The sequence below is a fragment of the Melospiza georgiana genome, chromosome 7 (genome assembly GCF_028018845.1).
Source record: "Melospiza georgiana isolate bMelGeo1 chromosome 7, bMelGeo1.pri, whole genome shotgun sequence".
Classification (NCBI taxonomy): domain Eukaryota; kingdom Metazoa; phylum Chordata; class Aves; order Passeriformes; family Passerellidae; genus Melospiza; species Melospiza georgiana.
This window is the reverse complement of record NC_080436.1, coordinates 14,706,204-14,817,299: the sequence shown is the minus strand read 5'-3', so window position 1 is coordinate 14,817,299 and position 111,096 is coordinate 14,706,204. Positions and strand designations below refer to the sequence as shown.

The following is a 111,096-nucleotide window of genomic DNA, read 5'->3' as shown; positions in this document are numbered from 1 at the left end:
AATGTGGTTTGGGTCATGGCAGTGAGCAGATGTGTATAATCTCCTGCACGTGGAGAATTTCTATAACATCAGAATTAGCAAGAAGTAAATAGGGAAAAAAACCCTGAATGGAAACAAATGGAAGACTGACATGGCTGTGTTCCACAAAGTACGTTCTGCAGCTGCATCACTGCTCTGGAACAAAGGGGAATATAATTATTGTTGTTTTATTTTCAATTCCCATTAGCAAACCAAAAGCAAGTAAAAGTGGTTATTTCTGCAGGGGAGAGCTGGCAGAGGTGTGTATGAGGTCACACAGGGAAAGCATGAGGAGACTTTCTTAAGTCCAAGTAGCTCATGCACCCAAAGAAAAATCTATCAGTAAAATTCACCATTCACACTCTGTTCCTGCAGGGCTGAGTCAGGCTTCTCAGATGCCCTGAGGATAAGGCTCAGCCACACCTGCTGGGGTAGGGCAGGACTTGGCTGCTTTTACTGTCAGCCAAGCCAAAAGTGAGAATTGCTTTTGGGGACACAGCTACTTTTGTCACGCTGGCTTCCACTCCCAGTGTGCTTCCTGCTTCCAGGGAAAGCAAGGCCTGCCATGGTCCTTTCCTGTAGCCAAAGGTTTCTAGCTTCACTTGTGGGCTGAGATGATTTGCCATACAGGCAGATACTCAACCATACACTACTTGCCTCGGTTTGTTGTTTCCTCCTTATTTATGACAGCAAGAAATGAAGCTCCTCATTCTGTCTCCCTTCTTTCTTTGATTTTTTGAGTTAGTTCTTTGGCCAGAGATTTGCATCACATATTTGCTTGCAAAAAGAATCACTGTGGATAGAGAAAAATAAATTAACAGTAATTGAGGAGGAGAGATAAATCAACAACCAAGCTGGAGAATGGATGCCACCAATCTGTGTATAGAGGAAAAGGCGTCAGTCAGTGGAAATTTACAGCATTCTTCTACTATAACTCAATCCATCTTTTTCAGTTCAACCAACCCACACATATGCAAGGGGGGTTTCCTCTTCCTCTCACTTCTGGAGCATGTTAATACTCATGGCCAATAACCATATGAACCACCAACAAAAGACCATGCTTTTTGTCATTAATATGATCTTTAATAAATGGAATAATGCACCATTTTTACAGCAAGCCTTTTCTCTCAGGCCTAAAGAATAGCCTTTTAAATGTTCTTATCCAATGTCTCTGTATCAATACAATCTCTTTATTTAGGTTTATATATAACAAAGCAATTCTTACAAGTATTCATAGAAAACTCTGTAGTGGCTTTAACAATGTCAGCTTTCATAGTGGCATCCACAGATGATTAAAAACCAAAAATTAGCTTTTTATTTCATACTCACACTGTTCCATGAAACACAACTTATACAGCATAGCAAGGGTATTGCGCAGCTTATACAAAAGAAATAACTGAAAGCAATTATTTATAAATTCATACATGATATTTCCTCAGTCGTTTGAGAGGAAAACCAAAAATACCCGTTAACAAAAGGGTTCTGATGAGACTCCATATTCTAGGATTTCTCCCCCTCTTCCCCCAGAAAAGCTCGCTCAGAAAGTACAGCTCTCTTTACAGTCTTTCATAAGGAAAATGGCAGTTTCACATCTTCTTACTTCAGCCTTTACAGAAGACCAAACCCTAAAAATTCATTCTTGCCATGTTTATTTTCCTCTTATACTGCATTTGGGGGGAAAATAATCAACAGCGATTGTAAAACATTATTCCAGCTTATATAAATGTGAATAGAGCACGCTTTCCTCTAGAGACAAAAAGCAGACAAGAAACATATAAACACAAACCGTTTTAAATACGTTTCAACAGTGTGAAAGAAAGAGAAGAGTCACCAATCAGGAAATTCAAAAGTGACAAATGAGTCAGCTATAACTTGCCTGTTTGTTCTTGTGACTTCTTGCAAACTACAAAGACCAGAAACATTAACTATTTTCTGAATAAACAAGACTGAAGTGTGAAACTTCATGATACAGTTCTGAAGCACAAAAAAGAAAGTGAATCAAGTGCTCTAGAAATAAACCTCACACATGTTTTCTGTCTTAAAAACAAGTGAATGGGCTACAAAAGTGGAGGTTTGGGAGACCTTGGAACTAGAAAGTTATAAAGGCTAATTATTTCTGCTTTAAAATAGTTACCAGGTGAGACGCTGTGCCACGATGGACACACTCCAGTGATAGATCTGCAGAAGCCTGTAAGGACTGGGAAGAAATCCTTCCTTCCTGTGCTGTGGTGTATGCATTGAAGTTAACCAACTGAATGACTTGCAAATTCAAAGAATTGCTGATGAAATCAGCAATAGGCTTTGAAAAATGGCTGATGATTACACTAAGAATTAGCATAACTCCAACTAGTTCCTGCTTATTATGCACACGTGTATATTAAACCACAGTGAAATAAACAGAAATGGCTGTAAGAAGTAACTTGTATTAATAATGCACTGCTAACACAGACCTGCATGGAGCCCAGATCAACATTAAAGGGCCTTGGTGTAAATGAGGATTTATCTTGACTTGACTCTACCCTTCCACTCCCAGTCCCCCGGTGCAGTCCCACTTCCTGACAAAGCCACAGCTGCCCTGTGCTGACCCAGCTCCACAGCCTGAATCCCCAGCTGCAACACCCAGCAAGGCTCGGGAGCCAGGGCTGTCCTGCACTCCCACATTCCACATCAGCTTTCCCAGGGCTAATCCTCCCCAGAAACCTGTAACAGCACAGCCAGCAGAACCCACCCCTCCTCTGCCCCCTGCCAGAGGCAGACTCCTGCTGGATTCCAAGAGCACTGGGCTCAGCCAGGAGCCCTGGAGGTGCCCATTCCCTCAGGAACACAGGTGCTGAACATAACATCCATTTGCATTTGCAGGAGCACAAATCTGTTCTTGCAGAAATGGAAGTTCTGCCTCCAATTTTACTCGGTACAGAAGAATCCCCAAATGAGAAAACTGATTTGTTACTCTTTCATGTCAAAACTGAACCTACCTGGGGGATGGGTGAGATCAAAAAGGGATGTATTTCTATAGCTACAGTTTCATATGACAATCTAGAAGCCTAAAATGCAATTTGATTTAATGGACTAAAATACTATGTTTAAATGGCAACCACACATATAACTATAGCTACTACATAAAAAAGCCTTGTAAAAATTATCATGTTTTAAGTGTTTTGGGTTAGTTTTTGATCATTGAGAGAGGTATCTTAAATTACGCAGCTTCAGATAAAGCTTGTCATGTGCATTCCCAGGCTGCTCTCTCTCTCATATAAATCCATTCCACCCAAACAATCAGTGACAAGTCTGTCACAGGAGATCCTGAACTACTGGACTGTGTGCCACAGTCTGATCCCAGCTTTACTGTGATGCACTACAGACAATTTTAAAATGGCATATGAAAAATCCCCCCCACATTATACTTTCTACCAGTGCTACCATCTGATGCTGTAACTCACAGAATTTAATTCTGGAACTTACACACAACATACATATGCATCTAAATACACACAGAGTTTACATAAAAATATATATATCTGGCTGCACTGCAATATGTATAGTTTTTTCACTGAAGAAAGGCTTGAGGTTGAACAAAAATTAGTAAGCATGTTTTAAAAAGATGATTAATATAGTTACCAGTTAAAATGGGTACTGGGAGAGCAGACAGAAAAGTTCAAATAATCCCAATTTATGCACAATATTGTTGTCCAGTCTATTATCTTTCAAAGACTGATCAATCCAATTTCATTTTACTTTGATGAGCTGCTAAAAATCTTCCAATTAGATATCAGGTTATTTATATGTTACTGTGCTTGGCAATTATTATTTTTATGGCTTAAACCCAGCCTATTCCAGCAATGGGACCAGCCATCATTTTTATACAAGTAAAAACTACAGGATAATTCATTTCTAATGTACAGATTAAATATGTCAATTTTAAAATTCACCCTAATTAGGCAAGAAATGTCCACAGTAACATTTCAATGGAAGAATGGTTAGGAAGTTTTGTATTTTTCATGTAAAGAAAATAACGATCTGAACATCGACACAGTAATGTTGTATTAGTGGATATTTTTTAACATTTAAAAATGGAATATCATTAGAGCAAAATGCACTGAACACTGGAACTAGGGTATATACAATGTATATATATATCTTTTTAAGTAAGTATTCATTACTATTAAGTTTGGGGCCAATAATTTATTCCATATAATTAAAGAACTTCCTTATTCTCCTCTCTGAGGCAGGTAGGATGCCAGATTTCTTTTAGAGAAAGCTGACAGGTAGGAGGATGTGAACTTTCTGAACATATTTATGAGGTGGGAGGTTTTTGTTGCTTGTTTCCTGAAAATTGCCAGCATCTATCTTGCATTGTTTTGTGCCCAGTGCACTGAAAAAAAAAATCAAAATGTGTTGCCTCTGAAAATCAGGTAATTTTCTATATGAAAAACTAGAGACAAACGAGTGGCACCAAGAAAGCAAAACAAGAATGGAAATGTTGTTTCTGAAAACATTCTAATTTTGATACCATCAGATGGTTTTCTTTTAACTTGGGAATACCTTTACTTGAGCTGTGCAGTGTAAGTGCATCTTGGAGTTTCAAGAAAGGCCTTGGTAACACTAACTGGCTGGTATATCAAGCTGTAAAGCACTATAAGCAAATTCAGGGAAGTGTTGCAGATAATCTGACCTGTAAATATCAATTACAATCTGAGAAATACCAATACCAACAGGCATGTCTGTTCAAAGGGCTAGAATTCACAGTCTAAAAACCATGTTACGTTGGTATCTCTATTACAGGAAACAGAACAAGAAACAATGCATTAACCTAAACAACTCTCCTGCCTTCTGCTAGTAAACCATTTTCTATACCCAGCAAGATGTTGGATTTTGTCTTATACAGACAAACATCAAAACTGTTTGCTCTACCATTTTACTTGAATTCTCCATTATAAATTACATAACAAATATTCTACTATTGCCTATTTGACAGTGGCACAATTAATAGGTATTTACACTACCATTCTATTTTAATTTTGCTGTATTTATCTTGTCTGCAATATACATGAGAAATTGATGGAAAATTATCAACTTTCATAATTTTCCTTTTTTTTTTTTGAAAATCAAATAAGCAAAATCATAACTCACAAGGAAATGAATCACATTTGGTTTCCTTGTTTATTGTACAATAACAACCATCCCTGTGTTTGATTTGTAGAATTCTTTCTCTTACATGTATTTTGTTTGGTTAAGGACAATTCCCTGCAGCAGGAAAATTCAATTTCATTTAACTTACAGAGATAGTATTCTATGGACAATGGATTATGCGGTGTGAGGAAAAAAAATGGCACTACTAAATTAAACATTAAAACCAAACTTCTAACCTGATTTAATCTAGCTGTGCAGAATTACAGTATTTTGGGACCTACTTCAGAGTTTGCTTTGCCTGACCTTTAAAAAAGAAAAGATCTTATCTGTTTAATCTACATTTCCTGATAAATCTGTATTTCCTGATAAAGTACATTTTTCTATCATTTTACAAATTATATTTATCCACGGTAGATTGCACAGCCAATCTTGCTACTAATTATAATTTATTCCAAAGGCCCTCCAGCAAGTAACAGAAATAGACAAAGGAAAGAAAAAAAGTATTGTTTAAGAATGTTGAAGGAAATCTGCAGAACAACATCTTCATCTGGTATTAAAGTTATTTTGATTGCATTGATCACAAAAAAGTTGGATTTCTTACAAAGGCATGGCCTGCAAAGAAAGGCTAAAAGACTGGTGCAATTCTGTCTCAGCAGAAGGAAGCAGCAGTCAGAGAAGCAATTTTTCTCTCCCCAGAATAGTCTGATTTAGTAAGAGTCCTAAATATTGTTTTCAGCCCACATTGTGAAATGCTGATGGATGATACATGCAAGGCAAAGAAAAGTCATTGGGATAGGAGTGAAGAGTCCTCAAGACCACGATCAGTGCTTCCCAAAAAACACCACCAAGCACCCCAAATGGAGACTCACAGGAGGCCAGAGGAGAAGAGAGCCCAGTGAGCAATATGAATAGAATGCCAGAAATTCTGATTCAGGTCTTGAAACCCAGCTGGGCAACTGGCAGGTTTTCAACATCTGGGTCGTGAGACTGCAGCAGATGGGAAGCCAGAGAGTGAATTAAAAGTCAAACCAGAAGAAGGCTGTGTTTTTAAAAAGAGGTGATATAAGTGCATTATACAGGGGGAAAGCATAATTATGCCTCAGAGACGAGAGGTACTATTTGAACTGGTGCTTAAAGAACATAGGGAGCTCAAAATGTGCCTCGTGGCTTGTACTTCTGCAACTACACTTACTCAAAGTCTGCATTTATAGTGCTATCTCTTGGAGATATCTAGGAGAATCTAAGAAATGTTAAGAAGTGTTACAAGAGAAAATCATAGCAATCAAGAACAAGCAAGGAATTTTGGGCAACAGCAAGAATCAATCAGATGCAAGCAAGGCATGTATTAGATTAGCTGTATCAGCAGATAGAGAAGAACAGGGTTGGCAAAGTTTATCTCAGGGGGAAAAAATGGTAAAATGGCAAGGAAACAAATGAGCTTAAAAGCAGAGAGCATCTGCTTCAGTCAGCTGAAAGGACACAGGCTGGGGGAGGCAATTGTTTGCTGCCAGTATCCTGCCACAGGAGTCTGGCAGGCTGACTGAATTGATTTTCTTTCTTTGAACATCACCAGTTTTCAGATGAAGTGATAAATCTTTGCTTGTTACCAAAGACTGATGTGATACATCTTTTTATATCCAAATAGTTTTTACTGAAGGGTTTTCAATTGGAAAGAATTCTCAGGTGGAAGGCTGTTTCTTAGGTGGAAGGAGGTTCTAATTAATAAGAAAATTATTTTCTTTCAGTAGACAGTAAAACCAATCATTCCAAAAAAATGAAGGGTTTACTTGAGATAGTGAATAAACTATTTATCTCAATACATATTACATTCACATTCACTGACAGCTAAAATCAATGTGCATACCAACTGAAAGAAGGGACTAAGCAGAGGGGAAAAAAAACCCCAACCCTCCCCCACAAACACCCATGACTTTTAAAAGCATGCAATAAACCTTAACAAGATGAATGAGGGCCTCTAAGAACTCTGAAGGGAGGACGAGTTTCAACTCAACTTGGCAACAACAATCAATTAGGATGCACCTACCTGCATAAGGAATCAGGCTCATTTTTACCCCTTCCTGTCTGTAAGGAGGTAAATCAGGAAAGACTTGTGAGTCATCACCAAACTGCTTTGTGCCAAGTAAGTTCGATGGTTTTTTTCTCTGTGTAAACAAAATGCGTTCACAACCTATCTTCACTCAAGCTTTTAAAGTATGACAATTACTAATATTTCTGAATAAAATGTATTTTTCAATGTACATAATTAGTGATCTAAATAAGGTTTTACATAAATACAGGGGGTGAAACTGCACACAAAATAAAACGGAAAAATGGCTGACACTGTCTCCTTACATTTGTTCAACATTTTGTTACTTAGCTTCACAGGCTGGCATCTACTACTATAAAGGAAACACATTTTGATTAGGGAGGATCAAAAGAAAGGTACAGAGCTCAGATTGTTTTTTTTTTTTGTTCCTTTTTTAAAGCCCTTTCAAGTTGGGGAAAATTCATGCATTGTCACCTCTGAGCACAATGTGATAATGGCAGCTGCTTCAAGCTGGCTACAATGTGCAAAGTTCACTGTCATGACCGGCTGACTGCTCAACTGACAAGGAAAAATTAACAAATACAAAAATGGGAACATGTGGCAGTTTTAGAAACACACTTTTCAATAAAGCCTACTATGAACTATAGACTATTGCACATTTCAACATGACACAAGGAAAATAAGGGGTTCAAAAGAGAATACACTTTGTAACATAGAAATATACAGTCTAGCTTGTGCACAGAAATCAAAACATGGTTACAAGACACCACTGCAGTCAAACCTGTCTTATAGTCTGCTTATGTTCTTAGTGACCTTAAGAAACTGGTCCAAACTGATTATCAGCAATACTTTTTTTTTGTTACTTTTTTTTAAAAAAATATTTTGAGACCACATCTTTGATACACATATATATATTCCGTGGTCAAAACAGACAGACTTAACTTTAGCGATACTAAATAAAAGTGCAAAAACGTTCAAAAAATAAAACAAAATAAAAATATGGAAGCATAAGCTAAAAATTTTCTGCATAGCTGAAATCTATTTAAAGCGAGTCCTTGGTAGGGGTTGCTGACAGGAGGAGAAAGCAGTTTTTTAAAATGTCTTCTGCACGTTTGTTTCAAATAACGCAAAACAAAGGCGGGCTTTTGAAGCGCTTCACAGGCAGTTCACCCCCGCGTCCTTGGAGACCATGGTGGTGGCAGTGCCCCCCTCTGCAAGGTACACAGCAGTGCTGGACTTGGGGGGCACCGCCTGCTCGCCGCCGTTGTTGTTGACCTCGCAGTGCAGCGGCTCCGTGGAGATGACCCACGTGGACGGACGCCACCGCTTGAGCGAGTACGGGGTTTTCACACGTTTCTTGATCTTCTCTCCTGAGCCTGATTTGCCATCCTGTGAGGAGTCACCTACTGAAGGGAAAAAAAACAAAACAAAACAAGAAAACAGAACAGAAAATAGTATTATGAGGAAGGCGAGATTAGACTGGAGTCCAGAGTTGTTACTTATGTGAAACAGAAACAAAGAACAAAATCTACAAACACAGAAGCAACTGCGGGGCAGAGGCATGACAGGTATATCAACTACAACAGCTGCCACTAAAACAAGGGCTTAGATTCTGTTCTCTGTCAGAAATTACTTCACTGAAGTAATTTGTGTTACCTGGAGTGCACATCGGCATCAAACAGGAGAATCAGCATTTGACATTTGAGGGGCTTTTGCAATCATAGTATCTTATATCACCTGTAATGGGAGGTACAAAAGAACATTGCTACTACAAGACAGCAAAGGCTAACACTTAAATAGTGCAATGTTAGGTCCCCTAATCCTACTCCACCTGGCAAAGCATTTCACCTGAAAACAAAATAGTCCATTCTCTGTTAAGACATTAAGTCAGGATTTGGAATGCTGGGTTGTAAAACTGGCAGAACCAACTTTAACAGTGATAAAACTTCAGCAGTTGATATCTGATTGTTAAAAAAAACTTTATACAACCCCTTCTTGTAAGTTAAACTTCAATTAAAGAAAGTCACTGCAATAATATTTTTTCTTTATCTTGGTAAGATTTCAACTCACATCAACATGTTAAGACAAAAATGAAGGTCTCCTACTTAAAAGGAAGGCTTAAACATTCCATTGCTGAATATTCAATTACATCTCTTGAGATATGTTCTTGTTTGGTTTTAAACCTTTTACTTCCAAAGATGCCTGGCATCCAGTTTACTCCACTAGTATCACAGCATCTTCCTAAACACACTCATGAGATTTGCAAGCACCTTTCAAGACTACAGTGGCTTCTGGAAATATATTTTCTTCAAAATGCACACCAGGAGATCTTTCCAATAGCTCAAACAGGCTCAAATCCAGAGGATGTATCTAATTTAACTATAACTACATGATTACATTCTTACTGTAAAAAGGAGAACCCCATTGCAATCTCTTAGACCTCTGGCCATAAAACTCTCAAGGAAGTTTTTCTGAAATAAACTATTAAAATCAATTCCTTCTCTAATTACATGGATTAATATTTATGTACATGGCAAACTGATGAAGAATTGCTCTAATTGCTGGAGCTGGGACAGCAAAGTAGAAAATGCCTGACTGTCCATTTAGGCTGGGCTAATGCAGTAAAATCAGTTGCTTTAAAATCATGAAGCATATAAGTAGTTACTATAATAAATTATTTTAATCAATGCATCTTAGAGACAGCTACACTTGAAAGAATGAGGAAAAGTAAGGAAAAAAAGGTTTAAAGTGCCCCTGAAGAAAAAAAAGGACACTTTTCCAATATGCTTTGCAGCTACCAAAGGTAGAAGCCTTGTAAGGAATAATGAAAGTTAACCTAGAGACAGAGTGGATGGGTTAGAAAGAGACAGATTTATTCTGTGTATGTAGAAGGATGATAGTGATCTAATATACTGGAAATGATGGAGACAGGACTGTATCAAAAAGACAGAGGTTGTGCTGACGGAAATTACATTCATATGAGATTTAATGAGTATGCTTTGAGGAGAAACGGGAGACAGAAATAATTTCTGAGCAGATATATGCAGTTATTAGGTAGAGAGGTGTCAGGGAAACCGTTCAGCCCTGCAGGCACTTACACTGCATACTACTGCTATCCAAACTACTTGTGGCTGACAGATCCAGCGAATTAGGCCTCTGTGCTCGTCTGCTCTGGGTCTGCCCAGGATTTCTCACTACACTCTGGATGCTGGCTGCAGCAGTGTCTGGACAGGGGTTACTGTTGTTGTTGTTGGCGTTCGTCCGCCCGTTGTCCAGCGGCCGCTCCCTCCTGTCCACCAGGCGGTCCAGGACCCCTTCATCGTGGCCGACCTGCTGCTCCCGCCTCAGCAAGGGCTCGTGCTCGTCGGGACTGGAGTTGATATTCAGCCGACTGTCCTCGCCACTGAACTGGTTCTGAAGCATTTCCTGGGCCCTCTGCGCCACCGAGCTGCTGCTCTGGCCAGAGGGCACCGTGCCGTTGGCGTACTGGGCTGTGCCAGCGTGAGAGTTCATGCCGTGGCTCCTGCCGGCCACTCCGTTCATGGTCACCGTCACCACGTGAGGCTCTGCAGCATTGATAGTGTTCATCTTGGCTACGCCCGTTTCCACTTGCTTCAAGTTTGATTTGTGCTTGCCACCAAATTTTAACCGTGGCTCCTTGGTTGAATTTTTGGTGTTTAGAGGGAGGCTAGTGGGCCTCTTCGGTAGATTCTGCTGCTTGGGTAGAGGATAGACCTGAGCAGCTGGGACATCCGGGATCAAACACGCCTGACCGTTGGTAGCTTGTGTGAAGTCCTGCTGCCCCGTCACCTCTACTGCAAGTTTTATCAGTGGGTAAAGCAAGCTGGAACTAGTGCTGCTCAGTGGATCTGGCCCACTAAACTGCTTAAGTGAATGTTCCATCAGATTCTCATCAGAGCTTTCTTTCAGGTTCTTATCCACTTCTTTTGGATCCAATTTATTTGTCTCCAAGTCCTCCTCTGTTAGTTGCAGACAAACAGGGGTGGGCCCACCCGGCTGCATGACATTTGTAGTGTGTAAATTTGTTTCATCCGAGTAAGGCATTTCGGAGATGGTGGTCATGCCGGTGCTGGGAGTGAGGCCAGCTGTATTGGTGGTGGACAAAGTGGTGACACTTGTCTCGGGACTGGGGATGCGAGCTTGTGCTTGCTGCCGCTCGTAGTTAATGGAATTTCTATTCTTTTCCCCTGAAGTCAATGGTGTAGTGGACATTGAATGTTCAGAAGAAATGTTCTTTACTATGCTGTCAGTGTGGTGGATTGAATCTTCAATGTAGGAAGAGGAAGAATAATCTGGATATGGCCTTATCTTTGATACACGTCTGTGATGCGACAGATTCCTTTAAGAAAAAATAAGAGGTATTAAGACTATATATGTAAAAATCACCTCATACTATAATGTCTCTCATTTAACAGTCTTTCTGTTTATTTTAATGCATAAACTAAGCATAGACACTGTACAAACTGAGGTATTTCAGCAACTTCCTTGAAAAGAAAATTGGTTTTACTACGGCAAAATTTCATTATAGATGTTATCTCCTAGGAGAACAGTAATGTTCTATTTGTCCAATATGCTGTTTGTCCAGTTGGCAAACAACTGCTAAGGTTCTGCTCTAGATGCAGAGAAGTGATGGTGAAGAAGGTCAACAAAAACCCAACAGACTAAATCAAGGAAGTGATTCTGGGAAAATGTCACAAGGTCCTAACCCATGAAAATGCTACTATTTTGACAATTTAAGTATTTTATGATTTGAACATAGTATTTTTTTCATGACAATGAACAGTGTCATATACAACAACATTATTCTTCTCTCAAATCTGGATTTCTAGAGTATACTATTAAGCCCTGAAGTCAGCTCTGCAAATTGTCATTCCCTCCGGATCATACATAAGCAGAGAACATGCAGCACTTCTCTTGCTGAGGTCAGAAGAACAACTTAAACAATGGCCCTGCACTTTGTTAACTGGAAAACTATAGGTTTGAGACTTGGTAATTTCCTGAACTCACTGACTGCAAATTCACAGTTTTTAGCAGAACACTTTAAACAGAAGTTTGATGCATCATTTAGCACGTGTACTTAAAGACAATTCACTTTGTCACTTCCCATCATGGCAAGCCTGCTGGGACAGTTTGCCTAAGCTCAGTTTAAAAGGCCCCTCTGTGAGAAATAGTTGTATACATAAAAGGTGCCTGAATTCTGGGGACACACAGGAGATCTTAAGAACACAGGCAACTGGGATTATGCCATGCAATACCCATATGCAGACCAGGTCATGTAATACATCACTGAATGGGTGCAGTAAGCTGTAGCTTCTGCCCTGGAGTGAGCCAAGTGCTGCATTGGGCATTCCCTGCTGACTAAACCCAAATGTGCTCTCCTCTTACCTCTCATTTTGCATGGCAGTTGACATAGGATTGACTGTTGGACTAACTGATTTATTTCTCTCCCAAATCATCATGAGCTCTGCCATTCTCTCCTCAGCACACTGTGCTGTTAGTCGAGCTTCTGCATCTTGATCCCAACAGTCTTCAATAGTTTCTTTAAGTGACCTCACAGCCTGCCAGGAGACAAAACCCCTTTAAGTTATTTTACCTTTATACTGTGCTTCTATTTTACTGTTTTATGGCAGCATTCTGCATGCCTGAAAACAGTCACAAGCTGGTGAAAGAGAGAAACAGAAGATACACAATTTCATTCAAAGCTAATTTAACCTAATACTAGCAATGTGCAATTTAATATTAACACACGTCACATACACACATCAACTGGGAAGATACTTAGCAAAAGCTACATTCACCAATGTCCATACAGCCTTCAGCCAGCCTTCTGATGGATGCATGCTCTGCTAACTCTCATTGCCTTATGAGAGCTGTGTACTAAGGATTGCTGATATTCTGGAAATGATGCCATGGTTATTCTCACAGTTCTGCTAATGGTCACTGCTTTGCTCCCCTGCACTGTATGCAAATAACAGCTGTGCTCACTTCATCATCCTTGTCTTCCTGTTTACCACAGTGACATCCAAATGTCTCATAAGTATCAATGAATTTGTCTGCACTGTGGGAGGAGATTTTTGTTGCACTTGTTTTACAGGTGGAGAAACAGAAACATACACGTGTTCCTGGCATCACACTGTGGGATGAGCTGTACAGTCAGGATTAGAGCTCAAGACCTCCAAAACGTGCTGCCATATGCTCAGGGAACTGGAGAGGAAACAACTGAAATGATGAGCACTGAACACTCCTGTTTGCCCTCTATCTGGAGGACAAAAGCCAGGCAGACATTTCTGGGCCCCTGCTGCCAGCCCATGGCCATGGAGAGGATCTGGTCTGCCAGCACAGCTCCCATCTACAGCCCAGCTTTAACTTCCCCAGCACTGAGGACTGTGCAGAGTCCCAGCTGGGCACTAAGGCATTCAGTGAGTTCTGCTGGCAGTCTGTGTGCCAGAGCTGCCTTTTGCCCTGCTGGCAGTGGAAGCCAGGACCAGCTCTGAGCACGAGCCAAGAGCTCCTCGCCCACGGAGCGAGCTCCTGGCATGGCTTGCATCTGGCAAGCACTGCTGCTTGGTGATGCAGCTCTGGCTGCACAGGTGGGGACGAGCTCCCCCACAAGCAAACCTTTCATCTCCCTTCCCACAGCAGATCACACAGGGGATAAGCCAATACCCTCTTGGCTTATGTATTGACCATGTATTAGATATAGGAGGTTAGGATGCGGGTCCACAGTGAGGTTATCTGGAGCTTAATTTTCTACACTATCTGCCCTAGAGTGCTCATTCAGATATTATCCTAAACTGGCATAGGGTGGAGGAAGTTGTTTGACCCCTGTGATTATTATTCTTTTCTCTTAAAGAAATGATGTAGATCAATTCTTAGAGCTGGAGTTATCACCATTTTGATTATACAGAAAAAAAATTAGTAACACCACAAAGAATGTGCTAGGCATTTTAAATATGGGGATCATCTAATAATGCTGGAGCCTATCAGCTTGCTAGAACATAATTAACATTTAAAATGGCAGTCTGCAAAACAAAACAAACCTTGAACTGTTTCAGTATTAACTGTCTTCAGAAACAGCTGTCAAGCTTGGTTCTTCCAACGCCACATTTGCCAACATGGCTATAGTTAAAACAGCTGTTGTTTGATTTCCTATATAGTTTGGGCACTGATTTATCTTTTTCCCTCTTCCCCCTTTGCCCCTGAGACTGGGTGGCCAAAGTGTGCAATAAAAGCACCTCTCTTGGAAGCTCTCAGCTGGGTTACAACATGTTTTACTGCAGTGCACCACTGCAGGCTATGCTCCTCTGAAAGCAGGCTCCTACCGATTCACACCAGGTGAGGCCTTGGGCTCCTCCTGGTCTGCACAGCAGCTAAAACTTATCAACCACCAAAGCCTCTGAAGATTGATGGGCATCATTCAATATGGGAAAAACAAGAAGTATCTTTCTAAATAACAGCCAAACACGCCATTTTCACACTTGCAATTCAGCTGTGTTACCTTGTATCAGGTGGAATCCAGTCACTGTTGGCACTGCACTTTGCTTGTAATAAGAGACAAACAGCCCCCTCTAAGCCAAGGGGATTCACATTGCCTGAACTTTGCTGCACATGAAAGAAGCACAGACTCTCACCACAGTTCAGCTGACTTGCTCTAACTTGTTGGCCCACAGCAGCAAGGTTCTAAGCCATAGCTACACTCACTCAAAACAACAAGCAATATTATAATGTTTATAGTCTTGAGAAAAAAATTGCAGATCAAATGAAGCCATATAAAATCTTTTATGTAGTTAAAATGAAGTTATTTCTAAAAGCTTTAGTCTCTGCAAATCTTGGGGTCTATACAAGTTCAAAAAAGTTTATTACAATGTTTACCAATTTTAGTTTTGGAAGAGTATATTGATGTTTTTGCCAGCTATTTTAGTTGGTATCCTAGTTCAGTTTTATTAGTTTATAAGATATCCAAAGGCAAAAAATGGCTTTGTGTTTCTCATTCACAGAGAACACACGAGCACTTCATGCACAATACTACAGACAATATCTGAAATTAATGTAACAGGTTATCTTTGGTAATCACACTGCAGCACGCAACAACAATAACAGTATTTTTCCTTAAAAGAAATCTGTCTTTCATGTCAATAACTTTTAAAAACTGAATTCAGTATTTGAGAAGTCCATGCAGAAACAGCTCTCAATCCTTAAGTACTAATAAAGAGGAAAAAAACCCAAAACCTAAAGAACTGCTTTTAAGAAATGAGTACACCCTAAAGCTGGTTAAATCACTGTTTCTTTGAAAATATTCTCCCTCACCAGGCTGTTCTCCTTCCATGCTTCAGGGAATTTTGGTCTTTGCTTCTCTCTAGACACCAAGACTTGCATATCTTCAAAAGTGGGATGGTTTCCGACTTCAGTCTGGAAAGCCATCTGGTACTCTGGCACAGATTCCCCTGTTAGCAAAAGAAAGAAAGGAAAAAAAATCAATCACAGATTAAAAGGCAGAGCAAAGGCCTTCAGTTGATGAAAGGCATTATCAAAGTTGCTGTCTAACGAGATGTTCCCCACTTTCCCCAAAGTCTAACGTCCAAAAAAAGCTGAATTAACTGCAAATGAATTAAGTGCTGTTCAGCAACCTTTCAAAGGATAGTATCTTGAGACTGTGCTGGTTCAGTGGCACGTTTGGAATGTCTTTGGGGCCTGAAGATGACACCAACTTTCTGTGAAATGCCACTGACCGATGATGTTCATGTACTTCATTTGGGAGGAAGCCCAGCAGGATTACAAGCCTCTGCACACCAAGTACAGCTGTTTGACTGCAGAGAGTATGCTGCATTTCAGATCCCTTCTACATGCTGGAGCTTGGGCAGAAGATGGTGCATGTGGCACCAATCTCATGCGTAAATTTTAAGTCCACTTCCTTTTTGTTTATGTTACAGGTAGGCAGGATTTCCTTAAATTTTCAGTGTCCTATCATAAACAAAAGTACAACTGACTAAAGGCTCCATTAAGTCACAGCATGTTTTCATGATGAAAAGTCTGAAAGACACTTCAAGCACGTCTATCAGTACTCAGAACTGGAAACACTGCCTTTGCCATCAGCCTAACTCTCAGTGTTTTTAAACTCTGGACAGTCATTCTAACAACAATAATAATGCTCAAAAGGCACCTAGCATGAGGCCTGCGAACCGCCTGAACAGGTCCTACCGAGCCCTCGGGCAGGAGCCACACCTCGCCCCCAGATGTCCTGACAAGCACCACCTCGAACACTAGATGGCACCGACTCAATGGCAGAAGCAGCTGAGGGAATGGCTTCCCTTTGCACTTTCAAAAGCTCGGGCTCAGGAGCAGCTTTGGGTGCTGGTGCCACTTCCTACTGTTAGGGTTTTCTGCAGTTCTTTTCCTTACCTGGGAAGAGGTCTGTACATCTCATGAATATCTCCCAGTAGATCAGGCCCAGAGCATACATATCTACTTGTTTCAAGGCAGATTCACAGTCCCTCAAGTTCACTGCTCCTTCAAGCACTTCTGGGGCCATGTAGCGGATTGTACCAACCTGGGCAAACATCACATCAGAGCTTCACATCAGGAAGAAATTTCCAAATTTAATTAAGTTTTTTAGTGCCCTATTCTGCTTGGTATTCTCTACAGTTAAGGAAAACACAGCTAGTTCCCAATCAATGTCCCCAGTTTTTTAGATTCTTACCAGTCTAGTCATAACAAAACCTTTCCCCTACTCTGTCACTGTCTTGTATGTACCAAAACAAAATTATTTTGTCCCTTACTTAATGTTCTCAAATGAAATATGATATAGCTGAAGTGTTTCTTTTTCCAAGTTGCTTTGTTAAACACCAAGGTATGTATCATAAGGAAGAGGATCCTGCTGAATAAGAAACTTGTTCTCTATTCCTGGACTGTCAGGAAGGTTCCACCCTACAACTCCCACAGTCAAAGGTTATTAACAGTCTTGGAAGATACCTATTCATTTTCACTCGGATATGTGGTAGAGTAGAGCACTTACCCATCAGTACTTGTAGGACAGTATTTGTCAAAGGACTATTCTACAACCCTGAATTTTAACCAGCAGTTTCCCTGTTGCTTTTATCAGTATGGAAAGATCTAGATGGAGCTCTTCTGCACTAGGTATTATCAATTTAGCACTTGATTTCTAAGGGAGAGTGATTAGCACTGTGTAGCATGTTCTTTGAATGACATATTAAGTTTTTCTGTAAAAGCACAGATAACAACTACACTGAACTGTTAGGTACTTTATTTAAAACAGTCTCACTGTATTTCCGTAGCCTGTATCAGATGTCAAGCAGCAGATGCAGAATGTGGTATGTCACTATTTCAGAAAAATTAACACCAAAACCAAAAATTAAAAACAAAACCTAAGAATGTTTGGTCTTCAGTTAGCATTTGCAGTACAAAACCAAAGGGACCTGTACCACATAATCACAGAGAACATGGCAACCAAACTTACCTTGTGTCTTCTCGTACCTCACACAGAAACTTCAATCTGCCAATCTATCGCCTTTCAAAATGGCAGGTTTGTGATGAGTATTTTGAGAATAAAACCAGTTTCTTCCTGGGGAGGCTTCAGCCCCTTCTCACCCATCCTGCATTTCTCATTACAGAAATTGTACCAGCTGAAGCTTCATCCAACCATTGTACTCACCTCACTAATGGCTGCATTGTCTTCCTCACCAGGTCGTACCAGCCTGTTCCCAGTCAGCTTCATGGAGAGCCCAAAGTCACTGATGACACACGTGCCATCGTTCTTCACCAGCACATTGCGGCTGTTCAAGTCACGATGCGATATTGCAGGTTTGTAATGCTCTGTTGGGACACACACAAGTGCTTTTACCATTTCAGCAATTCCATTGCTTGGCAAAATGAGAGAACCTCGTTATGTCTGCTCAGCTATTATGAAAAAAGAATCACTTTATTTTTTAGAAGGCTAATGTTTTTGTTTCTTTATAATGAGCTCCAGAGGAAGCTTTCTAGAGAAAACTGACTGGCACCCAGAGTTTCACTGTATCTATACGATATATTAGGCTACTGCCATACACAGTTCTAATGTTCACCAACACTCTTCTTCCCAAGGGGTATTTCAGCATGACTTTGGCAGTGGAGACATTGTACACTTAAACACAGACCTGCTGCCACAGCCCCAACAGCCATTCCAAATACTCTCTGTCACTTCCACACTCCTGTGTCAAATGCAGTACCAACTATTTACATTACAATTGGAATTATCACTGGAACTTATTCAGAAGGTATGCAGACAATATTATTCCAGAGAGTCTGAACATGTTCATCTTGCAATGGATCTGACCTTTTCCAAAGAATAATCTCAGTTGTTCCTATTTTTAATTTATTTTGTTAGTAAAGCAGCCAGCAGTACAGAACTCATTTTAGTATGGAATTTATTCTACTCCATGTGTTCCCTCCTAGCATTCACAGACTGTGGCTGTCTCTCCTTTATGATGGAAAGCTTACACATTTTCTGGTTGCTGATGGACACACCTGTCTGCACATCTCAAAATGATGAAGTTAAGATGATAGCTGTAGCTTCAATGGCACATAGGAATACTGATTTGGGTATTTTCAGCACTTTTAATAGCATCTTTAGTTGTCATTCTTTGCTAGTGCTCATGCTTAAGATTTGCGATATATAGGTTGAAATTTCAATCCAAACATTAGCACCTCAATGGAGATATAGTGAAACCAGCCTTTTATTTACTGCCAAAACCCTAACATTTCCGTCCCAGGCCATATTCTGCAGCCTGATAGATCTCAGAATATCTACTTTATAATTATGATACTTCAGCTACTGAAACACTGGGTGAAGCATGCATGCAGACATAGATAGATCCCAATCAATACATTGTCACAGCTAGTACTCTAATAAAGTACCAGAAAATCCAGCAGTATTGTTTGTACACAGCAAAGATTAGGCTCAAATTCTCAAACAAAAATCCAGAGAAATGATAAATAAAACTACAGTGGGGTTAGAATATTTAATTTGATAGCATACGGTTCACACACAAACTAAAAATTGCTTTGGTGATTTCTGAACTGCAAAAACAGACAACACCTCATCTGTTTACCCTCTGCCAGAGAGGCAGGCAGTGCTTCAGCTCTTCAGTAATCTGTTGCCATGATACAGCAGCACTGCACAGCTCTGCCTCCTCCTGCCTCTCCCACCTCAGACCCAGGGCTGTCACACAAGGGCCACAGAGCCACAGCATGGTTCCCAAGGAGGGAACAGAGCAGAAGTTCTGAGCAATCTCTATCTGCATTCATCAATTCCTACTCACAGTAGGATAAAAGAAAAGCTGGAATCTATGACTTGACAGAAATAAGAATATACTGAGACCTTTGCATCCCTTCCTGGCCTTACCTCCTCGAGGCAGCTCCGTGTGCAGGTACGCCAAGCCTCGCGTTATTGAGTGAGCCAAACGACAGGAGCTCACCCAGTCACTTGTGTGGAGACTCAAATATTTGCACAAAGAACCCTGAAAAGAACCCCAGAAAAAGACAAAACAAAAAAACCCACAGATTAAAATCATTATCCAGTAGAATAACTCAAAATCTTTTGGAGACTCAATTTTATCCACTGCTTCTAAAAGGTATAAACCTGTAACTGCTTTTGAGTTTACCCACATGTTTTAAAACACAGTATTGGACCGAAGTTTCATTCCAGTGCTGCCATTTCATTTCTCTAAAGTGAAATATGAATTTTATCACAGAATAGCAGGGACTACCTCTAGAAAAAATGATATTAATTATAAAAGTCTTATTGCAGAACAGAATAAAGGTAATTGCTGACATAACAGCCTGGGTTTCTAAAATGTGGGCTTTAGACCACTATTACTTAAGCTTTGTTTTTTTTTCTTGGCTTAGTGGGTTGACATTTCAACCCATTCTAATGGAGGTCACAGGACTGTTGTCATAAGGTGACTGGCAAATATTCACTGTAACCAGCTTCAAGATGGTTTCTGCTGCAGAGCCTGCCCACCACTAGATGTTTTTTAAGCCAGCTGAAGTCTGTGATTTTATGCTTTTAGTGAAGTTAAAATGATAACCAGGAAGACTTTTAGTCAAGATTTAGAGGGAGATACATTTGTGTTTAAGACTATCTTGTCAGTCATGAGTTACACATTAAATTGGGGATATTCGTTCTGACTTTAACTTTTGATAAAAGTGGTATTTTTAACAACCAGAGATTCTATTTGTGTTTTAGAACACTTTTTCTGTTGTTCTGAAGAGACAAGAGTGTCTGACTACTGGGGTGATAATTCTGTGGCTATTACATATTTCCTACCACATCATGCTTTACAACTGACTCCCTTACTGACCTGCTACACCTCAGAGTCTCATCAGAACAGCATGCTGATTGATAAATGCACATAGCATTCCTTTTACTTCCCTATTTCCTTTGGTCTGAGGGCATGTTTGGATAAAAACACAACCTGGCTCAAACCTATCTGTCTTGCTTTCACCAAGGAAACACCAAGAACAATTTTCCGTGTAAAAATGCCCTGGCTTGTGTGTTCTTATTTTCAGGAAGGAAAGTATTATGATGGAGAATGATGTTTTGGATGGGGAATATTTTATCTGCACATCTTGTATTGGTTAGTCCTTATTGAAATCAGATTTATGGCTCCAGTTTGAACACTGGAATTCCCTTCTAGCAGGGCTGCCACAGCAGGCTTCCTTTTCTGCTGTTAACTCCACATACAACAGAACATCTGCTCACTAAAATACAGATCACACTGTGCATTAATTACACCTGCTGTGCACTTTTTCCAATGACTTCCAAACAACAGTGGATTGATTTTAGACTAATCTTGCTGTTCTTAATACCACATTGGGAAGGAATCTGATAATATGAAGTCATAAGCTTCATCTGTACATTTAATCAGGTCATTAACAGAGCCTATTTACATAAGCAACAAGACACAATTTTCAATCAAATTACATTTCAACTGAAAATCCTTTCATTCAAGAAAATAGCAAAACCAGATCACCTCTGAAGACAGTTATGCCATGCCTCCTAGGAGGAGAATACTCACTTGATTTTACTTAACTTTCATTTTATTACATGAAAACATGCCAGTTTTGTCAGAATCGCATGCTTTGCCACTGTCCATCTGCTATGGGCACAACTGACCTTTTTCATGGTCACTTCCAGTTTCTGCAACCTCTTCTTAGATGCCTGTCTTGCAAGCTGACCTGATATTCTCACTTAGAAGTTTCAGTTAAGTCACTTTTTGTATTTGTGCTTTGCTGTCTTAAGTTTGTATATAGTGCACAAGTGTGTAAATACACACCTATGTTTTTACATGAGTGCATTTAACTTGCAATACAAGCATATGCACAGAGCCTAAAAAACCCTAAGACAGGCCATCATTATTGCTATGTAGCACTGTCCTGCTCCTTTCTGCTATTCAAATAAGCAGCTGTTGTCCATAAAAGATACTGGCCTCCATAAAAGATTAGGCTTCAGCCATTCCCTTCACACTCTGCAGGAAATACAAGTTTGCTTACTTGAGACTAAAAAGCTTAAAGAAAATTATTTAATTGAATAACTAAGGTTCTTTCCCATATACAGGCAAAAAACTCCCCCAAGATAAATTGAGACACTATTTTTTGCATTTTCATACATATATCCCCCACATACATTTTATGATTTTTCAGGAAAGCTATTCACATTTATACTGTGTATTTTTTAAAGGTTTCTGTTTCTGTATATGTGTGTACACACACAGAGCATGAAGTTCCCTAATCCATGAATTTGAGAAATACAAGCCTTCAGTTAGCTGATGAGATTTGAAGGTTCTGGAAAGTAAGGCTGCCTTCTTAAGACATGTCCTACATCATCAGTAGGACATATGCTACAGAAAGCTTTAAAGAAGATAAAAAGTCACCATGATTTATAGTACCATAAACTCATTTGACAACGATCTTGTATCTATTACATTTCACTGTAAAAAACCCCATTATTTACAGCTATTGAACAATGCCATAAGACAGAGATAATGTCTTAATATTAAGAAGTTTTACATTTATTAGATTACTTTTAAGTAAAAACAACTCTTCAAAATTCTGTCATTGAATAAAGAAAAAATTGACTACAAAAACCTTGCACCAAAACCAAGACCAAGTACTCCAGAGCTAGGAATTTGTAAGACTACATTTGGTAGCACTAACCGGGAAGTCTAAAAAGGTATTACAGTAACCCACAATAAGATCCATTAAAACTGTCATTGATATGGATTATTTTTACATTACTGTGCAAGAGGCACCACCAAAACCTAAAGTACATCCTTTTCATGTGTCTATTCTTAGGATTCTTAACCAACCCTACTGATTTTCTTGAAGCACTTACATTGGGGTAATATTCCATCACCAATAAATATTCCATCCGGCCGTCTGTAGTGAACCTCTCATCCCCCACAATGAAGCGGGCGATGTTCTCGTGCTCCATCAGCGGAATCCTGTAAATGTTCCTCTCATTGACAAAGTTCTGACGATTGGCAAAAGAAAAGACTTTCACAGCAACTGGGCGTTCATCTAGGGAACCTTTATACACTGCTCCGTACCGCCCCCGGCCAATCAGCTGCAAAAAACAGAAACAATTTGTTCACAAAATAACAGGTGAAGACAAAACCCGAGTTTTCACTCTACAAGAATTGTATGCCAACTTTTATCCTGACTTACACTGTAAGAACAATGAAGATAGCGAGTATTTTGTAATGAAAAGCAGAATTAGAATAGAATGCTTTCATAGAGGCTATCTGAAGTTAGAAATCTCAGCACAAGCCAACATAGGCTTTACTAAATTGATTTATAATCTGAATATCCATACATATATAATAAATAATCTATTCAGTATTTTTATATACAGAATCAATAAAACACATCTGTTTAATGCTGCTAATTCTCTTACAACTTTTGCCTTCTAAAGATTTATAGCTTTTATGTGATCAATTTCATTTCACTCCAGAAATCACAGACTTTAAGGGAAATATTTTAGGTTTAGGACAGTTTATAAGCTGTAACTTTCAGGTTAGTAGTAACAAAATATGCATTTGTAGTGCAAAATAGATGCCAAAAGAGGTAAAAAGATTTTAACAGAAGGGAGTAATTAATTCCTGACTACCTGTGAATATTTATTCTAGCCCCCACTATATTAGACAGTCTTCAAGAATGGCCTTTCACATCTCCATAGTAACTGCAGAACAAAGAAGAGATCTCTACTCTAAGCCAAAATGCAGGGCCACTTTCAAGAAGAGCCCTCATTTCTAAAGCTCAAAAAAGTCCAACTACATAAGAATTTAAGCACCTATTTAAAATAATTTTCAGGAAGACCCATACATGAAACTGTAAGGATTTCATTAGCCATTTTTTAAACTTTTTAAATACTAACAAATAGAGGAGGAACAGAAAACAGAAGGGATAACAAAAGTAATGTTCCTAAAGATTATAAAATTGTCTTACAGGAAAGTTTTTATAAATAAAGTACCATTTAATTGAGAGACCTTCTGTTTCTCAGTCCTTTGATATCACTGGGTTACAAAGCAGCAGCAAATCAGTTCACGGTATGAATATGCAATGTAATCTACCCACGGAGATGTCCAAAGGCAAGCACAGGTTAAAACATTTGTCCTACAACACCCTGTGACTGGAGGCAAGGGGTCAGCTCCTTAGGATACAAGAAGCAGGACAGAAGACACCGTAGCATTTCTCTCTGCCAAGTTTCAGACTTGGAGAAAGTCACAGCTCTCTCCAAGACTGCATTATCAGTACAAGTGCTTTCATCTGGGGCTTTGCACACTTCTACAAAACCCACTGTTAGACTCTCCTAAGCTCTGCCTCAAGTCCTTTTTTGGTGTCAGAAGGCACCTAAGGTTCTTTGCTGATCAGTGCTGTCACCATTAGAGCAACTCACACTGCATGTCTGCAGTCTGCATCTCCAGGTGGGGTTTCCACTGGGAAAAAGAAGAAAAGCACCACTCTGCATCTCAGTTGTTCTACTCATTTTTTCCTGGCTAAAAGGTTTTAAAAATTCCATATGCTATATCAAGCATACCAACTGGAAGCATAACATTTTGCAGTTTTGTGATGATATATCTAACACCAAGCTGAGCAGAAAGTTCTGGTTGGCCTCTAGTTGCCATGGAGCTGGATAGCGCCCCACAGGGAAGAATGACTTCACAGAAATGCACCCTATACTAAAATATACCGCCCTATGTGCAGTAAATTCTATTTTCCAAGAGTGTTACTAAAGAATTTTAAATTCCTGCAGTAGGACACTATATTAAAAGCAAGCAATGTCAAGCAAAACAGATGGATCTTCTGATGCAATGCTGAAATATAGCACCTTCTAATTTTCCCCACTACCTGCCAGGGTTTCTTATTTTGTTCTCAAGGTAAAACATGTTGTAGCTAATGCCAACAACATTACTAAAAAAAATTAGACAAAATGTACCTACAATAACCCTTTTTTAATTTTAATTTCTTCTTGAAGCTGTGATTTAGAAGCAAACATTACAGGAGCACTGATACATTCATTTCTGTAACTATGCCTGGGATATGACCACAAGCATTATATTGAATAAAAATGAAGATTAATAACTGAGTTGAATATTTACCTCTAACAACTTTAGATTATCCAGATCCAATGAGGGCTCTGATGCTGCTGCCTCCATCATGTTCATACTGTGCAAACCTTGTTTACGGTCTCCTGGGGGAGAGGGTGAGGAGGAAATCAGCCAGTTTCCTTTCTGGACATGCTCCAAGTGAAAAAAATGCAACTTACCTGGGACCTGGCAGAATTACATATTGTAGGCAAGGATGAAATAAGTAAAAAGAAGTCCTGTAAAATCTTCTCAAAGTCAGCAAAATGAGCAGTGAAGGTGCTGATAAGCCACAAACTACAGATATCTGCTACACAACTATTTTGATAATTCAAAGTCACTGGCAATAACTATAAAGCATGTTCACCACCTCACTTAAGCTGTGCTGAGCAGAGGATTTGTAGAAGAAAAATGGGTCCCAAAATGCCAGCTTAGAGAAGTCATAACTCTCTCCAAACTGTTATAAAAGGAACATCACATAAAATGTCAGAGAGGAGAAAGGGGAGCAGCATTATGTACAAGCATATAACAGGACTGGGGAGAACAGAAGACCTAAGTTCAGCTCTGAGCAATAGCCAAACAAACAATGGAAAAAAACAAAGCCAAAAATATTGTCAAGCCCTACCTGCAAGCATCCTGTATCCAAAGAACAGAGCAGCTATGAGAACAGCCAGTACAGACACAGATGCCAGGGCAATAACGATGGTCTCATCTCGATGAAAAGAATGAGAGGAATCTGAAAGCAAACAAGATGAGGACTCTTTAATTGTAAATTTGAAAGAATCAACACTATAAAACATGTAATTGTTATTACAACAATGAGAAGAAAAATGTACTCTGGATTGTCTAACATCCCACATCCTTTTCCCCTCAACATCCAGGGATGGCAGAAGAGCTGATCAGCCCAAAACCAGCTGGGCACACATCCATCAGCAGCCTGGCCCAGGCTTCCCTTTGCCCTGCAGCGAGAGGCACTGACAGCAGAAATGATCCTTCTTTCTATCTGGCAAAGTTCAGCACAGCCATACAAGGCCAAGCTGATGCAGCTCTCATCTGTTATCTGTGCCTTAATCCACTTTCCTGGTATGAATCAGGTTTGTCACCTTTACAAGGTTTTTTTGTTGTTTTATCCAGGACAAAAATCTCAGTTTGCAAACTGGGCTGCAAATATGATGAAAATTGAATGTTTCACATTCACTCAAATACCTAAAACATACATAAGTCCACTTAAGCAAATATTTCAAAATACTTGGGGGTTTTGATTTGTGTAAGTGCTCAGATAATTTTTGGCATAATTCTTAATACACAAAAAGGCAGAAGTATCTCTACAGACTGAAGCAGGAAACCTGAAACAAAAATAAAACACTAAACAAAATTAAATGAAACTAGTTTTATTGAGTCTGTTGTAAAATATAATTTGACTTTTTGTCAAAATTAGTTTCTTGCTTTTTCAGGTTTTCTTGGTTGGGTTTTTTATTTTCCCAGAGAGGAAAAAAGATTCCCTGAAAACATTTGTTAGTGCCTTGAAATGTTCCTCCATGTCAGAGTCCAGTCTTGCTTCTTGCAGGCATATAAAAATCCAGCCACTTTAATACAAAAAATTATTAGTGCAGATACTCTTCTGGTGTCAGAATCACTGGAATGTGGCGCTACAAGACCTCATTTACTTTGGCTTCAAAACCAAGTTTGGGAACTATGTTTAAACATGTCTTACATACTGCAAAAAGTACTCCTTAAAAGACTGTAATGAGACCTAACTAGGCTAAAACCACAAAATATAAAATGCACACAAAACTTAAACATTGAATAAACTTTTAGGTGAGACTGAAATACAATTTATCCCAATCTATACTAGCTGCATAAACTGACAAATTTACTTTTCTTGGATTGCATTTAAAAGAAATTCAACATTATTCACTACTTCATATTCCCAGTATGGACATACACAAGAGAACCATGTAAGAAGGAAAAGCAAATTTAAATGACAACAACTGTCCTTTTTACATAACCACAACAGTAAGGGGAAATAATGAAAAGCTGGTAAAATAGAATGCCAGAGAGAATTTCAGCTGTGACAGAAGTATGTGAAAAATCACCTATCAAAACCAACACGCAGCTCATATCTGATACTCCCCTTAAATAAAAGAGAGCTTGTGATAAATCACAATACCATCAAATTTAAATTTGTTCTGTCAAAAGAAATACCATCACTACTGGTTTTGGTAAAATAACTTTCACCATGAAAATAAGATATTGGCATAGAACACTAATGTGTAATATGAGCTGTGACTTCTGTAGTGAGGAGATGAAAAGATACACATTACAATTGTCATCTAAATTTTGTATTCAAAGCATAGGCATGCATATATATTGAAAGCCACAACACCATAAAGGAAACTGTTACATTATACAAAGCTATATGAAACATGACACAAGTGCAAGCAGATGAGTAACTGCTGGCAGGGAAATGGTAGTTTTGACTTTCATATTTTTATGAATGAAATTTACATTTTATTGGGCTATCTTTTAAAACATATATTAAATGTGGAGGGTTTTGCATCAGTTCAAGACAGTGCCTAGCACGTACTAAGGAGTAGCAGGTTTGCAGAGACTGACCCTTGGGTTATAATCCCAGCTGTATTTTCCTTGCCTGCACAACTAGAGCACAGCCATTTGCTACCTTCCCACTGCCAAATAACCAGCAATCATTTCCCTCATGGTTTGCCAAATGATATCTGGTGCTCGAGTTTGATTGCTCTTCTTTAGTTTTCTGTATAATCAAAGGCTTAACAACATGCCTCCGTCAGGAGGGCCCTCCTCTACCCTAGAAAGGATTTTGCTGTTCAAGGGCATGCTGAGCAACACGTTCTTCCACAGCTCTGGCTGCCTTGGCACACTCCCCCTAGAAGCCTGTGAATGTTGACATTCTGCAGGCTGAAGAGATACCAGAAAAACTCAAGACAGCATTTTGCTCCCGTCAGCAGCTGAACAACACACAGAGAAAAAGGATAATTTCTCTCTCCTTCCTTGATGGACCATCCCTTCAGCAGCCTTTTTCTGTTTAGTGGGTAGCTGTGCAGCCACCAGGTAACCTCACAGACCTCCCTGGCCTTCCAGTAGAAAGAATGTTTTAATTTTTTTTTAAGCAGAGTTGGTTCATAAGAATTTTAGATTGAGATATCTTGAACTAATTTTCAATTCTTACAAATATTTAAAAATAAAACTGTCAACATTCCCACAGCCAAATCAGTCCGACGGTGCAAGCTACTACTGTCAGGATGATGAGCAATAATAATAAATTTAAGAATAAATGCAAATTTCTTAGTAAGGGTAAGTGAGCATCTCAATGGAGTGATAACATGCAGCTCAAAACAGCATGAGTGAGTAAAGTGCTGTGCGTGACAGCCAGTCCTTTCCCAGCAAGGACAACTTCACTATCTTTTGCTTGTAAATCTACACCAAAAGAAAAGCACAAAACCCCCACCATGACAAAAGGCCCAGACAGCTCCAATGCCTCCCTCACCCCCAAAAGTGCTATTTCTATCAACCCTCTACCTGCTTTGTAAAACAATTACTTTGGATGTTGTCAGATTATCAATCTTTCTTAAACAGAACAAAAAGGATATGTCACTTATCAACCCAGTTTCAAAACCTTCCAAAACTTAACAGAACTTTATTAACTCACTGTTTTTATTAATCCTTGTCTGGATATATTTAATCTTTAGTCTTTCACACCATACACACCTTTAAATGTCTAGCTAAGAACCATACAGGACCTCTCAAGGCACATGGAGAGGTTCACATCTGCTCTTTTATATACTTCTAAGTAATAATTCATACAAGTTTTTTATATGCATATGCACAAGAGTCATGTTTCTCTTGGTATTATTTGGAGATATGTTTTAACTAACTCACCAAAAGACACATCAGTGTAGGTCAATAAAAGTAATCACTAACCTTTAAGCAAGGCACTTTTAAAATAAGGATGTAAAATGCACAAGTACAGAAGTTTCTTTTCATGCTTTTGTCCATGAACTCATGGTCTGGGTGAAAACAACCGTGACTCATTGTGATTGGGACATTCATTATGAAAGGTATGATTTGATATTACATTTTTCTGAACTAACACTTGGTTGGTCTTCAACTGTTGACAAACCGTCCCTCAAATCAGCGGATTCTGCTTTCAAGTTTATTTACAGGACCAGACACGTGCCCTACAGCTTCAGTATTTCTTCATCATGTCATTGTACAAACTGACTTTAAACATGTCTAACAACCACTCAATAATCTCATTTGAGTTTTTTGAATCATTACTAATATTTGGGTACATAGTGACAAATACCAACTGATTCAAAAACACTGTTTTCAAATCTCAGACTGGGAGTGCTGGTATCTCAGTATTATTTCCAAAACAATGTACTGCATAAAAAAAGCAATGCCATAAAGGGCAGAATTAGCTGCAGACTCTAGGCAATCCAATAATTAAGGAGTTGGCTGCTGAACTAAATTCTACCGGCAGTTGTACACAGAAGATCTTGTCAGAGCTTTCTCCTATTTATGTTAGTGTAACTGAAAGGAAGGCTAATGAAGGTGCTTGTTATACTGCTACTTGTTACTGAGGCTTTTATTTCCAACTTCAGCTTAGGCTCCCTCATCTACACCAAACGTGCCACAACAAAAAATTGAAACCAACAGAAACTGCTGTAAGGCCCAAACAACCTTAAAAGCCAATTTCTTACCCCACTTGAACGGGAAGGGGAGCACTGCTCACAGATCTACTGACTCTACAAGCAGCAGTGCAGAGATTCCATGTGGAGGACACCCAGCATGTACACACTTCTGTCTTGGAACATTTTGCCAGTTATTCTTATAGTCTACCAATCCCATCACAAAGAAATATCACAGCAGACAGTGTAAATTTTTTTTTTTTTTTAGAGTAAGAAAAAGAAACAAAGCACAACCCATCAAAACAGAAGGACAACCTCCTTCTGGCTGGGGAGCAGCTGGTAGCCAACAAGCCACCATTCCCAGAAGTCAAAAGTGTCCTGACCTCATCATCAATAAAGGGCTTGTTTTCAGGTTCCAAAACCCGAGTACAACAGCTCCTGTGTATGGAGAAGGTACACACAAATAATTGGGAATGAATTTCAGAGCAAACCATGAAGAGGAATGCTTCCAGTATTCACTTAGAAGTGAGTCATCTGGCTGAACCCAGCCCTGCTCTTGGGACACTCCCTGCAGGCACTTCTACCACATGAAGCATTTCTCTCCCTTTTCTCAGACATGACTGCCATAACATTTTCCAAGCACTTATACAGTATCTTTGATGAATTGAGGTTTTTGGATTAAGCTTCCATACTACCACACATGGAAGCTGTCAAACTGCCTAACTTCCTAACCTTCCCCAGGAATGACATACAACGAAGAATAATATATGAAAAAGTGCTAATGGCATCAGGAAGAACAATATTTTTTACTCAAAGTAACTTTTCCATTACAAACGTAAGCTTGTAATATTAATTAATGCAAAAGTATTCCAACTGTGCCTGTGCTTGAAAAAACTTTTTTCTCTCTAATTTAACTTTCAAAAATTAAAGCCTCTTTTGCAGGCTTCCTGTTTCCATAATTTAAAATCAGCATTTATCCTATGACCAAAGAAAGTTGTGAGAAATGAGAAAAAAACTGAGACAGAGCCAAGTAACAAGAGCCAATGGCAAATGAGTCTGTAAACATACAGAACTCCTTCCTGGGAGCCAGAAAGGGGATGCACCATTCTTCTATCTTCCCTCCCCTTCAGCAAATACTGTGAGACCTGCAGACAGGAGGCTGCTCTGGAAAAAGCACCAACCAACCCACCACTGCCAACACCATAGCATCAGGTCAAGCACCCACATCTGTGCTCTTGGAGAAACATTCCAGCCTGGATGATGAACTGTGAGGAAGCCAGGCAAGTTCTCATATTTCCTATTTCACCATTCAACACATTGTTTCCCCAGTAGTATTACTGAAATGAGAGGGCATGAAGCAAATGGAATGGGAAATGAGGAGAAGGGAGGACAGTCTCTTCCCTATGGCAGCTGAAAGCTGTCCAGAAATCTTCTCTCTAACCCTACACCAAAAGTGCTACACTGCAATGGCCAGAGAGCTGCCTGGGACACCAGAGAGGTCACTGTTACAATGAGACATCTAAAGACAGCCATGGGAAGAGGCACTAAGTGTTAACCAAGTTGAAAAACTAGGAATCTCAAGGGAGAAATTCTGATTGTGTAATTAAAGGCTGTATCCCAACACAAACACACAAAAGGATATGGCCTTGAAGCTGTGCAAGCAATGACATTGTTTCCTTCTAATATCTGAATATGAAACCTTGGGCTTTGGAATGCTGTTTCAAAGCTACATATTTACATGGTGGTGATCATATAATAAAGGGCATTTGCACATAAATTTCCACCAGATCTCTATATTGCTATTAAAGCTCTTCATTCCATTTTCAGAAATTTGCCTGCTCTTCATGTAAATGACTCACAGCTGTGTATCTGCCACACACTAGTAAATAATTCTAGAAAATATATGTGTGTATTTAAGTTTAGAGAAGCATTGTATAAAACATTTTAGACAAACATACAATTATTCTATATAATCAAAACCAGTTTTAAAAGTAATTACCTATGTTCCCACAGGATTTCTGGTAGCTATGTATCAAAAGCAAAGTGATCTTAAAGCCGATCAGTACCAAAATATTAACATTTAATTAATATGCCATATCACACATAAGTAGCAACATTAGTCTTAACAAATAAGGAAAACACCATCCTTTAACCCTCACAGCACAACACTGACATCTGATTGTTCAAAACAACTACAGCTGTATGGACTCTGATCAAAGTCAGTAAAATTACACAGGGATTCAAAAGATCTGCCCATACAGATCACTTTAAAAAGAAGCAGAGTCTTCACGCCATCCTCCAACTATTTCTTTGATGTGATAGATTCAATATGTTCATAGCCAATCTGGTGCACAAGTTGCATGAAGGAATCTCAGTGATAGCAAGGATGAGATCAGAAGGAAGAGGGAAAGCTTTAGGTTCTGTCACCAGCACAGTGTGAGATGGAGGCTGCAGGGTGGGGGCAATGTGGTCCTCAGCTGCAGATAACTGCAAATATGCTCTGCACATCAGAAAGAGGCCTTTCAAGTATATTTAATTCAACTTGCTTCCAAAGTCACATTTCTTTTCACAGTAGTCCTGCACAATTTTCATGACATTGATAAGATCTTGATCCTTTGAAAAAACATACAATTAGCAATCTTTTCCAAGGGCTCACAGACCTCAATTACAATCGGTTTATCTGTTTTGTCTACGCAAAGCTTGGATCAAACGTGTCCTCAGAATTCTCCACAACTAGTAAAACATGCATCCCTTACTGCATTCTAGCAGCACATTCCAACGAAACAAAAACACATCACAAGGTCTTTTTTCCTCTCCTTTCTGCACAGTAATCAACATTTCTTTCTGACCAAGTGACCATTGCTTCATTCCTGATCCACTGTCCGGCAGCAAGAGAGTACAGTCTTCATCACATTAGAGCAAATGACAAGAAAGCCTCTGATATAAGCACTGTGCCAGAACAACCCAAATTGTTTTATGTAAATTCTAAGTTCATTTAATGCAGGGGACAAAACATGTAAGGGGAAAAAAAAGTACAAAATTTTAACAAAAAAATTTAGTAGCCTTTTAGATACCAGGGACACAGGTCAGATTATCATAAAACGAAAACAAGAGTCCTATCTACACATTTAAACATATTATTTTTTGTTCAGTTGGAGTTACAAGGTTGGAATACCTTTAAAATATGGTCTACAGACATTTACAATAAACTCCAGCAGGAGCTGTTCCAAATTTTCTATTAAATCTATGTATAGCTGAGAATGATGAAAGGAAAAAATAGCATTTCCTAACAACTTCTGCTATTGACCTAAGCTTTTACAGGTGCATGTTTTAAATCAACTATTACCCTAATTTTGTTTTATGAACCCATGTATAAGAGGTAAGGTTGCATCTTTCTGTAAGCATTTGACAAATTATTAATAAAATTAAGATCCATGTCAAAATTTTGTAGTAGGACTACAAAATGTTATCAACATGACCATCTCCAATACTTAAACCAAAGTTAAGGTTAGGAACTACTTTTCACATAAAATTTTGGAGGCACTTGAAGGCACAATGAAGTTAGCAAGATAACTTCTATGGAAGCACAGTGCACACACAGATGGAAAACACAATGGGAACTGTATTTTTTGTGGGAGATGGTGCAACATTCTTTAACAGAATAATCCTGCCAATCCATAACCCTAAGGCAGTTTTCTTTCATAACTGAAAATGGATGTTTTCCCTGGACTCAACAGCAAGTCTCTGGTTTCTAGTCTATTGGCTTAGATGAAACAGATAATTTGCACTTGCTTCCAATCATTACAGTGTTTGAAGAAAAGATTTAAACAGTCACAAATATGTTTCCACTTTGCACTCAGCATCATCATATTTGACTGACTTTAACTTTTTATATAAAGTTTTATAAACTCATTGTCATAAGGTGCCCTTTATGACAATCTTTTTATATTTTTCTCCACATCGGGAGAGCTAAAATTTTAATGCACTTTTCACATAATCACATCACTGTGTGGAACCTGGATGTCAGAAAGCACCAGTCTCTCATGAGACTTGCAGTAACATCAAAACCTGGCACTCATGCATCACAGATCCATCTGCCTCCTCAGTGAATGCCTCAAAACATCATACAGCTTGGGCTGTAAAATTTATTTCCCATAATGTGCTCCAGAGGAATCCTGCTATAGCTGGAAGTCAGTCATCCGTGGTGGCAGAGTTTCAGCAGGCAGATCTCTCTTCAAAAATCTGCTGCTGGAAAATGTAGTTTGAATGCAAGCTTTGTCTCTAAAAGTCCTCCTCTGTCCTTCTCTGGTGTACTGGCTGCCACCAAGCACCCAATCTGGAGGTTTTTTTGATGCTGAAGATTGCCATGATACATCAAAATCAAAAATGAAGCAAGAGTGGTAATGTCTTTGGCAGGAGAGTGGGTTATGAAATCCCTAAGTGCTCTTTCTTTGATGACTAGATACAGAGAGGTGAATTAGCAACTTGTCACATGTGTGCAGAAGAAATTAATGAGTTCATCAAAACCCAACAAAACTTCTCTTCCTGCCTTTTATTCTGGGAGTTCAGAGATCTTCAGTATAATTTCTAACACTACTGAATAGAACCTTATAATCATGATGTATGTAAAATAAATAGCAACCCTAACACAAAACTAAATCTAGGTTATACTTTCTGAAGTTCCCTATATACCAATAAATATTTGATTACTAGAGAGATAAAAGAAGTATCTTGCTTCCATAGTCAAACTGTTTTTGAGTACACCTCAACTTTACCTTCAAGCTAAATGGAAAGCTAATTTGAGCACTTAACAACATACTGGGGACATCTTCCATATTGAAACAAAAGTCAGAAAAATGTTTTTTAATAAAAAGGCTGAAAATAACATTTACATTATCCCCTTACATTCATCTTGGACCAACAGGACTTCCTGCTTATCAAACCAAATGGTAACACCAGCTTTAACATATGGCACACTTCCAGCCTCTGCAATGCACTGGATCAAAAACTACATGTGCTGCAATGGAAAAAAATGAGCGCTTTGGAAAGCCTCTTTAAAGATATTTGAAGTTATTTTAATTCCAACAGGCTGAATAGCCACATATTCCATGTCTGTAATGTTCCCAGGCACCAAAAATAGAGCCCAAAAAATTACATCAAAACACTGAAACGCCTGTTTTTATACGGATGAGCTAAGAGCCAACCCCTCAGATCCTTCAGGAACGGCAGCTCAGACCCCTGGTGCTGCATTTTTCATGTCTGCAGGAGCGATGAAGGCCAGGAACGCCGTCTGCCCGGCAGCCGGGCTGCCCCGCTCCCAGAGACACCCAGGCCCCGCTGGCACCCTCGGCGGTGGGAAGGGAGGCAGGGCCGGCAGGGCGGGACGCTGGGCCTGTCCCAGCAGGTTCCAGCCGGGCACGCCCGAGGGAGGGGCAGCGCCTCCGTTCCCCGGCACGGCCCGAGCTGTGCTGCTGCTCCGCGTGGGCACGGACACCGAGCCCTGCGGCCTGGCAGCACAGCTGCGCACCTCCCCTCACTGCCTGCCAGCAACAGCTCTTCTCCCTTGTCAACCTTAGCGACGGGCAATGAAGAATGAACTGATTTCATTAAAAGACATGATTATACAGGGTGTTTATTCCAAAACATTTCCCTAAGCATGCAATGAAATCTGAATTATAGCACAATTTTAGGCGGCCAACCTGTTTCTAGTAGAAGCCCAAGATCAATACAAACAGGGTAAGAACGAGTTCTGACAAAATCTTTCCTTATACGATTGGTTTATGTCCTGGTATTCCAGATGTAATACCCTAAATCAGCTTAATATTGTAATCCTCAAGTGTAATCCTCAAGTGTAGCAAGTATTATAGTACTAAAACTTAACTTCTCCTACTCTCTTTAATTCAGGAACATATTTCTGTACTTCTAGTACAACTCTGTAGAGCGTACATTCTAGTACATAACAGGTTTTGTAAATTTAAATTTGAAGGCCTACACTACAAAGTTGTGAGTTAAACCTGTCTGATATTTTAGAAACATTCACACTTAGTAAAAGATTGTTTTGTCTGGCTAATACAAATTCAGACAATGCCTGTATTTTGCCAAAAGGTACACATCTGCTCTAGCTCTTGCTATCATGGTTTAGAAGGAGAATGTAACGTGAATGTACACGTCCTGTTTTCCCATTAATCCTACCTACTTACTCTCTTATTTTCCCCAATCATCATCTCTCCCTGGCCATATTCTAACTTTAGCAAATGCTTTTTCTAGGACTGGAAAAAATTTTTGAAGTCTTCCATAATTTTAAGATGAAAATAACCATTACATTTCTCTATACTGGTATTACCAGGTATGTCCCAGATGAAATGGTTATTAGAAGGAATTGAGTGATGAAGCAGAAAGTTGGGATCTGACAGAATTCCCCCTCCTGCCTCACTCCAGGGCGCCTGCAGAACATGTGAACAGCATCTCCCCTTCTCTTCCCCAGGACCACTGGCAGTCTCACTCAGTCTGCATCGGTGCCTCAGAGTCTCAGTCCTGCTCCTCACTCCGTTCCACCCAGCACAGGCCATCCCTGAGGACACTGCTGGTGAGCAGAGAAGGGTGGCAGAGCAGCTGAACCTCTCCTGGTTCCTGCTGAAAGCCACCTCTCCTTCCCAGCTGAGAGGCCTTAGCAAGGGCTGTTTCCCTCTACTGTCCTTGCTTAAATGGAGATTCAGATGGTTTCCGGGCAGGAAGAGCCTCCCTCTCAAAGATACTGCACAGATAGGAGGTACAGCTATTTGGGGACATCCTCAAGCAGAAGGAAACAAAGAACAGAAAAGGCTGTGGGAACCTGACAATCCTGTGAGGAAGAGGCAGTGGCAGGGCCAGCACGTGGCAGGGCAGGAGCTGACACAGTGAGAGGCCCAGAGAGGAGAAAGGCTTTAACCTCCCGAGGACCCCAGCAAAATCAATAACCTCCTGTGCCACACAGCTTCTGCTTCCAAGGTACCAGCTGCAGTGACCTTCTTCAAACAGAAAACTGCATCTTGTATGAGGGCACACAAGTGCACCTTAGATATGTGTAAATGCATTTTCTTTTCCTAAAGGAAAGAAAAAATTTCCAGAACTTGAAATATAAAACAAAGAGAAACTTAGATTGTGTTTCTGGCTCTGACACAGAACAGCCTGATCTTAGGTAGGTTACTTTGCTTCTTAGTGCTTTATGTTAGCTAGTTATATAATGGGAAAAACAGTACCTCCCCTAACTTCAAAGGTTATTCTGATTACTTTAAAATAGCATGAAGATGAAAAAGGCAATAATGATAAATAGCAATCCTTAGTTTGCACTTATGCAAAATCCCTCTACAGATCTAAGTGCTTGATTTCAGATGAAATACAGACACCGTTTGATGTTCAGCTCTTGCAGCACAAGTGCCAGCTCAGGCATCCCTTGCCTCCTACTCCCAGGTGCTGTTCCAGCCCAGCAGTGCCCAACAGCTGTGCTGCACAGCCACGGCTCTGCTGAGCTCCAGCAGCCAGCAGGGAGGCCATGGGAGGGAGGAAGGACCATATCTGAGGCAACATCCCTGCCAAAATAAATATACATCCATCAAGTACAAAGGCTGGCATCAAAGCTATCAATTCGTGTTACAGCTGACTCCACTTGTATAACATGTTCTGTCTGCCCTACAGTAACAAACTTGTTTCAAACCAGGAATAAATATTTCAACACAAATCTGAATAGGTCATGAGGAGACATTTCATAATCCTATGGAAATGACTTGCAAACGATGTTGGAATCTGCATGATTGCTAGATGAACTTCACAGACTGAATAAAACATATTGAATGATATGGCTTCTGTAACTCTTCTACTTTAAACATATTTTCCATAATAAAAACTTCCTTAAATGAATCCCTGAACTGGTCACAGCATTGAGTATTGGTTTCAGCTGTTTCAATGATGCTGTACAATTAAACTGTAAGTCTAAAACCTTCACAAGACACTTATTTACACAGATGCTGTAGAAATTACAATGGAAAAAGGAGCCTTTTAAAAAATGAATATAAAGAAGTCTTCTGTCAATCTAATTTACTCAAATCCTGACCGTACCATGAAATCCTATTAAATGAAAGGCAAAAACCTCAAGTCCCATTAAGCAAGTAGAAATCTTTTTTTGCAAAACAAAAAAACCCAAAATTAAACTTGTGACAGACTCCTTTCTGACAGGTGCTCCTGCTTTAACACATCACAAAATATATGCAGTCATAGGCAAGGTTTTCAAATGGCTCTTCTGGTTCCCAACTGGTCACCATCAAAGCATTTCTACACTTCATTGAAGACACTTTTAACACATCCTAGTTTGGTCACTTGAAATTTAGGACACCCTCAATCACTAGTCTAGATTTAGGAATATGCAACTCTGTAAGCCTCCTCAAAGTGAATATACATAAGCAGGACAAAAATGAGGATTTATGATTGCAAATCAACTCCATGCTTTCAGCCTTAACTACAGTTTCATAGTTGGGTTTTTTTTCCCCCCCTTTTTTTCCTTGCATATTCCTTCTAACAACTCACAGGTAATCGCACCAGTTATGCCTCTCAGAGGATATTGTCTTATTATTGTTTTAGACAAGAGTTCTGGTTCCCAATCTATCCTTTAAAAAAGGAAATCCAAGTGTTCTGTGAGTTCCATGACACTTACACAACACACTTTCTACTTTTCTTTCTAAGCTGCCATTTCCTGAAAGGTTTCAACACCTGGGAAGGTCTGTCAGGAGCCCAGTCCACTGCAAAAATGTATGAAGTTGTCAAGTACTTGACCACATTTCCACCAAACAATCAAAAGAGAGCTCCATTAGAAGTGGAAGCTGATGGCATTTGCAAGAACATACCTGCACCTACCTGTAACTGTTTCATTCCATAAGCATCTAGAAAGAATGGAAAAGCCTGCCTTCCAATCTCATTTCAATTGCTCTATCATAACACAGGCTGGCATTATGCCAACAGCACTTTTGGGAATAAGACATAACCCATTACAGTGATTACAAAGGCAGGGCAAGGAATTCATGTCACGCTTCTGGCATCAGATGCGCTAGGCTACTCATCAGCTTTGGCCTAAGCACTATCAATGCCTAAAAAGTGGTAATTTCAATTCTTATACAGGTAGAAAAAACTAGAAAAAGCTCTAAATTTACCTGCTTATGTCCACCTACCAACTCATGTGTAAGTGTGCAGGCATAAAATGAACATGTGATGAACATTTAGGGGACACACGATCTCAGCTAATCAAATACTTAGTGCTGTGTCCCCTTATACAACAGGAAATTTCTGTTCCACAGCAATCATGGCACAGTGACAACACAGCCAGAGTCTTCTTAAATGTAGGACTGTGCTCAACTCCACTCCCTGCTCTGAGTAGTCTTCTACAGACTATAGTGTTACACACCAGCTCAGTGTAGGATCAAGCTCAACAGAGTTGGGAGAACCTGCTCAGACTGATATCTTTAATACTTTATTTCCCTTGGTCTATTCTGGAATATCTAGTGAAATCAATGATTCACAATTTATGAGTTTCCCCTCCCTTAGCAATATTTAATTATTATTGTCTTCATCACAGGTATCTAACATTTCAAGACTATTATGAAAATTTTCCCCTCCAAACACTGAAATCTCAAATTAATTTCAAACCTTTTCCTTGATGCACTCCCTCCCACTGCTCTTACTCACTATTCTCTTGGTGCCAGGCAGAAGTGTCCCATTTAACCCTCCAAAGCTGGCCAGGGACAGCCTGCACCTCCCTGGGCTCTGTGTGCCGGTGCCAGCCTGAGCAGGGCTGGCAGGGCCTGGGACAGCACTCGGAGATGTGTGTGTGATGCTCCTGCCTGCAGTCTCTACTTATTTCACCCCCACACAGCTCCAGCTTGCTCCAGAGATGCCATGAATGGCTCTGCAGCTGGGAGTGGCTCACCCAGGGTGAGCAGGGCTCCCCCAAACCCACAATGGGGGGCACAGCCCAGCCTCATCTGCAGGTAACCAGGGCAGGTTGGGGCTGCTGACCCTGCTGATACAGAGAAACTCCAGTAACTCTTCAGACTCACTGAAAAAACTTCTCAAAAAAACAGCTAAAATATTTTCTGAATGTTCATCTGTCACTGATTTCTCTGGCCTTCCATGCCTTAATTTGCAGTAAGTTTTCACCACGTTCTCTCTGCTTTCCCACAGCACTGTGAAACAGCAGAGTCTGGAATTGCATCCAAAGGAAGAACACTGCTCAGTGCAATACACTGAGGCTCAGTATCATCCATTTTGCCTTAGTCACTGCAATTATATCCTCAGAGAACAAAAATGGAGAAAAACAGAACCACAGTTTGAATACAACCAATTTGTATTTCCTGCAGTTTGAATGTCTACCCTGTCAGGAGTTCATGTTGGTGTGAATGTGGGTATTTTCTCCATGCTTGGGGGTTATTTTGTCTGGTTTTTCTATTGGAGAGCAGGGGGTGGATTTGGGTTTTGCTTCTTTTTGAAGTTTTTATGTGTGTATTATATCGGTTTTCATTTTTTTAAAGAGAAAAACCCCCCAGGTCAAAGGAATACATACATAAAAACTGTGCTTCTGTTTTATTACACTAGTACTAATTTATTGGGGTTTAAAGCTCTATTTCTACATGCACCACTACTTTTAGAGCAGGTTAATGCTTCAGTAGGAGAAACAGCTACAGCCAAGCAAAAATGATCACAGTGGCTCCATACAGTTGGTTCAGCTGTTTAGAGCACATATCAGCAGTGTATTCCTTCAGACAGACACATCAGCTTGTGAACACATAGACAGAAAGCGCACTGAACCACAACTCAAAGAGAAAAAGAAATAAGAGAAAAATAAATATTTTTATTTGGCATAGGGGGAAAGAACTACTTTCACTGCTACAGCTCCAACACTTGTATTTCCTGCATTACAAAAGTGAGAAGTGTTTTCACACAGGATGCGAGGATACCTTACACCCTTGCTCCAACTATATATACCTTTAAGTCAATACCAATGTCTGGAACAAGGAATTTTTTTGCTAGACTCAGAAAACACTTAGAGGCCTGCAAGCAGATCCTAAATGAGCCTCATGCCACCAGGCCGAGGGAAGGCAAAACTCCAGGCCAAAGTCAAAAGCTGTATAATATCATTCACTGGTACTCCAGAAGCTTTCAAGAAATAATAATGCCAAGAAACATATATGCAGTATTTTGAAAGGCTCAACCTTTCAAATAAATGCATTAAACTGTAGTGATTCAACATCTGAGTCCACCTCACTGGAATCTCAAAGGAGTTTAAAAGAACGGGATCATAAACTCCTATCTCACTGCAATTTGATATTAATGTCTTAGAAAAGGAAGTCTTTACTCACATCTCTAAGAAATTTACAACTCTTTCTACTTCAAAATAAGAGAAAAAAGCTAAAGCACAATTAAAAAAACAAAAACAAAAACAAAAGTAATAGAAAATCTTCACACTTCCCTCTTTCAGTACATTCCTTGCTCTTAAAGATTGAATTCCTAACTCTCTCTCTCACACATATCTATACAGCAAATGTTTTTCCATTAATTGATTCTGCATGGAAGTATAGAACACAAACTGAAACAGGGTGAAACTCAGTAAGTTATATTTTAAGGCTAATTAATATATTGATTTCTTTCAAATTAAGAAATGTGTTGCAGAAGAAAACATCTCATACCCAAAAATAAAACACTGATAAGCAAACCAGGTCTTCTGAGAAAGAAATGTATGGACTATCTAAATAAATCTGATGTTTGGCTTTTTGAAAGATCAATACCTATTCTGATATTGAAAACATGGAAGCTAAAGTACAAAAAAAAAAAAATCTGCAGACCTCAAACAGCTGACATGAAAAATGAGATCTCCTACCACAAAATGCAGTCCAAATGAGAATTACAACAAGGCAAAAAAGGTCTCTGTCGCACACAAAAATAGACACAACACTTGGTGTCCTAACTCTAATGCTTATGTATTAGTGTCCATAGCAACACCTCACCATTCATTTTATTTATTAAATACAAACCAGCAAAAATAATAATAGTGAATGGTATACATAACAACAGCTAATTCAATACATAAGAAAGAAAGGAACATTCCCAAACCTATCAGAGAAAGAAAACAAAACTGCAACATGACTAAGAAAAGTAACACCACAAAATACCAAGATAAAATAAAAAGACAAAGAAATACTCAGTATGGGTATACAAAAGTAGTAATGGATTGAGGAACTGTATTCTTTGTAACTTCATTCAGGTCTCTTTATAACTTTTTCAGGAACTCACCACACCCTAGTCTGACCTATTAGCCACAGAAAGCTTTCTTCATTATACAACCAACACAAATATAAACAGACTTTGGTATCAACTTGAATCCCTGTTTAAGTACAATTACATCCACAGGACTCTTCACCAAGATTTTAGTGAATACACTGCCATCATCTTCCATTTGGACAGCAACAACAGGAGTTATTCCATCTGAGAAATTGCAGCTTTGCAAAAGCCTGCAAGTGGTGTATAATCGGGGTAACACAACCATGATAGCACAATGATTGTTCTGGATGCTCTAGGAACTCTGTTAGCCAGAAAGCCAACAGATTACCTCAGGCAACTTCAAAACAACTCTGATATTTCAGTTCTTTAGAAATAATGGAGATATCTATAGCAAGGATGACATATGTCAGGACCTAGATGCCCAGTTATGAAACTTCACATTGAGAATTCCAGAGTTAGTCACATGTTCACAATCCAAACACTTGAGGCACTTAGCTGATTTGCCATTCACTCTTTTAATAAGGATGTGAGCCTTTCCTTGTAAGGAAAACTAATTTAAAACACTGATCCCCAATATGCATCCACATGCAAAGATTTTGTCTGATATGATGAAAGGATGAAGGGAAAGAGATGATCCATGGCTTCCATCAAGTATAGCTCCTAACCCTTTTTCTACCCCCAACAGAAGGTGATCCACCAGCACAGCTGAGAAAGAAATCAAATCCACAAAGAAGAGTCTCTCAGTGCATATATACAAAGATAAGCACAGTCTCAAGTTGAGGCTCTGGCTGCAGCACCTGCAAGCCAGATCCAACCCAGCAAGGGCTGCCTGCAGCTCTGCTCCCTGCTTTGGGGGCAATGCTGCCATCTCCACCCACACCCTGCTCTGTGCCAGCCTCTGCTCCACAGGAGCCACCTGGCAGCTAACCTACAACACTCCAGCTCTTTTGTCTAAAAGTAATTCAAGTGTCCTTAGAAACAACATCACACTCTTAAAAGCAAATGCTTTATTTACCTAGAGCTCCAAGGATCGTGCCACTGTCATTAGCATTTTACCTCCAGATAGCACACTCTCTCTGAAGATACACTGATTGCTGTATCATAAGGAAAGTAGCCAGAAATCAATGTTAAGTAATATATTGGATTTTCTGGACCACATTATTTTTCAGATAAAGAAAAAAAAATTATCAAAAACGGCTCAATAAGGAAATGTGATTAATGACCAACTTTGAAGGGCCAACATATTTTAAGCGTCTGTCTGGACTTTCAGTCTCCTCTGAGGCATTGTGCAGAGCTACAGCTGCAACTCAGGTAAGACTGAAAAGCAGCTTGGCTAACAGGTTATTCTAAATCAAATGCCAAGAACCTGAAGCTTTCTTTATAAATTGTATCTATTTCAAAACCATGACAGAGAATCAGATTTTTGTCAGCAAACTAGCACATAGTACAGAAACAAGTGAGGCTTACTGAAAATGTCTAATTAAGGAGCAAGAAAAAGACATGAAAGGTTTTCCATGATCTAAACACTGTTCTACACAGATGAGCCCAATAGCACTGAACACCAAATGACCCAATATTTATAAGTGATCTTCTGTTTTGCACTTAACAGCTCCAGTCCCAGGTCTGCCTCTTACTATGCCAGTAGTCTGAGGACAAAGGCTATTACTGTGCTGGGCATAGGGTAGGAATTTATTAGTAGTAGCTGGCAACACCTAGCAGTGCTTTATAATCAAACTTCACAGAGCTCTTGTGCCTTTTAATCTTAACTCCATTCATTGCAAAACTGTTCAAGAAAACCAGAGCAGAGCCACGCTAAAATTCCTGAGGAATCCTCTGTGGGTAACACGGCAGGACAAAGGGGGTTGTGAGAAACAGTGTTCACAGCAAGCCCAGCAGCTCCAGGCTGCCCAGGAGACACAACTGCAGTACTTTGAAGCTAATGCCCTCTGTCAGGAGCTGGAGCCACAGAGCAGCCTGTGCACAGCCATTTCTGCCATTCTGGCTCAGTGCAAAGAGCCTTTAGCATGACAAGACAGGGAAAGCAGGAGATCAACACAGCCAACGTGAAAATAAACATTTGAAAAAGCACAGGGACACAGACAAGCAGAACATCCACAAAACATAAACAGTGTTTCCATTTTGCTTGGCAATGACTTCAATGTACACTATCTTGGCTAATTCAGTTGAGTATGCTTTGTTGAGCAGAGTTACCTAAACAAATTTCATGAGTCTTTAAAGGAGAAATGCTTTCACAGAGCTGTCGTCTTAACTCCCACTGAAATATTAAAATTTACAGCACCTGCCTTAAAACATTTGAGCAATAGTTACTGAAGCCTATCACCATTGGAAAGCCTGTTGATCTATGTCATCCAAAAGTGCACTGATATGTCAGTCTGCCTTCCAGAGAGCTCTCCTACCTATTTCCCAAATTATTTGTACTAAGTAGCAGCATAGGGTTTGTTTAGAATAACGATGATATGGCATATATGTATTATAGTGCATACTGCAGCATGTGAATAAAGACATAAAAAGTATAGCACCCTTGTCTACTCTCCACTTTGCCTTGAAATGAGGTGAAACAATTCCTTATCTGGTACCTTTATTATTTACAGTCCAGCTTTCCACTAGAGCATTCTGAAAGAGTATAATTCCTAGAAGCCTTATCTACTTTTACCTTGTGTCTGTAAGGCATTCACAATAAAGCCCCAACACATACTGTCACAAAAGGTATCAGCTAAAGATGACATTGAATGTATTATACAACACATAAAAGTCTGACAGTACACAGCATTCCCAGTAAATGGAAAGAGCATCATTACTATATTTGTATTACCCAAAGATATTTGCAGATCTTTAAAGTCTTAGAAGTGCATAAAACATAAGCAAGTAACTTCCAGCTGAGATGCAAATTAGTGCCTCAGGAACTGCACATGATAACAGACTGTGAATCACTTATTTACAGATATTGGTTAACTTAAAATGCACGTTTTCACTATTACTGAAGACGGTAAAATCAGCGATTACATTACAAAAAATGTGTGTTTCCCTTTTTAATTTTAGATCTTAAATATGAATAAAATATTCACTGTGGAGTACTAGAAACAAGCAGGCTACTTCAAGGGTGACAAAGATGCAGATCAGACAATTGTATCAAATGAATAAGCTAGAAGTTATGCTCACACGTACTTGAGAAATTGTAATCTCTAAGGACTCAAGAAAAATACATTTAGCCCCCTAAAACAAAGCACAAATACAGATCTAGTACTTAACAAACACACTACACTGCAATGTCAAGAAATAGAAAAAATCCCACCTCGCATCCAAAAAAATTTAGATTCCAGCATATTTTTAAGAGAACTTTGCTGAAGGTCCTTGCTCATGGCCTTCTAGGTCCCAATGCACTACTAATTCCTGCAGTTACCTTTCCCACCAAGTGTGCTCCAACAGGAGGCTAACAAGGCAATAAGGAACATACTCGTAAAAGGAAAAAATTTTAAAAGAGTGTTTGGGTTTGGAGATATTGGTGTCTTTGTAAAAATAATATTTGAAATGCTTCTGCTTTTTCAAACAAACATGTTTGTTCTTTTAACATGGTTTTCAGCATTTTGTGGGTTTGGTGCATAGCAGAAATTTAAAAACATTTCCAAAACATTTCAATGTCAGTGCAAGTAAAACACTTCAATTGCATCTTCCTGATTAAATGTTTCTGTAAGAGAAAAAATTTACACATACAATTTTCTGCCTAAGTATGTTTTGCCTTCACAGCTAACATTTCACATGCAAGACTCCAATTTCACATCAAAGCTTTACTTTTAAATTCAGTAAAGATTCAAATTTAATCTCAGGAGACTATGATGTCTTAGAAGTTAGAACAGCTAAGAGCTGCTACCAACAATCTTTAAGAGATTCTGCTTTTGATAGATTCAGTTTTAATGGGAAGCTGAAGTTACTCGACAAGCATTACCAGTTATCTTGAGAGACTTGCAAAACATTGCACTGGTTCTACAGAAGCTAAGGCTTTCACTTGAATTTCTAAATAACCTTCTATAGCAATTGCTTTAATACTGCGCTTCCTGCAAAAACTTTCACTTCTACTCTTTCTCCCCAACCCTAATCCACCATCACTTTTCCCTCAGTTGCAATGATACAAGACAAAGCCTTAATTAGCCCACGTTTCTGAAATCTTATCACTAAGCATTTGTAGCAATGTGTACCCAGTGTCACAGCCCCCTCCACAGTTAATTAGTTTCCGGTAACAAAATAAACAGCAAAAACACCCCACTAAGCACTAAATTTTAGACAGAAAGGCAACTGGAGTTTCAGGAGAATACACATTTGTTAACAGCTGGCTAAAAATCCAAATATTTCATAATGAAGCCAGTATATTAAAAAATTGCTAAAAAAAGCCCTATATTTCATTTTCCCCCCTCCATCAGCTGCTCCACATACAATCTCTTAACAGAGAGACTAAGAAATCTCCGTGCACATTCACTGGTATCTCCTTCAGCAGCTCAGCAACTTCATTTTCTACAGCACCCTAAAGCAACTTCCTCAGAGGCACAGTATCATCCTCTTGCATCAAATGCTTAATTGTCTCAAAGCAAATTTCTTTTTTTTTTAAATATTTAGGCCCTTAATTACTGTCTTACTATAGAATGCCTCCTCACTGAAGAAAAAGCTGCCTCACTGACTCCCAGTCATTTCAAGGGTACAAGTTTTAATCCTTGTGCAGATCACTCCCACCTTCATCTTTTAAAACCCAAGATCTGCCACCTTGCAAAGGTTTGTCATTTCCTCTTTACATGTAAATTACCTGAAAACAAAAAGGATAATGCACATGAAGGAAAAAGTTTATTTACAGAGTGTTTTTTTTAGATTAGGCAGATCAGAAATTAAAGACCAGCTTAAACATCAGCTACAAACTTAGCTGCTCAGGTGCTGCAACCCAGCTGAAGTAAATGCATTTCAATTATAAATTAATATTGGATGCTGTTCTCCAGAAAAAGCAGTTCAAGACAACTGAGAGTGAGCAGGGTTACAACTTTCCAAAATTACCCTGACATGATCTAATTCAGCTTCAGTGGGAGTTAGATTGGGCCACATGCCCACAGCTACATGAGTCTAACTGCTGCCTCTCAAAAACAATAGTTAAATGAAAACTGTCTCATTACTACCATAATTAACCTGTCCCAGCCACATACATTTGTAATTACTTCTTTTTTTTTAATTGCAGTGTATGTCAAAGTTTCCATACAATTCCATGAACCCTTCAAGACAGACTTTTACATAGCTATTTCATGTACAGAGCAAGAAGGCTGGCAAAGAGAGGCAAGAAGGTTACACTGGAAAGATAAGCCTGTTATCAGTGTTACAAAGTGAAGAATAACTTCCTTGACAGTGTGAGGTGGTCTCTTTCTATCCAAAAATCAGCGCTCTTATTTAAAAGAGGTTTCCTAAATCCTCCAAAAGTAGCAGCCACCTTTTGCTGTTATGAGATGAAAACCCTATATAACATTCAACCACATGTACCAGTAACTGCTCAACTGTTGCTGCCAGGGATTTTTTCCACATATCACACAAATACATCACCTGTCATAGAAAAATACATTCTTAACACTCAGTTGCTGCTACATTAATTTATTTGCAGCACCAGGAAGCAGCCTTGAGGGAAAAAATAATTAAAAATTGCTCTTTCATCTTGATGTTATTTTAATGTGAATGTTTCATTACAGCAATATATCTATGACCAACAAGAGAGATAATTTAAGTCTTTAGCTACTTAATTTCTATTTAACTGGCTATTATGAATGATTGAAGAACTAATAAATTTGTCTTCAAAACAGTCTCAGAATTTAGGAGGCATTTTGTAGTCATAACAGGCAGATATTTAGCATGTCAAACTAAATATTTGACAAGGCCAACAAAGTAAATACATCTCAACACAATGACCCAGGAAGCCACAGTTGGCCCCTTTTGGAGAGTGTTAAGGGGTATATGAGCATACTGGCTGAAAATATAAGATGGAAGAAGAGTGAATCTATCCATGAGAGATTGATCACAGAAGAAGAAAGCACAACTTTCCCTTGTCTTGCAAAAGTGTAAGTTGAAGATAGAGGATGAGTGGTTGTTTCTGAACACCTGCATTTGAGCAGCTCCAAACTCCACAGGCAAATCTTGAAATGAGAAACAAACACCCTTCTCCAACCACTACTTCTCCTGGCATCAGGAAACAGCTATCTTAATCTCTGCCTTTTTAATAACTCCAGACTGTGGCTTCCAGACTATCATCCATCCTACAGTATTTGCAAAATTCTAGCTGGAGGGATTAGCAACCAACAGCTACTCAAATCTGCCTGGATTATCTTTAAGATAGAAGAGATGATGTTATGACTACTCAGATGTATGATTGTTTTAAATTACCAGCTGTGCATTAGAAAGCAGTAAGGATTAAATTTCAGGCTTCTAGAACCTGTTTGTCCTCAATCTTATTTTTCATTTGTATAAAAATTTTGTTACAGGACAGGTTGGATTACATGTATTTATACTCTAATCAAACATAAATTTAAAAAAACAACAACAAACAGTTCTGTTCTACACAGATACAGATAGATACAGTTGTGAGATAAATGTTTTGACATCCTAAAAACAACATTGGCATTATCTTAAATGCTACACTTAATTTTTCTAATTGCTATATGTCATGACAATGATAATTTGATATATCTAACATGTATTAAGATCTTAATTTTGTCTTCTTGAATCATTTATGGTCTAGCTGTATCTTTCAACACACCACTGTTAAGTATCATAGAAAAATGGCAACCAAAAGATTGTATAAAGTAATTGTTTTATTCCATTCTTTTTCTGGGTGGATTTAGCTCAAGGGTCTAACAGTATTCTGCTTTTTCCACAGATCCTTCACATAGCTGCAAGGAAACATCTTTAAAAGAACAACTGCAATTTTCCTTAAAAATTCAGCTTTAAATTGATTAGTATCATCAGCAAGGTCTTCAAGTTCCATTAGTTTTTAAACTACAGCTGAATTCCTGCTTGTCATTCCAGGAACTTTTTATTCTGTATGATTTCACTGGAAATGAGAAAAAAACCATTTACAAATACTTAGTTAACTGTTGGCTGAATTAATCAGGCTTCACATAATTGTACACCAATCACCTCCACTTCAACATTTCCAGGATCATAAGTACAGTTCCAGGAGGTCTCCTACCTTACTTTGGGCCATTCAAGAACTTTATTTATCAAAAATACAGATGAAAAATAATGCTCTTACAGTTCACAGGCTATAGTGAAATAACCTTCTGCAGAAGCTTTCCCATGTGACTGTGACCTGTTCAATTTAATAATCTAAAAGGTATGGAAACACAGATTGGCACAGCCTGTGCAGCTAACCTTGCTAATGTCCTCACAGCACTCTGTCAACTATAACAGAAAGGCTGGAAGAGTGCCCAAGAAAGGTATCCAGTAACTAATACAAAGCTTCCCAACAATTCTATAAAAACTCAACCTTGCCAAAGTAAGAATTCTGTACTTAATATACGTGCCAAAATATAATCTTACAGCACCAAAATGGGTTCTGGAAGGAGCTGAGAAACCATGAACACAACAGCACTTGGAATGTGGGTCAGTAACACTGCAGGGGTCTGTGTGCTGCAGCCTCCCTGCTTTTTCACCCCTGCAGCTTTCTCAAGTATCCTGTACCTCCAGAATGGTGCTGCCAGAGTGCTGGATGTCAACAGCCAGGAGCAGCCCCATCTCTGTCAGATGCAGCATTGGTAGAGCTTCACAAACAAAACACCAGAGTGGTAAACAAGGCCATCCTTGCTGCTGGAATGGCCCATCTCCATCTCCTAGCCCAGCCAAAGCAGACAGACACTGTGCTCTGAAGCAACCTCCTTTGCTTGTGCTTATGCCTAAAGCCAAATTTGCCTATTATGAAAATGGAAGGTGACACAATAACACAAAACAGTTTGAGTCAGTAGAAATGTACACTGCAGCATTCAATTACAGCTGGGTGAATTAAGGACTGTGTTACAGACTTAATCCACCCCATCCCCCCCACCCCTTTGCAAATCAAGATAGATCTTCTGGTATCAAAAAATCCATTTAAAATTATTTGGTGATCTTATCACTCAACAACTGAATTAATTCAGCTTGTAATTTTTATCCTTTGAGAAGAACAAGCCCAAATCATTTGGTAATAACCTGGTCTTCCTCTTTTGGGGAGACAGAAAGGGACAAGGAATTACCTTTCCAGGTGTTCTTCCTCCTGTCTAATTTCCCTGCACAACACTAACTCCAGTTACATTTGGGCATGACTCTTACCAAAGTCAAGCACAGTCTGTTCTGCACTGCACAGTGACACTGATTCCAAATGGTCATTGTTCACTGCTTCTACAAACAGTACTGTCAACCAAATGTTTTAGCAACTTCTTTACCCATTCATACTGTACACACTTTCCAAGTTAAAGACCACTGGTTTTTAGCATGCCAAACCAAACCCTCATTTTGATCCAATGTCCTTACAAATACCAGACCCTACAGCCATTTTAGAAAGCACCAGTGATAACTATCAGCATCTTCACACTGAAGCTAATTCAAACACTATCATTCCTAAACACAAGCTATTCATTTGGCATTCCACAGCTGTAAATGCTATCCAATTACACACCTTCATTTCCCAAAATACTTTCCACCAATAAAGAACTCTTGACATACAGAACAGTTGTGCCTCCATTTACATACCTAACTTTATTCAACTTCCTTTTCACAATTCTTATTTAGAGAAGGTTATCCAAATGTTTAGATTAGGCCACTAACTCAGCTTCTTTACATGTTCTTAACTTTTGGAACACAGTGTAACAGTGTACCTGCTAATTATGATCTTGCTTCTGTCTTACCAGGTTAAGGGGTCTGATCCCTTGATTTGGATCTGTATGTTAGGCTGATTTGATAATAAATAACTGAAAAGAAAATTACATTGCTCAAACTAATATTCTTTGAACATCATGTCGAAGTTAGCCCTTACCAGAGATATGTCAAAGAAAGAAGTCAGATTTCAGAGACTGTTAGAGAGAACTTGTGATACAAGACCAGTTCTACCATCCCAAAACTACCTGTGATTTATGACTGAACAGACAGGCCAAACTTTCCAAAGGTACCATAGTGTTAATGAAACCACTGGCCTCTTCTCAACAAAGTCATGAATCTTCTGAATACCTGCACAGGCTTATGAGGTTGAGCATCCAAATATCAAAACACACAAGATTAGAGACCATTTTGAAAAATATAAACTGTATTCAGCAGTTGCCAATACAAACAATCCTCTTATAAGCATTTAGCTCATTATTTGTGGAGCAATGTGGAATATGAGTGTGACAAACTTCCTAAGGGAAGGCTCTGCTCTGTTTGCCATCTCTGTGACACAGAAAGATCACAGGTTTCACATTTAACAGTAGCACAAAAAGAAGGCTCTTTCCCTAAAATCTTTATACCATGCAAAGACAGAAACACAAAGATCTGACTTACTGTAAGGTGTTGTATCAGTGGGGTCAGGAGGTGGGAAGTTTTCTGTGAAGTTGACATTACACAAGTCTGTACTACAGCAGCAGAAGCGGTATGTTCCATTCTGAATCAAGGAAGGGGTGGTGGTAACTATACACTCCTCAAAGTGACACTCCTGTGGGTCTCCTATATGAGACCAGCAACCTGCAAAAAGAAGCAAATGACTTTTTTTTCCCCCAAGTAATAATAAAATTAATTCTACTGACTGGATCAACACACCTACAGAAATCCATACATTACCTGATTAAACATTACAGAGTGGGGTGGGAACAGTTATCATAATCTGCTTGTCTGACTTTTCTACCATCTTTTAAACTAAAAACTAAAAATTCTTTTAGAACTCCCCATGGTCAAGGAGAAGAAAATGTGGGCAGGGAAGAAGGCCAATGTCCAGCTATTGCCTTACTATGATAAAATCTGAATTCCTGAGCCTTCTAAGCAGAAATATGCTATTCCTCATCTCTCTGATATCACAGACCATATCACCATTTTCTAGTCAACAGACTAAATGAGTTGTGACCCAATCTCTTCCTTATGCCACAAGACTGCATCTACAGCTTGGTTCTTCTTGCATAATTTTCAAAATTCTGCCCTTCCTCATTGTCAGCATCACTGGACTTTTCTACAGGACCACAGCTTATTGCCTGGTTCATACCAGGTCCTTTGTCCCTGCAGCAACTGTTCATTCCCAAGCATGGTCAACAGCAGTTAAATGTCATTTATCCACAAATACCTGGAAGGGAAAGGGGCAGCAGTGGGGAGAGGTGAGGAGTCAAGCTGCTCCCTTCAGCAGACTGCCAGATCAAACAGGAATCATGGACTACAGCTCCACAGGCTATTTGTAAACACCAGCTGCATTTTCATTCAGCATTATACTACATTAACTTGCATCCAAGTAAAAAAGAGAAGAATCCCTGAGAATCATAATCAAAACGTGTCTCCAGAAATTGCAAGGCCCTCCACACTTCCTACCTTCATTCTCCTCACAGAGCAGCACTGATATCTGAAATATAGCTGCAATTTCCTTTGTAAGCAAACATCCAATCAATATGAATATATATTTTTTTTACTTAATAAGACACTTACTGCTAAATTTATCATTACATCAATACATATACTGAAATTCAAGAAAGTAATCTTCCTCTGGACGAGGAAGAAATCTGAATACTTCTTCTTTCAACTGTACATTGATGTCTTTGGTCTCTTTTAGAAGTTATTAATTTCAAACAAACATTCTGTTCACATTTAAAATAGTTAAATGGGAGTTTAAAATTATGCATTTCAACAATGTGCAAGAAATCTAGTTCTGCACCTGGGCAGCTTTGGATGAGATGGCTAGATCACAAAGGGAAATAAGTAACAAAACTACTGCATTAAAACAGAACTGTTACATACCTTGTTTTACAAGATGTATGTCTCCTTCTCTTGTTTTTTCCCAAAGTCCATAGCAGGTACTACCTTTCATGCACAAAATTGTGCCATTCTCTTGGGAGATTCGGCTCTCACTGATTCCATGGTCCTGCTGATAGGGGTCTTTAAATGCACACAGCCGCTCCTCACTCTGGGTAGCTTTAGCCAAAGAAAGAAAATTCATTTTTGTCAGTGATTCCATGCATAAAATATTAACTTTAATAAAGAGATGATTAAGGTCTTCTGAAAAGATACATTCAAAAAAAGCTAGATGAGTAACTACAAGGCACTTAGATGCTATTCAGAAGTACAGCTCAGCAAACATCCAATCACAGTAAGAATTTGTAGTACATTTTTCAACAACTAGATTTCATCCAGTTCTTTAACTCCCATCAAAGCATTGGCAGCAAAAAGATGCAAGATGAAGTAGATTGGTCTTTTGGGTAAAAGAGATTTTGAACTTAAAGTAAAATTATAGCATATGTAATTGTAAATTATTAAAGGTCCTGTATAAAATATCTTCTCACAGATGGTTTATTTCTTTGATCATTCTTCAGCACTACTCCCAGAGAAGCCATGTTTCAGCCAAGCAGACTTACTGCAAGAACACTGCTTCGCTGTGTCACCAGCTGGGGTGATTGGGTAAGAAAAACCAAGAGACCTGGATACACGTGTCTGACTTTTAAGGCTGTTACTATTCATTAGGAGTCAAAATTTGTAATTCCTTTATGCTGAGACAACTATAGATTGCTGCACTATTCAGGCCAGCATTCAGTGTTTCCCAGTTTACGGTGTGGCAGCAGTAATTAAAATAGCACAACTTAGCTGATTTTTCTACTGGTCTGGCAGAGCATGTGTGATCAGTTGAGCTGCATGTCAGCTCAGTGGGGGCAAAACTTTCAGCTGAGGAGAGAGAAACTTCTTAAGCCAGCGTAATTCAATCCCTTGCAGCTCCCCACACTCCAAGAACCTGGCTGGCAGTCCATGCTGCTCACCCACCTCTCTGAACTCTGGTCAGAAAGTCAGTTGCCTAAATTTCCCATCTGATTTTTTAAAAAAAACTCTCTGAGCAGAGTTAGTCAAGTTACTGAGTACAAAAAGGTCACACATGAACAGCCAGCACGTGCTGCCTGCAGCAGAACTTGCCAGTTGCACGCTGCAGTTTTATTCTCAGAACAGCTGAGTATGCCAGGCGTGAAGCATCTGCGCTGCCTTCTCTGCTCCGTGACACGGCACCGGCCAAGAGACAGCGCAGCAAAGGACAGCACCCACTGCCGTAAGGGAGCTGCATCTGACTCGCTTTGTGAAAAGTCAAAGGAGAAAAAAACTGTCACAGAATTATAATTTGCAAGACACAATGGGACAAAAGTATACAGCCTTGTGAAATAGGACACATCTGCTCTGAGGGACAGTAGGAAGGTTTTAAAACCGCTTGCATATGATAGCTGAGTGGGGCTAAGGCCATCCAAGATCTGGTTGTTTACAAAATGCTCAAATTGCACCAAGATAAGCCCTTTCATAACTTGCCTTTGTGAAAAATTGATTTAAAGGAACAGAATTTATGAAACAGCCACACAAATCTGGTTTCCCTATTTAAAAAGAAAAGTAATTTCCAGGAAAGTCCACTTTAATAATACCTCAATATGTTTTAAAAAAAAATCTTTGAACCCATGAACTAATAGAAGAAGAAAAAAGACCAAACCAAAACATTTTGAGTTTGCCTTGGACTCGGACAAAAAATAATGCCATGTATCGTGTCTGTGCACCACCAACTGAGACAGCTTCAATTGCTCACTTTTCAGGTCACTTAATCCTTCTATAAAACTCCTCCGATCAAGATTCAGAGGTAAGAATATGAGAACACACCCAAAAAAAAAGAGAAGTCATGCTAGATGCTATCCAACCATACATGTACTACAGAAAATAAAAGTAACTACCAAAGGCTTTTCTGATTTAAAAAGACTGCATTTCCCTATAAGAATACCAGCAGAGGGGAGGATGGGGCAAGCATGAGAAAACACAACACAGCGCTAGCTACCTGATTGCCTATCAATTTTCTTGCAAAGCAATAAAAATACGAGTGAACTTGACACAATTTAACGTCAGATGATCTCAGTGGGAAACTTTTCCAATAAAAAAATAAAGGTTACTCATCCAAGAAGTAGAGTTTTCATGCTGATCACTGCACATTCCTGCTTCGATTATAACTCGGAGAAGCATGGCCCCTGTGGGAGCAGTACCCACTGCAATACTCTGCTGACCCCTGCCCCTTCCCTGATGGCATGGAACATCTGGAGAACAGGGGACATGGAACAAAAGCTACTTTATTTTTCTCTGTGGCCTCTGTATGTTCATTGTTGAAGCTGTAATGCTGAAGAAAATTGGGTAGGGCATTCAGATGTACAGAAACCATCCTGCAGAACAACAGAATAGATGAGCTGCTTCAGTTACTGCTCGTGATTTCAGTACATTCCTGCTCTGGGATTTCTTTCTTCCAGGCAGTGGAAACTAGTCAGATTTAAAGACTTTTAGTACTGGAATACTTCTAGGTCAGGTCCTGAAAGCAGTCTCTAGCCTAGGTGAGTATGCTTGTATGCCCAAAAGAAGTACTACAAAGTACTACTACAAAACCCACACAAAAGTGCTGGAGTGCCTCTTTATAAAAGCTGACCTATTTCAACAGAAATCTTACTCTTCAAGGTGTGGGTTGAAGAGTATTGCTCATTTGGATTTCCACATGTTCCACACAGATGATGTTGTCTGTCAGTTTTCAGTCATCAAGGAAGGCAGTAGGTATGCAGGGTGCATTCTGAGCTGAAACCCATCTCCCTGTCCCTTGGGAGCCCTGCACCTGCAATGCTCCTACACACTCTGTAGGAGCTTAGCTGGAAACAGTTCCAAAGCTGTTTCTCCATGCTTGGAGACAGTTGAAAACTGTCTAGATATGGTCCCAGGCAGCTGCTCTAGGTGACCCTGCCTCAGCAAGGAGCTGGACCAGATGACCTTCAGAGGTTCCTCTCAACCTCAACCATTCTGCAATTCTTGCATGTCTCCAATGTCCAGCAAACAAGACACAAAAATTATTTCTCAGCTGGGCTACTTGCTCTTTTTTGTCTCCAAGGCAGGCAAGATGGTAGGGTAAGACTAGAACTACTGGATTCTCTTGCTTCAGTTCAAATAGATCCAAACAGACCCGAGGAAATACCTTAATGTCAAGATCTTCATTAAACAACAAGAGCAATTAAAATAAATAACTTAGCTTATGAAGACTGAGGCTGCTGAACCACTTTATTTGACACATCCAGTTCATTTGCTACCTGTCAGAAACATGAAGGGCAAAGTCCCTGCAGACATGTGTGCTCACCAGATATTAGGGAGCCATGAGCAGTTCACTGTGCAGTGCCCTTTTCCTTACAGATTTCACAGACCCAAGATGCACCAGAGTGTATCCTCAAATCAGCAAAATGCAGAAGCCATTTACAGATCAAGCTATGCAGCGTATCAGCCCAGACATGAAATGTCCCAACACACAAACACAACCAAGATCTAGCACCAAAGTGGCAGCATAGGTTTCACAGCACATCTGCTGCATGGCTGAAGCCATCCTTTAAAACTCCAAATTTACCTTTATATGGTAATTTCATAGTAAACGCTGTTCATCACATTGAACTCATCACACATTCAGATCTTTTCTAATTGACCCTTTAATGAAATTTCACGAGAGATTTTGAAATAAATAAATGGCAACTGAATGCCTACACATGTCATACACCACTGAAAAATTGCCTACTGGAGAAACTGTAGAAGCAACAGATAGGATGACACTGAAGAGGACCAAAAGTAAAACTTAAACAAGAAATTATGAAGGATTTATAATGAAATGTCAATTTTCCATTTCTCTTGTATTTGCATACTAGACAAACTATGTCCAAATACTTCAATAGAAATAATAAAATGAACTCAAGCTTCTGTTCTCTCATCCTGCAGAGATTTCTAACAAAGTCAAGAAGGGAAGCACCATTCCCACCAGTTCTACCAAGGAAAAAGCCAACAAGAGCACGGCAAGCTCTTCAACTCCCTATCACAAACCAGAAAAAAACCAAACCTCAAAGTGAGTTTTGCTGCTCTCCAGCCCATTTTACACCTCTATGTATACAAAAATACACTTTTATATACAGTTTCAGAAACAAACATAAGTGGCATTTGGATTGAATATGGGTGCTCCAAGCAGTCATCTAAGAATCAGAAAATGCTCTCAGCTTTCCTGCTTGGCTGCCACTACTGGTGAGTCTGACCACCACACACACTACTAACAGACTTTACTTGAATCAGACTGTGAAAACTTATTGTCATTTTCCAAGAATGGGTAAGCAGACTACAATAAATTACTTCCCTGGAATCCCAAAGGAACTGGGAATTGCCCATTGTTTCCCAAGTCCATCCTGTGGCTCACGGTTACTGTCGCAGTGGTCTGGGGGCATACAGTTCACCCCCACACCACTATACAGCCCTGAAAAAGAGGACCAGGGCTTCAGGAATTTCCTTCTGGCATACAGCTCAGGGTTTTATGTGATTTACCATCTTAATCAGTTCTACTGGCAACAAAAAGAAATCTGAACGTAGTCACATAAAAAACGCTATATAGATTTTTTTCACTATTTTCTCCCTGTAATCACGATGTTATTTCCAGCTGCTCAGAAACAGAGAACTGATTCACACTGATAAGTGAATTCTGGCTGTTCACTACAAAAACACTCTGAGATGTTTACTATCTGAGTATTTGCCTTTTTTCCCCATTAAAGATATTTCTGAACAGCAAAGATCAGAAGAAAATTCCAAGTGTATCTATTGGGTTGAAATGAACACCATTCATCCATACCAGGAGTTTAATCAAATGAATACATCGCTATTGTTTTTAATATAGTAATTCTTTCATGATCACTGCATGTTCTAGGAAAACAACTACTGAAAACAATGAAAGAGAAATACCAAAAGTTACAGCAATCCAACTGCAAATCCTTAGAACATGAGTCATATTTTCATTAATAGCATCGGAAGTTGCTTCCCTTAGTACTTCAGTGATGCTTCCTGACCCTGCATCTATCCCATGCAGTACACAGAATTCATATCAACTGTGAAGCGAGTGGGAAAGGAACAAAAAAAGGACTCAAATGTTACATGAATGCTACTCTATGATCTAATCATTGGGATTAAAGATAAATAACACACCTGCCACTTTATGATTAATGCCAGGCAAAACATTTTGTGACTCAACAGTGACAAATAAAAGAATGTGAGAACAGTCTGAAGACAAACCTGCATGCAATCTACAAGAACAGACCTTCTGGCATCACAGACCACACACAGGGGTACCTGGCTGGTAATTACACCAACTGCCTTTAAGTCCATAAAGGTGACAACTTAAAAAAAAGGCAAAAAAAGGTTTCTGAGCATGTTTGCCTGTAATGGAATTTCTTTAAATACAGACCGCCACACATTGAACTGGAAATCTCAGTAGGCTGCATCAGATTTGTTTTCGAAGATCGACATTTTTTCTGTAACTTGTCCTTTCAATTAGTGAGATTTTCATCAGAACAGCCTTAGACACAAAACCTGTTTTATTTTGGCTCTGTCAGCTTTCTGTGCAACTCTTTTATTTACGCAATAGGGGGAAACATCATTGCCCTCGAGACAGGGTTATGAGATAGTTTGCATCATGAAGACATGCTATTCCAAGGAAGGTACACACCAGGAAGCTCCCCTGAGGATCTTTTCAAATACTGATAGCTGAATTCTTGTGTGATGTACAGAGAAATAGAATCTTGAAGAAATCATCACTTAGCAAATACTCTGTTGCTTTTTTTTATCTTTTTCTCCTCAGAGGCTTTAATTACAAATATTTCTAAATGTGTATCCACTTATATTAAAATATATCATAAGCAGATGTCTTTTGAAGGAAGTCGTGCTTCTCCAGACAGACCACCCTCAATATCAACTTAGAGTGGGAGGAAAAAAAGCTAAACTACTGGTAATCCTCCACATATTTATACTTCTGTATTCTGTTTTGTAGCATGTTTGACCAACTGAACAGCAGAGCTCTATACTGACTGGTTAGAAAAACAAATCAATTGTCTGCCTAAGGATTAGGCATGAGGACATGAAGGTCTAAACCAACTTGAAATGGCCTGGAGACTTTTTGAGCAGGAGGTCAGGAGCAGCACAGTGCAACACAAAGCCTGGGGATGTTTGGTCAGGCAGGCTGCACAGCCTATTGCTTTACACAACCACTGGACTAACATTTTAAAAACATGAAGATGAAACAATGGAAATTTGCACAAGAGAATACAGCAGAACTTCTAGGAAGGAGGAAGGAAAGTAAAGAAAAATGCTTCAGAAATTTACATCTGTGGTAAATTTACATATTTTCCTCCCCTCCTAAGAAAAGGAGGGGAAATAAAAACCATCATAATCCTTAACTATGTTACAGGACATAATATGTACCTCAAGATATACTGTAAAATATATTTTGACAAGTAACCCTTTACAGTTTACACTTGGTGTTAAAATCTGAAATAATCTGTTCACAGTACACTGCATGTCCTTAGCCTTCGTTGATGAAAATTATTTTGGGTTTGTCTGCTTTTGCTGACTAACATCACAGTTTCAAATGCTGGCAATTAAACAGAGCCAGGCTTTGATTAAGAACTAGTGCCAAAACTGAAATGAATGCTTGTACTGATACCCATTTCAAAGTGATTGACTGCACATGCAGATGACAAAATAACTTATGTTAACTACAAAGTCCTTTGCCCTTGAAACAGACTAGAAAATTCAAGTGTCTTTTTTCTGTACATGGATATACATGGTCTTTCCTTCTTAATCTAGCCTTTAAGCAAGCAAGTAAATTTGAAACCTGTTTCCTTGCTCACTTTCTAACAGAGTGTTGTGGGCTGATCAGGGCTACAAGCAGCAATGGAGACATCAGTGGAGCCCTTTTCCTGCTGCATTTTCTTTAACAGTCCTTGGGTACCTTGGTGTTTCAGCTTCATTCTGCAGAACCAGTGGTCTGCTAGCACTAAATAAGTGCAACAGAGCCAGACCATGTGGCAACCGCATTGAGTCACGCTGTGCAAAAGGTTCACGTTTTGCTTTCCACTCAGGCACTGCTGTCTCAGACCACTTTGGTACACAGTCCATGGCTTCCTCTGGGACCAGCTGCCCCTCCTGGCACAACCTCACTGGCTCCTGGCTACCAACATGTGCCCCCCTTGCAGCCTTACATTAGTGTTGTACATCTCTGACCAGATGCATCCACCACACCAGCAATCTCACCAATTGGAATCAATGTAAATAGCCATTATGGAGAGGCCAAAAAGTAAATTGTCAACTCAAATTCTGTACTGAAGGCCTTGTTCTCCTTTTACCCAATTCACTCTCAAAAGAAGTGTTGCCTTAGAAGAACCCAGCTTATGCAAGAGAAGCCAGGCAGCAAAGAACCAGGATGGCAGAGATTTATTGCTAGCAGCTGACGAATTATGTCGTTCCCCAACGCTGCCAGATTTTATGAAAAATACCTGAGTTTACTGCCAATAAACCATGTCACTGCCTTATTTCTACAACTTTCTAAATGTTTCTGAGGACCACCAGACCACCTTGCTGTGCAGACTTCATGAGAACCAGACATTACCACAGATGCAAAGTTTTATCTACTAGTAAGAGAACAAGACACAGTAGCAAGAAAGCCAGCAACACCCGTGTTTGGGGTCAAAATTCAAGAATGTCAAGTGAATCTGAACAGTTAATACTGCTTTACATCAAGAGGATAAGAATTTTTCAGCTGATATGGGAAGAGATTCGAGCTGAATCTGTAATGAGGATATTGACTCAGCCAGGGTCAGAGAAGGACAAACTGCAGAATTAAACCCAAGTGTCCTAAAGTCTCCACTACAGCCATAACAAGTTGACCTTTGACTACATGAACCACTAATCAGAGCTTCCTCCACCTCACAATATCTCCTCCACAATGTATACAACTAAACAAGAAAAAGAATCTACCTCTCACAGTGACTCAGCATTTTCCTTAACATCGTTGCATAGCTGCATTCAGCCAGTATACAATAAAAACAAATGTCCTAAATGTGTAAGTCTGTCTAGTCCAGCAGGTTTCCTCCTTCTATCTTTTTCCCCCCTCTGCTGAAGTCCCCCCGATTTTTAACAAGACAGAATTTAAAAAAAAGGCACACAACAAAAAGGTAGTGGAAAAAGGTTATCAATCTGACCAATATGAAATTCCCAAATATATCACTTGCTAACTCTGAAAAAAACCCTCTGGTATGTTAAAAAAACTGTACCAGTATCTTAGTTCAGTAATTACACAGGACTGATGACATTTTATCACACAACTTGGCACTTCAGAAATAGCTGACGGCTTTATGAGAGAGTGCAGCAGGTTTCTTGGTGCTGTAAATACAGTAAAATGTCATGGCATTTTAGCATTCACTTCATTAAGCTTTAAAATACTCATCTTTGTCATCAGACTTCAATTTAGAGTCATTTCCAAAAACTTCATTTCGTATCAAAGCAAAATCCAGTCTGTGTGTTCTATATGGAAACACAAGGGTCCAAGCACATTCAAAAAGTCTTCTGAAAAAGCTGTTAAGCTCAAATACTCCTAAGCAGAAGCAAATTAGCATAAAACATGATTAAACCATTAAATAGCATAAAAGTGTCAAATCATAGAATATGTTTAGCACTCACTTAAGGGAGAATGTAATCTACTCATCTAAACACATTAGTGGAGGACAAAGTATAAAAAATTACCCTCAATTCCAAATGCTTGTTTAAAAAATCTTAGAGCTTCCATGAAATTAATAAAGTTGAAGATGATGATTTTCTGTGAGGATTCACATGGCAAAAATCATCCTTGTGGCTGCAAATCCACTGACTTGTTTGCACTGTCTTGTCTCTAGATGAAATTATTTTTGCTTTTTTTATTCCATGAGCAAACAGGAATTCAAGTCTTTACACATAGCTGAATCACCTCAGAGAGAATCTACTTAGACTCATAATGTAGAGCAAAAAAAAATTCAGCAAGAAGTACTTTGCAAGCCAGCTTTAAGTATACCTTCCACTTTATTCAAGAATTAGTCCAACATGCACTTAAGTTCATTTAAACCCAGATTTCTGGAAAAGCACAGGAAAGGGAGTAGCTGGCCTTCACTGACTCGACAGGATTTTAGACATCCAACTTCTCAAGGTCTCCCTGAAAAATCCCAGTCTACATTTAATCTGAAAGAGTGACTAAGTTACAGGATTTAAACAAGTCCTGCATTTTTCAAATTATTTTTTTATATATTTTTCACTTCCTAAATGACTCTGTCTCCATTCAGAGAAAAAATAAGTAAATTCATGTTACTGTTCAGCAATTATGTCAGAATAGAAATCACCACAGCCTTAGTCACACATAATCTTTTCCAGTGGCCAGTGTCTATTCATGGAACTGAAAAGGCCTGAATTCTTTATCTTTGCCCTAGACTGGAGTTCAGGATTTTTTTCTGGGTATGAGCGTCTGGCTTTTGTTTATCTGGGCTGTCAAAGTAAAGTATTTGCATGGAATAACACAGGAAACTCTGCAGCAAAAGCAATACTAAAGCAAACTAATGATGTGATATTTATCCCCCAAACTCAGACTTCCCACAGCAAAATTGCTTATTTCAGAGTCTGCTTTACGTTCCCTCTAAAAAAGGTCTGCTACTTGGTAATCCCCCAACACACGCAATGCACTCACTTTTCTACCTAGCAGGGATGCCATTTCTACTGCAGATATTACTGAAACGCTTTCTGGAGAGCTTTACAGTACCTTAAATCTGGGAGAAGATAGAACCCATACAGTCTGGGTCTTACAGCATAATACAAACATTTTTCCTATAAATATTTTCAGGACGCTGTGAATACGCTGCTGTGAATACACTACTGTGAATATGCTGAAACATTCAAAAACTGGCAAACATTCTTGGACCTGAAGCTACAAGGAAATTAAGCTCCAGAATCACAACCATATTTTGCCTTCAGAGAGAATCATAATCTATTTGGCTTTGAAATCTTACACCCTGAAGAAAACGACAAGAGCAGCAAAAGGCAGAAACTAGCTTCTACCCAGACATGCTTCACCAGGGCTTGAAACTTCTCACCTTTCCAGAATTCCTCACAGAACACATGCTTAAATTCAAAAACATCTCAAGTCTTTTTCTTCAAGGCATTTATTAGTATGCCACAGAATGCCCACAAACCATTGTTATCTTGAGCCAAGAGCATGGTCAACATGAAAGCTGCTGAGGCACCGTAAGGCAGCCAGCGCAAGGTGAACAGGCAGCTCATGCACAGGACAGGCTATCGAGGACCTGGGAGAGACTGTGGGCTGCTACAGGAACCTGGGACTCACTTCAAACACTCCTACTTTGTGTTCCTTGACTGAGAGCAGCAATGGAAAGAATTGTCAGCTAAAGGTATTTATGGCGTTTGTTGAACTGGTCAAAACCAGAAAATATTGACTTTGTTTCTGTTAGACTTCAAGGTTATCAGCCCATTGAACAGAGGTCACTGTTCATGTATTTCTTGATGTTATGGTGCTTAAATTGTTAGAAATTTATGGGCACAGCACTGCACTATTTAAAACCAACTCATACATTTTCTTTATGCATTTATTATTTTTCCATTTAAATCTTCGTTGTACCAAAACCAACTTCATTGGCTAAGAAGGTGATATAGGCAACTTTTGCAGACTTTGTACAATCAGAAAAAAATCAGTGTCTAGTCAAGACAAGCTCTTCATTAACTCCTGATTTCTAAATGTATGCAGTTAAAAAGGGCATGGTTGGTACATGCAGACAAGCCCAGGTTACTGAACACACTTGTTTCAAGGACTGGCTTTCACATACTGAAGTACAGCACGTCACACCAAAGAAACAACTTCTGGGGACAAGGAAGCAAAAAAAAATTTAAACAGAAGAAGATTGTTTTTAATTATCTCTGTTGATGCTAATGACAGGAAACATGGAAAAGGGCACTCCCAAAATAGACACTCAAGGAAAGGACTGTGATCAACTTGCTTAACATTTTGCATTACACACCTGAGGATGATGGCTAGAGCTATGCTCAAAAGACCATCTGAACTCCTCACCCTGCACATATACCTCAGGTAGCACAGGTTAAAACATCTCTCAAGACACAGCAGAAGTGTGAGCAGAAAACATCAGGTTGTGCAGGTGCCAAGGCAGCCTAATCCACCAGCCAGCTGCTGCAGGGGTGAGTGCTGAGCCAGACTGTGGGGGTTCCCCCACTCACTGCAGCTCTCTGCCACAGACACAGACAAGATCAGCATCTCACACCAGCAGAGTCTGAACTTTTTCTGATTCAGACCTACTTAAAAGGCAGGAAATAAGCACAAACAGCATCTTGGCATTTGGGACTTGTAAGGAAGGAAAAATGCCAAATCTCATTATGACAACCAAAAAACCACAACAGCATAGAGGCTTTACAATGGCAGAATTTACCAGTAAAGAGGTGGTTTCCTCTCTTTTCACTTTTTTAGAAGACTTTAGGCTTTCAACACCAAAAGTGCTATATACACTTATTACAGGGACATTGAAAAAATATTACTTATTTGATTTGGTGTCTTTTGAAACAAAACTGTGATCAAACACTTTGTTAGCCTCTACTGGGAACATTTTCATTTATGACTGGGGACATAGTTTAGTGGTGAACACAGAGGTGCTGGGTTAATGGTTAGACTTGTTAATCTCAGAGGCCTTTTCCAACATTAACAATCCTATGACTGTATGAACTGATAATTTTTTCTTTTAATTTGAGCTAGAAACATTACAAAGCAATATAACTTTCAACAAACATTTAAATAGCAGCTTGAAATAAATTCAGCTCAGATTTATTAACTCATGTACTTATTTCCTAGAAAACTGGCTCTAATTTATGAAAATTAAAGTGCAACATAAAGAAATACTCATGTTTGCACACCCATTATTCATGCTTTTGTATAAAAAATAGATGGTTGTACAGATTATTGCATTTAAAATAATCAATATGCACCTACAAAGTAGGTTTTCTGTTCTTTTTAACAGATTTGTATAAAGGAAAACTTACTAGCAATCTCTCTGTAAATAAGAGCTCCTGATCCGAGCCTGAATTACTTGACAGGGTGATAAGCCAGATAAGGACAATTTCTGGTGATTAAAATACAAATCCTTCCAGTGTTAAATTAATTTAAGTTCAGTATTTTGCTAAGCAGTTTTATGACAGATATGTCTTTTTTTTTTCCCCTTTAAACATAAACATGGGTATCACAAAAGGGAAAAACCCAGAAAATACACAACTCATAACCTGAATATGTGTTTTAGAGTCTTAAGGCAAGATATAATTTATTCAAAAATATTCACTAAACACATTTACAGGATCAGACAGGTTTTCAGAATCTCTGAGACAAACTAATACTGCAATCAAAGGATTAACAAACCACCTGCCTATGTGCCATTACAGCTGATTATCATAGACTGTAGACAGCTAGCTTGCTTGGAAAGTGCTTTCAGGAATACTCCATTGTTGCCAGAGAGGAGAGTACAGAAGGATAATGTGATAATAACTCATTATTTTATAATACATAAAAAGGGAATGTATGTAATAGGAATTATATGAGATTTTTGAAAATCTTGTTATAAACTACATTTACAGTAAAACCTGGCAAAATGAAGAACTGGAGGCTTACTGAACACTGCCATTCAGAGCTAAGGATGCCATGCATCAGGTTTGACTTTTCAGCCTTCTCCCCCAGTCTCACTAAAAACTAAACCAATGCCAAAATTCATCTTATCATGAGACCTTATCACCTTATACATGCTAGAATAAAATCATGGAAAGAGAAAAAACAGAACAATTTGGAAGTTACAGGCTTATCTTCAAAATGTTTTCAAGTATCTTTTCAGTTCACATGTAGAAAAAATTGTGAAATAGAAACTTTCAAGAGCCCTCAATAAAAAAAAAGTCCTTGCTATTAAATAGTCCTCTAATAGTTTGTTATGTCCAAATATTTTTCCCTCCCTAAGGCTGCGAGAAAGAATTATTGTTCTTAGTGGAGGCTGAGCTACTACCAAACAGGAAAGCAGCAGAACTCAGCATATTTAAAAAGATACTGATGTGTTTACAGTATTGCTTACAAAAGAAAAGGAAGTGTCTTTAGTTTTCTGCTGACACTAGTAACCAACTTACTTCATCCCTCAGGTAGTTGGTAAAAAAATGTTTTCAGAGTAGAGCTGTGTATCTCTATCAGAAGTATGGACATGGCATTCTTTTTGCTGCATATGGTTTACTTTGACTAAGAGTGGTTTTAGTCTATGTAACTTGAAATTAAATATTAAATCCTAAGATTCCTGTACAGGCAGAAAAACAGGATCATCTTGATCACAGTATCTAGCTATTGATATGGCTTCTATATCTCAGAAGAGGAAGCCAAAGTCAGAATTTCACAGCCAGTCAAAAGAGGATAGACTGCCTAGGGGGAACTACAGAAGTATAAATATGCACCAGTTATTCAAAGCACAGCTTTCCAGAAAGCTTTTAGATTAAATAGATTATTCTTTCCTACTTGCTTCTTCTCTAGTTTGTCTTTTCTCCCTCACCTTCTGGGGATTTAAAGGTCTTTGAACATCCTGTGTCGGAGATGAGATGAAACAACAGCCACTCACAGTTTTTAAATGCTCTGTCTGAACAAGGCAGAGTAGTTAAAGAAAAGCAGCTTATCATAGTTTTATCCTCAGCTTCTTTGTTTACAACATGGTGATTCTCCAGATCTTGCTTGCTGTCTCTATCCCATAACACTGAAAGGTAAACCTCTCAGGTTTGCAAGCTTTTTTCACTCTTACAAAAAATCTCTTGAAATCCCCCTCCCTACCCTTTCATCCAAGTAAAGATGTCTAAGAAGGTCTAAACACAAGTTCATCCACACTGCCTTTGTCTTCTTTATTTCTAAAAGCTGCATTTTCCATTACACCTTTTTTTCCAAATCACAGTTGCACATCATTGAGGACAATGAGGATGAGAAAACAGGAAATATTTGATTGATGTGAGCCACTGTATTATTCAGGGACCAGAAAACACTAACAGAAATTAAAATGAAGAAGATCCCAACAACAGAATCAGTTGGATCTCAGAGGAAATATAAAAGGAACTCATGCTCAGCCTCATTAATCCTTTCCCCCTGCCTCTAATTAGTATGTTGTAAGTGCTCCATGAGAACACTGGACCATAAGGATGTATGACACAGGTATCAACACTAAACTGAAGTGCAAATAATGAAAATGTTGGCAGATAAATAAGTCTCTTCTCTGTGAAGAGGAGAACAGAACACAAAACACAAAAATCCAGGCCAGGTCAGCTTTGTAGAGTAACAGCAAATGAAAGTGAAGAATGTCCAGCAAAGATAATGTGCAACTGTTACCATCTGACAATAAACCAGTGACCACCAGTTACAGAGGAAAACGAGCATTATTTCATGGATCAAAAAAAAAAGAGGGATTAATTCATTTATGCTTGAGCTTTCTCTACCTAATAAGCAGAAAGACACCATTCCTTTCAGTTGAAGCTCTCTTGGTTCAATACAAAGCCAAACAAGGAACCAAAAGACAAATGTAAATAAAGTTCTAAACAAAAATAATTGTTTTTTTCTGTACATGAAAGTCAAGTTTCAGGGTATTTTCAACACTACAGAAAAACATTAACAGGACACAACATTTCTCAAGCTTTGAAAAATACTAACTTGTAACTGAAAACACAGGCAAGATATGTACAATGAACTTCAGCAATCTCTGAACACACCGAGTAGCTTACTCATAAAGTACTATCATTGTAATAGTAGTATTTGGACTTTAAAAGCTAATGAAACAGTGAGCGCAGAATCTGTCCCATGACATTTACAGTTCCAGGTAGGTTTTACACCACCACAGGAGTCATTATTATGCACCTTTCCACCTCCCTGCTGCACCCCTGAAGCAGTAAGGTTCTCTCTTGCTATTGCTCCCTCCCCTTGATGCTTAACCTCGTTATACCTTACCTTTCAAAGTCCCACCACATTCAGTCCCTACTGATTTTTTTTTTCAATCTGCTTATCATTTCCAGGCCTGCTCCTTCCCTGATGCATTTGATAGCAGCTGCCAGTTTCTCTCTTAGGCACCACTACACTTTTCTAGGTCACTCCATACACACAGCACAGCTCCTGTGAACAGCTGCCAAGTCACCGTCACTCTTGCCTAATTTTATCCAAGCTTGTGCAGATATTAATTCCTACTACGATGTAATTTCACAATGAAGAAATTAGTTCCTCTTTTTTAAACCATTAAAAAGTATCAGCAGCAAAACCCCCACACTAACAGATGCATTAAGTTGACACGACACATGGCTCCATTGTGACTGTCTTTGGCATCCCTCAGCCTGTGACCTGGCCTCCACACTTCAGTGTTTTTTGCCCTGAGTCATTTCACTGTGTCTTTATTCTGATTATTAATAAACTGAGACAGGATCCAACTCAGGTTTTCATCCAAATAAATATCAAAAATGTTAAAATAGGAAAGATAAAATCCATCCAGGTTACTATCATGTTGCCTGTTACCACAAAGTTCTCATCAAAGTCCCTACTCAGGAGAAGCAATTTGTTCTCTCATTTTACAGGATAACATATGTAACTCCAGAATCTGAGGGAGGGAAGGTGAGGACATTCCAGAGACCCCTGTGGGCCCCGGTAAATTGACTGGCACAAGTACCTACGGTGGAAGATTCTCTTGGTGAGCCTGCCAGCCAAACCCACAAAGTGACCCACAGGAGCTCACCCTGATAGGAACCCACCAGTGGATGGATTTCCCCCACTGGTTTGTTCCTGCCCTCACAAAAAGGAGTCCCTTTCTTAACCCTGTGTCTGCTCCATAACCTAAAGACACCAGATGCCAAGACAAGAGAAGCTCTTTTTTACAGACCTTGTACTCCTCTCCTGCCCATCATAAAACATTGCTCACTCGCAATTTCCAATCAAATTTGACAGAAAAGTAAACATCTCGTGGATACTCGTTTCTGCAGAGTACAAAGAAACCATGCTGACTAGAGGTGAGTGGCACCAGAACCACTCCAATGGAAAGAAAAGGAAGCACAAGAGATTTTACAGCCAAAGGAAAGATTACTTAGAAGTGCCTCCTACTTAATCCCTGCACAGCAGCCCTCAGAGGGCCTCTGGCAAACACAGCGCTCCCAATTTAGCCAGAAGTTTTCCCATCATCAGCTCTAATCCCCATTTCTCACTTCCATACCTTTTTTGGCATACACATGTCACCATTTACACTTTACTTAAATGGTACTGAAGTTCCGGTCAAGTGCCAAATGGCAGCGTTAGAGGCAAACACCAGGTCAGGGTGCAAGCTGAGAAACACTGCAGAGATCTCCCTCTCCTTCCCAGCAGAGCAAACAGCTTCCCAAGCAAGACACCTGGAACCGGGAGGAAGTGGAACATGCAGTGTCCCGCTGTGTTTTAACCTGAGCTCAGCCATGCGCTCCTCACAGCAGCGTCTGTTTGTAAAGCAGCACAAACAACTGAATCCTATGGGATCTACACACACACACCCCCCCATCACCTTCTGCTGAAGCACACACTGACATTAATCCTACACTGGCACAAACAGCATCTCAAAAAAATCAAGAGTTTTGTCTATTAAAATCCAAAACTTACACTTGGCAGTAGGATGAACAGAGCAGACATTCTTTTAATTTCATACAGTTTTCTTGACATGCATAAATTGATTTAAAAGATTCTACTCCAGACACCATTTAAAGCTAAATGAATCTGAGGCTGACAATTTTTTATTTTCTTAAGCTTTACTTTTTTATACGTGTTCAAAGAAAAGTATTGAAAAACATCACTGCAAGCATCACTATAGCAACTGCAGCTCTTGAAACTTCCTTGATGCAAGATACTCAGATTCCAGATGGAACAAAATGCCATGTCTATCTTGCTTTTCTAAGGAGCCTCTCTTTCCTACAAAGCCTCCAAGACTAGCAGGGACATCTGCTGCAGAAGTTGCTCTTGCAAAGACCACACAGACTTGGATAAATTCACCTATTTTCACAGGTCTGAAAAGAAATAAAGCAATCAATATCTGCACCCAAATGCCTGCAGGAAATGCCATCAGAACAAGAAAAGAGTTATGCAAGGTATTTATTTGAGTCCCTTTACAACCCAAGGGTTGACCTCATTAAAGTCAGAGACAGTTTTGCCACATATTTCAGCAGTGCCAGAATTCCACATTTACAGATTTCTCTGGTAGCCCAGCTCTTTGACTCACCATGCTGCATCCAGGGTATTTTGTAACATTTCATTACATCTGCTGCAAACCGATTCTGCCTAACTACCTGGGTGCAATTTGCAGAAAAGGCTGTATATCCTTGAATCAAAATCTTAGAAAAAACTAACAGCAATAGTAACTTTTTAAAAAGTACTATGGAGACTTTTTAAGTTCCAGGGTTGTTTTACCTCTAGGAAAAGACAGAAGACTGGAATAAAGGCACCATTGGCTTATCTTTTTTTATGCAGCCATCCAGGGGTGAATAACACACAATCGTGTATTTCGTTCATTGGTTTCAACATTTCACATTAAATTCAATGTTATGGAAGCAAGAAAAACCAAAGATCCTTTCAGGTGCCAGTGCAAACTATAACTGCCATTATTCTAATTTTTACTTGAATATTATACCATCAGAATATATTAGTTCTCCACTGTATTCCCGTTGCCAAAACCACGTGGATTTAATGAAAATTCTGACAGATTCTCTGGTTTGGCTCCTAGTCTGAAAAATAATTACCCAGACATTTGCCAGGCTCTGGTCCAATCAATTTTTTGGAAGTGGCCCCTCAGTTGCAAGGTGAACTTGTAATATTTTTGTACCTTCTGTGCCAAATGAAGGCCCTGGGCAGGGCTGTGGAGGCAGGAAAGACGAGTAACTCACCACAGCTAACAGCAGGCACAGTGCCAGCATCTACAGAGCGCTTGCAGGCCACCATTTCCAAATGGCAGCATGGTCCTGTACTGGGAACATCCTTATGCCCTGGAGATTTAGCCCTGTGCCCTCCAGTACACATAAATGAAAACAAGTGCTAACACACCAAAGAACACTGTCTATAGTTCTTATTGCAAGTTTCTGCTATAGCTGACAGATGGCTCAGTTCTTATAAGTGGAAGAAAAAACATTTCTTAGCAGACATCAAATATTTGTGCTTCCTGGGCACACCTCTCAAAGAATTCAAGAGCAGGAAAATAGGGACAGTATGAATTCCCATTCCAAAAGGGGAATAAACAATGGAAAGAAATATACAGGTCATTAAATTAATTAACATTGTGCAGGCCATATTTGAAAAATAGTAGACTGAGCTCAATCTATACTTCTCTTCTAGAGCCCTGGGCATAACACTCCAAACAACCTCAGTTGCCAATTAACTGGAGTCACTACAAAATCCATCTATTCCAGTGAGGAATCCGACAGTCACAGTGGGGAAGTACAATAAAAAGGTTTAAGTTACCACTGTCATTTGACAAATGTGTAAGTAATAACTTAAATTATTTTTCTTCAATAATTTTTCATTTTCAAAATCATAAACGAGGGAGTGTCTGCAATTTCTGATGGGTATCTTATGTGTAGAGTTGAGGTCTGAGAAAAAGTTCAAGTAGTACCAGTATCTAACCTGCAAGCAATGATTAGAAGCTACAATCAACAACTGAACAGCAATAACAACTGAAAACATTTCTTAAATGGTTCTCTAAATTCTTAAACCAACTATCTAACCAAAAAAAAATTTTCTAAATTACATACATGGAGCTTTAGGTACTAAATGCAAACCCAGACATGCAAATTTGATTACACATTTCTGGCACACTATCAAGGCACAGATAAACACCACATATACTTGTCTGCTTAACTTTAACAAGAAATGGTTTTGCTCATAATTATTCAGAATCTTTAAAACTTTTTTTTTGTGAGCTAAACAAGTTCAAGGAGATCACCTCTCACTTGTGCATATTTTGTGGGGAAAAAAGGTAAAACTTCAATGAAATTACTTCCTTCTAACTATCTCAGCTACTTCTAAGCACAAAGATGGCATGCAGGATCTATGGCTGTAGAGCTCCCATGTCTCAAAATATGGCTCTAAAAACGGCCAGCATTACTTAGACTGTGTCAAGGGAACCTACAACTTCTAAATTTGCAAATAGATACATCTTTCACATCTGTCTCAAAATATGACATTGTCAAGCTTAGGGGGAAAAAAGTTAACAACAAATGCTTCTGTGAGGATTTTTACATTTGTTCTTCAGTCATTCTAGCATTCCTAAACAAATAAGATGCAGTGGTCAGTTACACTTTTCCTACACACTATTATCAATAGCTGTGTACTATTAACAAAGTAAATGTTTGACTTGTCTTTTCCAACTGAGGGGGAAATCTGAGTTTTCTGCTTGGTCAGCAATATTTGCAATATATTTTAGCTTTTGACAGTGTTTTTTAAATACTTGCAGAACTGCCATTTCTTGAAAAAGAAGTCTACAGAAAGTAATAGCCATTGGTAGATCCTCCTCTCTCTGATGCTGCATCCCCTAAAAATTAAATTAGTATTTTACAAGAAACTGTAAATTAACTGCCTTGAGGCTCAAGTACCAACTATATGTCAATACTTGTGTATCAACTCAGTGATCACTCCTCTCTACACACATAAGATTTGCTAGCAAAAGACAACCACTACACTGACTTAACACCAGTTTGTTCAATCCTTACAGTAATTCTAAATCCCTGTGAAAAAGCAAACAAAAAAAAAGTACATTTTCTTTCAGAGAACTTATCTGACTTATCTGCATTGTAAAGCAAATGTTGGTTTAAAGCTAACTGTAACCACTCAGCAGCACTGCCCCTTGCACTGCCCTGCTCCCAGAAAATGATTAACACCCCCGTATGGGCCAGGCTGCTTCCCTCCCTCACCATCAACCCTGCTAAGTTTTCAGACAATACAGGACTATTCAGATCCCCATCCTGGCCCGCTTCTTTATGTCCCTATTAACTGACCAGCAGCTGCACAAACAGCAGTGTTTCACCAGCATACAGTCTCCTCTACTACAATTTATCTCATTCAATAGCACTTCCTAAAGCTTAAGTTCAATGTCTGAAAAACAGTAACAAATACCTTCAAGACATACTCTCTAGTCTACAAAATTATACACAGAGGTCCCAAACAGTAAATTGCATGACAGTCTGTCTACTGCATCTCCACAAAGGGGTTTTGCTGAAATCACAAGTCCTGGGGAGTCTGAGGGGCCATGTGTTAGTTTTATGAATATTCTGACTCATTATCAGGTTCCGTTCTCAAAACAGAAAACAGCACTGTACAAGCTTGGCCAGCACAGCCATCAACAAAGGCCACCATTTATTTCTTCAGGTAGAGGAGGTTTCCCCAGCTGTGCTAAGAATGCCATCATCTTCCTAAATAAACTATTAAACTGATGAGGGGACTGTAATTTCTCTAAAAAAAGTCTGGAAAGAGTTGTTTTTTCGATTTGCAAAACAAGTCAGCAAACACGAGCAAACAGTCCCTCTCACAGCTGACATCCCTGGCTGGCAGCAGGTTGTAACTCATTTCCATGCCTCCCCCTGCTCCCCCTGCAATCTTTCTGGGTAAAAGAGAAAGACAGAAGAGAAATCCAGACACATCCACCCAACACACATCCAATCCACTGTTAAAAGCAATCCACATTACAATGGCTCAGCTATACTAAATTATTCTGGATTGTCTTTGCACAGACATCTCAGGGCACAGTTTTTCATCTTAGTTGTTCAAAACATTCAGCAGGGGAGCACTTAAATGAAAAGCTTTTTATATTGGTGCTGCTTAGAGCTACTGTGTTTTTTAGAAAGTCTTAAATCTCATCCACATCAAAATCATTGGTTCAATACAGAAGGAAAAATGTGGCATCAGAGTTGAAAATCCTTCTGCCAGGCAGAACTTCTCAGAATGTGTTCTTTCTTGATCTCTTACAACAGTTCTCTCAGTTACTGAGTATTTCAGAAAAGTTACAAATTACCTGAAAATTTTGCCATAACTAATATAGAGGATATACTTTTAGTATTAGACAAAATTAGTTTTTTGTCTTAAAGTAAGTATTATTTTTATAATTCACAGTTTAAGAAAATGGATTTGAATAAGTTTTTTTTTTAATAATTTACAGATTTCAAAGAATGGGACATGGGAAAACAAGATTGTATTTTTCTAAGGTGGCGATGTTGACGTCTTTAACACATTATTTCCCATTTGATTTCAAGTACAGAACAAGGGCAGGGGAAAACCTTTGAATGTCCTGTTACAGCTATTGTGTCTCACTAACGCCAAGGAAAAAGGCCAGGGATAGGAGGGGCCACATTCAACTTCTACAAGAGCCAGCAAAAGTTACGGCCCGGAGTCTATTTCCAAGAACTCAGCTAACCCCTTCGGCACAATAAAACGCAGCAGTTGATGGGAGAAGCGCTCTTTTCCTGGTGCCCCTGCCCTGGCCGGGAGAGCAAGGCCGGGGCGCCCCTGCCCTGACTGGCTGGCTCCGCTCCCAGCGGCGCCTGACGAGCTCCCGGCAGCCCCGGGGCCCCGCGGCCGCCTCCGAGCGCCGCCAACGGCCCCACCAAACGCACGGGCACCCGGGCACGGCCGCGCCTTCGCCTCCAAAACACAGTGACAGACAGACGTGCTAGAATACCGCACGGCCCGGGCTTCAGCGCAGCTAACCCCGTGTCACTTCAGCTCTCCTCCAAGAAAAGCGGCCGCTAATACCTTCTAACAATTAACAAAGTTTACATATAGTGCTGCTCAAGTCACCTAACATTTGATGCAAAAGAAACCCTTAACTCTTCTAATTTCAATTGCCAGAAACTCAGTTATATATTCAATATTTGAGGGGAAAAAATTCATTAGTAGAGAAGTTCTGATTTCTTTTCTAAGCATCACTGTTAGGGCAAATAACTACAATAGGAACCAAATTCTCCTGGCAGAAGGAGATTCATTCTTTAAACAAGTATCAACTAAAGAAACACCTCAGTAACACATTAGCATCACCACAAACTCAATTTGCTCTAGAATGTAAAGCTCACTCATACTTCCACATTTTTTAAATGACAGTAATTTTTATGTTTCATATCCATATTTTATATTATCTCCTTTTCTGACTGACTAAAAGCTTGGTTTAAAACAAAAAATATTACAATATAACCTAATTATACAATAGAAAGCAGTTTCTCTGCTTCCCAGTGGATCTGCATTAAGTTGCAAGTTAAAAAACAAAATTAGCCACAATACAATGAATTGTGCACAGAAAGTGCTGTCTGTTACCCATTTATGGAGTAGGATTTTCTTGTTTGGCTGAGGGGTTTATTTACTTGAAAAGAAATGTCACTTTTCTCTACAATAATTTGCAAACTTTATTAGAACTGTAATTTGAGTTTGACTGACTATCACATTACAGGGTATAAGCCAAATCCTTGCTAACAAGGCCCAAAACACATCCTTTCAAAAAGATCACTCGCACACAGGAGGGACACCCTGCAAGAAAACACACATTCAAATCCTACTGGCAGCCAAGTTCCATCTGAACAGGGTGTAACTTCTGTAAATTACCAGCAGTGAACCAACAAAGAATCCCATCTCCTCAGGCTCAATGCCAGCACTGCCCAAGCTCAAAAAACCACCCAGGAAATTTACTCCCATTACCATCTTGTGCTGAAAGCAGTTCTCAGCCCTAGCCTTTTGTTTCAAACATAAAAATTATATACACACTATTTAGCAAAGGCATTTACTCTGCAAATCTTAAATCACAGACATTCTGTTTGTAGTATCTAATGAACACAGCAAGTACATCCTAGGTTAGGACCAGCTCTCTCCACCCAGAATGGAGGAAGCTTTTCCCAAAGGTAAGGGAGAAGGTTACTGCTTGATGGTGTATCACTGAACAAGGAACAGCAAGAGACTGCACCCAATAAAATACCTGGATGAGCTTTAATGAGCACAAAGTGAAGTTGTAATAAATGCTACAGATAAAACCTAATGCCTCCCCACTGCTGAGAGGAAGAAGAGGGTGCAGGTCTCTCCAGATGACACTTGGCAACGGGACTTTGCTCCCTGAGACAGGCATTTCCTAGCGTGCTGCTCAGCAAAGCACTGCACCTGGGTAATTCTGCTAAGGAGAACCATTTAATTAAATACAGTACTAACAGCACACACAGGGTGTGGGAAATACACACAGCAAACAAAAAGTACAGATAAGGAAGATTAAGGGCACAAGAGAAAAGATTCTGGAAGACAGCAGGTAAGTCCATCTGCCCAAGAGGGGCAAAGCACTGGCTGGGTTACCATTGCCATGCAATCCACTCCCACATTCATCACAAATTATATATCCACTGGTCATAACCCAGCTGAAATGTAAAATCATTTTTATGCCTAAATAATGATTTAGTGTATTAGTTATCACTTAATTTGAAAATTAATTAGCGATCCACTATATGGTACTGAAGGAAGGGCCTGCAACTAGCATCATGCTCTCACTTTGCTAATTTAGATTATGAAATACATACAAATGAATGCCTGTGAAATGCAAAAATAAGAATTTATACGTAAGAATATTTGAGAAGAGACACTGATTCTGCATAATTAACAGGATGGAAGAGATGGAAATGTTTGCTCTTCAGCAACCTGTAATTTAGCAAGCTGCTATCACGAAAAACCTGTTATTCCATTTATCATTTTCTCACCAAACTGGACTAAAATTTCAGTCTGGATTCCATTTAAATCTCTGTAACAGTACAGCTGAACACGGCTCCATAATCACACCACGGAGTATTTGCTAAGTAGGCTATATTTTGAGAGAGAAGGAGGTGAAAGACCTTTTCCTTTAGATACACTAAAGTAGCCTTTGAATCAGACTGAGGGACAGAGTGAAAAGGCATCAACAATGCCCACATCAGGGTAATGAAGCAGAAAAGCAGCAGGATCAGCAGCAGCAGAGGGAAGGAGCTGAGAGGACAGTGGAGCTCCCCCACCGCAGGCAGGATGGCACCAGTGCCTACGTGACAACGCGGTGACAAAGCGCACACAGCGCAGTCAGGATGAAGCTTCAGAATAAGGCCACTCACCCTCCACACACTCCTTCAGGAGCCACTCATGTGCTTTGGAAAACCACACTTGTGATTTATTTGTACCGCCAGCGGTGTGCAGCACAAATCCCCTGCGTGATGCTTAACAAGGAGATGGGAAAATGCACAAGATTGGCCTTTCACCATTCTTAATGTATGGGCAAAGTATCAGAAGATCTTTGTTTCCAGTATGAGAGAAAAGGTTTTTCCCAATGACCAAATACACATCATTTACAAGGATTATCGTGCTGGTTAAAAGGCATTTCAGCAAGCTCACTGCTCAGGGTGTGAAAAGGTCTTAGGGTGTTACACTAGTTCCCCTTCAGCTATTCACTTGGTGCCAGTAACAGAGTACAGTACTTTTGAAATCCAACACTTACATTGCATATGTTTTTTGGATGATTTCCAATTCTGACCAGTTTCAGATGTTGGACACACAAACATACAACATTTTCCAGTACACTTTTCTGGTTTCTAAGCAGCAGCAGTTTTGAGCTCTCTAAGTCAGAGATTATAGCATTTTGTGTAAAAAAAGAAAAAAAAAACTCTAGAATTTTTTCTTCTACAGATATGAAATGAGTATTTCTCCTTTCCATCATCCTATTCTATCCTGCACATCTACCAACTGTCTTTAGAAAGAAACCAACTGTACCAAATCACAACTTCCATAGAAAAGCAACAATGGGCTTTACCCAACTAAAATGCAAATATGGATGTTAAGCAATTCAAAATTTTAAATGCAATTCAATATCCTTTAATGTCATTAATCAATATTCTTTTCAGGAAGGTAATGGCATGAAACAGCTTGCATTAAAAACAGCAGCACAACATTTTGCTAGCAATGACCTCCTTCAATCTTGGTAAGATTTACATCTCTAGAGTTGGAATAGACAATTATAGCCTTAGAACATGTAAGCCGACATTTTAAATGTCCATAACTGACTACCAAAACCATTTGTTTACCAGGTCACATAAAAAAATAAATTATCCAATAGTGTAAAACTTCATTATAAAGTATTACTTTATAAAAAAGCAATTAAGCAGCAAGAAAAGTCTGACTTTATGCAAACCCAAGCTGTTTACTATGAACACAAGATAAATGTCTTTGTTTGGCTTATCATTCGAGACCAGTATTCAGCAGAACATAAATGCATCCTTAACTTTGTGCTTATCATTAAAGATTTGTTCATTTTCTGTTGTACATGCCCCAAGAAAATACGATTTTGAACCTGGGTTTTAGCAAGTTTGCAAAAGATCATAAATAGAGTGGTAAAATCAATAGTCTTCATATCCTTCTTTTCTTGCTCATGCTAGTATCTCTAAAAATCATAGAGCTGTCTAACATCAAATATCCATCCTGTATTTTCTTCAAAAATGAACATTACTTTCTAAAAATCTCAAGTAGCATACACATTGCACATTCTTCTGTGTGTTGTTCTTACAGCCTATCCAAACATGATGCAGAACCCCACAGTAACAGCTTGTGTCCATAATGCAGCTATCACTTTACCAAATAATCCAAAACAGAGCAAGATGAAATGGGAGAAGAAAAAAAGACTTCGGTGATAATCAACTCTTCAGTATGAAATATTTAAATTATAAATAGGCTCAGTATAACCCTATGCAAAATTGTACTTATGATTTATTTCAACAAGTAGCTTTTCAGAACAGCAATAATATAATTATTAATATTATTAATATAATAATTTATTTTATATTATTTAATATTATTTTAAAATACATCAAATGTGATACAGTAGCAGAGCTAGAAACAGCTCCTCAGAGCTGTGCAGTTTTTCTGTTTCAATGTCTCTCATCTCTTACTGTCTCTGCCACTGCAGAAGTCTCTCAAAAGCCAGCTATATCCACAGTATACTTTTTAGACAAAAATATCCACATCATTTACATATCTCTATTATTTACATTTTCTCATTATTTTAAGTAACCAAAGGCTCACAAACCCAAAAAGTTCATAAAGCCTTTACCCTCCTTCTGCTAGGGATTAGCATATTTAAGCATTCTAGGGAGGCCCTCATGAAACAAAAGATAAGGGCTGGGAAGTACCACAAAGAAATGCTTCTCAAGTAGAAATGGGTGCTCTAAAATAAAACAAAAAAAGGGAAAAACCCCAACACTTAAGCATTCACACCACTTGCTATTTACCCAGTGACAGAAACAGAGGTTAAAAAAAATCACTGCAGAAATTCAAAAGATGGTAACAAAAGCTGGTGTATCACACACAACCAGTTCAAAGTTATTCCGTTCCTTTTTCTTGGCAGCAAAGGTCTGCTTTAAAGATCACCAAAAAGCAAAGCCCCAAAACAGGCCTCCATCTCCTATAAATCAAGTAAACTATCAAAGGGAATAGCAGAAGAAAAAAAAAGAAATCTCTCTCTCCTCAGGCACGAAGTTCCCAAAACATCAACACTTAGGCCAAGATTTTCATTGAGACAATGCAGTTTTAAATTGGTTTATGTGTTTTTTTACACACCAGTAGTGAACGACTGGGTCTCTTGTGCTCCACGGACCAATTGTGGTGAGACAGATTTTTCTCCTAATCGGCTGCTCAATAACTCTAGACAACCCTGTTATTCAGTAATGCAGGAATAATTCTCTCTCTCTCCTGGGGCCATTACACTGCCTCTCAACCCAAACTGAAGCAGGATTAGCACCATTTTGCCTCTTCCCCTCCACTACTTGCTGTTTCTCTTGAGACAGAGCTGACACTGGTGGAACTGCACAGAGCAGCAGTTTGGGGATGCTCTGGGCAAAGACCAAGCTGGGAGCAGGGGGATGTCAGTAGTGAGCAGCTGCTCTCAGAAGGGTCTCACTGAACCCCAGGGCTGGCAGGGGAGAGAAGGCAAGGCCAGCTGGCTGCCAGTGCAGACTGGAGGTGGGTGGAAGCCCACAAAGGTAGTCCCTGCCAGGTCAAGGTTCAGACCAGCTTCAATCGCCACAGAACTGCCTCCCAGGCTTCACTGCTCCCTTCAACAGCAAACCAAACATCTAACAATTCTACAAATGCAAAGAAAGCAGTGTTTTTGAGCCAGTGGTTATATCGCTGAAATAGAAATTTGTACTCATCAATGCTGGCTGGAGGCATGCTAGAAAACTGCTGTTGTTGTCTGATTGTTTCAGTATTTCACTGTGTCATTCCTTCCACACATCCACAAATTAAAACCAAGACCTTTGTCATGGGGAAATTATTTTTGAAATCATTGACTTGTCACAGTGCCTTTATGGGAATTTTACATAAGTCTAAGTTGAAACCTCGTCCTGCACCGAGTAATTAACAGTATAGAATTGTACAAAGAACAGTAAAACACTAAACCCTTGAGCACTAAATGCCACTGCACTGCATTCTTTGACCTCTGTGGAGCTAAAATGTAACACCATCTATTTCCCAGCAACCTATTACCAAGTACATCTACCAGTTGATGAAGAAATTTCGGATTTCTTGGTAAAGAAATGAGAAATGCAAACAATCTGCTATGTTACTGATAACACTTCAGGATCACTTGGTTCAATTTTTTTGAAGTGCTTTCATACATTTTTGATAGCTCAGTGAATGGACTTCTGGGTAGTCAATTTGCATATATTTTGATAGAATATGCAAAGAGGCTCTCTGAACATCCCTTTAAATAAACTACAGAGAAAATGTTCATTATTTCAGTAGCTATGAATGATCGATTTCTCTGTCCCAGAGAAATCAGACACCCATACATTCTCTGCATTAAAATTTAATTGGATTATTTACTAACAACATCATTTCCTTCCTGAAAACCATTTTATACTCATCTCTAACAAGCCTCTAGAAACCTCTAGAAGCCAAGTGAAAAGTTGAAAAATTTACCACAATTATATATTTAAAACCAGATTTTTTTGAAATTAAAGTAAACAAATCCACATTGAAATACCCAAATCAAAAGCAGATTGTTGGGCAACCATCACTCAAGCTGAAGAGCAAAATCAGCAATGAGCCTGCTAGTCACAGGTGCCTAGATCCTCCCCAAATTTTATAACTCATCAGTTTTGGCTTTTCAGACTTCCTATTCCCATAGAGCTTCCTGTGAATAATTACTCCACACGGACATTTCTGACCCATCTCTGAGCAGTAAATCTTGTAGTTCCTTCTTTGTGCTGACCCTGAGTAACTTCACTCCTGGACAAATACCAGTGGAATTTCAAGTGTTGCAAATAATCAGACATGCCTTTCCTTACACACAAGTATTCATGAAATTCAAGACTACTCGTCCAATGCAAACATCTCAGGTTTTCCTCTAGGATAAGGCAAAGGCACTGGGAACAGGGAGTGTTTCACAGAGAGATGATGTGTAAAGACAGGTTAACCACACAAGACAACTGCACTGTATCACAACAAAAATGACCTTAAATTAGTTTGATGAGAATGAACTTCGATAATAATGGAAGATAAAAAGTTGTTTGATTATTCAGAACATCCTTTTAATTTCCTTAATGTAAATGGTTACTAAAATAAGGAAAGATAAGCAGGCAAATAGCTTCCAGGCAGGTGAATCTATCTGCAGGTAAAAAAGTTCAAAGATTTGCTGTTAGAAGAAAAAATACACAGCAACACAGTCTTAAAAATTTATATCTTATGAACTTTGCTAGTTAATCACCCAGATCTTTCATAATGAAGCATTTAACTGCTTAGAGCTTGTAAACCATTTTGTACAGCACATAAATGCTGTATTTTTCCATGGAATTCTACAGCAATTTTCACGTTTGAAGCATTGTTGTGACATTATATTTCATGTTGTTACAATCATTCATCTTCTCTGCAGAAGAGTCCTGCTTCACCAACAGACATGAATTATGTTATCAGTCTGATACAGAAAGGTTAACTTTAGATAGCTAAATATGAAACCTTGTTCCAATTACATAAAAGAAGAAATACAGACCATTCTGTACCAGAGGGAAGTGCCACAGGCTCTTCAAATTTAGATTTACAATAGGATATAGATGTGGGTTATTAAGAAACCCAGACACTCACAGAATCTAAGTACATACACAGATTGTGTTTCACCATCCAACAGCCTGAAATTCCTGAATAAATAGTGAGCAGGCAGAGCTAAATTTCTGTCTCAGAATAATTGCCAGAAACATAGAAAATTTCAAAGCAGGATACAAAAGCACTGCACACTCCCACTATTTAACAAGTGTTGGAGGTGACCCACAGCAGGAGCCCCACGAGCTGCAGTAACTCACCAGTCTGGCAGAAAACTAGGTCAGTAGCCCCACAAAAACATTGCTTAAATTTCTGCCAGTTAGAGACTTTAAGCTGCTTAATGAGGGGTTCCAGATGAGTACAAGGGAGAGGAAGGACTACATTGCTAGGAGAGAAGCTGGGAGAGATTTCCTCATGGATTGCTGCTGTAGAAGGATGACTAAATCACCAGCTCCAGAAGGCTCAGTTTCCTGACTAGCTCCTGAAGGCTCTTGCCAGAATGAGACAAATGGGACACAAGTAAGCAAAGAACTCCAAATACCCCTCTGCCTTCCCTACCTCAAAGGGCACTCACTCACCAAACCTCAACAACTGTTAATTGCAGACACTTCTTCAAAAGCAATACCATGCAAACCCCAGATTTGGTATTCATGGTTACAAATTTGTACATCATCTTTAAAAACATATTAAACACCATCCCCACAGAGAAATTACTTCTGTTTGCCCCAAAATGAAAAAGAAGAAGGGTGGCAAGAGAAGGGATAAGGCAGAGAGAAATGTATTTCTTGATAAAATTATCTACATAAAAGAAGTGCAGCTGGAATTTCGTAGAATTTAGAACAGAATAACTTATTATCTCATGGGTTAGCTATTTTCAAGGTAACAAACTGCCCACTAAACCAAAAATTGTACGAACGGTGACACTGTAGCACCATTTGCAAATCCCAATGCACTGACCTTGGCAAGCACCATTCTGCATCAAATTAATGACAAGTGAATATTACCTTTGCTTCCAGCTGCCTAGATTCCATACCAATCATGAAGTTTCCATTTGTCCTACTTGCTTCAAGACCATCAGTAACACAGATTACATATCCAAAGCACTGAAATGCAGAGTACATCCCACTACATGACTATCTGCAGCTGAAAGGATTTGAAGTATCTTCTAGCTATGGTGCACTACCTCTGTGTATATTCAATGAATGCTGCTCAGTTGCAGCTGTTAACAACAACAAATAATTAATTCATAAAAGGGTAACTTACTCAGAACTCTTCAAAAATTTACTATCTAGCCTTACCTTAAGCAGGAACCATGAAAAGAAAAAAAAATTTCTTACAGTGGTATATATTAGCTCTAAAACCATCTCCTGTGGGATAATGGCTTGCTTCTAATGAAATAATAAATCACAGGGAATAGTTAAGAATCAGAAAAACAAATGAGACATCTATTACTATTTATGAACAATATTTAGAACGGTTCAGAGAATTTGCCTGATAGCTTCAGTGACCATTGGGGGTGTGTATGGGAGGAATCTACCTTCAAAACTCATTTTTCTCAGTTCCACAAAACTTTTGAAAACTATCATATCCATAATCACTGTAAACACTGTAAAATTAGGCAATTAAGTCATAGTAGTAAATATTGTAATGTTGGTTAATATTTGATATTGGAGTTAACACCAAATACAGACCTAAAAACTCCCACAGACTTTTAAAGATGTGCTGGCATAACCTAAAGCCTGTAACTATAGTACTAGATAATAAATTCAAGTTTGTAGTAACAATATTTCAAAGCAGCAAGAATCCATGAGATACTGCAATGTAAGGTGTTCTGAAACTTGCCTTAAAATCCAACTGCTTATTTCTGCTGAATTCCTCCCTATGTCCACCCAAGACAGCCAGCTGCCTCTGTGCCATGCTCTGTTCAGACAAGGCTGTGGACCTGGGAGGCCTGTGCAGTCCATGGCCACAACAGGAGTTTGTTGACAAGTCTGTTCTCAGTCAGGTTTCCACCTGGGATGTGGAGGGTGGGAGCAAGTTTGGAGGTAGAGAGAGGGAAGTGTGGTTTTGTTGCTGTTGTTTCAAATATACTATTTCTGCAATACCAAGAGAGGTCCGCATGCTCTTCTCAACAAGCTTGAACTGAAGGGACCTTGTCCACCCAGCCTTGCTAACAATACCCAAGAAGGGGATCTGTGAATCCCTTACAGGTTCTTGATAAGCAAAGCCACAGTGGCTTATCACAAGATGCTATACCAAACACACATTTTAGTCACCTTATAAACAAAACCAGAAAGCTCTACAAACTTCCGGGGCTGCAGTATCAGATTACAGAGACAAACCCAGCCAGTACTTCAGAAAACCCAATCTGACCTTCTGACTGGCTGCCACACAATCTTTACTTCCTTTAAATTCTGCTCCAATTCTACTCACATTGTTTCATTGCTTTAGGGAGCTTTCGCTTCACAATGAGGGCACCTCTGCCAATGCAGCCTTGCCTCTGTAAATAATTTACTGGTTACATGATTTCATCATGAGCAGTGACTGAAACTGCAGCATGGGGGAATTTAAAACATGAGTGTCTAAACATGCACTTAACAGAATCCCAGAATCCCCCTATCATCTGCAATGCCTGGCACACCTGCAGCAGGTCTCCCCTTGCTACAGGAGCCACCAAATATGTTTCATAAAGATGGGGATGAAAAATTCCCTCCAAGAAGGATAACTACTTCAACACAGCCACTGTAAGCTTCAGCTGGTGTACACAAAAGTAGGGGGTACTGTACACTGATTCCCCCCATACCTTTCAGCCAGTCTCTCATATTCCTTTTAAGACTGAACACATCTCATGGCCACAGAAAACCGTCTTGAGTCAATTAAGAAACATCAAACATCTTGCTGGCCCCATCAGAATATTACACTGCCTGATGCAGGCACTCCAAACTATGGAGGGTGTGATAAGGTGCCTCATCCACACCAGCCAGCTGCACACCCTCATCTGTGCAGCAATAATAATGATTTCTTCACAAGAGGGACCACGACAAACAGCTATTTCTCCTGTAAAGGCCTTTAAAATAATCTTTCATACATAAAACTAGTTGTCAGACACAGTTTATGCCACTGGGACTGTCCAAGAGACAGAACACAAAAATTTCTTTCCATTGGGATACAAGGTTTTGTTATTTGAGAGCTTGATTGTAAAAATTGGAGCATGTGCAGTTCTGAGGAGTTTTATGCTCTTGTGAACAGGTCCATTAAAAACACTCACCTGAATACACATTCTTGTGCTTACAGAGCAGAAAACAAGCTTAAGCAGTCACTAGAATGCTGTCCTCCACAGATGGTAGCTTGTTTGAGAAGCACCAGGAGTGGGGACAAGCTGCAGAACAGCAGTGATGTCAATTCTCCATCATTTTAGATAATGGAGTGCTTGCCTGTCTTCTTCAAAAGATTTTGCTAGCAGTTACAGATTTCTCCATACAAATTTCATTTCCCCATGAAATTACTGAGTACTGAATTGATATTTTTTAGAATTTGTTAATAATGTTACAAGACAAAATCAAGTAGAAGGAAAGTTTCCATCAAAATTGCAAAACAGTGGCAATTCAGGTCAAATAGGTTACAAATATTTACATTAACACACTAGGTCTGTTTTGTCATTGGCTTTTTATCATGATTTGGTTCTGTTAAACTGACCACCACAACAAGTACTCCTGTTCTCATTTATTTTCACGTTATTTCATCTCGGTATGTTTATACACATAACCTGAAATTCAAGTTTTAGAGCCTCTTCTAAAAACTAATTGCACTCTTAGCCACCTTTCCAATGTTAGCCAACTGAGGACAGCATTGAGGGACAGTTGCATTGACATTATTTATATTTACTTACTTTTAATTTAAATTGAGAGGGAAGGGAGTAATTACATTTATTATAAGCCAGCCTGGAATTCTGCCTGTAATTAAGGATCTGACACATCTTAGAAGAACTCCATTTTCAGTAGCTTAAGACATTCACCAAACTATCAGTGAGGTCACAGATTTCATACAGCAAGCACTTTTCTACTGAGAAGTTAAAAACAGACTCTGTTAAAACGATGTTGTCATGACTGCAACAAGACTAGAAAAAATAGGTTATGAAGTCCATATTAAAATACCTTTTTAGAGTATTCTGTTGACGAGTTCTAAAAGTGGAAGAAGCTGAATTTAAGCTGTGGCAGACGGGCTGCCTCATACCAAGGGTGTGGCTCCTGGTTGGTTTGCGGCGAGCTTTTTTTTTTTCTTGTGGGGAAGTGGAAGGGGAACAGAGAGAGGATTGCTCATTTTCTTGACAAAGTACCAAAATTATAGGCCTCTGAAAAACTTCAGAAGGGGTTGTTAGTTTGGAAACTCAATATTTCACAGACCAGCAGCACTGGACGTGCTCTACAGCCTCCCTAGGACATGGGACTGTTGCACACGCTGCTTCCATAGGCAGGGAAAAATCTGGTGCTTTACGAATAAACTGAGGTGAACTTCAGCTCCTCATCCAGCAGCCAAGCACCTACTCTGGTAAAGATGGAACTAAAAGCATGACCCTGTCTTCTAATCTTGCTTTTCCCAGGGAAACACATAAAATAGAAGAAAAAAAAAAAACCAAAAATATGAAGAAAGCTGGTATGTGGAAAAGAGTGAAAAGGCAGAACACAGGTCAGTGGAAAAAGCAGCAGTGGTGCCACTGCTCAGAAAAGCAGACAAAAGCAAAGGAGGTCAAACCCAAATGAAAAGGCCAAAAGCCAAGGAGAAGATGCAGCTGCAACAGAGAAAAGAAAGACTGGAAATGCTTGTGGTCTCCCATAAAGAACAACTCTGCTTTGTAGAAGCAACTTTTTATTCTTCCCTTTCCGCTGCTCACCCTCTAGGTCCCTGGCATTTTTTCTATGATCCTGATCACAATGTTGTGCTTAGGAGAAAAATACTATTGTAGCAAACAGTAGGAAATAAAATGCTCACTTCAAAGCATACAAGAAGATATCTTTTTAATAATATCTTGTTTTCACTAAATGAAGTTTTGAGTTTGTGGCTTTTTTTTTCTTTTTTTAAATTAATTTCTTCCATAACCTTACAGCAGAAATCTCTCACTGGGGTTTCTGGATGCAAGACTGCATATTTGTACTCCACAGTATTTAGAGAATTACATCAACAAATAAAAATTGTAAGATACCATGTATTTTTAATTGGTTCACTGCAGATTCGTGTTTAGTGCCAACAAGACTACATGCTACAAGTGAATATTATCTATCCTGAAAGAGGGAACACGTTCATACTATGGCAGAGACAGACAATTGTGCACAAACTGTGTGCATGTGCCATTATCAGAAATCTACTCCTTAGTTTATTTACTAAGAAATCTACAAAGACTTTAAGCCAAGGACAATTCCTCTCTGTCCAGTCTTCTCTGGTGATTAACTCAAATATGGATTTTTTTCCCCACATGCTTAAACAGATTCTTTATTCCATGGCTCTGTGAAGAGGATTCTTTCTTCACACTAGCCTACCTGGTGCTTCAGTCACTCAGTCACAGGGGAAAATCAAGACAGAAAAAAGTTAATCTCCAATTATGCTATCAGCATTCTTGCACCTCACTAAATTTTCATGTGCTTCCAAGTAGTAAATCATTGAAATAACCTTTTCTGCTAGAGATGTCTTATCTTTCTATCTATTAACCAATACTCTACCACACATTCATCTGTATGCCACAAAAGATTGTGATACTTTTAATTCTACTGTACTTTTTTATCAATATAGTTTGATATCTGTGCCTAGTTCGAATGTTTCTCCCACGGTAAAGAAACTGTAGCTCAGTGGCCATGTCCACTTTCATAATGGCTTTCATGTGGCCACAATGTAAGGTTTGGCAACTAAAGCATTTTAATTCAACAATCTAATAACACTACATTGTCCACTTTGGAATTTGGATGGTCAGAGTTCCAGCTGTCCAAAGATGACTTAAAATCTTGTCTCCTAATTCCAAAGCCAATAATTTTAATTAAGACCACAATCCTGAGCTTGCTCTCTCTCTCACATACAGAACGCCTTGAGAAAATTACAAAGCTCACCATTAGCAAAAATAAGGGCTGCTACAAATAGGAAGGGATTGGAAGTCAAATGATTACAAGAAAAAAATAGCCACAACTACTAATTAAACTAATTAAAAACTAATTAAAGTTTCCCCACAGTATGTGTATCTTTAAATTCACCGAACTGCACTGAGAAGCTGGCAATATCTGGGTAAATCCATGTGATCTGCTTTTATTGACTCTCAGACATTAGCCCACTGGACTCCCTCACACTAAACTTACTACTTGAGATGCAAAAAATTAATAGCTTCAGAAATGGTTAAATGAAAACACTCTTAGGGTTTCATCTGTTCATTTAAATCTCCTTTGGGTCTAGGAATTTCTTGGTCTCTACAGAGAAAGCAGGACTCAGAATAATTCCACATGTACTAGTATTAGACACCAAAGCATTCCAGCACCATAACAGGATAATGCTAAGGCTCAAATTACCTCTTCTCTCTTCTACACAGGCAGAACAGACACTTGAAGAACACTGGGCAGAAGAGAGAAACAAAAGTGAAAAAAACCAAAGGAAATACAAAAATATGAAAAAAAAGAAATGAAAGTAATGAAATTTTAGCAATGTGTTCACGTCTCTACAATTTGTTTTTTCTCACAATATAAAACCCCAACTAGATTCACTCTCAAAAGACAAGGAAGAAAATAAGGAACAGAGAACATTCTAGTTTCCTGCTGCTTCTAAGAAAAGCAGTGAAAGCATGTCAGAGTAAAGAGACTTGGAACTGCTAATTTAGATGCAGCTTAAGATTAGAAATTCACTTTCATCTAAAATAAGGAACATCCACCATGTGCCTACCAAAAAAACTTTTTGCTGAGTCATTAAAATATATTTAAGTAGTTGGGCAATTGTACACACTACCTCTTCAGTCATCTGTTTCTTAGCTGCTTTATTAAATATTTCAGAAGCAGCTCAATCAGAAAAGACAAAGAGCATGAGTGGATGATACAAAACTACAGATATTTGGAATCTGTGGCAAGCTTGGCATAACAAGTTGAAGAAATGTAGTGGTCAGGAATGATTATAAAAAAATCAGTTTAACAAATCAGAATTCAAACAGTAATAGGGTAAGGCACAAAGTAAAACACTCCAAAATGTATTTGAAATGACAGCGTTTTGTCTTTTGAACTTTTTGTATAGAACTAAAAGAGAGCAGTTAACATTGGTGGGCAAGTAATAAATTAATGTCTTAACCTTTCAAAACAAAAATTTCCTTTTATAATTGCCATCTCTAATAATTGTATGATTTGCAATAAAGCTGCCACTTCTCGTAACTCTTTTCTCTGAGAGCAGCTTTACTTAGTACAAAACCATCACAACCAGCTTTCTACCATGATAAATCTCAAAAATCCATCAGTTTGGGATTGTAATGAATGGATGCTGAAGTGGACGACAATGCACCCCAAGGCAGCAAACCAGGTATGTGTTCTCTTTGCTGGTGGCACACTAAGCAACAGCAAGATACTTCATCTCACTGTGGTCCTCCTCCCATCCACTGTGGATGTATTTTTTAAGTACTGTCATGCTTTTGCTCATTACAGTCACAGTTGGGCCTCAGTGTTTGCTTTTTCCCTTTAAACATCTGTCCTGCAATAATCAATGTGCACAAAGCAAGTTCTCAAAACACAACTGGTGTTTCAGAACAGAGCACCCAGGGAATGAGACCTGTCTCCACGTCCCAAGAAAAAACAAGATTTATGGCAACTTAGACAATTGTTTAGAGGGGAAAAGAAGCTATTTTTAACTATCCTTCTTAGTGGCTGCACTTAAGGGAGGCTCCATTTCCTTTCTTCATCTTACACAGCAGCCATAACTACTACTTCCTTTTCCCTCAGCTGTTTTTACAAAATATCAGGGCTTGCAGCTTGCAAGTACACACTGTCTTCAACACAGTCACAGGTTCAAAGCAAAAGCCTCCAAACCAACTGCTTCCAAACCAACTTCTGCCCTGAAGGGCAGCAGGCAACTTTACCTTTGAGTGTATCTATTTCTGTCCCACACAGAAATAGCAAGCCTGAATTAGGCAGGGCCCTGAGGCCAGCCAGGGGATCCAGATTCAAGCTGCTGTGTAAATAAGTGTACAAGGGGATGCAGACCTCACACAAACCACTACAGATTGTGGTTGTGCTGCTCAAGGACTGCTACTTGGTGTGATCATTTGCACTTGGGACAACTAAACTCCAGTACAGGAATCAGTAAAGACAGACAGCACTGCTAAAACAAGTCTTCTGCAGCCCTTAACAGAACTAGATAAATGCTACCATATGCCAAGTATGGGACATGAGAAAGGAACTCTGTCTTTGTCTTCAGATGGAGACATTTGAGATGAAGACAGTATTTGTGTTCACATTTGTATACATTTGGTGAATAAAAACCGGAAGGATAGGAAGGGCAGAGCAAGCAAAGGCTACTGCAATTCTAAGCTCACTTCCAAAGACTGATCTCATCAGTCTTGCACAATACAATTCCAACACAAAGATGAAAATTCAAAATAAATCCAGCAGAACTGCAAGTTATCCGCTATCACACTAATGACCAGATACAGATCTCCCAGAGAGCATGATCATTTTCTTTTTGAACTCTCACACCCACCTTCCCCTGCCACACAGGAGTTTACAATGCTGAGAATAATTTTGGGCTTTGTCTATGCAATGACAAATTATATTACCAGCTTGCCTCTCAAAAGTCCTGGAACCTTTTATTAAAATGCACCATAAGAGAAATCATTTGGAAATCTGTGGCATGGAACCTGTATATTCCTCAAGGACTAAAATAGCCCTTCCCACAATTTTACCTTAACTGCCCCTCTCCCCAGATCTTAACCAAAGCTTCTTATGATTCTTCTGAAAGCCTTATTTAAATATATATCTGAAATCACTTCCTTAATTACTCACTCAAGCTCATGCATGTTTAAAAGGAGTTTGGTAGGTGAGCCACCTCTTGTGGGCTGTACTGAGCCAAGTTTAGGTAGGCAATGACCGTCCTACACCGCCTCTAATCTCACCCCAACAGCATCTCCCCTGAACAAATTACACATCCACAGCGCATCTGTCAATTAACAGCCTCAGAGTTTGTGTTCTGCAAGACAATAAAAGTAGAAAAATAAAGAAGCCTTACTTTTTGAAAGCATACCAGAAGAGTCAGAGAAGCTAAGGATTCCTCTAGGGAAGAATAAACTTCAGTCTCTTGCACTTCCTTTATGCACCCCAGTTGATCTGAGCACTTATCAAAGATCTCTTTTTAGTAACATGATACAACTCGTTTCTTTTCATTAAAGAGAAGAAATGCATAAAACAGCAATGTTCAAGTGGAAATAAAAATGTCTTTCTACAATAACTGAAATAAGGGCAGTAAGTGAAATTTAAGAAGAGATAGTATCAAGAAAGAAGCACACAAAGAACCATCTCTGAGCTGGAGGATAAAACATCCATGGGGAAGGGAGAAGCAGGAGAGTGTGCAACTGTGAAAGTCTATTCCCTGCAAGGCCTTGAAATTACCCCTTTTTCACCAGATGAGGCAAGTACCCTGCAGAGAGACACCTCATAAAAACCATCATAGTTCTGCACAAAGCATCTGAACTAAGGTCAGATAGTTGCTATAATGAGTTTAGGGGTTTATATGACTAATTTCATGCTTATTTATAATGCTCTGGTTGTATGTAATTTTGATTTTGTGAGTGAAAACAAAACTACAGGACTGTGCTCATTCTCTGCTAAGAACATTTGCATCTTCCCTTCTTTAAATGCTCCACTTGGATCTTAATCTGCAGGATTACAATCTCCTGCTCAAGCAGAACAATTGACAAGGGAGAAGGAAGGATGTCCACAAAGCCAGATAACATAAAATATGAAACTACAGTGTTAAATTTACTTAATTTATCCTACAGCAACTCAGCATCTGCATACTCACAACTTCTTTCCAAGAGCTGTTTTAACACTTACCACAGGTTAGGAACATGCACAGAGTCAATCAAAGCACAGCAGTTGGCAAACTACCTTCCATCTGAACTCACTCTCTTCCTTTACATCTCTTTGTTAACTGTTCTTAACAATTATCCTCAAGCTGTTATGGTGTATCTCACTCTTTGTGCCTCCTGTACTATTAGGGGCATCTGCTATTAACTGTGTGTCCTCGCATAACCAAGAAAACTTGAAAATACATTTCCACACTTTCTTCAATATCTCCCACATTTTTCCACTCCTAACTCCTCTCCAACTAATTCTGGTAGTGTCCATGTAGAGATATGGCTACCAAATCCAGCAGAAGTATTTAACAGGGCTCACTTTGTGCCACATCACACTTACCTCTTAATTTTGCTATGCCTTAGAAATAGACACCATCCAACTTCATAAATAAAATACAATAAAAAAGGCCTTTTCCTGTAAATGCTGTTTGAAAAAGCCAAAGCTCGCTCTGTTCCTCTTCAATCAAAGGGAGCTGAGTTTCTACTGGTGCTTTCTAATACTTATTGCTATAAAACTGCACTTCAAACTTCCTCTCACCTCAACTAGATAATAAGCTATTCCTTAAATCAAACATAATTAACTGTACAGCAATTCATTGAACCATTTCTCTCAAAAACCACCACTCCTATAAAATGAGGAGGAGCTGGCATTCTGCAGTTCTGACCACATCCCTCCAGGTGAGACCCTCAGCCCCAGGGCCTGTGCTGCTGGTGATGGCACTGAGGTCTCCAGGTGCCTTTGTGCCCAGCACAGCACATTGTTCAGCTGCAAGGTCCCTTTTCAGAAGGTGATTAGCCTGCCTTGTTTGCTGCAGATGAATGATGCTCCCGTGCCTGTCTAGACTGAGACTCGCTGGAATGCAGTTACCTCTGCACCTCGCATTCCCACACCTCAGGGAAGTGAGGCAAGCTGCAGTGTTATCAATGAAGCACTGAAACAAACTGCTTTATGTCATTGCCACAAAGGAATTTACTATCAGATCCCATCGCATACGTCACCCTCCTGTGCCATTAAATATTTCAGCTCAATGCAATAACTGTTTGTTTGTGGTACCCCTGCATTTTACACCAGTTGGCTGCAGTCACATGTTGAAAGCACATGTCGGTAACATAAAGGTAAATTCGTGACATGCTTATTCTAGCCATCTTAAAAAGAATAACAAAGCCAAGGGTGGAGAAGGATGGACAAATCTAGGAAAGAATCAAGACACAAATACCTTCTTCTGTAATAACACTGGTAAACATCCAGCCAGGATGTCTAGTTTTATCTGGGGAAGCCAGGATATTGTGGTAGGCTTACTTCTCTGTATTTCCTGGCAGCCTCAATAAAATGCCTGATCTCCAATACCTCTGTCAAGTTGAAAGAACTACCCATAAATGTGTACTAATGAATAAAGTATTCAGAACACAGGAATACTAAAAAGGCTTCTGGGATTACACCAGCATCTTGTATAATAAGTATCTGGAAACAGAATATAACTGTACTGGATTTCATTGTCCCAAAGTGATTCTGGATTTAAGCTTATAGCATGAACACAAAAACATGAAAAAAACAACACCGAGAGGCTCAGAACTGGCATCACATCAGCACAGAAAGGGAAAAGTGACTTATTAAATTTCCATTTAAAGAGAACATTCATAAATGTTCATTTCCCCCTCAGCAAAGATATAAAAGACAAGTTAGTTGATACAGTAAAAAAGTTCAGTATGTAGAATTATCTTGATTTATCTTCAATTAGAAGCCTGTCTAAAGGCTGTTGTCTTTGGGTTTTTCTTTTGCATTATATGCATGAACATATTGCAGGAAGACTGGAAGTGCTATACAACAGTGTCATTAAATGTATGCTGAATTCTAATGACTGAAAACTATGGCTTTAACTACATTTAAAGATTTGAACTTGGCCGAAAAGATACCAATATGCACAACAAACACATTAAACCAGCACCAAAGAGAAGGCATATCTCACCTTGCTGTAATAAAGCAACCCTAAAACACAGGTACTGTATGGAAAACTCCACAGCCTTTCAGTCACTTCAATTAAGCACTAGTTTTCACTAATATGTAACAACACATTTATGGAAGATTAATCATAATCAAAAAGACAAAGACATTAAAAAGGTTGAGATTTTAAGTAAATTCTTATTTCAGTTAGTACAACTGTGGGTTATTCAGGCTCTCTGTAAAAAGGTTCTGTAAATTTTTGCATTATATGCCACATAAAAACTTTTTTAAAATGTTCTTTAAAATGGAAGAGTTAAATGTGGAAACAAGTAAAATTTTGCTTTTCATCTGTTTCTTTACAGGTCAAACAAAAACCTGTTGCTGCTATTATCATGAGCATTGGCTACACACAGTGCAGTTCAGACAGAGTTCTAGGGCACATTCTGGATTTACTGGCAATTTCAGATGCTTTCTCACTTAGCCAGTGCAAGCTCCCTTCTGAAACAGGGCATCCAGGAGTGAGAGGACAATGCACACTGCCCTGGTGCTACACACAATTCACTCTTCTTCACAATGGGTCTCCTGGTGTTTCATGAGAACCTTAATTAACTGCAGAGCTTTTTTTTTCCCCACCTATCTTCTCCCCTCATTACTGGATCACCAAGTCTGTTCCTAGTTTTGTTTATACCACATTAAAAGCCCATTCTTTATTTTTCTGCATGCCTTATTATCTTCTCAGCTCAGGTCTTTTGTTGCTAACCCTTCTCCCACTCTTCCAAAACCAGTCAAGAAAATCAACTTGCTGGCTATGATATCACTTTGGCAATATTTGCTTCCCTCACAATATTTGCAGACCTTCACTTCTTCAAGATGAAAGACTTTGTTTTGATAACTACTTCAAAGTACATAACATCTGAATACTTGTTTCCACATTTAACTCTTCCATTCCTCAACAGAACTCAATGCAACATCCCTTTCAGTACATTCCCTCTTAAATGCCCCCTAGATTTCCCCAGTGAAGTGACTCCTGCTCATAATATTCTTACCAGTCTCATATATTATGGCACCACTTATTATTCAATTGTCCTATTGTCTTAGGACCTCACTGATTTTTTTCCCCATAACATTGCAAAATGATAAGAAAATATTCTTACATTCTCCAAGTGAAACCACAAAGTTATTATATTATTACTGTATCACTAGTGTTCCTTAAACAACCCACCCTCTCCCCATTTTTAAAATTAATTTACTCAGTGATGTCATATTTAGACTGTGTAATCCTGGACCCAAAGGCCACATCTTCAGTTTTAAGTAGCTATACAGTCTACATACAGATTAGTAAAATAATAATAGGGGGTTATTTGTTTTGCACACAAACGTTCTATTTCAGTATTTCTTAAAATAAGGGAAGCTAAATTTGCTGACAGCTTCCTTAATGGTACTATTTCTCTGACAGGAAACAATAAAAGACAACAAAGTATCTCTATTTGCCACTTCGGATATTTCTAAGTCTGTATGGAAAAAAATGAGGAAAAATACTAGATTTGAAATTCTTGGCTAAAACAATGAGAAAAAAACTGTGACCAAATAATTGTGTTCTGCTACAACAGCATTAACTACTACAGGTTAAATTTAACTAAAATTTAATTAGGTCAGATTCATCTTAGCATAACTAAAAGAGAAATTATTTAACAGGTCCTGATAGAATGTGGAGGTAATTAATAAGTGTAAAGTTTACCCATCCCACAAAATAAGCCATTTATGAAGATTTTTTGGAAGTTAAGAATGCCATGCAAACAGTAAATGTTCTAATATTAAAAGTGTTAGCAGCAGAACATATTGGTAGAATTTTGGTAACATAGTGAGTATGTAGGGATACACACAGACACACATTCATATATACATATATGTTTTACAATTTATCTTCACTGTATCTATGCCATACACATAAGAACTGAGAATTTGCATCTTTTCTATATAAAAAAAAGTTTACAGAGATCCAAATAATACCGCAGTGGGCACGAGGAATGATTTCTCCTACTGTTTCCACATCTTTTTTTCACTCATTGAAATTCACTGAGTCACTCATCGCTGCCTGCAGAGCCGAGTGAGAATAGCACGGGAGTTCTTGCCCTCCCGGCAGCCGAGGGAGCGGCGCGGCAGCAGCAGCAGCGGCAGCCCCGGCGGGGCCGAGCCCGGCTCCTGCTCCTGCTCCCGCTCCCGCCCGGCCGCACCGCCCCGGCCCGCCCGGCTGCTCCGGGGCCGGCAGCTGCAGCGTCTCGGCCAGAAATAAGGGAAAAGAACTTCAAACATGCAAACACTAGAAACCAACACCGCGCTGGCATCCAGACGAACTTCATTACATGGCTCCTTTTATCCTTCTCTGATTGCAGCCGAAATTATTTTAATACAGAAAGCTGCTTCTTGGGCTAAGTGCCTGCTTTGCATATATATGGCAGCGCCACCGTCGAGCTAAAAGACAGCTGCTACAATTTTCCTACAACCTTAGTCTTCTTCACCTTACTATATTGGTTTTACATACCATTCATATCTCAGACAGGTAAATATGATAAAAACTTATATTTAAGAACTGTTAATAATTTTAAAACATCTAAATTTTCAGCTAAGTCCCTTCTCCACAATTAAACATAAAAAAATCAATTTCTAGTGTTTAGATTTTAAACAAATAAAAAGAGTGACAAAAATTCACAGCACATTATTTTCTGCAAAAAATATGTCCACACCAAGATTTTTGCAGCTTGGAAGGTACAGAAACGCTAAGCCTCCCAAAGAAATCAGCTTTACTGACTTCTCTCTGCATCAGAAGGAAGGACTAATTTTGAAGCAGATTCAGCAACAATGTGACTACAACAGAACCACTACTCTAACAAACGCAAGCATTTTTTTACAGTGGATAACTAAGCATACTGCTGTCGTATCATTTATTTAATATAATCACTACTAGAGAAAATGGCTTTAATGGTATCACAACCCACTATTTTTCCTGATACAATTTTGTGAAGTCTAACAAAGGATTGTGGATTAATTTGAAGTCTTGGGAAAATCTAATTAAGGTTCTTTAACATGGATGGTCTAGGAGTCTTGTATCAAGTATCTGCTGCTTTAATTGTAGAAATAAAATGTTTTATTTTTAACAGAAAGCAAACCATACTGAGGAAGTCTCATAAGGGAAAAGCAAGAGCAGTAGATCATGTTTAGTCAGTTGTTCTTGTCCCTGAACTCCATTACAGCTTCTCACACCAGGTAAAGCTGACCTTTGTGACTTATGCAGAGGGAAGTGCACTTGATGCCAGGAATGACGAGCTTGAGATGACACTGCCAACGCCCAACACGGATATTAATTAGGTGCTGCATTCTCCAATGTATAAACTAAGGAGCCAATTAACGTACCTGACCTACGATCATACTTACAGCCATCTCACCACCACCAAAAAACCCAAAAATCCTCTTACCCATCTTTTCTTACACTCATCCTGCTTACAACTCAAAACAGTCAAAGAATATATAGTAAAAGCAGCAGCATAAACGTCAGCTTTTGGCTGGACATAATAGTAAGAGCTTCTGTACTGACCTGTTAGTGGCAGTGGGCAAGGTAATGCAAGGTTCCCTGAACCACTGCCAGTGTCACTGTCTGCCACTTACTCCAGAAGGTGACAGTTCATACCTTGCCATTACTCCTGCTTAAACAAACAATAAACTACTTTTCACGAACTTCACAGATTGAAGCAAGTATAAATATATGCATTACAAAAACATTCAAAGGGACCACTGGAAAAGCCTGAGTTACAGCACTGTTGAAAAGAAGATCATAAGGAAATTTGATGTGTGGGGTATCTGAACTACAGAATACGCACAGGACAATCAGCTAAATGTAGTTTTGAAGCGTGAAAAACAATGCATACCATTTAAGTTACTCATACACACTGTGAAGTTCATAAATGGATGATAAGCATTCAGTAAAATGATTTGGGCATTGTTTTGCAAGTTCAGTCAAAAAATTGGCTACTACATTGTCTCAGAAGCACCGGTTGTTCCACAAGCAGCAAACTAATTGCCTAGAAATGTGACTCTTCTCCCACACTTCTTAGCCAACTCCCACATCTCCCACAGAGGGATCCCTCATTCTCCCCCAGATCTCCTACAGCATGCCAAGTGAACAGGAAAAAAAAATATTCTGTGCATAGTCCAGAGCAGTGTATGCATCAACACTTACATCCTGGGCTGAGTTATGCTCTTTTCCCTTGAAAAACCTCTACCTTGGAACTTTTTCCTCTATTCCTCTATTCAGTTCCTAATTTTTCATGAAAATGGTAGCAAATTAATCTCTTGAGACTTTTCTCATCTTTCACATATGGTTGAAATTGGCTAGCAGATTACGGAGTTAGAGGTGGAGACAGAAGGGTTCACAGATGTCAGTCTTCTGGGTCCATAATGCATATTTTTCCTTCCTTTTCTCACAGAGTAAACCAAAGAGAGAATACAGAGTACTGAGAGATACAAAAGGTAGACACATTTACAGTTCAAAACAGAACACACGATTCGAAGCAAACTCAGTAAGGCAACTGACAAAACTGACACATCCCAGTGAAGCAACATTGAAACAAAATGCCACCACCACCCAAAAGCTTGCGGTTTTGAAACTTACAAAACTGAGGGAAAAAGAGAAGGGTAAAGGCATCATCTGAATGACTGTGCGTCTCATTCATTCTCACAAGAAAGAACAGAGATCTCCCAAACTGCTACCTATAACCATGCTTTGTCTGCCTTCCCAGTGCAGAAGGTTCATTCCACTCATTCTCCAAGCAAGTCTGACAAATGTTCAGACACTATCTCTGTCTGGCTGTCTCATACGCCTTGGTTCTCATCCCACAGCAAACCAGAGCCAATCCTTCATCCTTTCAAACCTCTCCTGTCCCAGCCTTTCTTCCTGCTCACCACACCCCCTGACTGACCTCTCCTATCAGATTCTCAGCTGCTCAGCCCAGCTCACAGATCTGCTATTAACACATTAACAGACGTCTCCAGTCACGAAGGCACCATCAGGAATCGCAATTCTGGGAAGGCCACAGTTCTCAAAATTTTTAAAAACTGAAAAATTGCATTTTAAAACACTGATGATCAAAAGCTTAAAGACAGGAACTTATCTAAACTGGTACTCCCTGGCAATTGCCTGTGTATGTATACTACATTACATTTTCAGGTGGATTGCCACATATTAATTATGGCATATCTTAAACAATCTTGCATTATAAAAGAGGCAAAAAAAATCTACTACTGTTGCATTATGAAAAACATGATAATTAAGCACTGTAACAGGCCAGACTACCTAGACAGGCTGTGAAATCCCTCTTCACTGGAGATTTTAGAGATGTTAGACAGACATCATTATCTGTACTTACACAACCAGGCCATGGAGGAAACAGAGATACAATTCCAGCCTTATGCCTCTGTAAACTTATCCTTCAGAAAAAAAAAATAAGAGGGAAAAAAACCCAAAAACAATACACCACCAAAAATCACAAACAGGTAAAAAACAATCAACCAAAAAAAACCCCACCAAAACCCCCAAAACAAAACACCATAAAAGCCACACTGTAGAAAATCAGTTCGCATACTGAAATGTTAGTCTTTTGGGGAACAATTCCTGTATTTCACTTATTCTTAAATTCAAAATCAAGCTGTGAGTAGATCCACTATGTCTACAATCTCAATAAAATTAATAGTTACTGCCTGCAAGCTATGCACAGATTCCAGTCCTACCCAATCTAAATCATCACCCAGCCTGTTTTATTCAGGGCATAAACATTTTGTTCCAAATGAAACTTTACACTCAGCTCACAGCCCTGGCTATAAAGTTATATTCTGCCCAGAAAATGACAGCACATATTCATAGCACAGCCAGACTGAGTCCAAACACAATGCAGCTCCAGGACCAGGCACTCTGTTGTTAAGAATAAAACATTGCTGAAGAACCCAATACAAATTTATTGTCTCTTCAGTGAGAAAGGCAGAGGAAAATGGTATTTACCAAGGAAACAATGTCACTGACTATACAAACTACTGATAAATACCTAATGAAATATAAAAATGGGAGCAACAATGCAGAACTCAACAAATATTTTTTTTACAGAAATTTGTAGTAAGTGCTAGGGAGATGCCATCAAAATAACCACTTCAACAAACCTCACTGTAAGAAAATGTTAAGAAATACAGTTATGCTTCCCTCTCTGTCCAGGGTGAAGTGAGGTTGGCCTGCCTTCATCAGAGAAGGATAGGCAGACAACTGAGCCAACTTTTTATACACGGTGCCTTTGAGGGTAAAACCATTCACACTGGAGCAAGATATCTGTGTAATGTCTCAGGGCTTGAAATTTGAGTTCCTTGGCCACCAGATGAGCACAGCTTCCATCTCCTCACAGGCTGTGCCAGCAGTGCACAGTGCAGTATCCCAGTACTGAAGTCTGCTTGGGAACTGGAAGCGCCTGAGTCAAAATATCACAGAGGCTCACACAGGCTGATTTACCTAAAGGAAAAAGGCTCTTCCCAGCAGGGTGAACAGCTTGCACAGCTACACAATTTCTTTACACAAGCCCACAGCCCATGAAGGCCCAGCCTGGTGTCCAGGCTGCACTTGTGCTGAGGTTATCCTCCAGGCACCAGTGTGCACCTCAAGCCAACAGCCTGGCTTCCATTTCCCAGGCTCAGATTTCTGAGACGACTCCCAACACAAACAGAAAAATAAGCAGAATTTTTAGGTTACATTTGAAAAAACATAAACAATGGGTGTAGCTCTTGTAAATAAGGAGAAATCAGGGTGCAGATAAGTTTAAAAAAACCCCACTGTTTAATATGCAAGATACACAGGGTCAGTTACTAATTTGAAACACCTAATTAGAAGAACTAAGTTGAATATCCAAAGGAGATTATTCCTCATTTCACCCAATTCACATTTCAGATAAATTATGTTGAGATACTAAAGTAACTTAAACGAGCACGGCAGAATTAGATAAAGATACTTCAGTTCACTCATTTTAATTAATAATTAAATTTTCATTAAAAAAAAAATCAATCTCTATCCAATTCCTTCCCTGCTTTAATTTTTGAAGCCCTGTTGAACTGCACGGATACAGAATTATGAAAATACTCCCAAAGATAAAAGGATATTCTGTTTGCTTTAATTTTCACCTATACTTTCTGCAAATTATTTACACATTAGACAATGGAATGCTGTCTACCCTGGACATGTATGCAGAAGGAAAAGTGGTTCAGTATTGCATATCACAGAACGTAAGCAAGTGAAATGAGGAAAGATTGTATCTTTAATATCTGGTCCATACAAACACCCAAACAAAATTCTTTTGCAATACTGGGGAATAGCTCAAAGGTTCACCAACCACCTCTTCAGGCACAAACCCTCATGATGAACACACCAGAATCCTCTACAATATAAAGACATGTTTTTATATGTCTCCCAGTTCTAAACAAAAGATTTAGAAATAACTATTTAAAAGAATTTGAAAAATAAAGAACAAAATGTTGCAAACCATTTTTGTCCAATACTGCTTTTTAAACCTCTACCCAAGACTGCTGTCAGTAAAATGTCCTCACTAAAGCATTTCTCTTTACAAAGACTAATACATTATTTAAACGCAGACTTATCAGATAACTGTTAAGATCTGTATTTTAAAGAGGAAACCAGTAATATTTTCCTCCTAAGAATCAGCAAATATTTCTGCATCTAGAGCTCGTTCTTTATTATATCTTCAATTAGAAAGGGCAAGGAAGAACCACCTTCTTGCTTCATTCATATTTCAGATTATGAGTGGAACTATCATCTACAACCTCACGGTAAGATTTTTTGTGTCATCTTCTTTATTCATTGTTTTATCTTCCCTTTCCTGTCCATACTAACCCCAGGTCTTTGTGGAGCTCTCCCCAGAGAGGTCCAGATATTCTCCTCCAGACAGAAACTTAAAAACCTGTTATCAAAATACTTTTCCTCTGATGTCATGATTTTGCATTTATAGGCACTCAATTCTATACACTGCTGAGATATAGTATCTGTTCACTAATCAGAAGAAAGAATTAATAGGGGTTTCAAAGCTACAAAGGCAGCATTTTCACTCTGATGGGAGCATACAGTTCATACTTTGGGGGAGGGGAAGAGAAGAAAGAGTGTTGGCTCTTTCATGAACATAAAAGGGCAGAATTACACATTAGTGTAGCTTCCCCATGTATAGACATTTTTTTCTGAAATGCAGTGTAAACTTAAAATCAGCCATTAGCTTCCTTAACTAAAGCTCAAATCATCCATGTAATTACTTTTACAGAGGATTATGACCAAGTTTTTTTAAAATGTGAATTGTTAAAATTTCACAATTAAGAAATAAATCACAATGGGAAAATAGGTTCCTATTCACAAACCAACCGACCAAGCTGGCACCGTTAACACCCTTTTAACAAGGCAGAACTGAAATACTGGGAATGCTGTTGCCAGGTCAGAACTGAAGTGAATTGGGTACACCGTGCAAATGGACTCTTACAGCACCTGCCCAGCCCTTGGCCTGCTACAAATCTGTGCTTGCTCCTTCAGTAACCCTTCTTCATCAGGGCACAGAAATTACCAACTCACCGAAGTTTGCACAAAGGCAAAAAAAAAGCCTACACTTTATAAAAAAATTCATTTGAAAAAAAAAGTTGAGATGCTGATGCTGAGCATTCTTGATTCATATGTGCTTTAATACCAAGATTTTTGACCTTCAGAAGTCCCTTTTCCCAGGAAATAAAAAAAGAGGGGAATAAACCAAAAACACTCCTCAGAAACGACCACAGAGAGACGCTGCAGACATCCATCTAAAATAATGGCAGTCAAAGGTCAGGATGATATAGGGAACATCGAGCTTTTCATTTATGAATCTTTCTGAAAGAGACCTCTTAGTAAGTAGAAGCAAGAAAATCAGGGACTATCCAGTCAGAGAAAACTGCCTAAACATGTGTCATTTACAGGATTTTCCTAATAATGGCACCAAGTATCTTCAACTTTGACAAATTAATTTTAAGACCTCACTGAAATCTAACATGGAAACCACCATGCTTGTTGGGTCATCTAAGCAACATTCAGCAATTTTCCTCTGAAGATTCGCTTATGAACTATATCCAGAAGATTACAAAATATCAGGAAGAAAAGCAAGCACTGCAGATTGGATCCCGATCAGTAAAACGACAGAAAAGTCGTAGGAGTCTTCCAAAAGTGCTGGAAAAAGCATACTGCAAGAACAATTGGTATTCCTGCCTAACAAAGCTGGGTTACACTCGAGGGCTCCAACACGTTAATCTGTCACCGTGACAGAAAAGCAAAGGATGCCAGACCAACATACATCTCTTTTCCAACACCCTGCATATCTAACACTGAGCTTCCGAAGACAATTAAAAATAGGACTACAGTATCCAAATATACGAGTAAGGATGCTCTTAGCATTTCTGCTTCCAACTTCGTCATAAAAAAGAGTACCCTTCAAGACCTTTCAGCATTCCTTAATAGCATTTTGTGTGTTCTATAATCACAAGTGACAAAAAGAAATAGCTCCATATTTGCTTCAGACTCTCCAGGGGAAAAAAAAATACACATTACAGTAATTCTGTTACAAAACTACAGCACATGTGTAAGGCCCCGAGAAGCACCGATGCTGATAAAATTAAAAATGGCTGTGCCCGAAGATCCCACAGCGAAACAGGCACAGCTCTGCTGACGATTAAAATATATATTAAAAATTCCTGCATTACCTTACAAAGGGCGAGGTATGCAAAACAAAAAGATTATATATATTTCCAAAACTGAAGTAAGTTATTAGACAAGAGATGCAGATCTAAGCAAAGCATTCTTACTGAGTGCAGGTCGAGCTCATTTACACAATAAAGCAGATTTTATTCCCCGAGACACTTAACGTATCACGATTTCAAAACTTTTATCAGGCTTCGCCGCTGAAATAGATGCCCAGCACTTTGTAAGGAGGCACCGATGTGCCCAAATACCAGCGGACCCCACCCCCTTCCCGCTGCCAAAATGGCCAGTTCGTTCCACCCAGTGGCTACTCACCAGCCGCAGTGCCGAGCAGCAGGGTGGCACTGGAGAGCAGGAGCACCAGCTCAAGGTGCTGCAGTGAGGCAGGCATACCTGGGCAAGCCACGGTTCGAGCCGCCAGCAGAAAAAAAAAGGGGGTTTAAAAAAAAAAAAAAAAGAAGCCAAACCCCGAAGAGAGGAAATTCCTCTTGCTTTCGCACAGCCTTCCTCAACTCTCTCGGTTTACAATCCCGTCTGGAAGGGCAAATGGCAGATGAGAGGAGCCGTCTTCGCTCTTACTCCATTACAGCCGCCTGCCTTCATGCCTCGGGAGCCGGCAGCGCTCAGCGGACACGGGGGAAGCGCCTGGCTCTGCCTCCCAGCCCCGCGGCATCTCCCCCGTCGGGGAGGACGGCGGCACGCTCCCGACCCCGCTGGGAACCGGGCTATTTCCCACGCAGCTTCACGACATCGAAGAAAGCGCCCGGTTGGGAAGGGAACATATCCAGACGCGCCCACAGCGGTGTCAGTCAGCGCGGGCCCTGCGGGCTGGCCGGGGCACGGCGAGGGAGCTAGGCGCTCACGGCGGCGGCGCGTCCCATCCCGGCAAAGGTCTCTGTCCTCCGGCCGCCCCTCCTCGCTGCCTCACGCTCCGGGGAAGGCGGCGGCGAGGCCCCCTGTTCTCACGGCGAGGGCTGCGGCTGCATCCCGGCCCATCTGCCTCCCGCGCCGGGCGGGCTCCTCCGCGCTGCCCCGGCCCCCGCCGCAGCACCGACGCCACCCCCGGCCACCCCGACAAAGGTGGGGCCCGGGGCGGCGAGGCCCCTCCTCGGCGGCTCCAGCTGCGAGCGCACCCGGCTGCTCTCCGCGGGCGAAGGCCCTTCCCGTCCTCCGCCTCCCGCCCCGAGTTTCCACAGCGCCGGGCAGCCTAGCCCGGCCTCCTCACGCCGGTCTCCGCTCAGCCCCTCCGCGCTGCCAGCGCCTTCCTCCCCCCGCGTCGGGCTCGCCGGCGAGGGGCCGCTCCGCCTCCTTCCCCTGCCCGCCGCCGGCTGCGGGCGGGAGCCGAGCGAGGGCCGAAGCTCCGCCGCCCGCGCCCCCTCTCGCCCGCCCGCCCCAACAGCACGGGCGGCTCCAGACACAAAGGGGAGTCGCTGCAGCCGCCGGCCCGGGCGCCCGTCCCGCCGCGCCGCCCCCGCCGCCCGGCCCCGCCCCGCACCATAGAGGTGGCTCCAGGTAGGCAGAGCGGGGCCGCCGGGCGGAGCTCCGCCGGCTGAGGGAGGGGGCGCGGGGCCGAGGGCACCGCCAGGGCGGGAGCTGCGCGCGAGGGGCGGCTCCGAGAGAACGGGAAGGCCCCGCTAGACCTTCCTGGGAAGGCCGCGAACGGCCCCCCCCGCCCCATGCAGGCTGCCTGTGAGAGAGGCTGTCAGCAGGGACGCGTGAGCTCAGGATTCACAAAAAACGCTGTAACAACAAGAAAAAAATGTTTAGCAGTCTCCGAGATTGCGTCATGTTTGAGCTCGGGGGCCTGCCTGTCACACGCCCGGAGCTTCTGCCTCGTCCTCGGGTTCAAGCCCCCGTTATCTCTGTCCCTGTGAGCTCCCCAGGAGCGCTGGCCACAGCACCTACTGCTCTCCTGCGGTGAGCCCAGGCAAGTCATGGAAACACAGATCCCTTAGGTTGGAACAGACCTCTGAGATCATCGAATCCGGCCTGTGACCCATCACCTCCCTGTCAGCCAAGTGCCACATCCAGCCTTTCCTTAAACACCTCCAGGGATGGTGACTCCACCACCTCCCTGGGCAGTCCATCGCCCTTTCTCTGAAGAATTTCTTCCTTATGTCCAATTTGAAATCCACTCAGCTTCGGCCACGTGACTCTGTCAAGCAAAACCATTATCTACCTCTTAAATTAAAGATATTTTATGATTTCAAAATAAAGTGAGCTCACTCAGCTGTTTGTATGCTTTAACCTTTGCTGTATTGCACAGGACCAAAGAGCTGATGGGAGGGCTGCAACTGGAATGCAGTGTTTGATGTTCTGGCCTAGCAAGGCTCTTTCAAACAAGTTTTACTGGCTGTTGCATAGAAAAAAGGTTCTTAAGAACACCCTGCACACTGAAGGCACCTTCAAATCTGGGCATCACCAAAGGCTTGATTATGGGAAATACTTCCCTGTGCCAAAACTCCTATTCCAGTTTCAAGGGTGAACTACAAGTTCAGAAATCCAATTCCACATCTCAAAATATTGAATGATACTACATAAAATGGTGTTGTTGCAATTATTTTAGTGATAATAAAAGTTTTCTGCACAATTCCATTCCTCTTCACAAGCCATAATAAATGAAATAGATGTAATCTGATACTTTGATCATCAAGAGAATTATTAAATAAATTGTACTAGGATATTCTTCATTGTGATGCTTTGGCCAGGGTCATAGTTTGACATTCCTAGGGTCAAGGTGAATTTACACTGATAGTTATAAAGTTGCCTACAATATTGTTACTTCTAATCTATGCAGATCCAACATGGATATGGGTAAGACAATAAAATATAGAATCACAGATTGTAATTTGTATTGCCACTTTCCAGAACTGCAACCACACGTTAACCACAGTATCCTTCCTGTTATTTGTGAAATATGAATGTCAAGAAATAGCCTTTAGAAGTAACACCAACACCAACTCTCCCCCCTCAACAGCTAGAACAATTTTACCTCCAAGAGAGGAAAAAACCCCAACACTGAATATTTTTCTGCAGCACCAAAATCGAATGTTCTTTTCTAGTTCCACAGACACCAAACTATGCCACACACCTTCTGCCCAGCTGCAGCTACCAATAAAAGAAGCAAGATCTACTTTGTTCAGAGAAAACAAGAGGCTTGCCATGTGGGTTGCACAGCACTGCCACTGTTTAGATGGTAAAAGAAAATTACTGTAATTGTTTATGACGTGAATGAAAACCTGCTCAGCCTGAAGTAAATGACAGAGGTCTCACTTGTTTCAATAATTCTAGTTTTGGCTCGTTAATTAATACTAGGAGTTCTTCTCCACAAGAAATTGTACAAAAACATATTCTGCCTTAAAGTACTTTTCTTTTTTTCTCTCCACAAAACGGATTTGTATTTTGTTCTGTGTTTTCCTAAAATGAAGGCAAAAGACATGTCATTGTAAATACAATTATTGAATTATTTCCTTTTAGTTTCACAAAAAGGAAATAATTGTATTAAAAATGACATGTCATTTCCTTCATCCAAACCCGATCAAGAAAACACCCTACTGAAGGGCAGGGGGCTGTGCATCTGCTTTGCTGGAGTTTCTATCAGGCCCTTGGATTGATCTCATACACTTGCAATCACAGCAGTTTGCAAGAATTTCCCCTGCTTCCCCAAGCTCTGCTGAGTGCTGCAGATGTTCTCTGCAAGGGCCGGGTCCCCCCAGCCCTGGTCGCAGCCCGGTGCCAGGCGGCAGGGCAGGAGTGGAAGGGCAGGAACTGTGGCAAGGCAGGAACTGTTGGCACCCCGGTGTCCCTGGAGCAGGAGCTGTGGCACCCCGGTGTCCCTGGAGCAGGAGCTGTGGCACCCTGGTGTCCCCGGGGCTGGCAGGGCCCAGGAGGGGCTGGCCGCCTCACAGATGTAGAAAGCAGTCGCTGCTGTCTAAGCACAGAGGCAGCTTCCTTTTCCCACGGTGCTGGGAGGAAACCAGAGATCCAAACTGTCACAGTCAGGCTCGCTCATTGTTATGTGCTTGGACAAGAACATATTTATAATTCTTCCTGTGATATTGTTTTATCTGCAAGCTAGGATTTCGCTCTCCTAATGTTCAGCAACACCAAGTAAGACCTACAGAAAAGTAGTCAAAATAATGAAAAATTGCAGAGCTGCAGGACAGTAAATCTGGCATGCAGGTTCAGGTAAAGATGGGGAGATGAGAAAACACATTAAATTTACCAAGATTTAAAATATTCTGACTGAAGAACTGTATTTCCACCGATAAGACTGTTTAAAACTCTGAGGAGGAAAGGCCTTAGGAAGCAGATGGTCTTTTGCAGCTGTGTTCACTGTTCTCCCAGCCAGGCCGAGGCAAGGCTGCCCCAGCAGCACGGTCATGGGGCAAGGACGAGGAGGACAGTGGCACAGGAGCCAGGGTCTGTGGCTGGGAGCTCCCCAGGATGAGGGTCAGATACAGCAGGGGACGTGTATCTCGCCCTTGGGTAGGGAGCTCTGAACAGCACAGGCACAAACAGCACGTGGGGGTTGCCCTTTGCTTCAGTGAGACACAGGGAGGAGAAATGCAGCTGATAGGAGGCTCAGGAGTGTCCGCTCTGGCTCAGACTGATGCAGACACAAACATGTTGATATCACTGCACGTAAGAGAAATTAAACGTGTCCTTGTTAGCGGCATCTCCTTTAAACAACACACTTCTTTATTTTTAATTAAGTGGAATAAGGGAAACTATTTTCATGCTACCAAGAGACTATTCCAATCAGTGGAAAATAAGATGAACAAAGAATGAAGAAAACTCAAATGAACTATGAAACAATAGCTTGAGTTTCATTTCTTTTCAGAAAATCCAATGTTCAGGCACTTTAAAAAGATTTCTCAGGGTAGGTTCGCTGTTATCCAAGAGTTTTTCAGCGCTGATGCAATATAACTGTTATCATTGTTAGGACTCAGGGGACTGTTCTTTTTGACAGGGCCTTTCATGAAGTCAACAAATCAGTTTAAAACAAGCCATAAATTATATTTGGCTGCCTGTCAGCTTGGCTGGGGTGTTCTCCCAGTGCTGCTGTAAGCGTTGGGGAAAGAATATAACAGCGCGTCCAGATATTTTGCTTTTAGGAGATATTTTGTTCCTAATTTAAAAAGAAAGCATCTCCCTAGCATTGACTCTGATGCATAAACATATGTTAGAACAGCCATCAAGATTTTTACAGACTTCCCTACAAATAAATACACCCGTTCTGGATCCTAAGTGATGGCTTAATAAATAATGGACTCGGTACAGATCTCCCCAACAAGTGCCTGCCACTCATTGCTAAACTAGGGAACTGTCAGCAAGATCATCACCCCACTCTTGCTCCTGTATGTGGAGAGAGAGGTGGGTCCTGATAGATGGGATCCAAGCCTCCTATAGCTCTCTAGATATTATTAACATCCTGATTTGCAGCCAGAACTCACAGAAAAGACAATAGTGTCTACTTACAGTCTGCTGAGTTCGCAACTACAGCTTTAGCCAGTGCAGCTAAACAAGAAATCACACACAGACATCATTACCTTTGGAAGTGTCCAGTTCCTTGTTTTATATAGATTTTCCCATCAGTGTCCAATCCTGGCTGCTGCACAGTGGCATTAACACACCCCACAAGTCCCCTTGGAGTCAGGGCAGGGAAGGTGGCTGTGGGAGGACCACACTTACAGTGAAGCAGGCACATATGCATAAGGAAAAACAAAGGAACCTCTGGAGACTTCAGAAGCAATCTGAACACAGAAGTACCTACCTCAGTCATGGACATGTTTCCTTGGGATTAGGGAAAGGCACCCTCTCCCTTCAGAGCCTTTTTACAAACTACCGGCAGCACTTTCATCTTGTCTGAATTATTGTTGGGTTTTGCTCCTTTTCCGGGGCTTGGTATTACAGGATATTGGGAAAACAGATTCTACAAAGGAGGGACAGAGGGACACCAAGCCTTGACTGAAATCCCAGAGAAGTCCTTTATGGGGTAAAGTCTGTTTCTTTCTGTTCTTTCTGACAGGATGGAAAAGCCCTATCCACAATGGTCAGCCTGTCCTGCCAAGATGTGAGAATGGCAAAAGCTCCTGTGGCATCACATACCAGACCAGGCTCTCGTGCACCCAATTCTACCAAAAGCCTTAAGGAAATGGTAAATCAAATTCCCTGCCTCAGAGGGAATTAATTTCCCCTTTAGTCTAGTTAAATAATCTGTGCCAGACATTACTTTTGGCCTTTAGACTAATAAAAATCTGTCTGAGGGCTGTTATGACTTCATTTTTCTTTGTCTCTGAGACAAAGAAAAGAGCACCTACTGTTGAGCTTTTGAAAAAACCCCAAAACATTTATGAGTATGAGCTAGTAAGTGCTTTCAGACTTGAGTTTTTGTAGCTCTACCAGGCTGTTGTGTAATCTACTACAAGGTGAACCACACTGTGCAATGAAGTCATGACAGTCTTTGACATCAACATCCTAAATCAGAAGAGAAGTTTTGTGGCAGCTTTGTTAACCTTTTGATAACAGACTCTTAATAAATTGAACACAAAAATTATTTGCACCACTCTTGTGGCAGTCCCCAGAAAGATCTATTTTGATGTTTTGCTTCTTTTTTTGTGGTGGTCTCACATGCCCTGATTTTGGTGTAGCAAGTGGTTTCCTATGGGGAGCCCATAATTGCATGATCAAAGGATCATGTGTGAGGATCAAGACTGGAAACATAAGCAGGTGGGTGTGGGACAGGTAGGCCTTCAGCATACAAGGAGAAGGAGGAGGAAGATGCACACTGTGGGATAAACAAAGGGAGTGTTTTGTTTCTAAAAGGATTAGCAGTGAAATAGTTAATCAGCATTTTTGCATTTCATAATACATTATATTTCCCTGTGATAATGAACTACCAGCAGTGTCGGTAGCAGCTGCTGCCTTGTTTTAGAGATAACACTGCTTAGTCTGTGGAAATCTTATCTCCAATTTGGGGGTGGAGGTGAGAGAAACTTTCATGTTAGCTCTGAGAAGCACCTCCCACTTTGAATTAAGTCTGAAATCATCTGTTAAAGGCCTTTTACAGCTTGTCTGATTCTCTTGGCTTGTTCATCACAATATGAAATGGGAAATTTGCTGCAGGGTTTTTATCAGTTCAAAACATCACTTATTCATTAAATCCAACAATGGACGTAGTCAGAAATAGAAACGTAATGAGCTGTGTCAGAATCATCTTCTGGTCTGCAGCAATGGGTA

The 111,096-nt window shown here is 39.8% G+C and overlaps 1 protein-coding gene across 1 annotated transcript; it reads right to left on the bottom strand.

Annotated features, from left to right (window-relative positions):
• Positions 1 to 1,076: 1,076 nt before the first annotated feature.
• Positions 1,077 to 104,861, bottom strand: BMPR2 (bone morphogenetic protein receptor type 2). The gene is made up of 13 exons (XM_058027629.1): positions 104,170 to 104,861; positions 52,797 to 52,970; positions 51,366 to 51,545; positions 25,481 to 25,591; positions 24,871 to 24,962; positions 22,605 to 22,835; positions 19,614 to 19,728; positions 17,886 to 18,046; positions 16,616 to 16,763; positions 15,524 to 15,660; positions 12,602 to 12,774; positions 10,294 to 11,555; positions 1,077 to 8,601 (listed from the first exon to the last, which is right to left on the bottom strand). The coding sequence occupies exons 1-13, from the start codon at positions 104,243 to 104,245 to the stop codon at positions 8,351 to 8,353; spliced, it is 3,111 nt and encodes a 1,036-aa protein (XP_057883612.1). The 5' UTR covers positions 104,246 to 104,861; the 3' UTR covers positions 1,077 to 8,350.
• Between the last annotated feature and the right edge of the window lie 6,235 nt (positions 104,862 to 111,096).

What these genes read in the sequence shown, in the direction of transcription:
- BMPR2 (XM_058027629.1), bottom strand. Translation starts at nt 104,245, where the DNA reads ATGCCTGCCTCACTGCAGCACCTTGAGCTGGTGCTCCTGCTCTCCAGT. An exon ending in CACTGATACAACACCTTACA is followed by an intron (nt 25,592 to 51,365) that starts GTAAGTCAGATC and finishes GTTTGCTTTCAG; the next exon opens with ATTCCTCTCATTCTTTTCAT. An exon ending in ATGTACAGACCTCTTCCCAG is followed by an intron (nt 15,661 to 16,615) that starts GTAAGGAAAAGA and finishes TTTTGCTAACAG; the next exon opens with GGGAATCTGTGCCAGAGTAC.